Source organism: Lithobates pipiens, unplaced genomic scaffold (assembly GCF_037356315.1).
Source record: "Lithobates pipiens isolate NorthernLeopardFrog02 unplaced genomic scaffold, aLitPip1_a1.2 Scaffold_16, whole genome shotgun sequence".
NCBI lineage: Eukaryota > Metazoa > Chordata > Amphibia > Anura > Ranidae > Lithobates > Lithobates pipiens.
Genome location: NW_027507748.1, coordinates 477,582,643 through 477,726,821, shown reverse-complemented (window position 1 = coordinate 477,726,821; position 144,179 = coordinate 477,582,643). Strand labels below are relative to the sequence as shown.

The window sequence follows — 144,179 nt, the reverse complement described above, 5'->3', positions numbered from 1 at the left end:
AGCAGGACAAGACCTTCCCTCTTCCAGAACATAACAGAGTTGGGCTGAGGACTGCTCAACCGTTCAGTTGAAGCTTTGTATTCATTCATAGAGTACAAAGCTTCCTCTGAATGGCTGAGCAACACTCAGCCTGACTTGATTATGTTTTGGGAGCTGGATGGGAAAATCTCAAACAGTACAGTATGCTGTATGCAACTGAGACTACATATACTTTATACTGCAATTACAGCCGCTGCTACTGTTGGTTAGTTAGCTTGGTTCACATGACCTATTTTAAAGTCATATAAAACCTGGAGATCAACACTTCCTCTGGCAAATGCATTTTTTTTGTCTTATACACAATCACCAGTAGAAACTTTATGTTCCTCAAGACACAGATTTCCTTAAACATGAGGCTACATATTTACTGTATGTCTGAAAGTCTGAAAGATATGTATGTCTGAAAGATAATGTTTGTTTCTCTGAGCAACCAATCAGATTCATGTACTAGTAATAGAAAGTGAGTATCTGGTTGTTGATGACAAAGGTAGGTCTTTAAATCATGTAGCTAGACTGCACATATGCCTATGTGGCAAAATGTCCTTGTTCTGTATCCACTTGAAAACTTAAAAAAAAAAAAATCACTAATGAGCATTTGCAATACTTTGAATTTGCACTCTTTATATATTGCAGCCTTACCACTTGAGAGTTACTTTTATTATAATTAATAATATTCTTGCCCTATCAGCCCAGTGCAATTATCAGGCTACATTGTCAACTACAGTGCCTTGAAAATTATTCATACCCCTTGACATTTTACACATGTTACAATCAAAAATGTATCTTATTGGGGTTTTATGTGATAGAGCAACACAAAGTGGCACATAATTGGGAAGTGGAAGGAAAATTGCAAATGATTTTCTACATTTTTTTACAAATACATTTCTAAAAAAAGTGGGATATGTATTTGTATTCAGTCCCCTTTACTCTATACCCCTATCTAAAATCTAGTGGAACCAATTGCCTTCAGAAGTCATCCAAAAATGGAAAGAATATGATACAACTGCAAACCTACCAAGACATGGCTGTCCATCTAAACAGACAGGCCGTGCAAGGAGAGCATTAATCAGAGAAGCAGCCAAGAGGCCCATGGTAACTCTGGAGGATCTGCAGAGATCCACAGCTCAGGTGGAAAAATCTGTCCAAACGAATACCAATAGCCGTGCATTCCACAAATCTGGCCTTGTATGAAAGAGTGGCAAGAAGAAAGCCATTGTTATAAGAAATCCCGTTTTCAGTTTGCCAGAAGCCATGTGGGGGACGCATTAAATGTGGAAAAAGGTGCTTTGGTCACATGAGACCAAGATTGAACTTTTAGCCTAAAAGCAACATGCTATGTGTGGCGGAAAACTAACACTGCACTTCACCCTGAACACACCATCCCCACCGTGAAACGTGATGGTGGCAGCATCATGTTGTGGGGATGCGTTTCTTCAGCAGGGACAGAGTTGATGGGAAGATGGATGGAGCAAAGTACAGGGCAATCTTAGAAGAAAACCTTTTAGAGTCTGCAAAAGATTTGAGACTGGGGCAGAGGTTCACCTTCCAGCAGGACAACGACCCTAAACATATGGCCATATTCATGTGTTAGAATGGCCCAGTTAAAGTCCAGACCTGAATCTAATTGAGAATCTGTGGCAAGACTTGTAAATTGCTGTTCACAGATGATCTCCATCCAATCTGACAGCTGGAGCTATTTTGCATATTAGAATGGGCAAAAATGGCACTCTCTAGATGTGCAAAGCTGGTAGAGACATCCCCAAAAAGTCTTGCAGCTGTAATTGCAGCAAAATATGGTTGTACAAAGTATTGATTCAGGAGGGCTGAAAACAAGTGCACACTACGCTTTTTACATATTTATTTGTAAAACATTTTGAAAACCATTTTTCATTTTCCTTTCACATCACAATTATGTGTCACTTTGTGTTGGTCTATCGCATGAAATCCCAATAAAATACATTTACGTTTTTGGTTGTAACATGACAAAATGTGGAAAATGTCAAGGGGTATGAACACTCTTCCAAGGCACTGTATGTGCTGCTTGAGGTCAGTGCTGATAACAGACAATCTATACACTATGGTGTTACAAATACTACATGACCATTTTAGCATCTTTGAGCAGCTTGTAAAGTGTCTGTTATCAACCATGAGCTAAGGCAGGAGAAAAAACATTCTTCAAAGAAATCTTGACACTGGGGCCTCATAACCATGAACTTACATTTCTACTCTGACAGTAAAACAATACATGTGAATAATGGCACACTCCACTATTCATTAGAGGTAAGCTCTAAGGAGCAGGGCCCTCTGATTCCCCCCCCCCCCCCGAATTGAATTGTATTATAATTGTATTGTCTGCCCTAATGTTGTAAAGCGCTGCATGAACTGTCGGCGCTGTATAAATCCTGTATAATAATAATTAGAGGTAAAGCTCTACTATTACAGCAACAGAAATTAAACTTATTACAGATGCTCCCTTTAAGGATATTCTTTATCTATCAACATTCACAGAAAATGTCTTTGAACATATTGTTTATAAGAGTACTATAAAAATTACCGTACAATTCATTTTGTTTTGTTTCTCAGTGCTTTCAGAACACGGTAAATAAGGATGACTCCATGCCAGAGCAATTAAGAAATCTTATTTTCTCCAACTTTGATCCCTTACACAAGTTCCACTCCAGTTTCCTAAAGGAGGTTGATCAGAGACTTTCCCTTTGGTAAGATATCAATATGTTTGCATTCATCTGTGTGAATTGCAGCTTTTAATTTACTAATTTTAAGTAAATCCTGGAAAACCCACTGGGCTGTAAAATAACTATCTAAAGCCCTAGGAAGAAAGGTAAATTAATGTGAAAAGAGGCTATTTCTGAGTAAAGTATCCTAGCTTGATTGATGTAAGTATGAATATTATCTAAAACGATCTATCAAAATGTATCTAATGCAGCATCTGTCTTAACCAAGTAGTTTGTATAGAGACTTTAAAATGATTGAAAACAAGACATGGATTTAAAGTAGAAATCCAGCCCAGACTTTTTTTTTTAGTTTAAATAGAAAAAGGAAGAGTTAGAACTTCTGTCATATACTTTCTATTGTGCTGTGTTGAGAAATTTTTCACTCAATAACTTGTTGTTCTGCTGCGTGCTGTGTGGAAACTTCCATATCTCACTGTTACATTTCAACAGTGTTACATCAGCCAACAGCAGGCTTTAGCCTGATTTCGGCTGAAAACTGCTCAGAAGTAAGTGCACTCCTGTGACCTACAGGAGAACTAGAGACAAAATCGCTTAAGCTATACTTCTCCTTTAGGGCTCATGCACACAGGAGGTTTAAAAAACACCAGCGCTGCTGTCAGGAATAAGCTTCAAAAATGCTGTTACAGCGTTTAGCTGCATTTAGCAGCGTTTTGCATTTTTACAGCTAAACAGCCTCTGCTCCTGACCTCCAAACTCCTCTGAAGTTTTGTGTGCATGGACACAGGCTAACATGGAGGAGAGTTCAGAGACCGTATAAAAAAAAAAAACGCCAGGCGCCCCTAAAAGCAGCTGCTGCTACATCACATGTGCACGAGCCCTTAAAGTGCATTTCAACCTTTGCATTCACATATGAGAAGCCCCCACTGTATATTTATGTGTTCCTATTCACACAGCATACCTAGAAATAAAACATATTTTTAACTTTATATCGTTTTTGAAACAGGATTATACACAAGACTCTATAGGCAGCTTGTAATATTCAGAATAGGAATATTACTAAATACAGATTTGCATTAATCTATGCCTTTTATATTGCCCTGGAGCTAAGCTTTAACTACTAGCCGGGAAGGCAGAGGCTGGAGTGTGAGTCATCTTATCAACTGCACAGGTTTTACCGTGCTTTTCTCATCAGGGCCTTGCTCATTAGAGCTTAAAATCTAGGAGGGAGGGTCAAGTTATACAAATGGTATTCACTGTGGAGGATGTGCTGATAAATAAAAGTACAGTTGTTAGGTGGGTGCAGAATAGGCTTCTCTGAAGGGGTGGTTTTCAGAGATCGTCTAAAAACAAGTAGGACAGACTGGGGTAGGGAGTTCCATAGGAGAGGCTCGAGGAAAGTTCTGGAGGTGAGCATAGGAGGTGATGAGGACACTAGAGAGCAGAGGCTCTTGGGAGGAACACAAAGAACAATTTAGTTTTTATTTTGAGACTAGGTTAGTGATGTAGCTGGGGGCTGAGTTATGGATTGGTTTGTAAAATGTTAAGTATTTTTAGTTTCATTTGTGATGTGTAATGTCATTAATGTTTAATGTGTGATGCCATCGGTTAGGAAACGGCGTATTTTGGAGCTGTTGCGTAGGTTGAGGTGGCAAGATTTGGATGGTGATTTCATGTGCGGCCGAAAGGCTAGTTTAGAGTCCAGGATTACACCTAGAACCTTGGCATGTGGGGGACGGGCTGATAGTCGTGCCATAGATCTTGACAGAGGAATCAGGGCAAGAAGCTTGTGGGGGAGGAAAAATTATGAACTCCGTTTTGGATAGATTGAGTTTGAGGAAGTGGTGTAACATTCGGCTGATATGTCTGTTTATAAATTTGTAATTCGTGACAAGACTAAAGGAGTGTACTGAGGGGTAGAGAGATACATTTGGTTGTCGTTGGTATTGGAAACCATGGGAGGCTGTATAGATCGAGAATAGGAGAGGTCCAAGAACAGAAAATTGGGAGACTATGACAGAGAAATGAAGAGGAGGAAATAGAATTGTACCGCTAAAGGTACAGCTGGATAAGTAGGATGAGAAGCAGCGAAGTCACAGTTATAGTCAGACCAAAGGCATAGAGTTTTTTGAGCAGAAGAGGGTGGTTCACTGTGTCAAAAGCAGCAGAAAGGTCCAGGAGTACAGATTAGTGTCCATTGGATTTAGCTGTTAGCAGATCGTTTGAGTTTTAGGAGTGCAGTAGCTGTTGAATGTTTAGGGCGAAATCAAGACACTGGCTGGATTCACACCTATGCATTTTTAGTGCATTTTGCAGATTTGCACTACAGTCCATTTAACATGGTTTCCTATGGAACACATTCTGTAGTGCAAATCTTCAAAATGCAAAAAGCACTAAGAATGCATAGGTGTGAATCCAGCCTGAAGGAGATCAATAAGATTATTCTCAGTGGTCACTCAGTTGGTTTGTTCAAGGAGTTTGGACAAAAAGAGGAGCAAGGAGATGGGGCATAGGTTAAAATTGGTGGGGTCTAGTGAGCGCTTTTTAAGTATGGGGATGACTAGATTCCTGGAACTTTTACTGTAATTTGAGTGTAGCAAAATTATAGCAATTATAACTAGTACAATTACACCTGATTGGTTACTCAGGGTTACTAGAGTTTGTTGCTATTTGCACTATATTATAGAAGTCCACATATGATATCAAGTTGAATTGGTTAGCTTTGCACATGTATCACACCAACAGCAGCTTTCTAGAAGTTTCAGCAAGCGTTTGATTGCATAGCTATTGAACAGATCATAGCAACCATCACTTCTGTCATTTAGATATTAACCACTTGCCGCCCGCCCTATTACAAATAGACGGCGCCAAAGTGGTTTGATAATCCTGACCGGACGTCATATGACGTCCTCAGGATTATGAGCCGCTGCGCCCATCGCGGTGATCGTTGTTGCGGGGTGTCAGTCTGACACCCGGCAACTACTATCTCGGTAAAGAGTCTCCGACGGAGACTCTTTACCACGTGATCAGCCGTGTCCAATCACGGCTGATCACAGTGTAAATGGGAAGAGCCGGTGATCGGCTTTTCCTCACTCGCGTCTGTCAGACGCGAGTAGAGGAGAGCCGATCGGCTGCTCCTCTGACAGGGGGGGGTCTGTGCTGATCGATTATCAGCACAGCCCCCCCGAGGATGCCCACACTGGACCACCAGGGACACCACCAGGGAAAAGGTAATCCTCCCTAGACCACCAGGGATGCCCATGGTCAGCACAATGGATGCCAATCAGTGCCCACAATGGGCATCACTGATTGGCATGCATTATTGTTTGGCACTGATTGGCATCCATTAGTACAGTATAAAACCAATGCCGCCTATGAGTGCCCACCCGTGCCGCCTATGAGTGCCCACCCGTGCCGCCTATGAGTGCCCACCCGTGCCGCCTATGAGTGCCCACCCGTGCCGCCTATGAGTGCCCACCCGTGCCGCCTATGAGTGCCCACCCGTGCCGCCTATGAGTGCCCACCTGTGCCGCCTATCAGTGCCCACCCATGCCCATCTGTGCCACCTATCAGTGCCAATCTTTGCCAGCTATCAGTGCCAATTTGTGCTACCTATCAGTGTCCATCCGTGTCGCCCATCCGTGTCGCCCATCCGTGTCGCCCATCCGTGCCGCCTATCAGTGCCGCCTATCAGTGTCCATCAATGCCACCTCATCAGTGCCACTTCATTGGTGCCCATCAGTGCCCATCAGTGTAGCCCCATCAGTGCCCATCAGTGAAGGAGAAAACGTACTTATTTACAAAGTTTTGAAACTGAAACAAAAAAAAACATTTTTTTTTTCAAAATTTTCGGTATTTTTTTATTTGTAGCGCAAAAAATAAAAACCGTAGAGGTGATCAAATACCACCAAAAGAAAGCTCTATTTGTGGGGAAAAAATGATAAAAATTTCATTTGGGTACAGTGTAGCATGACCGCGCAATTGTCATTCAAAGTGCGACAGCGCTGAAAGCTCAAAATTGGTCTGGGCAGGAAGGTGTTTAAGTGCCCTGTATTGAAGTGGTTAACCACTTTCAGACCGGACCAATTTGCTGGTCAAAGACCAGACCACTTTTTGCGATTCGGCACTGCGTCGCTTTAACTGACAATTGTGCGGTCGTGCGACGTGGCTCCCAAACAAAATTGACATCCTTTTTTTCCCACAAATAGAGCTTTCTTTTGGTGGTATTTGATCACCCCTGCGGTTTTTATTTTTTGCGCTATAAACAAAAATAGAGCGACAATTTTGAAAAAAACGCATTATTTTTTACTTTTTGTTATAATAAATATCCCCCAAAAATATATAAAAAAACATTTTTTTCCCTCAATTTAGGCCGATACGTATTCTTCTACATATTTTTGGTAAAAAAAATCGCAATAAGCGATTATTGATTGGTTTGCGCAAAAGTTATAGCGTTTACAAAATAGGGATAGTTTTATAGCATTTTTAATAAATAATTTTTTATTATTTTTTTTTTTTACTAGTAATGGCGGCGATCTGCGATTTTTATTGTGACTGCGACATTGTCGGGGACCCATCGGACATTTTTGACACATTTTTGGGACCATTGTCATTTATACAGTAATCACTGCTATATAAATGCAGTGATTCCTGTGTAAATGACACTGGCAGTGAAAGGGTTAACCAGTGGGTGGCAGTGTAGGGGTTAAGTGTTCCTAGGGGTGTGTTACTAACTGTGGGGGGGTTGGGCTTTCATTTAGTGTACACTGATCTCTGCTCCAATCACATGGAGCAGAGATCAGCGTCACTAGTTGCTAGGCAGAATGGGAAAATGTTGTTTATACAGCATTTCCTCCATTCGGCCGCTCCGTGAGACGATCGCGGGGATGCCCGCGGCGATCGAGTCCGCGGGTCCCGCGACCGGACTCACGGGGGTCCCGACCAGCGCGGGAGCGCGCCGCCGGCGGCGCGCTCCCGATGGCACGGCGGCAACTAATATTGGACGTACATGTACGCCAATATGCCTGCCCGTGCCATTCTGTCGACGTACATCGTCGTGCGCTGGTCGGGAAGTGGTTAAAACACAAACTATTGTTAGGTTGCCTTGATCTGTTCAATTATTTTTTCAATCGAAAGTTGATACTAATGTAATAGGTGGCTGTAAGAAAATGACAGTTTTTAGCAATGACAGCTTTATATGAGGTCCATTCAATTACTGTAACTTTGATTACTGCACTAGGCCAGTGTTTTGTATTTTTAAGTGAACTTTCAGTCTGAAGTCACTGTAACTGCACACACCTAGGTATGAAAAATGCATCTTTCCCCTTTATCTCATTTAAATTGCTTTGCCTGAGCCTAGAGCATCAGGTTGAGTGTGCCAAATAACAAAGGCCTTTAGTTAGAAGGAATGCAATCAATGTGAAAAATAGCAATTAAAAGAAAGACCTGTTTAAAAAAAATTGAAAACCTTGAGAAAAGCTTAAATGGGTAATCTCCATTGATAAAAGGGGCAAAAGAGCAGTTTATGAATTCACAAATAATTTTCAATGTTTTCAACCATGATGATGTGTACCTGTAACATTATTTTCTAATGATGCCTCATTCATTTTTGAATTTTACATTTTCACAGGGAAGGAAGGTCCAATTCTCAAATGAAAGGCGAGCATCAAAAAATTGGGGATGTCATGTTGAAGAATATCCAGGGTATGAAGGTACCGTGGACATTTTTTATTATTTATCAACACTTAAGGGAAAAAAAACATTGATAATTGTAAGCTAATTGTGTAAAGATGATTAAGAGCTTTAGTAAGGTCCCATTCTTATCTTGTCCTTCTGGTGCACTGCATTAAGGCACACACAGTAACATGCATTGTTTCACATGTTATCCTGAATTGCATTAAGGCAGCCCATTCTGGTCTACGAAAGCACCAGAATAGACATGCAGCATTTTTTATGACACAGTGCACAACAACACACCGTAGTGCTTTACCGTGCGTTCTGGTGCACTGCAATACATATGCAGTGGAGGAGCATTGCACCGCAACCTTCTAATGCATGTAATGTGTATTAACCACTTCCCATCCAGGCCAATTCTGACATTTCTCTCCTACATGTAAAATTCATAATTTTTTGCTATAAAATTACATAGAACCCTCAAACATTATATATATTTTTTTTAGCAAAGACCCTAGAGAATACAATGGTGGTCGTTGCAACTTTTTGTTGAGTTAGCTCAATTTTTTTTGCATAATGTGAAAGATGAAGTTACGCTGAGTAAATAGATACCTAACATGTCAGGCTTCAAAATTGCACACGCTCGTGGAATGGCACCAATCTTCGATACTTAAAAATCCCCATAGGTGACATTTTTAAATTTTTTACTGGTTACATGTTTTCAGTTACAGAAGAGGTCTAGAGCTAGAATTATTTCTCTTTCCATAATGTTCACAGCGATACCTCACGTGTGGTTTGGACACCGTTTTTATATGTGGGAGGGACTTGCGTATGCGTTCACTTCTGCATACAGGGACAGGGGCGCTTTTTTTTGTTATTGTTAATTTGACTTTTATTTTTCTTAGTTTGACACTTTTAAAAAATATATATATATATTTTTTATCACTTTTATTCCTATTACAAGGAATTTAAACATCCTTTGTAATAGGAATATGGAATGCTCGGTCCTCTTTACAGTGAGATATGGTGTCAGTAAGACCCCACATCTCACCTCTAGGCTGGGAAGCCTTAAATCTCAGCTTCCCAGCTGAGGCGGAGCCCTTTGTTTGAATGCAGAGGCCGGGCGTCATAACATCGCGCCTGGCCTCTGAACGATCAGAGAGAAATCCGGGGGCCGGATCTTTTCTCCGACTCACCGATGGAATCACAGTCCTCAGGAAGGATGTGCTGGAACTGCAGAGAGTCCAGAGAAGAGCAACAAAACTAATAAAGGGTCTGGAGGATCTTGGTTATGAGGAAAGGTTACGAGCACTGAACTTGTTATCGCTTGAGAGGGGATATGATTTCAATGTACAAATACTGTACTGGTGACGCCTTGATAGGGATAAAACTTTTCCACGTAAGGGAATTTAATAAGACATGCAGTCATTCACTAAGAAAAGAGGTTTAACCTTAACCTTAAACTACGTAGAGGGTTCTTTACTGTAAGAGCGGCAAGGATGTGGAATTCACTTCTACAGGCGGTGGTCTCAGTGGGGGGCACTGATAGTTTAAAAAAATTATTAGATAAGCACCTGAATGACCACAACATACAGAGATATACAAGGTAATACTGACATAAAATCACACACATAGGTTGGACTTAATGGACTTGTGTCTTTTTTTTTTTTCAACCTTGCCTACCATGTAACTGAGTTGAGCTGATGCCAAGGAGCTTGATTTTGGTCTCGTCTGACCACAAAACTTTCGTCCAGTTCTCCCGTGAATCATTCAGATGTTCATTGGCAAACTTCAGATAGGCCTGTACATGAGCATTCTTGAGCAGGAGGACCATGTGGGCACTGCAGGATTTCAGTCCTTAACAGCGTAGTGTGTTACCAATCGTTTTCTTGGTGACTATGGTCCCAGCTGGCTTAAGATCCCTTTAAGAGCGTGCTCCTAATCTCAGATCATTACCTGTATAGAAGACACCTGGGAGCCAGAAATCGTGCTGATTGATCGTATACTTGTTTCATTAAAATGCAGATCAATTTATAAATTTTTGGAAATTCATTTTTCTGGATATTTTTAGTTTGTCTCTCACTGTTAAAATAAACCTACCATTAAAATTATAGCCTGATCATTTCTTTGTCACGGGCAAACGTACAAAATCAGCAGAGTATCGAATACTTTTTTCCTTCAATGTAGTCACATGGGCTGCTCAAATGTGATAGGGAGGAAATGCTCAGAATACAAACTCACTGAAAACTGAGCATTTGCAGAGTTGCCAACACTGTTCTGCAAAATCCCTAGCTGAATTGGGGACATGAAAAGTAGGTGGAGATAGAGAGCAGCAGGATCAACCAGGATTTTGCAGAAAACAAATCTCATAGTGCTTGAGTGAGTATGAACAGCATGTAATACACCATTTATTGATAGTTTTTTCATAATGTAAGTTTAGTGATATTTGTAGAAAGTAATCCCATGTCAATAAAATCAACTCTGATATTAACATCTAGTTTTATTTTTCTTAACATAATTGCTTTTATTTTCAGCAATTCACAACCAACTATCAAAGGCACTATGAGGTGTTGCTGGAGCTGGAAAAGGCAATTAAAAATTCCCGCAAACTAGAAATTCTGTGCAGAGACTTTGAACAGGAGAAGGTGTGCTACCTGCCACTGAACATGTTTCTCCTACGACCCCTGCACAGACTCATGCACTACAAGCAAATCATGGAGAGACTTTGCAAACACTATTCACCAAATCACACAGATTTCCGGGACACTCGAGGTGAGAATTAAAGAAGAACTACAGAATTACACAGGATTAACAATGGTGATTTGTAATGTGCTGGCTATATTTAGTACTCATTTCATGATTACTGTCATCAGCAGTTTTATCTTTGACAAAGTCACTTTTTTTGATGGGGCATTTTAAAGGGTGATATTTAGCTTTGACTGCCATTCAAATCCGGTAAAATCACCCAGGAATCATTTTTTATTTTATATATTTATTTTAGGTACTCCTATAGAGCCATCAATTTATGTAGCGTCTCACATATATATTGCACATTCACATCAGTCCCTGCCCTCAAGGAGCTTACTATTAGAGGTGCTCCAAAATGAAAATTGTGCTGAAACCTACAATTCAGGATGCACTTGGCCGAAACTGAAAAAGACAGTTTAAAAAATATGTATATTTTTATTTATATTTGTGTTCAAATTTTTAATTAAAGCGGAGTTCCACCGAAAATATGTTTTTTAAATATCAGCAGCTACAAATACTGCAGCTGCTGACTTTTAAAATATGGACACTTACCTGTCCAGGGCGCCCACGATATCCTCACCCGAAGCCGATCTGTCCCTTGGCTCTCAGGTGGAGGCACCGCCATCTTCAGTAAGTGAACCAGGAAGTGAAGCCTTGCGGCTTCACAGCCTGGTTCCCTACTGCGCATGCACAAATCGCACTGTGTCTCCTCACTGGTGCCCTGCGGTCTTCTGGGACCTGTGTGTCTCCCAGAAGACTACGGGGGGATGGAGGAGGGGCTGGATATGGCGTAGATCACTGCAGAGTCTCTTCTGTCGGACATGCATGCTGGAAAACCAGCAGCCGACCTACTCCCGATCAGCGATCTCAGCCAATTGCAGAGAGCGATAATTGTAGTGTTCTGGCGGGAGGGTTGCCCCCCTGCAGGAACACAACAGCTCAGCATGTACCAGGCTTAAAGAGGAAGTAAAATCCACCACTCTGATGCTTATTTTCATTTAGTCCATTATAATAAGTCATTATCAGACTATAGCCACTGTAATCCAGCTCAAATTGCATATTACTTACTGTTTAAAGAAACTTTAAAACTTTTGTTTCCAGGGGTTATGCAGCACCATCTTAAGTATTGTTTTCTGAGTCCACAGTGGAGTGTATTTCCTCCCTTACATTGAGCACTTCCTGTACTGTTAACCAAGCCTCCTTCCCAATCCAACATTTTTATGGCAACCCTGCTTCCCTGTTAGTAGTTTACTCGTTTATTTCATAGTATTTACTTGTGCCGATGTCTAATGTTTCCCTTTGTCAGACTTATCAGCTTCAGCTGATAAGACTGCAGTAATTGCCAAGTTTAAACTGTATGTGAGGTCACATGGTGTGTAGGAGGAAGCTCTGAGTGATTAGCAGAGTTCGGTGTTGTGCTGTAGGAAGTCCTGATAACAGATAGATAAGACATAGAGAGTGTGCCTTAAATCAGGGGAGATCTGGGCATGCTCAGTGACTTCATTCCACAGAACAACAAGCATTACAACAATACTAAGCAAGTAAGGAGATATCTACAAGCAGTGTTCATTAGGGTTTTTTATGCTGATTTACATGGGACAAAGTTGTGGGGGAGGGTTTACAACCACTTTAACAGATGTGATAGTGGACACATTTTGATGCAGCCTCTTGCTTGTCGATTATTTTTTATTAGATGTTTATCAGACTCACTGTTAACATAACAGAAGTAGAAAATAGTCATATGTAAGTGGTAGCTTTTCAAAGAAAGTGATTTTTTCTGCTAAATAATTTGCATTCACACAAAAACAGAAAAAAATATTCAATTTTTTTTTTTTTTTTCCTACATCATGTTTTGCATACATAAGCTAATCCCTTAGTGTATGTACCAGTTTGTGTTTGTAGAACTTTTGGATTGTTGTGTGTTGAAATGGCCTGGAGATAATTGAATAGGCAGTGGTCCATAAGCTATGTTGATCTTTGTGACAATAAGCAGTATGGCTTTCTTCTGCAGTACACAGTTCATGTGACAGATAGATAAAACATGTCTGCTGCATTCAGAGTCTACTGATTATTATTATTATTATACAGCAGTGCTCATTTCATCGACTAAAACATTTTCGTAGACTAAATTAATACTATTTTAGTCAACTAAAATGCGACTAAAACGAAAGTGGCATTTTAGTCAAGAGTATGACTAAAAGTAAATTGAAATATGACATCAAAATTGACATTGGTCTGTAGTACATGTGCAAACCTAAATACCATAAATAATAACATATTCATTTTTCATGCTTCCCAATCCAATTGGGAGTAACACGTTGGAACAGTTTGCATTATACTACGACTCATCGAATGTAATAATTGTATTCATAACTTTATAGGGAAGCGAAGAACACAGATTTGACATATTGCAGCTTATCAGTCCTTAGATGTAGTGGCCGCATTTGTTTTCTTTTTAAGGCCTTTTCCTCTGTTTTCACTTCTTAATCCTGCCAGTAACACACTTCCCATCCTAGGGTAACAAACCTTACCCACTGCACGATATCCATGGAGTAACAACATGGTTACCCTAGAATATGAAGTGTGTAAGGCTTGCCATACACATTACAATCTGACTGTATAATTTTAATACACTCTACTTTAGACCTACCAAAACGATGTAATGTAAGGATCTACATAATCTATCCAATCAGTTTACATTTAATCATATTGTTGCATTACACACTTGGTAGAGCTACAAACAAATTGAAACATGTATTGTGAGCTTTAGGACTACAAAACACCGCCCCGTATTATTTTCCACATAGCATATTAGGGGTATTTGTTTTGTAGTCCACGTAGATAACTGGGAACAATGGTTGTGGAAAGTCATCAACTCATGAGATTGCTGGCAAAATCAACAGGTACATTTTGCACTGCTCAAACAGATGTAACAAAACACTTTCAATAGTGTATGTCACACTTTTACTTACACTTCGACAATTGTAAAACATTCTTGACTTTCCAACAGCTGCCCTTGCTGAGATCTCAGAGATGGTAGCACAATTCCATGGAGCAATGATAAAGATGGAAAATTATCAGAAATTGCAGGAGCTCAGGAAAGATCTGACAGGCATTGACAATCTGGTGATACCTGGCAGGGTAAGCATTTTCTGAATCCTCTACTGTGTTCATTTATTGCATAAGCCTGGTGATAAAACTGTGGTAGGAAGAGAGAAAACAGAGGGTCCCTATGATTGAAACGAACATACTTAAATATACTATAGTAAATATAATTAAAGTTTTTTGTCTTCTCTCAAAGTTTCCCTTATAAAAAAAAAAAGTCATATAAGATATATGTGTATTTAACTTATTTTATGCATGGTATTTACCTGTCAAAAGCCCAAAGACTTCTGCTGGGCACTGCCATCTTGGATTTGGTAACATCAAAATTGTCAGTTAAGTAACTCTCTATAGCAGGGCTAGGCAACTGTGGCACTCCAGCTGTGATGAAACTACAAATACCATTATACCTCTACTTCTGGTAGTCTTGCCTGTGGCTGACAGAGTCTTACAGTATCCTGTGAGACTTGTAGTTCCACAACAGCTAAAATGTCATAGTCTGCCTACACCTGCTCTGTAGAATTCCCCTTTGCTTGTCCTCCAACATCTACATAAAATGTTATGTAGGGAGGAGCTGGACCAGCACAGAAACAAATTAAACATTCCCAGAAGATGAGAGGGCTGTGATGTGCAGGGGGGTTTCTGCTGGGGAATAGACTGTCCTGGGGTAGTCAAGTTTTCTAATAAATACATAGGCAAGTGAATACAAATCCATTTAAGGAAAGAAAAAATCACTGCAAGTAGCTTTTTTTTTATTTATTTTTTTAATACTTTTTCTTGGTTTTTAGCTGCTGCCTGTGATGCCAGAACACAGAAATTCTCAACTGAAATCCGCTGGGAAACAGACACCTCTGAGTGTCAATCCCTTTGTTTCCCAATAGTGCTTAGTGGTTTCTTCTACTGACCTCAAAACCACTGTTGTCCTTTAATATTGTGCAGGACACAGGGGATTAACACTTCTGGGGCAATCCGTTTCCGAGTGGGTTTCAACCAGAAATTTCTTGTGAATGGAATGGCATTTTGGTAGTGCCAGCAGTAAGAAAGGTCAGTGCTAGTTGACACCAGATGCAGTTGCGTGTGCTTTTTTTCTGCACTAAAAATGCATGCAGTGTTTTCCATGTATTCTATACCACCCTACGGCCTTCATCCAAATTTTACTGAACATCCATATATAGAACAGATGAGTGGTTGCAGTTTATTCCTTGTATTCAAATGAATTCCATGCTATATTGATACAAAGGTGGGAATGTATTGGCCTGTTTGGTAACCTATTATATGCAAGTGCAATCACTGCTTAAGTGCCAGTTCACAGTTATGCAAATTCTATGGGGATCAGATAAGATTCGAAAAGCATAGATTTGCATGTCCTCTAAAAATAAGCATTATTTCCAATGAAGGCTGTTCACATATATGTGGTGCGAATTTGATCCGGTTCAAAAAAGGGTCTTGTGCGACTTTGGTGTGGTGTGGTGCGAATTTCAGCTCCATAGATTCCTATGGGACCAGAGTGAAATCGCTGTCCAGTGTTCACATGACTGTGAATTATGTTGCCACTCCCCTCACAAATTCGCACTATCTACCTGATATCATCATTTTGATCTATTTTGTGATTATAATAAAATATATTTGATGGGACAGGTAAACTAGTGTATACATGGTTCATTAAAGTGTAAGTTCAGCTTTACAAAAAGCACAGTATCCTGTCCCATATGGCTCCCTTTCTTTTTAAACAAAAAAGGCCACAATTGTGTTTAAAATAAGCTTCTATGAAATCTGCAGCCAGCAATGGCTCAGTCCTGAGTTATTATAGTAAAGTAGCAGCCATTGGGTCTATCCCCCGCTAGTGAAATGAGATGAGAGGGCATCATGTCCTTTTGGCCCGCACATGTGTCCTGTGTACTCTCTCCTGTTGTAGCCACTGGGCTCATCATAGGCAACAAGCAAGAGTACACACTGTGCATGTACAGCCCAAAAGAACATGATGCTGCTCCCTCCAATGGCATTAGGGGGAGCTCATCCCAAAAGCTGCTCCCTCCCTATAATAACACAGGATGGAGTGATCAATGGCCGAGGATTTGAGGAAGCTTCTAAATGCAGTTGTGAACTTCATTGTTTAAAAGGAAAGGGAGCCCTGGATGGTTAGGTGGTAGCACATTTTTGTTGCTATAACCACATGGGACAGTGCAGTGTGCATCCTCTGCAAAGCTGAACTTATGCTTTAAATTTAAAATGTCTCTATCAGTCCTCAAATAAGTACAGCAATATTGATTTCTCTCTATATTTCCTTAATGTCCATTTCAAAAACCTATTTTTTTCCTCAGGAGTTTATTAGACTTGGGAGTTTAAGCAAGTTATCTGGGAAAGGCTTACAGCAAAGGATGTTTTTTCTGGTAAGTTAATCTTGTCTTTGAAAATCATATAAACAGATAAATAACTGTCTAAAGGGAATCTGTCAGACATGAGACATGGAGGCTGCTAGTTCTGACCTCATGAAAATGTTAGTTCCTTTGCTGTTTCGGGGTCAAAGTAGAACGGACTGTAAACTGTTTTCTTTCGTTAGAGTTCTCCATTCCCAGCTCAACAACATGAATTGAAGAATGTGCATTGTTTATTATAGTCACACAGCCGCTGCAAGAGCAGCTGTCTAAGCACCAAAACAGTGACCACTGTAGATGGTCCTTTTCACAAAGTATGGATGTGCTGTGATGATGTAGAGCAGTGGTTCTTAACCTTATTGAGACCAGAGTCTGGTAAATTATTCCAAAATATTTCTGCCCCAGCAGTAAAAAAATAAAAAGTATAAGTACAGGAATGGAAAATATGTATGGATAGGTTGGAAGGCTCGGTATGTGGCTGGATGTCACTGTTGGGTGGTGGGAAATAAGACTTCTGCTGGGGGTTAGAAGACTCTGCAGCAGACTTGGTGGCCCTGGAGACACTGGAGGGTTGAGAATCACCACGGGCAATTATGGGTACTTGGGGCACTATGGTAACTGGGAGGTACTATGGAAGATTAGGGGATATGGAGCTGGCTAGAGGTCTAAGAGGAGGGAGTCTGGAGCGGGGCCTGGTAGTGGGCCATGGCCCAGTGGTTGAAAACCAGTGAAGTAGAGCACACAGAACAGAATCTAATGTGCTTTTTTTTTTTTTTTTTTTTCTTACAGTTCAATGATGTGGTGCTGTACACTAGCAGAGGGCTGACCTCTTCTAATCAGTTTAAAGTCCATGGACAGCTGCCATTGTTTAACATGACGGTAAGTTGCTTTTAAAGTGTATTTCCAGTTTTGCTATCCAATTTGATAAAACCACACTTTATGCTTGTGTCCCAGTCACACAGCATACCAAACATTAAAAAAAATAATAATAATTCTTTCCTTTTAGATGTTTTTAGGAGAAGGCCTCATGTCTGACTGAAAGGATATTTGAATAATGTCAGAGTGAATCTGTTCTAAGGACAGGCCGAGTCTTCTGTCATAATATACAATGCAAGAAACCCAGTTACTAAACCTTTGTCAGGACAAGAAGTGTCCAAATTTAGTTTATAATTGATCTATAAGATCTGTCTGCAAAATCTGTAATTATGGCAAACACAGCCCCTTTGCCCCCTATAAAAACAAATAACTAGAACTAGCAGGATTTTACAGTGCTGGAGATTCTATGCTAAATTATAAATATGAAATAGTTGTTATCCCAGTTTGGTCACAAAAAGTGGAAATACACTTTACGCTTGACTTCTTGTACTACTTGAATATCCCGAGCACAGTCCAATAATGATTTTTTTTTTTTTTACCCTAGTGTTCACTCAGGAGATATTATGGCTGATTTAATACAGGCAAATTGGCTGTTCAAGGCAAGGGAATTTTCAGCTTCATAAATGTTGTGAAAATTGACTTTGCAAAGAATTCACGTGCAAGGGAAAAAAAACATGGTTTTTGCTTGCACATGATTTGATAATGGAAGTCCAGCAGATCTTCACCTTTTGCATCAAGCTAAAGCTTAGTACAAGCTAACAGTTTTTTTTTTTCGTTCAACCCAGTGGGCTGAATGAAAAAAGGACTGAAGAGCCGCTGTACTAACTGTGTGTAGTACAACAATCTCCCCCTCTGAGCTATTGTGTTCTGACAGGGGGCGCCCCTCTGCCAGAAACCAACTGGTCAGCGCTCCAGCCATCGAGTGAGAGCACTGATCGGGTGCCAATCGGCAGACCTTTTTCGGTCATGCTCCTTCGACAGAAGCCGGCCCGGCTGCCGTATACACAGGCTGAACGTGCGCTGGTCTCTGTTGAACTGGCCGATGCCGCCCGACATTCAGGCCGTGTGTAATGGCCCTTAAGGGTAATTCCCTGGCTAAGTAAACAACCTTTTTTCCATAAATAAATCAGCCAAATAGTATTAGCAGTTTCCGGTACAAAATATTTTTGTCCAAAGACAGATTAGGTTTACTGTGAAACCTGACAGAAATGTTGTTGCTTTATGTGCGCAATTTAACTGTTGCATGCTGTAATGCATCCCTCCAGTATGCTGGATATTTAATTTCCTGTTCCTGTTTGTACCACAAAAGACTGTATAATGTCTTTAGCGTGTAATACCTGTATGGGGAAGAGCAGCACTGCCTTATACAGTGTGTGAGTACAGCTTGTTATATAATTTTTTTTGTTTCTTTAAATTCAGGTAGAAGAAAGTGATGAGGAGTGGGGAGTATCTCATTGTCTGACCCTAAGAAGTCAAAATCAAGCTATAGTTGTTGCAGCAAGGTATGCAATTTGTTCATTTTAAAATGTATGGTAATTGTTCTAAGTAAGAGAATGTAGGGAGATCATTTTTACTTTAAAACTATTTTCAGACACACCCTATTTTGAACAACATGATCATACTGAGATTGTATCCCCAAAACACTCATAAAAAACAACTTGTAATAATTATCCATTTGTTTTGTACTTTTTTAAGGTATGGTACCATGGCCTTTAATTACCACCTTTAGCCATTCTCTCAAACGCAACATAGGTCATGTGTGTATACATAAGCAGGGCATAGATGGTTCTCAGGCTGAATGTACTAAAGCTGATCGATTGATCAACTTGGGTACAACCAGCTTTCTGGATTTTACAAATAATTATTACTGTGTTTTGCCTGTAGGAATGGCTTACTGCACTCCCCCCAGACCCCCCCCCCGCCAGGACAACACAATACCTCCCAATTCACCTGTCTGCCCATGGTTGCAGGAAAGAAATGTGCTTCATCTATGGCCGGCCTTATTCTGTGGCTGTATTTGGGAGACTGTCTCCTGAAAAAACTGTCCTGTTTTTATATGCAGCTTACCTGTTCACACAGCCTCATTGTTGCCTGATTATTCTCGTTTTTTCCTTTGCCTATAACTCTGAAGTTAAGTCATAAATTAATTTCCCAGAAAAGGGTAATATTTGTTATAAATAAAGCACTCTCACACTTATATTTTTATATGAAATATAGTATTTGTCCTGGTGATTTTTCTTTACTAAACAATGTCAGTCTAATCCTGCTTAAATTCACTTTGTTAAATACAATATTAATGGCATTACTGTTGGTATATCTGTCATATTAGTATCACATCGGCATTATTACAATACCCTATGCTGTAAGTGCAAAGCTCCTTATCTTAATCGTGCAGTACAGGACACAGACTTGGATATTCATAGACCCTGGGTTTATAGGCTTCTACCCCCAGGTGTTTGGACAATGGCAAAGCTTTTGAAAACGCCCCCCCCCCAGACAATACCCCTATAACCCCACCATGCTCTGAGAGACCATTTATACCTACCTACCTAGTTATTGGAGGAAGGATCAAGTTTTTTTTTTTTTTTTTTTTTTTTTTTTTTTTTTTTAGGGTATGCAACAGAAGAAGTTTAAAGGGGGCCTGTACGTCAAGAATAATACATTTTTTTATTTTTTTGTGTGTACAAATATGCAAGTTTCCTGGCTGTCTCTAATTCCACTGCCTGCTGGCTTGACTCCTGATACTTGCTCCGGGTCAGGACAGTAGCCTAAAAGGTATCGAAGCCATAGTGCCAGCATGACAGCCAGGCAGCTAGTATTTTATGGAGTAGAAGTCTGCAATACCAGGATTGATATTTCTTTCAATATAGACTTTAGAATAAAGTCTGGACATTATTTACCTTAATGCATTCATTGCATTTGGTTAAAACATGTGCCAGTGTTTATATTGCCCCCTCACCCCCTTTTATATTTACATGAGTTCCATGTCGAACCAGAGTTGTGCCCGTCTACAGTGGCTCTTTCCTGTCTCTGCTCACAGAGGCAGCAGCGGGAACTGCTGCTGTCAATCAAATCATATGCGTGTGTGGGGGAGGGGGATGCTGAGCCACACTCTACATGCTATATGTCAATAGACACACACAGCCAGCAGGTGTGCCACCATAGGAAGCAGATTGCTATGGTGACACACAGAGAAAAGGATTCGCCAAGAGTGCCAGTGTGGGACCCCGGAAGACATGATTCTGGGCTGCTCTGCACAAAACCATTTCACAGAGCAGGTAAGTATAACATGTTTGTTAGTTAACAAAAAATATACGTTTACAGATTCTGTTTACTATATTTGTGGGTGTTTCTTTCCAGTTCTCATTCTGAAATGGAAAAATGGAGTGAAGATATTCAGATGGCTATTGATCTAGCAGAAAAGAGTAGTGGTCCTGTTCCTGAGCTGTTAGCTGGCAGTCCTCCTGATGGCAGTAAGTAAACAGACCAGCAACAGAATTATAATCATGAACATATCTTCTTTGTGTCATTTGTGAATTATTATTTGTGTGTTGCCCATTGTTACACAAAGAATGTTTTTATGTTATATAGTTTAAAAACCACTACAGACCATGTTCATATTTCTGTCAGTATTATGTCACTTACATTCACATGGACAGGTATCGGGTTCCATTCACAAGTTAGCATGTGCAAGATCTCCTATCTCGGCATTGTATTTACATTTGCACTTACGTTAATCCTTTGTTCTCTTATCCGTAATATTAGGTGCAGGGTGATAACTAACAATGTCATACAGTAGAGATAAACTGATGGCTCATAAAAAACTACTTTAAAATGTTTTTTTTTTCCTATTCGGCCTCATGTACATTGCTGCTGCTAAATGGACGTTTTAGAGCAGTTGGGCATTTTTTTTCAACTGCTCCTGAACCCTCCTCTGTTATCTCATCAGTACATGTACACAGGGTAGTTTATAGTCATTTCTAGGCAGTTGAGTTTAGAGGCCTTTTTTGGAAAGCAAAAAAAATGTGTACAGATGCTGAGCTTACAGGCATTTCAAGTGCCAAACGCTTCTAAACGCGGTAACTTGCATTTAGCCACATTTCGTTTACAGGCGTTTTTCATTTTTGGCTATTTTGAGAAAAAAAAGTATATATATTTGTTTCAATCGCTTCTAAATGCAAACGCTGCATGTAAACGCGGAAAAATTGATGTTTTAAACGTGGGTTACTATCTGTCAAGTTAAATCGTTCACCTCCCATGTACATTAAGCCTTAGGAAAAAAAAATATTCATAAAATAGACACTTTATTATTTCATGTTTTCCTCTAAGAAAAAGCATTAGCCTGTTGATTTCAGGCATTTCAGGCAGTTGTTTGTAATCCAGTGTGTTCAAGAACACACCAAAATAATTCTGATCTCCGCATACTGAGCCTGCCTGCTTCTCGTTCTTTTCTTTTATCTGCTACTAACACTGAAACTTTTTCCTCTATAAAGTAATAGGGCTGAAACAACTAATCGATTAATCGACAGTTAATCGATTACTATTTTCATAATCGATTAATCGGCCAGTAACATAATGGGGTTAAAAAATAAAATAAAATGAGCCCTTTATAGTACAAAAAGAGAAAATGATTGCTGCAGTAAATATCACTTTCACAGTTCTACAGTACAAAAAATGAACCCCTTACAGTAGTGATTATCTGCTGTTTTTTGTACTATAAAGGGCTAATTTTATTTTTTTTAACCCCATTATGTCACTAATCATCTTAGACCTGGCTCACATCTATGTGCTTTTTGGTGCTTTTTTTCAGAAACGCACAACAGTTCATTTACATGTGAGCAGTTCATCCCTCCACTTGTGAGGAACACTGTGCAGAGACTGTGGGTATAAAATTGCAGGCTACTCTTGGCTGCAAATCACACCCCTCTTTCCACCCTGACGGGTTTTAAAAGTTTATACTCACACTACCTTTCATCATAATTGAAACCAATGATTCATATTTCTTTTGGAAATAATTATTTCTACACCTCCAATGGTGCTTCAACTCCACAATTAGGTTTGTCCTAATTTCCATGCTCTCACTTGGAGCCACCCCCTCCATTTTTGTCTACTCAGGTGGGGAGAAGTATTCTCATGGGCTCCCAGGCCTCACCTGTCCCACTGAGACAGCGTTCTCCATTTGCGGTCTTTTTTTTTTTTTAATTCACACAACGTTTACATCTGTGCTATCCTCAAGGCCCTGATGAAGCGGAATCACCGGTAAAACGCGTAGGCCATTTTCTGTATAACCTGCTGGGAACGAGCACATCCTTGAACTCAAATTTAATCATTAAGACTGTAATGTATCTTAAATTTAGTTTTTTAGAAAAAAAAATGTCTTTATTTTTGTGTAATTATATTGTCTTTCAATTTTTTGTACAGGCACAATTAGAGTCCCACTTTGTTCTATTATTTTTTTTAAATATATTTACACAGTTAATTTACATGGTTTCCTATGGGACGTGTTCACATCTATGCTTTTGCAGCCACTGTGTATTTTTTTTTAACGCAAAACTGTACTTTTTTGGTTCAATATATTTCAGTGGAGAAGCTGCAGAAAAGCATGTGTTTTTGCAGCAATTTGTGTTTTTGAATCTGCCCAACAACAAATTGGTCAAAAAAATTGCAAAAATGCAAATCGTAGCAAAATCACATGCGCAAAAATCAAAATGCACAAAAAAAGCACTGCAGAAATACATCAAAATCAAACTACATGCTGGCCACATGGATCAATTTTCAGACGAGTATTCAGACGAAAAAGCTTTGTACTTTTTTTTACGGTTATTAACCGATTAATCAAAACGATAATCGGCCAACTAATTGATTATGAAAATAATCGTTAGTTGCAGCCCTAGTAATAGTACAGCAATATTTTGCATAAAGAAAAATCCTACATCTGAAACAACCAAAGTACCAAAGCATTTCTAGTTTTTTCGATAAGGCTTTGTGTACACTGGTGCTGGTAAACGGACGTTTAGGAGCAGTTGGGTGTTTTTTTTCATCTGCCCCTAAACTCTCCTCTGTTATCTTATCAGTACATGTACACAGAGTCATTTATAGTAGTTTCTAGGCAGTTGATTTTTAGAAGCTTTTTTTGGAATGCAAAAAAATGCGTTCAGGACGGATGTTCAGAGGCATTTGAAACTCCAAACACCCGTATCAGCTTGTAAATGCGGTAACTCGTATTTTGTTTACAGGTGTTTTTAATTTTTGACTATTTGAAAAAAAGATTCTAAACACAAACGCATCAAAACTGACATTTTTAAATGACTGTTACTATCTGTCAAGTGAGTACTGTCCGTGATACTTTTTTTATTTGCACTAACATACAATTTTTCAGCACAAGCTTTCGGGTATGTCCCCTTCTTCAAGGTCCAAGCAGTACTGATTTACAAATTTTTAAGCAGAATGTAAAATCAAAACAAAAAAAAAAAAAAAAAAACACCTCTGAGGGAAAGAACAACAAAAAAAACATACAAATCAATGGCAATAAAGATAAGAGAAGAGTTAGTGAGATAAGACAGAGGGAGAGCTATGGAATGGAGGGGGGGTTGCTAGTCACAGAGAGGGACATACCCGAAAGCTTGTCCTGAAAAATTGTATGTTAGTGCAAATAAAAAAAGTATCACGGACAGTACTCAATTTTCTCTGTCACAATTGCACTAATACGGCTACAATCACATTAAATATATCTGTCAAGTGAAATTGTTCAGAAGAGGTTGTAAAACGTCCTGTGTATATGAAGCCTTAATGTTTGTTTTCTTTCATGGCTATACTTTTTGCCATTAATCAGCACAGTGTTCATATAGGGCTCCATGCACACGTGGAGGAGCTTTCAGCTTTTTTTTTTCTGCATGCAAATCATTCCGAAAAACAGAAAAAAATAAAAGTATTTTTTCTGTTTCTGGAAGCTGAAGCTTCAAAAAGGCTTTTATACTCAAATAGTGTGCCTGGACATATAGGATAACACAATTTGCTTTAAAGCTAGTGTGCTTGGAGCCTATATGCATACTATTCTTCTGTGCATTAGACAGACCATAGACAGGCAAAAATCTTCCCATGGATAACGGGCAATCTAGCCATCCTCGATCATGCCAAGACCCACCATTTATTATTGTCCAAATTGCCTGACAGGAGTAAACAGAGCGAACCCAGTCTGTACTCCCTCTCTCCTCATTTAGAAGGTGAAAGGACTATCAAAGGCATCACACTGACGTTTGTTTTAGATCGTCGTTTGTTTGGAAAATGTAATTCATGGCAAAATCAAATATTAAAAGCTGACAAAATTTAAAGCACTTTCTGATAACTTTCATCAAGTGTCTGTTAGCATTATTGATTGTACTGAAGAGAATTTCCATATGAATGTCTGTACAAAAATCTACCACTGTATAGCCACAGTAAAGCCCCATACACACTATCAGATTGTCTGCTGAGTTTTTCCTTCAGATTTACCAAAACCATATAATATGAGGTCAAACCTTAGGAGTTTCAATGTGTATGCAATCAGGCAGGCCCTTCTACTACATGGTTTTGGTAAATCTGAAGGAAAAACTCAACAGACAATCTGATAGTGTGTACGTGGCTTTAGGCTCCATTTACACCTTGGCGTTCCGTTTTGCGGGCTGAATCGTGGCGATTTGGGCGCCCCACGATTTGCGGTGTTGAAGAATGGTGTCGATTCCACCTGCCAAACAGAACACCAAGGTGTGAATGGAGCCTTACGCTATTAGTGCAGTGCTTATAATCATTGATACTTTTGTAACATTGATTTTGGTATTTTACTAGAATCGCCAGAGGAAGGTCCCGCTGATCAGGAATCTGAGGATGATTTGAGTGCGTCTCGTACATCACTGGAACGACAATCGCCTCACCGTGGAAACACTACCGTTCATGTCTGTTGGCATCGGAACACAAGCGTTTCCATGATTGATTTCAGCTACGCTGTGGAGGTATGGTGCATTAGAACTCAGCTTACCTGGCTCTCCCCATCCTATATATAATACTATATCTCTTACCCTTGTAATCTGTTGATAGGATTGTAGGATTTTGTGATATTTTATATTATCTTGTACCAGTACTCATGGTGCGCTGTCTCTCTACAGAGCTATTGATGACTTCATGTGAATTTGGAGCTATCTTTGCTTTTTATTTTTTATATATATTTTTAAAAGCAATCTAGATCTATACTCGGACAAAAAAGTAGAAAAAAAAAATATTTATATACAATATGTGATATATATAATATATGTAATGTCATAGATGTATATCTCTGGGTCTTTTTTTGCCATCACTTTTCTATGCTACTGTTTTATCTTTTCAAAATCCTTTATAATATTTGGCACTCTCTGATCTATTTGCCCCTAAAGATAATTTAAAGTACTAGGTTCTGTACTAGTATCTGGAGTTCCAGCAGACACCAGCTGAACTGGTCTACTCTGAAGCATCCTAAGGATCTGGAAATTTATACTATATGGCTTTTAAGACTTCCCATATTTTCCGCTGAAGCCTTCTTTTTGGAATATAAATTAAGAATGTAATTTTCCCAAGCCTATGCTTTCTTCATACCTTCAGCTTGGACACATGAGGCAATTTGCACCCATGTTACCTTGCATGCAGACAATCATTTAGCTGGCAATAATGTTGGAGCTTCTACCAAACAATTTGGTAGACAGAATTCTGTCAGAATTCTTTGCAGCAAATCCCGGGATATGATACCCAGGCTCTACTGCTTAATTAGGAAATCTGTGGCTGAAGACCGGTGCTTCTGGCAGGGATCTGCAGTCCCTTTACACCTGTATAGTAGCAAACATTAGCTGGCAACTCTGTAAACTCCAAATAATGAATTCTTTATTGGCTACATGTATAAAATGCAGTGAATACAGCTAATGTGTTTCGGTTGTCATGGCCATACTCATAGCCATAATGGCTGAAATGCGTTTGCTATATTCACTGTGTTTTCTACATGTAGCCAATAAGAAATTCATTATTTGGAGTTTACTAAGTTGCTGGCTAATTTTCTCTACAATTCTTTTCAGCCTTCTCAAGCCTAGGGTTATATTCGAATAGGAAGATATTGTCGGGGGCTGATTTGGGTCCTATTGATGATGAGATGGCATATGACACTTTTGGTTTAGGTTTTTATGTGTTTGGGTCTCTCATTTCATTTGTCTTCAGAAATTTGATAATGATAACTTGCCAATTGTGTGTTATGTTGCAGAGGCTTTATCTATTCTATTCTTCCTAGGTGCATGTATTTGTCAGCATTGATGTTGTTACTTTATACCCATTTCAATACTAATAAAAAACTCTTTAGGATTAAGAAAAAAATCTATATTCATACTTAAAAGTAATGCTGTATGAATACTTCCCAATTACTTCTCACAAATGATATAGTCTGTATCTTTATTATACTTCATAGGTGGGTCATGCTGATGTCACACTGGAGCCCTGTCCTGTCATTTTCTTCCTCCAGTGCCACCTCTTACTAGATGGCACAAACTGTAAACCGAGGACTAGTGAGGAAAGGGAGAGGAGACCAGACTGCATGTTACATGGGCTTTTGTCTATACTTAAAAAGCACCAGGGAAAAAGGGCAGTCCATCATGTACATAATTATATTCATCTATTTGTTTTCTTCGATTTCAACATATTTTTATTTGAAACACATAAATATGTAACAAAGCGACCTTCCTTTCCCTTGTATCATATTGTGAGTGTTCATGAATTGGAAGCAACACAATACGTAATCTGCCCCCCTCACTCTCCACTGCTCTGTTAAAGTTCATGAAAAAAAAAGGGGGGGGATTTAAATTACCAAATAATATTCAGTTTGACCTCGCTGCTTTTCTTTCTGTTCTTCCTCTGTCTCTGGTGCTTTTAAATAAAAAAATTGTGTTTTTTTGGTTTTGTTTTTTTGGTTTTTTTTTGTTTCCTTAGTTTACAGCACTATGCATTAAATTAGTTTGTAACATTAAATGGATCTTTATTTTCCCCAAATCACCTCTTACATGTATATCAAAAAGGGGAGGATGTCTAGTGATCCTTTGTGTGTAATGTCTGAAAACAAATGACACAATACGTTTTCTTCAAATCTATTTAGGTGATTAGGTAATGGGTTCCAGTAGATGGCAGCAGTGTACTACTGAAGAAGGCTGCTCATGTCAATGAGAATTTTTCAGATTTGTTTTAGGGCTCCTTCACTCTAGCTTTGCTCTCTAAAGAGTGATCGTTGTGTAGAGAGCATTTGACAGGCATTGTAGCGCCTCCACACTGCCTGCTTTAACCCCTTTTTACCCAACACTAGTGCCGCTGTCAAAGACTTAGCCTGAAGGTATTTAAGGTATTTGCATTTGTTCCTTTCTTTCAAAGGCATTTTGTTGTAATACTTTTTTTTTTGTATTTGTCAGAATCAGCTGTCAGGAAACCTGCTTAGAAAGTTCAAGAACAGCAATGGATGGCAAAAACTCTGGGTGGTATTCACAAATTTCTGCCTGTTTTTCTACAAATCACATCAGGTATGTGTAAATCATATTGGACTCAATTCACTAAACAATATTGCATGCAATATTTGGATCATGTGACTCATTTGAGCATATCTGATTGATAGTTAAAAAGTTAATTCGCTATCAGTATATGCAGTGTTTACCACAAAAATAAAAAACACAGTAAATACCACATTAACTGATTGTAAATGTAAATAAAAAAAAAAAATACTATACATTTGTTAACTAAATCACACTGTTTATCTGATATATGCAAGAAAATTTAAAGTATTAGCTGGTTGCTAAAGCAAGGTTATGGTTGCAGGGAAGATGCCCTTGCTAAGGTGGACTAAGGCCTATTCTATACAACCCTGGCCCAGTGGTTGTGGGGGACTTACTGGAATTTGAAAGCCCCCTTTTCACAATAAGGGGGCCCCAGATGCTGGCCCCTTCCCCATGTGAATGAGTACTCAAGAGTACCAAAAGTTTTCTACAAAGATTGTGTGTTTTTAATGTGGCACTTTGCTTATGTGATATGTAAATTGTGAATAAATCCTTAATAAAATGATAATAAACTTGTAATTGGTATCCTAAAGATATGTGAATAATGTACAAACCTTTATTTCTTCTCAAAAAAAAATCATCAATTCATACATATTTACACACACACACACACACACACACACTTACTATTCATTCTTTATGTAATCAATTAATATATATAAAATATTAAAGTGAAAACATAAAATAAGGCGCTCCCAAATTTTGTGCAATAATATGATTTCATCCCTTCAAACGGAAGTAACCTAAAGCTCCACGATTTTGGAGAATCTACAAGGCAAGACTAATAAAGTGCAAAAAACCTTCACACACACTGACAATTTAAATGTATGCATATAGTCCCATATTAGAAATTTCAGTGCAAAAAAGTTCATAAATCACATTTTCCGACCACTTCAAAGTGATCCCATATGTGAACTATTTCATCCAAGAGCGTTAGACATCCAACCCGTGTTTCACCCTAGCTTGTTGGCACAATTCTCCTCAGATTGTGGTCATCAGTGCAGCGAGGGTCTCTCTGCTCAGAGAGCCTCACTGCACTTATGACCACAATCTGCACTAGAGTACAATGTCTGGAGAAGATAAATTCTCGAGGTTCTCTTCATTTCTGTGATCACGCTTGGGATACATCTGGAGAGAAGAAATAGGAGTGGAGACATGCAGTTACTATATGAGAAACCCTAGTACTGAGGAGTAATGTACTAACAAGCTTGTTTGATCTATATGAAAATAAAGGTCTAACTTGAAGTTGTAAACTAGGGTGAAACACATGGTGGAGATCTAACACTCATACGGGATCACTTTGAAGTGGATGGAAAATGTGATTTATGAATTTTTTTGCACTGAATATACAAATATGGGACTATATGCATACATTTAAATTGTCAGTGTGTGAAGTTTTTTGCTCTTTATTAGTCTTGCCCTGTAGGTTCTCCAAAATCATGGAGATTTATGTTACTTCTGTTTTGAAGGGATGCAATCCTATATTATTGCACAAAATTCGGGAGCGCCTTATTTTATGTTTTAACTTTAATACTGTATATATTGATGCCAGATAGAATGAATAGTATGTGTGTGTGTGTGTGTGTGTGTGTGTGTATATATATAATATGAATTTATTTATTTTATTTTTTTTGAGAGGAAATAAGAAAGATTGTAAATCATTCATATATATTTATCGGAGCAATCAATCACAACTGGACACCAATTACAAGTTTATTATAATTTCATTAAAGTGTTTAAGGTACGTTTTTTTTCTGCGGTGTAATGGCTTACTTCAGAGCGTTCGGCGCTCAGCTGACTGTCTGCTGGTCTACACTCCCGATCTGATAGCTGCAGGGGAGTACTGGAAACCCCCACTGATGTCAGCCGAGAGGAAGAGACCGGCAGGCAGTCAGGTGAGCGCTGAACGTCGCTCTGAAGTAAGCTATTATACAGTATATTTTTATAAATTACATCCACTGGGGAGCTTAGTGTTATATATCAGAAGGAACTATAGAAGTAAAAAAAAAACTTTTTAGAGGGGAGAAGCGGGGAGCTGACAGGCAGGGGGGGGGGGGGCACAGATACAAGAGAACAGGCTGCGGATGAGGGAGGCATGTACTCTGACCCATAACATAACATAACATAACCCAAACACCTCATCTGCACATGTGGGGACACATGAAACCAATGTGAGCAGCTACTTAAATTAAAACCAACCTAACTGAAGTGGTAGCACATAGGATTCCTTATATTCATTTTTAATGTTTTTGACAAGTTCTTTATTTAAATTTTTTTTTTTAAAGTTGTCCCCTGATGTACAGCCATCATTAATTACATCGTCCAGCAATATAGGTCCACATCAATCACAATGAACGACAGCCGCCAACCGCAGAAAAAAAAAGCCCACTGACACCCGATCAATCCCACTGCTTGCCAGCACCAAATGACATTCCTTTTCCTCCCACTGCTATATTAACAAAGAGGTGGCAGCCACCTGTTGTTCATGTCTGTATAAGGTCCAGTGGCGTCACCTGGTGACCCTGCCCCTTTATTACATTGACCAAATATGACTGTCAGAAGGCAAGGTTTTTTTTGTTTTTTTTTTGCATGGGTCTACAAATCTTTCATTGTGATTGATTGACATGAACCTATATCACTGGACAACCTGATTGCTGAAGAATGTACATTAGGGAAAAAAATTTTTTGTTTTTAATACAGGACTGTGTTTTTTGTTTTTATTTTCACTTGCCATTTTTTTTTTTGATGAATGAGTATCGGTACTATGTACACCTTACTCATTCTCATGGGGTGGGGAGCCAGGATCTGGGGGTCTCCTTATTGTTAAAGTCCCCCGCCTGCAGACCCCCACAACCAACAGGCCAGGGTTGTGGGGAAAAGGCCCTTTTTCTCATAAACATGAGCTCAAGATGCTTTGCCAGGTGGGTAACCCCCCCTTTACCATGCAGGCATATAGCTTGGTGTGGTTCAGGAGGGGTGGGGGCACATGGTCATCTTCCCCCTTTCCTGGCCTGCTAGGCTGCATGCTCACATAAGGGTCTGGTGTGAATTTTAGGGAGGACCTCACATCACATTTGTGCAAAATACCTGTGCTATTTTACCACCATTTTTGCTGCAGTATCTTAGTTTTAGTGAATTGAGCACATTGTGAGTAACCCAAGCATGCTTAAAAGTAGCAACCAGGAAATGCGAGGCTGTTCTTTTAAAGGAGAAGTATAGCCAGACCTTTCTGGCTGTACTTCTCCTATGGATCACAAGAGTGCAGTTTATTCTGCACTTCTGTGACACATTTTCAGCCAACAGCAGGCTAAAGCACACTGTTGGCTGATGTCCTCCAGCCGAGCCAGGCTTGGGAAAGATCCTGACTCTACAGACACGATCCATCCAGATACCTGAACCGGCAGCTGGCTCAGCCTCTCAGCAAGTTGCTGAGAACCTGAGCCAGCCCCTCCCGCCCCCTCCACTGCCCAGCAGTGAGCGCTGGAGGAGCAGAGCAGACACTGATAGTCACAGCTCTCTACTGAACGTGGAGGAGAGAACTAAGCAATCAGCGGTGTTTGATTGCTCAGCTCTCGGGGTAGAGACGGCAAAGAACAGCTGGAGCATCCATTGAGGTGAGTATGATTTTTTTTTTTTTTTTTTTTCTGCATTCACAAACTTCTCTTAAGTAAACCCAAAGCCAGACTACAGGAATTATCTATTTTTTTTTTTAACTTACATTGGGAAAGCTACATGCAGTTAAAGCAGATCTTTATCCCTGTTTTTGGCCAGGCTCCGGTGACACTATTTTTGTGAATGTGCAAATTCACCCATGGTGTTCTGGCCAATCTTTGAGTCCTTGCAGAGCCCATCGGTGCATCTGTACAAGTGTAAAGACAGAGAAGGTTTTGACTTCCCTGTTGCCAGTCTTTGCGCATGCACAGGTAACTGTCCGAAATAAAAACCTGTTAGAATTGTTAATCCTTCTCAGCTCTATCAACACCAGAAAAATTGAATAAATATACCTCTATGTATTACATAGTTACATAGTTAGTCAGGTTTAAAAAAGACACAAGTCCATCCAGTTCAACCAAAAAAAATAAAATAAAAATAAATAAAATAAAATATACTATACATATACACATATACATACATACATTGATGTATTGATGTAGACAAACTCCCAGTATTTTAGGAGTAAACTTTTTCCAGTGTTCAAGGTGTATGCATGTATTATAATGGCTTCAAAGATAAAAAAATATATATAAAAAAGAAATCTAGGACAATAAATGTCATGTTTCTGTTTTCAGGATAATCATCCATTAGCCAGTCTCCCTTTGCTTGGCTATTCACTCACCATTCCCTCTGAATCAGAGAACATTCATAAGGATTATGTCTTTAAACTGCACTTCAAGTCTCATGTGTACTATTTCCGAGCTGAAAATGAATACACCTTTGAAAGGTAAATAATAAATTATTGCATTGATGCTGCAACTCAGAAACTAAAGTGGGATACCAGCTGCTATGCCATTGCCTTTCCCCCCAAAGTTCACCTGTCATGAGACAAAAATGGGAGTTGACGGCACCACCACCTTCACATGAAAGAAGGGGATCATTGATATAATATAAAAAAGCACCGTGTACCAATCTAATACTGTTCAAATATAAATTAAATGCATCAATGTGAAAATACAAATGTGTCCCTTGTGTATAAATGTGAACTAAACTATACACATATGAACATATACAAGAAAAAAAAGTGTCCAAATAAGTTCCAAATCACCTCTTGGTGAATACCAATTATTCATGTGTTGCCGTCCACCATAAAGGTGTCAAATTATGTGCTGAATTATTATTGATTGGTCAGCACCAGAAACGTGCTCCTCCACCTTTCAACTGAACTGCTCACCTGAGGATATTGACCCACTGTAGTGTGAATATCACATGCACCATAATTGTTCCTCCATATTTCATCAGTTAGCTGAAGAAAACAGCCCTCATTGCGCTATATATCACACCAATCTAATTTATTAGCAGCAGAGTTAAAATGACACTCTCAGAATAAAGTGTGCTTCGTCCAGTACACATAGAAACTATTGCCTTTTTATTACATTCTTTGCCCCCTTAAGGATAAGCTTTGGCATTAGATACAATACCAAGATGACCGACTTCCGGTTCCGCCTAATGTGATGATGTCATCGGGCCACACTTTGACGTGTTTCGTCATCCAATTAAGACTTTTTCAAAGGCTGTGACATGGTAACTGTAAACACAGGGTGAGTATAAAGCATTGTGGAATACTTCGGCAATTTCCCTTTGAAAAAGTCATGATTGAGTGACGAAAAGTGTGGGGATCCTACATCATGTAATACTGGCTCCTTTTGGTTATCTCAGAGTCTTTGAGCATCAATTTTATTATGTTCTGCTTGGAAGGCTATGTTACGTTCCCCTGAAAATCAACGGTGTTTTCTGCATCTCGTAGGTGGATGGAAGTGATTCGAAGTGCCACAGACTCCATCAGTCGCTCCCGCCTCTTGAGCCATAAGGAGTCTCATTTGTACTGAAGTCATGACTCCTCCAGAATCCCAGCTGCCTTATAGCAGGAATTTGATACCAGCCCTTGGAGTTTTGTAAGGCCAGCTGCTCCACAAAGGACAAGAGACTGCCTCTCAGTGACTTTTTCAGCTTTGTCAACACCGATACCTTTTTAAACTTTTTTTAAGTCCATGAACCTTTTCTCCTGCTCTGAATTAACCCACTGCTGACCGCAGGTAGTTGGTCTCATCCTGTACAAAACATTTTGACAAATTGTTTGAATAACGTGTGCCAACATTAAAACCTGTTGTCTCTAGTTTAGTTACAAATAATTAATCTTGTATTCATATTCCTGGTTTTTAAATGTATCTTTGAATTCAAACACGTGTGTGTGTGTGTACACATGCAAAGAAAGGTCAATGATTTTTCTGCTTTTTTTTTTTTTTTTCTTTTTTTTTTTTGTTTGTAAGTTATAAAGCTTTCTTCAATGCAATATTCATGCAGTATAGCTGTTGTTTCCATAATGGTTTACATACATTCAAAGCACTTTAATCACCTCAGTTGTGAAATCCAAGCAGCAGAAACAATAGTAGAGAGTTCTAGAGAGTAGAAATAGACAACTTTGCATTAGACCATGTTTCTTGTGCTTTGTCTATAATAATTTTTACACGTTTTTTTTTTCATTTTTGCATCACAACCATTGCTGTATAATGATTGTATAATGAGTAGACTATTTTCTGTCATGGAGAAGCATTGCAGTAAACTTTTTATCCAAAAAAAACGCCATCGTGTTTGCTCACTGCTGTTCAGTTACATCAAGGTTCATGTCAGATTTAACACTGACCAAGTACACTACATTTTTCATTATTTAAAGGAAAACATTACTGGTTTTTAGTCAGATTTGTTGTATTTTATCATTTAAAAGTTTTAGGGGCAATTCACGTGCAGTTCGATTTCAGCCCATTCATTTTGAATGGGCTGAAATTGCATTGAAAGTAGTGCATGCACCACATTTGCAACCTGCATTTGGGGTGTCGTTAATTTTGCACTGACAGGCATGGACACCACTAGACTTCTAAAGGTATGCTGTGGTGTCTGGCACCAAGCTGTCAGCAGCAAATTTGTTATGTCCTATAAGTTGCTAGATGGGGCCTGAATGGGTTTTTCCAACACATCCCACAGATGCTCAATTGGATTGAGATCTGGAGAATTTGGAAACCATTCTTGAACCTTTTTTTGTGGTGGGGTAGGGCACATTATTATATTGAAAGTGGCCACTGACATCAGAGAATACTGTTTTCATGCAACATGGTCAGCAACAATGTTTAAAGTGTTACTAAACGCACAACAGTAACATTAGTCTGTATATGCAGCAAAGCAGGCTTGTTATTGTAACGGCAGGTCCCACACTCCGCTTGAGTGCTTTCGTCATATACCGCTTACTCCCAGTCTGAATATAGATATCAGATATTCCAATCGCTGACAACCAGTAAACAAGACAATACTCGTTTTGGTTGCTGAACATTGACTGTTTATTGAAAACACAGGTAATACTCTGGACAATCCCCCCACCTATGCATTCCGGGCGGGTTAGACTGTCCAATCAGCAGTGAAAGCTGTTGGAGGAATTCACCCCCACCAATCTCACAACTAATCTACATACACATCCCATAATATCCAAGGCAGGCAGACACAATAGAACATTGGAATACAGCCACACCCCAAACAACCCAGCAAAGACTACACAACAAAATGAGACAATATACCAACCACCCCAGGGTGGTAGAGACCATCATGGCCTTCTTAATAATGTCCTTTTGCATTACATAACAGAATATCTTCCTAAATGCTTATAGCTCCCTCAAATGCCAGGGCCCATAGTCGGTAGGCAAGAGGCTACCATTCAGTCCCCTCCAAAAGCCTCTGTCCCGGATGAGTCTATCGCAGTTATACTCGCGGTGGAAACTAAGGGTCGATCCTCTGCATTGTTTAAAAAGGCTGTTTGATTCTGTCTGCTCTGATCCTCCCCTTCTTCCACAGCCCCCAATCCATATCCTGATAAGACAGAGCCTTTGGAGGCACTCTGCACATGCTCAGTTTGTTGTGTTTTGCCATAGAGTTTTTTTTTTCTCTTGGGAGGATGCATGTGATCAGCACAGGGCTAATTAGTACTGTCCAGACAGAGGGTCAGGGTCCTGCAGCCTCATAGGATATTCAGAGGAGAATGAAAACTCCTCCTACAAGCTTTAACCAGACACTGAGAGAAATCATAAGACTGCTAAATACTACTGATAAGAAAAGGTATTTAGCAGTATATATTTACTCAAATAATTGCATTGGCATGTTCTGTGTACTGTGGGAGACCATATATATTGAATGCAGGGTCATGGGTTTAGTAACACTTTAAGTAGGTGGTACATGCCAGGTAACACCACATGAATGGGCAGGACCCAAGGTTTCCCAGCAGAACATTGCCCAAAGAGTCACATTGCCTCCGCTGGCTTGCCTTCTTCCTGGCGCCTCTTCCCAATGTAAGTGACACACACATACAGGGGCGGCCCCTCCATTAGGGTTTGTGTCACGCCCAGGCACTTCTATCCCCAGTTTTTCTTTATTACTTCTTGGGCAAAAGGCAAAACCCAGCCTCGCCTCATTGCAGGCTGCCCAGGAACTCTGTTCGGAGCCTCTCTATCCTGCATCTACACCAAGACAGGAAGACGCGGGATGAGGATTTAAGGCATGTGATAGACCGCATTCCCTGTAAGCCTGCTAGTTCACTATGTCGATGGGCAGGGAGGACACATAGTAGGATACAGGACAGTGGCAGCCCATCCATTAGCGGCGCACAGGCACTGCCCCCCCCATCCATGCATCCGGCCCCCTGATCTACATGCAGAGTGCTGGACCCATGGATTCCAATGGGAGAATGTTTGTTTTTAAGCACATAATTAGAGCCATAGGCTCTAATAGACTGCGCTCCAAGCCCACCCAGTTGTGTGACAATAGCGAATGAATATTCTAACATTGATTCTCCTCCTGACCAAACAGAAATCCAGTCATGAGACCCTTCACCTGATTGATGTGGATGTATATATAAAGCAACAAGCGATGGCGCCAAAGGTTGTTTGTGAGTAGTAATGTGTGAAGCTGCCCGTTTTAAACTGGAAGAGACCACTCTGAATAACTGAAAAAGATATACCAGAAAAAGTGTGGCGCTAAATCATGTGATAATTAGAATCAATACAAGAGATGGGAACCAAGAAGCCAGATGTAATGTCAGTAAATGGCGGATACGCAGCCTCTATGCATTTCATGTTCAACACGTCATCGGGAAGCTTCCTGATGACGTGTTGAACATGAAATGCATAGGGGCTGCACGTCCGACCTTTACTGACATCAAATCCGGTTTCTTGGTTCCCATTTCTTGTGCTTTGGCATGCATGCAAGACGGCAAGCATATTGCCCTAAAGCTGTACATGTTGGTGCTGACTTGCAGCACTCCTAAATGTAAGTACGCATTGTTTTACCTACTTGTTTTTACATACCTGTAATAATTATATTGCGCTATGATTCTCAATACGTTTCTCCCGAGCCTTAGTGTTCGTCCATATATGTTGCTGGTTGAAAGAGTTCAATATTGCTACAAGGCGTATTTATTATAAAGTTCTGGTGAGTTTGTATTTCTCACGGACGATTTGTGCTGGAGCACTATTTGAAGGATGCATTTTGTTCCTGCACTTTTCTTTCACGGTGAATGGACTATTCTGTGAAGATTCACTGAGAGATTTTTTTTTTTGGAGTATTGCATTTTTTTGATTATTGCTTTATTAAATGAACTTTATTATCATGGATTTTTTCATATTAATTTTATCACTTATATTAAATGATTAAAGCGTTTGTTATTAAGGTACAGAGATGAGATGATTTTATTGCAAGGGGGTTAATCTCTTGAAGTTTTTTTTATATTGATTCTACCTATCACATGAGTTAGCGCCACACTTTCTCATATCTTTTTCACGCCTTCACCCGACTGGCCACCAGGAGGAGGGAGGAGACTTAGGGGAAGCGTGGAAGCAGCTGGAGAGAACAGCCCAGAGAGAAGCTGCCCGCAAGTTGGGATAAGTGTGGGGCCTTGACCTACTAACTGGCCAACCCAGAAGGAGGTGCCGGCTGGATAGGTGGGTGCTGTCCATGACCTGACAGATGGGGGAGGGGGTTGGGACCGATTGGATCATTTGACATCCCCTTTGCAAAAAAGAAAAGAAAAACAAGAGCTGCCACTGATACAGCAGGATTTGTTGTTGAAGGGGGATAGTGACAACCCTCAAATGAGGCTCTCGGCCGGGCCCTTTTGCTGACTCTATTGGACCCGGGCCCGGTACAGCAGGTACCCCCCCCCCCGAGAGTACAGATACTTGCGAAAATGCCTAGTATCGGCACTGATACCCGTATCGGTGCAAGCCTAATGGGCACTCTGACCGGTCTGTGGCTACACAGCCACATATACAACAAACTGCAATGCCCATTTTTTTATGCTTTCAACACCAATTTCAGGGACGTGTTTACTTGCTGCCTAACAAGATACTCAGTGTTATTCACTTGTCGGTCATCATAAAGTTATTGCTGATTGCTCTAGAATCTTTACAGAATGGGACAACACATTATAACAGCTGCATTTGCAGCCCTCTGACCGCATCTAATTTACATAATGTAAAGGTGACCGGCTTTCGAAGGCGCTGATTCACATATGCAGTTTTATAAAGGGTCCTGTGTGTTTTTGGGTCTGGTTCAGGTGCAATTTCAGGTAAACATTTGCATCTAAACCCGTGAACAGAACTGCACTTACATATGTGTTTACCCAACTTTACTGCTCTAAAGAATTCTACCAGTTCTAGAAAGGAGGGTCTTCTTTACCCACAGGTGAAAAGTTATCATACTGAAGTGAAACAGAGACCAGTATTTCACCTGCTGGCTGTATAGAACTAGAACTTCAGATGGTACTAATCCTTTTGCTTCTTTACAGCTGAAGGTGGCAACTTGGCCTCTATTTAGCTCTGTATTTACCATGATGTTATATGTGCAAAAATGTATGACATTCAGCTATTTATGGGGCTTGGAAGATGGGTTCAGAGCTATCATAAACACTGGAAACCGTGTCAGATATCACCAGAGGCATGTGTTGATTATAACTGTTCAGAGAAACAGTTAAAGCAGTGTTAAACCCAAAAATATATTGCAGCTTACCATTCATTCTTTATTTTTATTTTTTTAGGCTCATTTCCCTCTGGTGATCTGGCCTGTAACACACCTCCTGTATTAGAGTACCCCCACTCTGGAGGAAAGAGCACAGGGGGCACCTCTGGACAGCAGCATTGTCAGTTATTATTATATTGAATTTAAAATCATTGTTTTTATATTGATCTTTTTACTCATAAGCAGTCAGGTGACCTGGATGATTTGCAAACACTACAATAGGATATTCAAACCACTAGATTTGGTGGTTTTCTAAAAGAAGCTGAGCTGCAAAGTTTTTATGAAAATGAATCTTTCATCTTGCTGAGGCATTCTTGACAAATTAAGGTTGATTTACTAAAACTGGAGAGTACAAAATCTGGTGCAGCTGTGCACAGAAACCAGCTTCCAGGTTTTTTTTCTGTCAAAGCTTAATTGGACAAGCTTAAAGGGCAAGTTCACCTTAAGGCTGGGTTCACACTGCTGCGATGTGGGAACGCTGCGAATCCACTGCGGGTTCCCGCATCACATGCCTCCCGGCGGCAGTTCACACTGCCCTATGCGAACTGCTGGGAGTGTCAGTGAAAAGTTAATGACACCTCAAAATCAGTTCGCATATCGCAGTGCGATCTGCAAACTCGGACAGGAATCGGATTGCATTGTGTGAACACCCATGCGAAATCCGATTCTGCTGCGGACCAAAAAAAGGGTCCTGTACGAGTTTGGGCTGGATGCGATGCAAATTCAGCCATACTATCTGTATGACTGAAATCGCATCGCACAGAGATCACATGTGATTTGCAGTGCGGTGCGAATCACATCTGATCTCGTACACCGCAGCAGTGTGAACCCAGCCTTACAGAAAATCTGTAAGGTGAACTTACACTGGAACCCCCATCCCCCTCCCGGTCCTGTCATACAGAAGTCCCACGATCACCTGCTGTGACACGTTCGGATTCTACTTCACCGGTCCGGGATTTGAAATCCCTGTGGCTTATACATATAAGAGGCATTCTAATTGGTCAGCGCCAACCAATCAGAACCCACTTAGCCCATCCTATCAGTGCTGGAGAAGAGGAGAGAAAGCAGCGGGGATTTCAAATCCCCGGATCAGTAAAGGGGGGCCCAATATCTCACAGCAGGTGATCGTGGGAATGGGTCCAATGTAAATTCACATTACAGATTTTCTGCAAAGGTGAACTTACACTTTAAGTCCGAAGCAGATTTTTTCTGTGCAGAGCTGCACCAGATTTTTCACTCTCCGGTTTTAGTAAATCAGCCCTCTTCTGTCATAATTACTCTGCATTTTACAGTAGATATTTTTCAACGCCCCCACATGCATTTATTATAATTGTGTGCGTATGTTAAATGTTTCTGTCGTTAGACTTTACAAAGTAAATACCAGGCATAGCCCTTTGCATACAACGCTTTTGATCTGTTTGGTAGTAATTGCTGTTAAAGGGGGACCCTAAAATGATTTTAATACTATTTTCATCTCATTATCAAAAGTGTCTTTCCAAAATGATTAGCTGATGCCCATTAAAACTTGGTATATTTCATGCTAAAATTACAGCTTTGTGATTTGGTGTGGTGAGCTGGCAAATTCCAGGCAATTCTTTGTATGCCAGATTTTATAGAGCTTTTTACATTTTGTTATTGGGGGGGTCTGTGCTTCTTTACCCTTTTTCTCTCTGATGCAACTCCGGTCAGTTGTTTTTTTCACTTCTATGTTAGTTTAGATTTGATTGGTAGCTTTAAGAAATATTTAATAGTGTTTTTTTATGCAGCAGGCTTTCTAAAGCCCCATAAACACTATCAGATTTTCTGCTGATTTTTTCCTTCGGTTTTACCAAATTGAAACTAAGGTTTGACCTCATATTATATGGTTTTGGTAAATCTGAAGGAAAAAAAAATCAGCAGAAAATCTGATAGTGTATAAAAAGGTCCCTAAGCCTGGTTCACACCTATGCATTTTTTTTTTTGGTGCATTTTCAGTTTTGAAGAAACACACTACAGTGTATTTAACAGTTTCCCATGGATGTAGTTCACATATGTGCATTTTATGGAAAGGATCAGGGATTTTTTTTTTCTGTTTTTTGGTTCCATGAACTTCCATGGATCAAAAATGTGTATTGCAAAATATACCCTGAATATGAAAACAGCAACCTGCATAGGTGTGAATCAGGCCTTAGGGTTTGTTCAGACGATGTGGCAGTGACCTACATTACACACTGGATAAATGCTAGGGCACATAGAAAACAATTGTTTTAATGTTCCTGTTCACACCACAACACTAGTGTGGTGTGCGGCAGTAAAATGTGTTGCTTCTGCATTCTTTTCACAATGCACTGGATGACACCATGCTGCTGACATGAGTTAAGTGTCGCTTCAAATAAAGTAAAAAAAAAAAAGCCTTGCAACCACTCTGCTTCTTGCTTTGAGCCAACTGTTGGACACTAACTAGTCCACCGGGTAAAACACTGCATTTTACCATGAGAGCTAGTGTGAACCCTGACACTACACATTCATCTCAAAATGTCTGTTTCTGAAGAGAGTTTAGTTGGTGATGACAATGGTATTGGCAGTGCAGTTTGTAGGAAAATTAAATTTTTTCTGATCTTATCTTCAGGTATTGTATATTTATACTTGGACTTTTAGTGACAGGGTTGCTTAAAAGGACCAATAGATACCGTATTTATCAGCATATAACACACACCCCAAGTTTAGGAGGGAATTTAAAAGAAAAAAACATTTAGGAGGGAATTTTAAGGAAAAACAACTTACATTTAAATGCCCATCAATGCAGCCTTATCAGTGTCATTTGCAGCCTTGTCAGTGTCTTTGCCATTTTAAAAATGACGGCGCCAAGATACAGAGCGGATGTCCTGTGTATCTCGGCTGCACTCGTTCTCAGCTGCTTTCGGGTATTTTTGGACGTTCTCAGTGGCTTTCGGATTTCCGAAAATAGCGGAGAGTGGCCGAATATACCCGAGAGCGGCGGGGGATCGGCGTATAACACGCACCCCCGATTTTAGGGGGAAAAGTTGCGTGTTATACGCTGATAAATACGGTATATGCTCAGGAGGTGGTAAGAGAAGTTCTCTACTTCTAAAGAAAAAGTCAAGATTGGCATATTACATCTACTTAGTTTTACATCTGATTTTTACTCAAGGTAAACTCTTCTGATTTATTTTATTTTTTTAATATGGTTGATATAATTGACTGAGTTTGTAAAATGTGTACTAAACCATAAACCTCTTTCATAATGGTTGAGTCCATCCTGTGCTACTATGTCAATATTTTGTAGAGTTGACCACTAATAGTTTATTACTTTTTGAGAAACGATGTCCTTCTAGTGCAAGGATATGCCATTTGTCCACTTTACCCTGTCAGTTACTTAGAAACATATTCCACTAGGGCATTCGTTTTAACTACAGTGCATTGTGTAACAAATTTTGTGACGTTTTGATTGGTTGGTGGGAAGACACACACAACCTTTATTTAAAAAAAAAAAAAAAAAAAACAAGCTGCATTTTAATCTTCTATTATGCCAACGATGGAGATCTTGAGCAATACCTTCTTTTGGCAATTGTAAAAGGCAGCTTTGCCAGTAACTAAATGCATGCAAGAAATGACAAACCAGTTTTAAAATGAAGAATAATATTTAATTGCCAATGTCTTCCAAGTCCAACTTCAGTGCTTAAAATACATTTGTACTGTATCTGCTGCTATGTTTGCTATCCAAGTAACTTCATACTCAGATAAGATCAGTCAGAGAACACAACAGATTAAGTGATATGCATTGGATCTTTGCCTATGAGGATGACCAAACACAATAATACAAATGGAGAAAAAAAAAACAGCAGCTTTCAATGGATATACTGAAGAAAAAAAAATATGGTTGTAGTTCGGACAGTGGTTTCCAAACATGTCCAACATCAGCAGCAGTGCATTATGCCCTGTACTTTGAGGAAAGAACACAGAGGGGCATCCAAATAATGCATGCTTGGCACCGTAGGCTTTATGTCCTTTTTAACGCCTTAGAGACTAGCCAATTTATAGCTATGAACCCCTTTTCTGTATATTTCAGTACAAAGATGTTGGGAGTGATGCAACCTCTTTATAAGTATTACACCCCACCCCCTGTTTAAAATACACATGTGCTCCCTGAGTGTTAGTTCACACCAGATGCCGTTCCGTGGGCTTTTTATTTCTAGCAAGAACACCTGTGAGAAAGGGTACTTAAGTGTAATACATGGCCACAATACAGCTAAGGTGACATAGGCCAATAATTTTTGCTCCTGTGAAATTTAACCACTACATAACCGTTACTTTGCTGCACACTGGGATGCTGGTCTTAGGATAAATGTTAATAGATGACTAAATGTCCCAGTAACATATTAGGCTGAATCCCAGGCACAAATAAATGTATCTTTCAATGCAGTTATTAACTCACCTTGCTTCAATACTTGAAGCTTTCCTCTGCTGCTTGCCCAAGTTTTTAGCAATCCCAAGTGAAAAGGGGCAGCTTCAGCCTTTCAGAGACATGACATGACATCTTTTATATGCTCCCCACAGCTCATCATCCCAGCTGTTAGTTGATTGAGAGTTGAGGACACCGAGAATGGAGAGACCATAGTAATGCCTGGTACACATAGGGAGTTTTTCCTTTTTATTCAACCCAGCAGGCTAAATGGGAGAAAAAAAAAAAAACACCTGGAGGTCCGTGTACCAACTAAGTGATATTCGTACAGATATCTCTCCCCTGCTGAGCTTTTCTGTTCTGATAGGGGAACTGGCCCCCCGCCAGAACACACAGATCAACACTTAGGCTAGATTCACACCTATGCATTTTTAGGTCATTTTGCGGGTTTGCACTACAGTCCATTTAACATGGTTTCCTATGGAAAACGTTCTATAGTGCAAAAAGCACTAAATGCATAGGTGTGAAGCCAGCCTCACAGCTACTGGCTGCAAGTCCCGATTTTCCAGCATGCTTATTTTCCAGCATGCTTGTTCAATAAAAGGCAGTTTTTAGACCAACTTCTGATGAACAGGCTGCTGTACACATGGGCCAAATGTCAGCTGGTTTCTGTTGAACTGGCTGATATTTTGGCCCGCGTGTATCAGCATTTAGCCTGCTCATCCCTGGTAGTGGTAGAATACATGGATTTCTCTCCTCTTAGTCCAATTCCTCTCTGTTCTACAACTCGGCATCCTGCAGCTCTCCACTACTTAAGCGTTAAGAATGAAGATAACAGTAGGCAGGGCATGGAGTCCAAAAAAGTAAGGAAACAAAAAAGTAGCAAGGTGAGCACTGCAATCCCTATGCAATCTGATTGCCCACTGTGTTATAGACAACTAAAACTGTCCATAGACGGAAATCTGGCTGATTCAGGAGGGACCAGCCAAATCTATGTGTGGCTGCTCCCATGGTACAAAAGTTAATATACTGATCGATTTCTGTCAAAAAGACTTGCTGGAAAAAATTTCTAAAGCAGTGGCTGCAGCCGCCAATCAGTGTATTGTGAGATCGGAGTCCCCAATGCCACAATCAATACCACATTTGAAGAGGGAGGATTCTTCTATCCACCTTGCTTCTGGGCTGAACCCCAAAAAAGGGCTAAGAAGAGGGAGTGCACAGGGACAAGGTAATGAAATACAAAAAATGGACACAACATGGGGGAGAGGGAGGTTTGACAGTACTTTTAGATGCTGGCTGTAATTCAGCTTTAATCACCTGTGTAACTTTAGACTAAAGGCTCTGGGAGCTGAGCACATTAACTCTCAGCTGGTAGTTGCTACAGTGAGTGCCTGACAGTGCCCAGTTGTAAAAATTGCAGTGGTCACTGCTCCTTAAACTATCTACAGCCATTTAATGGTGGCTATCTGTGCATGTACAATCTGGCCAAATTATGAAGGTAGATTGCTCTACCGGCGTGCACGTTTGTAGCTGATGAACTTGCATAGTTATTGTACTGGGGTGTGAGCTCTGCTGGTTCTAGAGGTCTCTAATGTAAATGCATCCTAGCCAATTGAATGAACAAGGTCATGGAGAGGTCTATAATCATGACTATTCCCCTATCGGACAATAAAGAGCTAGCTCCAGAGAACATTCTCTAATGTCCATAGGGCACCTTTATTGGTGAAAAGACACAAACTTCTACACTCTCTCTTAGAATGTTGCAGCTGTCTGGGAGAAATTGAAAATTCTGCCCTGGACTGACTGATCCCTAAAGCATGAAATGTTACTTCCATGCAGAAATATATAAGAGACCATGCAGTTTGTGTTATTGGAGTTAACAACTGCAGTAAAGTATAAGGACGCCGGTAGCATTGCCCCAAGCTGGGGATAGAAAGGGCCCGACTGACAAATCGGTGTTTAAACTAACAGACCCCTAGTTACAAAGGGCCTCGTTGGACTATTTGTACAAGAAACTCATTGTACCTATAAATAACTCTGTGTTCTGAGAACAGGCTTAGGAAATACTGAATAAGGAGTATGACAAAATGGACCTTTCTTATAAGGCAGTGCAAAGAGTGCTGATTTAGACAGTACAGAAACCCATAACAACCATATTTTACCTCTTAGTTTGTACTACTGTGGGGTACTGTACTTTTGCTTAGATATATTTACCAAAGAATACATATGGTAGATTTGACCATAGGCATACACCTACGAAACAAATTAAAGATCAATTATATGCAAACACAGACAAGAATAGTTAACATTTAACCTTGTACAACTTAACAGTCTTCATTGTCTGCACCTTTACAGTTAAATATGTAGAGCCTGTGACACGATCCTTTCTGAACAGGACAAAGCACTTCCAGGCCAATGATAGCTCATCACTTGCTAATAAGTAATAACTTACATGACGTACCCTTGTCTGTCTCAGCACAATTAAAATAGATAGAGCTTCATAAACATGTTAAGCATACTCCCAACACATTCATAATAATGGTTTTTGGGTGTGATTACAATCGAGGCTGAACTGATAATTTCACTTCATTTGTGCAATAAGACATTTTCATGTTACACACTGGAGACATTAAGTGCCCAAGATGTTACTTAAGTATCCATATAAATTATGCAGCCAGGTGCTACATGATTTAGGATAAGTGTAATTAATGTCCTATGTGGCTTCATAAGTGACTTTATGCTTCAGTAATAGGCAGCTTATTGTATCCACTGGTTAGAGGCAATAGCTAGATTCCAATTTTAGATCACTTATTCTGCGCAGTTGTTTAATTCCAAAAGAATGTAACATCAAATGTCCTAAAATCTGATCTGAAATGAATTTCTTAGTTTTTGTTACAGACTAAGACAGCTGGGATAAGATTAGTCTTCACTATGCTGCATATATTCTCATAGAACACATTAGTGCACTAATCAGAACACTCTTTGAACTGGTATAAAATGGTGGCCTAACCTTAGTTACCACTACCAAGCACATACTTCTGATCAGTTGCGGCCGCTCCATACAAGGCGCAGCCCCCCCCCCCCCCCCCCCCAATCCATGTGCCCAGCCCCTAATCTACATGTAGAGCACCGGACACATGGATTTCAATGTTTTCTTTATTTTTTTTTTGAAGCACGTGATTAGAGCCTGAGGCTTTAATTGGCTTTAAAAAAAAGGGGGGGGGGGGGGTTGGGCTCGCTGCTAGTGCGAGCAAGGGGGCTAGCACCACCACCTCCGATTCCCGCCCTTCTGCTGTGGGGGGGGGTTGGGGTTGTGTCCTCCGGTGCGAGTGAGGGGGGCAGGTGTGTTTGCTGCCCCCCAAAATAATGGAGAACCAACCCACCACTGCTTCTGATATCTGAGTAGAAGCATACCTGTGACTGTATAATGTGAGCTGGAAAACATGTCCTTGTTGTAAACCTTTAGAAAGATTAAGAACCAATAACATTTTTCCGGTACGATTTCTAATATGTGCTACAAAAAAAAAAAAGCAAAGCTCATGCAACCTAACTTTTTGGACACCGCTTACATGAACCCCTATAACTAAGTCTGCTATTCCAAACTCAGTGAGGTCATCAGTTTGTTTGTGATGCATTCTCATTAATAAAGGTCGCAAATAAAAACTGTGTGTCAGCCCCTCGTTGCAGTCATTTATGGAATTGCAAATTTCCTGGCAATCCAGCTCAACAGTACCCAGCTTCACATTTTAATAATATAGATACAAAGTTAAAGAAAACTATTCTAAATACCAATAATCAATTTTACATTGTAAAATATGTCAATTTAGCTTCATGTATTATTTCTCTCTGAAAGTAAAAGATCGGATGTAGAAAATAAATTCACCCTCCAAGCAATTTTAAATTTACAAAAATAAAAAGGGTAAAGTTTCAGTCTGGCCTTTCAAAAACTTCATCCAATAACATTATGTACAGATGCATTCTCCTGCTTGCACACAGGGGATGCCTTGGGCTGAATTCAGTAAAAATGGTTCTATATACAATTCTGTACACAAGATCCAGTGCAGCTTTTGTATTCCCTCCCAGAGGAGCTGACTGCTTAGAGCAAGATACCTGAGGATTCACAATATCTTCTACCTTATCACAGTACTGTTTGTATACCTGTGTTTGTGTCTGCATTTGATTACAAAATAGTAAAATCATAAAACTATAACTTTTCGTTAGAGGTTTTCAGCCAAACTCAACAGTAACCAGATATAATTAAAGCTATGTCCTCAGTCTGTGACTTCCCATGAGGAGCGAGAAGCTTGACGCAGAGAAAGAAGGTAAGGTCCAGCTGGAGGAAATAAATCTTCAATGTGGTGAGGAGTCTGCTCCATTAATGGAGTATCTGGAATTATAAACAGAAAGTTACCATAACTCCCATTGTAAAACTTGGGTTCCTAATTAAACTATACAAAACAGAACTATTACCTAGTTATAGACTCATCAGATACACTCTATATGAGAATTGTGAGATAGAATACATTAAAAGGAGAATCTCTTGCCAGTAAATTGTCTCTTGGAGAACAGTACAGGACATAGGCTGAATATTAATAGACCCTGGGTTATAGGGCTGTACCTTCAAGTGACTGGAAAAGCTTTCCCAGACACTCCCCCTGAGCACCTCGCCTATATCTCTACCCCACTCAGAGTCCTCAACTTTGTAGAAAGCAATGCAGAGTAACCAAGGAAAGGAAGGGAGGATGGCCTGTTCTTTACTCCAAGTTATGGAATTTACAGGCAATCATGTAGTACAGGGCACAGGTGAAGTATTCATAGACCCTGGAGCATCACCAAGCAATGAATGAGAAAGGTGGGCAACAACTAAGCAAACCACTTTTCCAATAGGCCAACAACAAGGGCGAACAGACCCAACTTAAAAGTACCACTGCAAGAATCCTGCAGCTGGAAGCTGCATCTGCAAAAGATTGGATGTCCACCTAGTAGAACACACCATTAGGCAATTGTGGATTTGGAAGCAGGGTGTCCCGAGGACTGGGCAAATAGGAAATCCATCTTCCTGATCAATGCTGTTGTTTCGGGGTAGATTCTAATGGCTCTATGTCCAGGCAATAAATAGAGATCTCCTTTTGATGCTTTGAAGCAGAGCATAAGGATTAAATGGAAAATATATTCTCCTGCACTAGTGCGGAGGGCATTAGTACAGATGGTAGTATTTCTTGATAGTGGAGTGATCATGTCTAGGCTGACTAGGGGAAGTCCGAAATGCTATATAGAAAAGGGAAAGGAAGGTGTGTGGCCTGATGCATGAATCCTAATAAAAAGTTTATTACAAGCAAATGGGTTTACACAGAGGAAGATACTACGTATTCAAAATTAAAATAATGATAATAAATGAACAACAATGTTGTCACTAGATGGAATGATTAAATTAATACCCATACGAGGGATAAAATGAAATGAATACTTGGCTAATGCATTTCAAGGGTTTTACCTCTTCATCGGAGCCTTGAAGAAAACTTCTGGTCTGCCTGTTATAATTGAGATATAACTGGATGGGTGGTATAACCATATAGGTGGAATATCCTTCACTGTAGGGATTTACACAAATGCAGTTGTCTGTAGTTATTATTGGTCATGAAGACCTAGTGGTTAGTTCAGGTATCTCAGCCCGAGATATGGGACTGGAAGTCCAATTCTTAGGTGAACTGCCACAATATCCCAGCAAAGAATTGGATTTCCAGGCACGGATCTCAGGACGAGACACCTGAACTGACCACTCGGTCTTCATGACCAATAATAACAAACTACAGACAACTGCATTTGTGTATATCCCCCATGGTGCTTTAGCTAGCCAGGCTTTTAGCCACAAGATTATGCACACGTAAATGGAGACAAGGCCCATTCTGGAAATCTGTCACTGCATGTTCTAGGGCAGTGATGGCGAACCTTGGCACCCCAGATGTTTTGGAACTACATTTCCCATGATGCTCATACTCTCTGCGGTGCAGGTGAGCACCATGGGAAATGTAGTTCTAAAACATCTGGGGTGCCAAGGTTCGCCATCACAGTTCTAGGGCATCCACACAAAAATAAAGCAGAACAGAAGGCAATTGCTCTGTTAAAGAGGAAGTAAACCCCGTCCATTTTTTTTTTTTTTTTTTAATATAATGATCCTGGAATGTATTGGTAAGCCATACACACTTAAATATGACAAATAACGAGGTTGTAAAATACCTTATTTCCCTTTTTTAAAATGTAGTTTCTTCCAGATATTGGCCACACCATTGTTACTACTGTTTGATGAATCTTTTGTGGATGTCATTTCTGCCCTTACTTTGTTTTCCTGTCCAAGTCTAAACCAAGCCTCCATCTCGATTGCCACTACTATGGCAACTGAGCTAAGCCATTGATGAAGACAAATCACTCTCTGTGCTGCTCTGGTTCACTCCCCCCCGTGACGTCTTATACAGTCACAAGGGAGAGAACCAGGAAGGAGAGGATGAGAGCAAAGCATCGCGAGGCTTCTTTCTCTGCATGCCATTGACTTTCATTGGAAATGGCACAGAGTATAGTGAAATGGCACACATAGCGTGCCATTAAAGAATCTATGGAATGCGCAAGCATGGCTGGCGTCACTATAGATTACAGCACTGTTTCTAAGGGAAAAGAAAAAGTGAGTGAATTTTCACAGGCAGCAATCAGCTGCCTGTTATATATAGATTAGAATTTGCTAAAGTGAAAGTAGAGGGTTTACAACCACTTTTTTAAAAACAGTTCTGGAACACATGAACCTGTTAAAGCGGAGGTCCACCCTAAAATGGACCTTCCGCTCATCGGATTCCTCCCCCCCTCCGGCGCCACAATTGGCACCTTTCAGGGGGGAGGGGGGTGCAGTTACCTGGATAATCCAGGTAACTGCACCCACTTCCGGGCTAGCTCTCTGCGGAAAGGGGCGTACATTACACCCCTTTCCGCAAGTGCCCACCCCCTTCCGCAAGTGCCCCGCTGCCTGCTGGGAAACACACAGATCCCAGAGGCAGCGGGGACTGTCCTCATTGCGCAGCGCGGCTCGCGCATGCGCAGTAGGGAACCGGGAAATTAAGCCGAAAGGCTCCATTTCCTGATTCCCATACCCAAGATGGCGGCGGCAGCACTCGAGTGTCGATCTAAAGATCAGCTTCGGGTGCCGACATCGCGGGCGCGCTGGACAGGTAAGTGTCACTATTTTAAAAGTCAGCAGCTGCAGTATTTGTAGCTGCTGACTTTAAAAAAAAAAAAAATAAAATAAAAACGCGGAGTCCCGGCGGACTCCCGCTTTAATTGTCCAGTTTGCCATACTGAAAGTGCAGCAAGAGCTGGTTGCAGGGCTGGGCCTGCAAGTGTAAAGAGAGCATTTAGGAGCATCTCAAATGTTCTATCTGCAGAATCTTTGAATAAAGAAACATCTTCAGTTGGTACAGTGAAATGTCTGTTTAAGACTGAAAGGAAGGATCAACTACAGGAACAGACCACTTTTTAGTGAACTCCTATTCCACTGGATAGTGTTTGGCAACATAGACTGCGCATTCTGTTTCTTCATGAACAGGAAATGTCTCTTTGTGCCCAAAGAAAAGAACTACAATGCTGAGGCATTGAGCTTATTCGCATTAGCAAGCATAATGCATGAAGCTCCTGCTTCAGGTGTAAAACAGTGTGGAGGAAAAACAATCTTCTGCAACCTCCTCTAACAACTAAAAGTGATTTCTCCGCAAGGGAGGGAAATCCATTACCTTAGGACACTAGAAAAAAAAACTGAGCTCACGGTGGGGTATGATTAAGGGGAAGCACCCAGGGGTGTGCTTTCGAAAAACATTTCCAGTGTCCAATCACCTGAAGGTATGAGCCTAAAACCCAGTATGTATGAATACTTTGCTTACAGTATGTCCTGTATTGCACAATTAAGATTCTTTGATGTGTCAGTGCCATATAGAATGCTAAAACAGCAAATTATCAATATCCAGATAAATACAGTTGTCTGTTCCTGCCCTTATTTAGGCTCTTGGGAGTTAGGGAGAGGCATGCTAGGTCTGCTCCCAGCATCTATATGCATGTTGTTGTTTTTTTGTGGCTAGGATGCGAGTCTTCATTAAGGTTTAAACACAAGAAAGCATTCAGTCTGTGTTCCAGAACTCATTATATCCAAGTGGTTTTACACCCTAACCATCAATATAAATGATCGTTTAGCTTATCATATGCTAACCTGAATGCCAACTGCTGCCCTCTTTCACTTCTATTGCACAACTGGAAATTGAATCTGAGAGCTTTGTGCATGAAGGATAATGCTGCTATGTTTTTATAGTTTGTTAGCAGACTAAAGTCAGAGTCAACTCATCTTGAAAATAGCGCTATACATATGCACTGGATTTGAAATGCATTTCATTCTCTAGTGTGATAATTAAATTTTTTTTTTTTTTTTTACCTCTGAAGTCGCATGAGAAGCTCTTCCACCATTGAGTCAGATATGCCTGGACAGGCCTCTTCGGCTAAGTAAATCGCACCATACAATTCCTCTATGGACCCTACATTGCCACCGGATGCTTGACTCCTCTCTTTTAACTAATAGGAAAACAAAGGACACCACTATTACTATTCACATACACACAATCAAATCGCTATAGGGTAAAATATCAGAAGGCTACACAGCTTTCTCTTACCTTTTGAAATAGATACATGTGCACAGATTGACTTAAAGCAAACCTGTGCTTTCACTATGCATAGAAAAGCAATACTTTTTGATTTTTCATTCATAGGCAGGCTTTAATCACTTCAGCTATTGTACCTGCATACCCCTTTATGTACTAGAGCAATTTTTACATTTTCCACTATGGGCTTGTTTATACATTGATAACTTTGTCATTACTTAAAAAGAGGAGTTCCCCCTAAAAAGAAAAAAAAAAAATTAAAAAAAGTCAGAAGCTACAAATACTGCAGCTGCTGACTTTTAATAACCGGACACTTACCTGTCCCAGGGTCCCCGGGTCCCCCTCCATTTGGCCGCGCAGTCCCAGATGACTGACAGGAGGGAGGGGGCAGAGCTGAGCCCTTCCTGCGCTGAGGGGAAGTGACCTCAAGAGCCCAGGCACTGAAGGAGGCAGACTACGAGGGATCCCCTAGCAACAGGCATTTAGAGGCGAGTTTAAAAAAAAAAAATTCCCCAATTTTTTTTTTTTTTTTTAGGAATTTTGATGATTTTTTTTTTCTTTTTTTTTTTATGTGCAACACCACTTTAAGATAACCTACTAATACATACATAGGATCTCTGTTTGGCAGTATTGTTTTGCAAAAATTATTTGATTTTCTATGAAATCTATAAACAAAAAAAATCTGAAAACAATTAATTTTATGTTATTTTGAACAGTGTAAGTTTACCAAAATAGTTACATGGCAACAAAAATAGAAAAAAAAAAAATCTGCAGAAAAATACGAGTAAAGTTCGTCATTTAAAAATAGTTAATTCATTACAGTTTAAGTGGTTGTTAGAGCACTGTCATTGCCAAAAGTAATAGTATATTCCATGTTCAATTAGCAGTAGACCCACTGATGTGTCTGTTAGGGAATTTTAATGAAGAACTGTATACCCCTCCAGTATACATTGCCCTCAGAAGGCTCCTATATCTAGCAAGAAAGCAGATTGCTCGATTCTGACTCTCAAAACTGGCACAGTGGATCCAACAGGTCAATACCATCCTTATCTAGGAAAAAAATAAATATTTACCATCATAGTAAATCACCAAAAAAAATTCTAAGTATATGGCAGAGTTGGTTGAACTCCCCAGAGGTGGCAGCCCCACAGTTGGCATTAGACAGATTGCTGATGGGATAGTAGCTTATGTGAGTTAATTTCAGAGACTAAATATGGAAAAATGGATGGCACGCTAAGAGATCTGCTGGTACTTTAAGATAATGGTTACATGCACATTACCAATTGGACCTGAGACAGTTTATTTTTTTTTATTTTCTCTCTTTCTTTTTTTTTTTACAATTTAATTTTGTATGCATTTCTTCTCGCCTGTTATGGGTGCTGAGAATTCAGGGTATTGCACAATGCTTCTTCGGCATAAGATAAATGATATAGTAAAAGGCCACTCTAAATAGTACTCTAATTGGGGGATCCAAAAACCAGTCAGTATCTGGTGTGACCACCATTTGCCTCACACAGTGCAGCACAATTGCATGCTCGCTCAAAACTTGTGACATCTGTGGCATTGTGCCGTGTGATAAAACTGCACATTTTACTGTAGAGTGGCCTTTTATTGTGGCCAGCCTAAGGCACACCTGTGCAATAATCATGCTGTCTAATCAGCATCTGGATATGCCACACCTGTGAGGTGGATGGATTATCTTGGCAAAGGAGACGTGCTCACCAAACACTGATTTAGGCTGCATTCACACCTGAGCGTAGCGTTTTCAAGCACAAATTTACCGCGATTCTGCGGTGGTTTTTGCCACGATTTTGCGGCTTTTAGCCACGTTTTTATGCAGGGCAAAAGGTCACCAATGTAAAAAGAAGAAAAACGCCCAAATCTGCTCGATTCGAGGGACAAAAAAGGGTCCGGAACTTTTTTGCGCTTCAGGCGTTGAGCTTCAGGCGACATGGAGTGGAGATGTGAACCATCTCCATTGAGAATAATAGATTTTTTCCCCTCTAGAGTTTTGTAGCTTCAGGCTTCAAGCTACAAAACGCTCAGGTCTTATACAGATTTATGAGCAGTATTTGAGAGAAATAGGCCTTTTGTGTACATAGAAAAAGTTGTAGCTCTTTAAAAGTGGTGTTCCACCCAAAAGTGGAACTTCCGCTGGTTGTACTCCTCCCCCCTTTGGTGGCCACATTTGGCACTTTTTTGTCTTTCACAGGTATCCTGTTCCCACTTTCGGGAGCCTAAGCCGCGGTTATTGACGTCACTGCCCGGGCTCCCTCCTCCTTCCTCGGTCACTGGCCAGGAGAGAGGAGCGGAGCCTCGCGCATGCGCAGTAGGGTTCCCGGCGTGAAGCCGTAAGGCTTCACTGCCAGATTCCCTTACTCGCAATGGAGGCGGCAATGGAGGCGGCATGCACCCGACAGCTGATGGAAAACATTGCTGGACTCCAGAACAGGCAAGTGTCCGATTATTAAAAGTCAGCAGCTGAAGTATGTGCAGCTGCTGGCTTTTAATTTTTGGAGCAGTGGGCGGACCTCCGCTTTAAGTTCAGCTCATGATAAATAGGGGCAAACACAAAAAAGTGTTTAATTTATAATTTTGCTCAGCATGTATACACACACACACACACACACACACACACACACACACACACACACACCTCATTGTGAGTGAAAGCAACACCTTACAATAAATTTTTTTCCCATAAAGCCCAGAGATGCCTTACCAAATAAATAGAAAATATGTATAAATTAGAATTAAGATGATCTTATGTTGGGGGTTATCAGTCAGAGGGAAAAAAAAGGGGGAATTTTAAGGCCTACATCGAATTTTCAATTTACATTTGTTTTCTGTGCTTCCAAAAACATAGTTTTTATTTTTATTTATTTCAGTTACTTATATAGCGCCATCAATTTACGCAGAGCTTTACATATACATTATACATTCACATCCAGACAGACTCAACTAGAGCATTAGAACTTTAGGAACCCAAATAGCAGTGATCACATTACTTACCTCATTAAATAAAGGTGTCATAATTGTAGACAAGCACTGTGATTGCGGCCTTTTCTGGATATCTTTCACCTTTTGTAAAAATAAAAAGCCAAAAAGAGAGAACATATATTATTAATATGTTGGTATTTCTGTCTTAATATTGCTGATAAAATGAAAAATGATTATTTTATTTTTTTTTACACTACACACTCAAATTACAAGAAAAGAGCAGACGAATCACTGCCATCTAATCAGTTTGTGGGAGAGAGACTGGGCTGCACACATGTCCCAAACCCAGAAACACTAGGATTTTCAGAAGGGCAGCTGTGAATATAGGCACCATAGGGGGACAAGGCTACAGTTTGGGGTCGCCTTCAAGGACTGTTCTGTGACGTGTGCCTTCCCTTATTATAATATAATAATGCACTGTAAAACGCTGCAGATATGCGTTGTATGGCAAAAATAGGATTTTTTTTTATAACAGCTTACCTGTAAAATCCTTTTCTTTGAAGTACACCAAGGGACACAGAGCCATAGTAATTACTATGTGGTTATAGGCCACCTTCAGGTGATGGACACTAGCACTCCCTAAACAGGAAGTTGCCTCCCTATATAACCTCTCCCACTACTGGAAGTACCTCAGTTTTTGTAGCCAATCAATACATGTGTATACCAGAAAGAGGGGAGGGACCTCTGTGTCCCGTGATGCACTTCAAAGAAAATAATTTTACAGGTTAGCTGTTATAAAAATACTACCATCATGGGACACAGAGCCATAGTAATTACTATGTGGAATGTCCCATAGCAATGCCAACTGAGGGGAGGGAGACAACAGAATTAGGGCAACATGAGACTAGCTGCTGCCTGTAGCACACTACAACCCAAAGGCAATAGCCTCATGCCTTTTTACATTCACCTGATAAAATCTGGTAAATGTATGGCCTGAAGACCAAGTTGAGGCCTTGCAGATTTGAAAGATGGAGGCTTTGTGATGCACCCCCCGCAAAGCACTAACAGTCCTAATGGAGTGCGCATTTGATTTGAGAGGGTGGAATCCTCCTCTTTAAACCATAAGCCTGAACAGTTACTTGCTGAATCCATTTAGAAATAGTAGATTTTCGATGCAGCCTGTCCTCTTTTAGGACCTTCAGGAAACACAAAGAAAACATCAGACCTTCAAGAGAATGTAGTTCTTCAGGGTTCTGGGGAAAAAAAAATGAAGGTAGAACATCCTGGTTTAGATAAAAACCTACCTTTGGTAGAAAGTTAGGATGAGGACACAATACTACCTTATCCTTGTGAATAATATGATGGCTCTTTACAAGAAAGAGCAGCTAACGCCGATACCCTTATAGCAGAGGATATGGTTACCATAAAAACTAGTTTCCTTGTCAAAAGGACCAAGGGAATATACGTCATATCAGCTCAAAAAGGCTGTTTTTGTAACGCCAACAGAGCTAAATTCAAGTCCCAGGGGTTAAAAAAAAAAAAAAAAAAAAAGCTACGAACCAAAGAATGTGAAGTGGTCATTGAAACAATACCAATAAGGCCGAGACCTTGTTTTAAAAAAAAAAAAAAAATCAAGTTTAAAAACGGACATTGTTCTCTCTATTCTTGATTATTGAGTTTTACTGCCAACTGTAGGTATCGACATTAGGTACACAGCAAAACTAAAAGTTCAGCCTAGGAGGGACCCCTACTGGTAGCCACACTTTACTAGATGAAGAGTTCAGTTAGTGAACAAGTAGTGAAAAATTAGAAAAGTACTCCAAACTATATGGGCAACAGCCAGCAAAAACAGACAGGTGGGGTCCATGTAAGTCAACAAACTCAAAATAAAAGTATTTTAGAGTGAACCAAAAAAAAAAAAAATGTCCCCCCTTTTGGTTATTAAAAAGCACAGGTTTCTGTATACTTTACAATCGGGATGTCTAAAAGCAAAAACTTACAAACTGCAACATAGAACTTAAAGCAAGGACACAAAAATATTCAACCTGCAGAAACTTACACCCATTGGGACACCTACCTTTACACGCACATGAACTTTAATGGCATCCCAGTCTTAGTCCATAGAGTTCAATATTGAGCTGGCCCGCCCTTTGCAGCTATAACAGGTTCAACACTTCTGGGAAAGCTGTCCACAAGGTTTAAAGCCTTATACACACTATCAGTTTTTTTGCAGTTTTTTTTCTTCGGATTTACCAAAACCATTATAATATGATGTCAAACCTTAGGAGTTTCAATATGTATGCAATCAGGCAGGCCCTTGCACTACATGGTTTTGGTAAATCTGTAGGAAACTCAGCAGAAAAACTGATAGTGTGTATGGGGCTTAAGAGTGTGTCTATGGGAATGTTTGACTGTTTTTTCAGAAGCGAGTTTGTGAGGTCAGGCACTGACATGGATGAGAAAGCCTGGCTTGTGTTCTACACTCTAATTCACCCCAAAGGTGTTCCATCGGGTTTAGGTCGGGACTCTGCGCAGGCCAGTCAAGTTCCTCCACCCCAAACTCGCTCATCCATGTCTTTTATGGACTTTGCTTTGTGCACTGGTCCAAATCATTTGGTGGAGGGGGGATTATGGTGTGGGGTTGTTTTTCAGGGGAAGGGCTTGGCCCCTTGGTTCCACTGAAGGGATCACTTAAGGAGTCAGCATACCAAGACATTTTGGATAATTTCATGCTCCCAACTTTGTGTGACTAGTTTGGGGATGGTCCCTTCTTGTTCCAAAATGACTGCGCACCAGTGCACAAAGCAAGGTCCATGGACCACGTTCAGGCAATGGAGAGCTATCTATATCCTTGTTTTGGTGAAAAGAAAGAAAGAGGGCCAGCAGTCAGCTATTAAAACTAGCAACTGTAAACCAGGATGGAAGATGGGTCCTAAAGATGGCAAGTCTGTACAAAGAGGAAGGTGCCACAGAGAGTCTACAACCAGCCATAATAGATCTGTGCGCCAATATCAACCAGGTCATTCCAGCAATATCAAAATTACTATTCAATTCAGCTTTGATACCCTAGAGCAGCCAATGTAGCAGTTTTAAGCTTTCATTTACATTTTCAAGGTTCGTATTTGCTTGTCTCCCTGTGCTGGCAGTCCAATACATGTCATTTGGGACACAGTACCTGCTCAGATACAGTCGTCTATCCCAATTTGAAAGCTGTGTTGATATGGTTTCCTTAATGCAGACAGTGCGAGTTAAGTAGGTAGGGTTTTTTCCTAATCATTCTTACTTTGGTGGCTGCAGCATTGGTCCAATGCTGCATCTGTCTCTTCACTGAGAACCGAGCCATCGAACACCATAGATGGCTTGGTTCCCTCGGCTCCCCGAGAGGAGAGCTGCTGACTGTCAATTAGCAGCTCTCCTGCTCTGCTCACTGGAGCACTGAGCTGTGGAGGGGTGGGGAGCGGCTGTCTCAGCTTCTCAGCAGCTCGCTGAGAGGCCGAGACTATCATCAGTCCAGGCACCTGGCGGATCCAGACTTCTAGAGTCGGGATGACACAGTGCTTGGACTGATCTTGATGACATCAGCGGGTGACTTCAGACCGCTCTCTGCTGAAAACGGGTCACAGGAGTGCAAAATGGCTTAGACTCCTGTGACCGTTAGGAGAAGTCCAGCCAAAACGAGCCCAGGCTGGACTTCTCCTTCAAAGGACTCGCACGCACCTGCATGGATGTCAAATTGGGAACAGCAGCTGTGTCTGTGCAGCCGTTGTATCCCAACTGACATGAATGGGACTGCCTTGAGCATGGCCATTGCACGGGTGTATGCATAGGTATGCCCATCAGAATGAGGCATTTTTAGAAGAAAAACAAAAACCTGAAAGCACCAATTCCACAGAGTCTACCTTGCAGTTGAAGCAAGATACCATTAAGTTTACATCCGTTGCCTGCCACCTCAGGCACAACTAGATTCCTGGAGGGAGACCACTTTCCTTGATCCAGACTGCCAATATTTGACATCTGGAACATACACTATGGCAGGAGCCAGAATCACCTCCAACATTACAGCCACTCTTGTTCGTCGACATACACCACTGCCATGGCTGTCACATTGCACCCCTTACTGGCTGCCCTTTTAGGAGAGTTGTCCAGTGCAAAAGTGACAGTCCGATTGGTCACTTATGACTTGAGAATGAAGGACCTCACTTTGGACACTAGGTCTTTAACGTCTTGATTTGAATCAGGAAGGTAACCTTGCACCCTATGAGATATCGGATCCAAAAGGTGTACTCAAGGGATGGGAAGTTCAGTTAGTGCCTTTCTGGAGGACACTTGAATCAGAGGAGCTTACGAAGGACTACAGCAGAGACTAAGCATCTTGACACCAGAGAGCCAGCAGTCAATGCTATATCACACAAGAGCCTGGATCAGTATCCTTCCCCTCCAGATGGCAGTATAACGTAATTGCAAAGAATGGATAAAGCTGTCTCTTAATGAACAAGAGAGAAATAATAATGAAAAAAAATAAAAATCTGAAGGAAGAAAATCTAGCCCCCTCTTTGTATACATAAATGTATCCATGGGCATATACTATAATCACAACTTCAACCATAAATGGGCGATACCTATTATTATAGCTAAAGGTAAGAGAAACAGCCACAACTCATCATTCATGGATGATTTTCAATGGGATAGATTGTTTTGTTTTTCAGGCACTCAATACCCACCCCCCCTGATCCTTCTGTCAAGATATGGGAGGTCTTTTCCTACAATTTATTAAAAAATACAAACAAAATATACTGTATATGCAATTTTGTAATTAAATTAACTCACGTCACTTTTTTCTGTGTTTTCAAGTTGCATGGCTTCATCCTCCATTTCCTTCAGGCCTTTTTCTTGAATTGTAAAAATCCAATTCTTAACACCATCAGATTCTCCTGACGGCTCCTCATCGCTGTCCCTTCGTAGAAATAGAAAAAAATAAAAAAAATAAATTATCCTAGATTAGAGCAGTACATTTATGCTTTCAGAAATCTGGTATGGGCACTTGTGTATAAGCAGTAATGGAAAAAAAACAAACATAAGAACTAGTTTGTAGCTGCTCAATGAACATTTTCCGAATGCTAGCTATTTTAAGTAAAAAAGCAGCAAACATGGACTTTACAGGCACCAATTATAAAAAAAAAAAAATATATATATATATATATATATATATATATATATATATACACACATTTTATTTAACACATAATACAAAAAGTTAAAAAAAAAAAAAAAAAAAAAAATGAATACTAGCGATCTTTAACACACTGAACCTACAGTGAGTGCATGTCTGCTTCCAAATCATGCACAGGGTATGCATACATAGATTTCATCCTAAAGTGGTTGTGAACCCTTACATATACCGAGTGAAGGGACTATCCTCAGGTGATACACAGATGAAACAAATCCTCCTACATAAGTTGTATCTGTCCATCTGCCGTCTTCAATTCTCTACAATTTTTCAAAGTGCTAATTTTTTAAGCTTGTCTGAGAGTTCAGAAGAAAATGGACGGAGAGCTGAAGTTACACTCTGCAGAGCTCAGTGAGGAGAGCTCTGACAGCTGCTTGTAGGGAAGGAATACACACTCCTTCACACAGCACACAGGAACGGGGCTTAGGCTGTCAGTCAGCTGGAGCTCCCTCCTCTGTCACATTCTTTCTCTTGATGTCAGGAAAACTTGCAAGTTATTCATGCCGATAGAGTAACGAAGCAGCAGACAGAATTACATTTAGTGCTCTTAATTGAGACATGTAAAACACTAAAGAGGGATATGTTTTGTTCATATTTCATTTATGAGGTTTACAACCACTTTAATGGAGTGCAGTGCCACCGTTTTACAACAAAAAATAGAAATGCATGTTTTGATGTGTTAAAAGGCATTTCAGCAAGAATAATATTTTACCAAAAAAGAAAAAAAAAAAAAATAACTATACCGTAAATGAGAGCTAAATGTCAATGTGTTACCAATTTAATAACGCTTTTATAGATCCATAAGACCAGTATAAAACCAGTAAGTGTACAGCATGCTGCATCCATCAGATATTCATGTTGTTTATAACCGAAATGGGAATGCAAAGCAGTCCTGCCATTATGCATGGTCATCAGATAAAAATAGTGTTGTGTTCTGAATTATCTGCATACATATGTGACAATACACAAAAAGATAAAATGGGGGAGCTGCACTATATTTTCTACTTTAATGCAGAAAAGGAATTAAGCATTAAGGTAAAACATCTCCAGCCTTTGGAACCACTTTAACTCTAAAGCCCCATATACACACACTATCAGTTTTTCCCTTCAGATTTACCAAAACCATATAATGAGGTCAAACCTTAAGAGTTTCAATTTGTATGCAATCAGCCAGGCCCTTGCACTACATGGTTTTGGTAAACCTGAAGGAAAAACTCAGCAGAAAAACTGATAGTGTGTATGGGGCTTTACAGGCATATTCAATGAGGCAATACATAACACAATTGCAGCATATCCTGTAGCAATGAAACACATTATCTCTTAATGGATCCAGAAAACATAAATGACTGTTTGCTATGGGCTTACACATTATTGTTCAAAAAAGAAGGTGGGGGAAAAATGGTGCAAAGACCATAAACAATTTTTTATTGAATTGTAAATAATTCTATTCAGAAGAATTCCTCTTCTTCCACTATTCAGTTCAATAGCTGAGGAACTGAGGAAGAAGAAGTCTCCAGGGAACGTGTCCAGCTACTGCACATGCTCCATTGCCGACATCAGGGTGAATAAAAAATAATCAATGATAAAAAAAAAAAGTTTTGTTTTTTATCGATTTTTTTTTGATTTTTATTAAATGTATTTCATTAAAATGCTTTTGGAGTAAAAATATATCAAAAAGATAGTTTTCTATTAAAGATACATTAATAAATTTAGTTTATTCAGTATGAAATGGAGCTTAGTTATTTATGTAGCATGAGGCTGCATTTTCTGCAATATTTACAGTTTTGGTAAACTCATTCAATGAATCCAAGCCCTGCAAGCTTAGATAACATGCACTGCATTGAAGCAATTTCACAGTAACCATGATATAAAACAAACTTCAAGAATATTCCTTTATCCCATTGTTTTGCAAAACGATGTACACTTCAAACTGTATGATTGAATCTGTTCTGATATCGCTGTTTTACTAACCTGACAGCTTATTATTCTAAATAGGAAACCTTCATTTTGTTTGCAAATATTAAGGATTTTAACTACCAGCAAGAATAAGTCCTTACATTTAAAGAGCACCTGTTACTTCAGATCCATCATGGCAGCACTTGTTAGTGGGCATCCACTCACCTGCCGCTGTCACGTCCCTCACCTTGTTGTGTCAATACCGCATCACCAGCCTTCCCATTAACCACTTGACATCCACGCTATGGCCGAATGACGGCCACAGCGGGGATGTGAATTCCCGGGAGGCCTCCCCTGTGCACGCTCCCTGCGTGCAACCTACAGGCCGCACGTGGACCACGTTGTGATCACCAAGTCACTGAGACTCAGGTGATCACCGATCTGAGTAAGGGGCCGGTCCCGGCCCCTTACCATGTGATCAGCTGTCAGCCAATGACAGCTAATCACATGATCAAAACAAAAGCTCGCACGCTGATAGCAGAGGAGAAAAAAAAAAGCCGATCACTGGCTCAGCTTAAAGGGACATTGGTCCCGAAATGGAAGAGGCAATTATGCCTCATTTATGCCATCTGAAAGTGCCCACAAGTGCCACCTATCAATGCCACCTAGAAGTGCTGCCTATCAGTGTAACCAATCAGTGCCCATCACTGCCACCTATCCATGCCCATCACTGCCGCCTCATCAGCGTACATCAATGACGGACAAAAATTACCCATTTTAAAATTTTATAACAAAATTATTTTTATTTGGTCTTTTTAAATAAAAAAAAAAAAATAAAAAAAATAATTGCACAGGTGATCAAACACAACCAAAAGAAAGCTCTATTTGGGGGAGGGAAATGAAAAAAAAAATAATTTGAGTAAAGTGTCATTCAAAATGCATCAATGCTGAAAGCTGAAAAATGGTCTGGATAGGTGGGGGGTTTAAGTGCCCAGTAAGCAAGTGGTTAAAGTGAATGGGACTGTCGGTGAGTAAACAGCGGGTCAGAGGAGGAGCCACTGCGGGACAGAGATGACAGTTGCTCTTTAAAAAATTAGGATTTCAATTGACTTGATTTAAATGAAATCCACCCCTGGCTGACATCATCGGAGTGGCTGGAACAATTGAGGCGGAGGATACCTGCGGCTATCCTGCTGTCATGCTTGGCCGGTTAACATGGCAGTGGTCTGGACATTGTTCACCTGTTTTTTCCATCCTTGCAATTGGTAGTGACCCAGCGGCTCCTGTCTCCACATACGTTTAGTGCTTCTTGATATTTACACCTTGTAGGTAGAATTATTTACAATCAGAGAAAGAGCTCACTTACTGTGGAGGTGAGCAGTAATGACTAGGCCTCTCCTAGCAACGTGCTGGGAGTATTCCAGTCAGGTAGGTAAATGGCCTACACCTATAGCAAGGGCATTATTCAACCTTAATCAGAGCTGCGCAGTTTGTTTTTATCTACAGACATCCCCATCATGGTCATAAAAATGCAATTTCCTGGCTATTTCAACCAATTTAGCATCATTTTTTCCCTTACGTCCTTTCTTCTATTACATAGAGGTGAGGGTTTTTGTAATCCTTAGAGATCGCTTGGAACAATTTAACTGGTAAGAGTATTCCAAGAGCAGAGAGCACAAGAAGTTATTAGCAGACAAGATTTCTGGAAGGATTAACAGATACTTTTTTGCACTTTAAAAAAAAATACATTTGACAGATCTAAAGAGAACAAGTAATAGAAGTGCATTGTTACTTTTTACATACCCTTTATCCTTTTACCTTAACCACTTGCCGACCACTGCATGCCGATATACATCGGCACAATGGCAGCGGTGGGTAAATGGGCATACCTGTGCATCCCCTTTAACTGGCGGGGCTAGGGGGCTCTCCCGGCGATCATGTCACGAAGCCGCAGAATGGTGAGATACCTATGTAAACAAGTATTTCCCAGTTATGTAGAAGAATACATATCGGCCTAAACTGGGGGAAAAAAAACGTTATATATATTTTTTTGGGGGGGGGATATTTATTATAGCAAAAAGTAAAAAATATTTTTTCTTCTAAATTGTCGCTCTTTTTTTGTTTATAGCACAAAAAAATAAAAACCGCAGAGGTGATCAAATACCACCAAAAGAAAGCTTTATTTGTGGGGGAAAAAGGAAGTCAATTTTATTTGGGTGCAACGCTGCATGACCACGCAATTTTCAGTTAAAGCGGTCAGGAAGGGGGTAAAATCTTCTGGGGCTGAATCGGGTAATGTATACGTAAAAGGCAAACTTGTTTTGAATTTAGTGGGCAATAGTCACATCCCATCAGTTTCTTTTTTTTGCCAGTGTTTTCGCTAGGAATATATACTCTATTTGTCCTTCTACCACTCTAAAGCCCCATACACACTATCAGATTATCTGCTGAGTTTTTCCTTCAGATTTACCAAAACCATGTAGTAGAAGGGCCTGCCTGATTGCATACACATTGAAACTCCTAAGGTTTGTCCTCATATTATATGGCTTTGGTAAATCTGAAGGAAAAACTCAGCAGATAATCTGATAGTGTGTATGGGGCTTAACAGAGACAGTTTTGGGGTTGAGTGTATATCAGTTGCAACTGGCAGCTTTTTACTTAGGTTTCCAGAATCAGGAGTGCTACCTTGACTCTTGTCTGCGTTTCTATGGAAATTCTTGAAGGTGGGAATGTCCTCAGCAGGACACAGGCATCAAAAAAATAAAAATAAAATAAATAAGCTGACAGCGCAAGGAAGGGTTAAAAAATCCTATCTGAAGCAAACAAGGTCTGGCTTTACCTAACGCAATTTAAACTTAACCCAGATTTTACCTAACCCCTGCCAATCCATACTTGCTTGGTCAGGGAACAAGACATGCATGGCGATATAAGGTCCCCATCACTCATTGTGATGTATTTGTGACTGATTGATTTATGGCCACCAATGTTTTGGGGTCAGAGTCAGGGGTATAAACTTACCCATCAGAGTCAGAGTCTGAACTCTCATTACCCTGCTCCACCTTCCATCGCTTATATCTATCAATCAGGTCTGTTAAGTACGATGTTTTCTTGGCATTCCGCACAATGAATTTGTGTTTCAGGAGTTCCTTTGCCGTTGGTCTCTAGAAGGGAAATTGTTGTTAGGCAAGAGCATTGATGTTACACGATACAAATTCTGATACAATCTTCACTGATGGAGATATGCCCGTTTCTTTGTTCTCTTTGCAGGTTTTTTAACCATGCAAATTAGATGCATGTGATACAATGTAAATTGAGGGCATCCACACAAATGGATAGCAAGATTTTTTACTTCTTTGCAACCTAAATGAAGTTTAAAGTGGAGCTACATTGCACCAAAACCAAAAATGCTATTTAATTCATTTTTAATATTCAAAAAGTGGCACTTTTCAGACACGTGCGTCACTTTTTACCAAAAAATAAAATTAAAAAAAATTGTAAAAAAATAAATAAAAATAGAGTTTTGCATCACTTTCAAATCACTTTTCAGGCGCTTTGGAAGCACTGCCCATTCACTGCAACGGGCCAGGCGTTTTGGGAGCTCCCAAATGGCCCCAAAGATGCTGCTTGCAGGACTTTTCGTAACGTCCTGCAAGTGCACCTCCCAGTGTGAAGAGAGACACTAATGAATGGGAGGAGGTTTTTCAGGTGCTTTTCAGAGGCTATTTCTAGTGCTAAAGCGCTTGAAAACCAACTCAGTGCGAAAGTAGCCTTACCCTGGCACTAACCTAGGTCAATCCTTGATCTAGGTATTTCTTCTTTATTTTTCTTTGTTTATTTATTATTATAATTTTTTTTACACGCACTTTTTTTTCTTACTCTGCAAAGAAAGAGAAAGATGCATTGCATCTTTCCTCTCCATTCACAGAGAGAGAAACACAGGGGCAGACTTCACAGTGACTGATCACTGTGGTAGCCAATCAGAGGCTACCACAGTGATCAGGTGATCCGGAATTGTGAGTGTCGGGTCCCGATCGGTAGTATGGGGCTTGCGGTGAGACCACGGTCTCTGTGCTGGAGGTGCTCTCCCAGCAGAAGGGGAGATACGCATATTTGCAGCCCCATGGAAATAAGCCCAGTCCAGTGTGGTACATCGGCAGGAAGGGGTTAATTAAGCCAGCTACATTTTTCACTAAAAGTGAATGAATACTTGCCGATTCTGCCGTGGAGGTACTTGTTTAGGCACTTCCTGCTATAAAAGGACAACAACATGTTCTTTGCCAAACTGAGCTACTACACTGTCACCTTGTCAACATTCCATTGGTTAAGCGATCACAAATGACTGTGCCAAACACAAAATTGCGTGCAGGCACAGTCTACCACTGCCCCATCAGTAAACCAATCCTGAGAAGTTGCAGGCAACCAACACTGTATGTAAAGTGGAAGAGCCGGAAAAGAGGCAGGAGATCAGCACAACTGTGAAAACGGTTTGATGCTCTTTGCTTTTTCATATTCAATGTCATTCAGTTAGAATTTAGATCTACTTTAACCATTTGTGCAGTCAATTTGCTCAAAAGTTATCCAATAAGTAAAAGGTGGAGTCAGCTTCTGGCTTTGTATATGGCTTGGATTTGAAAAAAAGAAGGATCTACTTGCTGTAGCCCTCAAATCTGTTTTTGACCACCTGGGAAATTAATGTTTTCTTGCCCACCCATGTATGTTATAGCACTTTCGGTTTCTTTCGCTATACTAATACATACATTTTAAGTCCAACAGGAGGAAAAACGTCTATCATAATGGTCACGGCAAGTGTAAAAACTCAGAACTCAAGCACAGATATCTCATTAACAGGGTTCCCGAGAGATAGACGTACTGTTATGCACCCCACTATAAAAATGGCAAAAAGTGGGTGTACTACCCCTTAAAGAAGTTTAAAGTGACAATGGGCCCTTAGATTAAAAATCATTAAATCCCAATTCAACCCATGTGTTCATTATGTTTTCACATGCCTTGTCCATGGTTGTAAGATTTTGCTGCTTCATGTTCTCAACAAATCTGACACTATGGGGTCTATTTACTAAAACTGGAGAGTGCAAAACCTGGTGCACCTCTGTGTGGTAGCCAATCAGCTTCTAACTTCAGCTTAAATTAAACTAATATTAAAATTCTATGTAAAGCTTTACCAGATTTTGCACTCTACCATTTTAGTAAATCAATCCCAATGGCTTATTATCAATATGGATGAATACCACATACTGATGGCTGAAACCACTATAGAGATCACTTGATAAAAATAGGATTTCTTCCATAATGTTAGAAATAAGTATAGATTCAAAAACATGGCCCTTCAGCATTTTGTTAGAGGATGAGTACTAGTTACTATGCCAGTTTCAACTGACATTAGCATTATGGTAAACCTGATCACAATCCCCCCAATAATCTCCCAGTATGGAGAAGAAGAAGATTTCATTGTGGACTCGAGAACACTCAAGCTCTTGTTAGTCTTTGGCGATTACCAATACATACTACACAAATATAAAACAATGTTTAAACTTACAAAGCTCGGCTCTTTATTCAGACAGGCCTCCACAAATTCTTTCAGGAGTTTACTGTAGTTTCCGTCCAATGTGGGGGGGTTATTCTTGGGAATGTGGAACAACACTTTCATCGGATGCATTTCAGACAGAGGTGGTTCTCCTTTCGCCAATTCAATTGCTGTAATGCCCAGTGACCATATATCAGCCTGTAACCAAAACACAAGTAATATAACAGGTCAAGGAGCTCGTCTGTGTATTACATGGGCAATGGAATATGTCCACTAGGAGGCACTATTAAATTCATATATATTCTCATACACCTACCTACAGCAGAGCTACACTGAAGCTAATCACTCCTGAGACTAGATATTTCAGAATGTATCTCAAGAAATACATCTGCAGTTACCAAGCTTGTACCCAACGCTTCAATGGGCAGAGAATCTGATGTAAGCTGGCCATAGACGGATCAAACGATTAATCTAACAATCAACGTCTGACAAACAGGCTTGTTAAAAATGTTTTATCAATCATTAGCTGCAGCTGCTGATCAGTGTATTCTGACAGCAGAGGAGTCGTCCCGCTGTCAGAATTACAATAGCACAACTGGGAGGATTTCTACATCCACCTTGCTTTTGTGGATGGGGAAATCCATTTTTGTTTTGGGGTTTTTTCCGATCATTCCACTGATCACTAGTCACCCATGGCCAGTCCTAAGGGTGATGCCAGGATTTTTTTAAATGGTAGCTTGCAGTTCCTCTGCATCCAGAACCTGCACTTGGTCTTAAAGTATATCTAGATTCAAACTGTTTCCTTCAAGTTTTTATTTGTCAACTCTGTCCAACCAGAGAGATCCAATTTAACTTTTTTTGTAACAGACAACAGAAAGAAAGAAGAAAACGAGGCAAATCCTCTCTGATGGCCATACACTAGCAGATTTTTTTAGTTAAAGTGTTACTAAACCCACAACAATAAAATCCATCTGTATATGCTGTAAAACATGTTTGTTATACTCATTGCGGAACCTAAGAGGTTAAGTCTCTGTGATGTGTAAAGAGGTTGTTTGATACTTCTCTGATCCTTGTCCTTTTTTACTGTCCTCAATCCATCTCCTGATAATACAGAGTCCTAGGAGGCACCCTGCACATGCTCAGTTTGGTGTGTAATTCAAGCACATTTTTTTTGGGGGGGTGCATGTGATCAGTAGGCGCTACAACTTTCTCAAACAGCACCTCCATCCGGTGCTCAGGCTTCGAGGCTGCCGACACCTGCAAGGTACCAGAATAAAGATAGGGAAGGTCGGCACTCAGGATGATATCCAAAAAATAGTATTAGTATTCCTTCATTGAAAAGACATGTACAAGGCTGTAAAAACAGCCTATGCATTTCAGATATTAGTTCTGTCTAAGGACTAACGTCCAAAATGCGTAGGCTATTTTTACAGCAATGTACATGTCTTTTCAATACTATTTTTTGGATGTCACTCTAAAAGCCAACCATCCCTTTCCTTACTCCAATCAGCACTGAGCAGACAGAGGGTCGGAGGTCATGCAGCCTCATAGGACAGTCAGAGGAGAATGAAAACTAATCCTAGAAGCTTTAAGCAGTGCTCGGCTGGACATTGATAGAAGTCACAAGACTGCTATAAACTGCTTTAGAGAAAAGGTATTCTCAGTAGTTTATATTTACTAAAATAATTGCCCTTTCTGTGTACTATGGGAGACCAGTTACAGTGAATGCTTGGTCCTGGGTTTAGTAACACTTTAACAATTGTGCGAACATGTGTATGAAAATTCTCAACAGTAGGCTTGATCAGTGTTTCTCAACTTTTTTTCAGTCAAGGCACCCTTTAAAATTATGGACAATCTCGAGGCACCCTCCAAAATGATGGAGTCTTGAGGCGCTCCATTCTATATAGTTTTACATGAAGCAGAAACATCAAATATATGTGGGACACCCAACGTTGAAGGTGATTTATTTTTCGAAAGCAATTACAGTTTTGCAAATTGGTACTGACTAGTATTCCAATGTTTCTCTTCTCCCTCAGTTTTTCCCCCCACCACTTAGCTAATGCGACCTTAAAGGTGATGGGAGAGAGGAAAAGGAGGGTCAAACAAGGATGATATGCAGGCAATTGACATCTTCCTTATCAACTGATGAGGTCATTGGTCATTGACAGCTAGAAGGTTGTAGTGGTGTAGAATGAAAACCCATGGCTTTGTGTAAATAAAAGGCCGGTTTCATCCACCCACCGTCTTGTATACAGTTTTTGGGCAATTTTTTGGCATTTTGCCAAGGCACCCCTAAAGAAACCTCAAGGCACCCTGGTTAAAAATAGCTGGGCTAAAAATGACGTGACAAATGTTATTCAAAAGTACTCCAATAGACATTTGCTTTTCAAGTGAATTGACTTTCCTGAACGGAAAAACACTCACTTTTAGAAATTCATTTGTTTGATCCTTCAAAATGTATCATCACTAGTAGAATTAAATTCTACTAGTGTATGGCCAGCTTTAGATAATTGTTATAACAATTGTCACCCTTGGAAGATTTCACCTCTATTCCTCTTTCAATGACCGCTACAAAATATAGCATTTTTATTTCCATCTCAAAGACAATGGTCACAAGGACAAACAGAGGATTAATGTTCCTAGCAGGGGCACAGACTCTAATACTCAAATAAAAGTTTGGCTTTAACCACTTAAGGACTGCCTCATGCCGATATACGTCAGCAGAATGGCACGGCTGGGCACAAGCACGTACCGGTACGCGATTCTTTAAGTGCCCAGCCGTGGGTCAGGAGCGCCCGACCCGGTCCCGTGCTCCGTGACTGTGCCCGCTGGTGTCCAGCGATCGGGTCACAGAGCTAAAGAACGAGGAGAGGTGTGTGTAAACAAACCTCTCACCGTGCTTCCCTGTGTGGCTGTCACCGATCGTCTCTTCCCTTTTATAGGGAATGAGGATCAGTGACGTCACATGCCAGGCCATGCCCCCCTAAAAAAAAAAAAAAAAAAAAAAAAAAAAACACACATAACGTCATACATAACACTATACTGCCCCCTAGTGGTTAACTCCTTCACTGCCAGTGTCATTTCCACTTTACGCATTTAAATAGCATTGATTGCTGTATAAATAACAATGGTCCCAAAAATGTGTCAAAAATGTCCGATGTGTCCGCTGTAATGTCGCAGTCACAATAAAAATCACTGATCGACGCCATTACTAGTAAAAAAAATAAAAAATGCTATAAAACTATCCCCTATTTTGTAAAAGCTATAACTTTTGTGCAAACTAATCAATAATCGCAAATTGTGATTTTTTTTACCAAAAATATGTAGAAGAATACGTATCGGCCTAAACTGAGGAAAAAAAATATGTTTTTTTTATATATATTTTGGGGATATTTATTATCGCAAAAGTAAAAAATATTGCATTTTTTTTTTAAATTGTTGTTCTACTTTTATTTATAGCGCAAAAAATAAAATCCGCAGAGGTGATCAAATACCACCAAAAGAAAGCTCTATTTGTGGGGGAAAAAAAAAGGATGCCAATTTTTTTCGGGAGCCACGTCGCACGACTGTGCAATTGTCAGTTAAAGCGAGGCTTAAGTGGTTAAATACAATTAATGTATGGTGCCAGCTAATATTTTTACTACACAAAGAAATCTATACGGTGCACCTTAGCAGCCACAAAAGCTCTGGCTTATAATTCAAGCTGAAGTCATACCCCTTGCACTCTCACAAATCAAAAAGTATCACTCGAAAGAGGTCTCAGATTTTTTTAATGTTTTGGATAGACAAGGATTAGATGTAATTTTTTTATTGCCATCTGTGCCCCGTTAACCGCTAGCTGAGCAGCCGCCACATTTGTACTGCGGTAGCATGGCTCAGCTGCGCGGATCGCCGTTATGTTACATCGGTAACAAACAGCCACTAGGAGGCATTTGCGCGCCACCGGAGGCACGCACCCCCCCCCCCACGCGCTCCCTGAGCCGATGCGATGTGATTGAGACTGCCGGCCTCCTGCGATCGCTCGGGGCACACGGAGAACCGGGAGCTGTGTGTGTAAACACACAGTTTCCAGTTCTGTGAGCAGTGAACTGACAGATCGTCTGTTGAACGATCTGTTAGTTTCCTTGCACAGTCCCATCCCCCTTCAGTTAGAACACTCCCTAGGATACATATTAACCCCTTCACTGCCCCCCAGTGTTAACCCCTTGACTGCCAGTGACATTTTTACAGTAATCAATGCAATTTTATTCGCACTGATCGCTGTATTAATGCCAATGGTCCCAAAATTGTGTCAAAATTGTGCGACGTGTCCACCATAATGTTGTAGTCACGAGAGAAAAGAAAAAAAACTCATCGCTGATCACCGCCATTACTAGTAGAAATAAAATTATTAATAAAAATACCATAAAAACGATTTTGTAGACGCTATAACTTTTGCACAAACCAATCAATATACGCTTATTGTGATTTTTTTTACCAAAAATATGTAGAAGAATATGTAATCGGCCTAAACTGAGGAAAAAAAGTTTTTTTATATATTTTTTGGGAATATTTATTATAGCAAAAAGTTAAAAATAATGTGTTTTTTTCAAAATCGCTTTTTTGTTTATAGCGAAAAAATAAAAACTGCAGAGGTGATCAAATACCACCAAAAGAAAGCTATTTGTGGTGGGGGGGGGGACATCAATTTTGGTTGGGAGCAAAGTCGCACGGCCGCGCAATTGTCAGTTAAAGTGACGCAGTGGCGAATCGCAAAAAGTGGTCTGGTCTTTGGCCAGCCAAATGGTCCGGAGCTTAAGTGGTTAAGGTGATTCACCCTTCTCTATTTGTCCTGTGTACTATTATCATTGAAAGGTAAAGTATAGAAACCCACACATTTTGGGTTGTCCCCAGAAAAGTAATAGAGAGGAAATCTTCCAATGGGGACACTAGTTCTGGTGATGTGGGGGGGGGGGGGTCTCCAAGAAACTCCCATAATTTGCCGGGATTTCCTCTCACTTCTTGTTTGGCTATGGGACAAGAACTAAAAGGAAATCTCTGCAATGGGACACAGATGATGAAAAAAAAAAAAAAACGACAGTGGTTATAACATTCCCTTGCTTCATTCAAAATGAAAAGATAAAAAAAAAAAAAAAAAAAGGTTTTGCCTATAGTTGGACTTTAATCACTGAACAAGCCAGATATTTTTGACCCTACACTTGAATGTGGCCAAATGTAAGAAATATGTTTGCGATTTGTTAAGGTTACAATCTGCCATGACATAGTTAAAGACCTAGATTGCAAACTCTGAAAGAATTGCGTGTTGGAGTTGGGTAGAATATGTGCGGACTGCCTTTGGCAGACACAATAGGCAGTGGTGTACACATTTCAGAAGTCGTTCTACAGGTTTGCCCATCATCAGTATTCATGAAGTCTTCATCACAGAACACAAGCATATCAGCCCTTAAATGGAACACAAGCGAATTGTGTTCAGACAGTGATTCATTATTCATTGAATTACCTGTGCTTTAATTAACATTAGGCCCGAGAAAAATAAAATAAAAAATACCCTGTTCCTTACCTTAAAATCGTACGCTGATTGCTTTATTACCTCCGGTGCCATCCAGAAAGGGGTGCCCACAAAAGTATTTCTCTTGATCTGCGTATCTGTAAGCTGCCCAGCAACACCAAAGTCAGCCAGCTTAACGTCGCCATTTTCAGATAATAACACGTTTGCAGCTGAGACATAAACAACATTTTTGTTAGCACAATCACTTATCTCATGAAACTACCTATTGCTCATGCCAATGCTATGCTTTTACCTTTGATGTCTCTGTGGATCTTCTTTTCTGAATGTAAATAATCAAGTCCTTTTAGTATTTCCCTTAATATTGTAGCAATCTGTGTTTCGTCTAGCTGACCAGGCTCGAGCTGACATAGAATAGACAACAAATCAATAAAGAGGTGGAAATAAAAAAAAAAAAAAAAAAAAAAAAAAAAAGTGTGCTCAGCACGGAATATCATAAGAGAAAACCAAAATATTGTCTTATTACATTATGGGTAGATTTAGATACAAGTCTAAATCTCCTGTTATTCTGAAGCCCAATCCGCGTTTGGATGGCACTTCAGAGGCTACTGACAGGCAGCGTGGAAGCGATGTGACACCTCCTCACTGCCAGACCAAATTTTACCAAATTTTTGCCAACAAACACGCCACGGGCTGTTTGTGGTACTTCTCCATTTACTTGAATATGCAGGATTTTGCAGGCTTGCTAAATGTTGGGTAAACAATGCGGCTTCGCCAGCTGCATGTAACCACCCTTATCCATCCATCAGCTCAACCACATATCTATATGACACCTTATGCATTTACAATAGCCATATAGCAAGCAATAAATGCATAAACATAGCTGTATACAGTAATTATCTGTTTTTAAGTTCGTCCAGGTTAGTGTTAGTGGACGGTCCCAGCTTTCTAACACGTGACTGTTCACTCATGTTTTAAATCTGATTGCTTGAATACTCCTATCATATCTATGGAAAATCAGGACATCATTTGTCTCTAGAGGATCCAATCAAAAAAGACATGATTGTACATACTGGAAATTGGTAATATTTTGTTAAACAAACAATGCTCCTTTTTTTTTTCTTTTATATATTTTATTTTAGGTGAGAATGCATTTAATATCAGGAGCCGCAACATTTGGCCATAGAAAGAATTGAAAATTACAACACAAAAAAATGATTGAAAAGCAAACCAGTAGAACAGGGTCTAGAAAAGGATTCACAGTGAGCACCAGGATGGATAGCGGCTGGTTACAAATTGATAGATGGAGACAGAAACAAAATTATGCTTTTAGTAAAAATAGGATTTTTATAACAGCTTACCTGTAAAATCCTTTTGTTTGACGTACATCACAGGTCACAGAGCCATAGTAGTTACTATGTGGGTTATAGGCCACCTTCAGGTGATTGACACTGGCACACCCTAAGACAAGCAGTCCACTTCCTATATAACCCCTCCCACTACTAGGAGTACCTCAGTTTTGTAGCAAAGCAATATACGTGTATTAGAAGAGGGCAGGGACCTCTGTGTCCCGTGATGTATTCCAAGAAAAGGATTTCACAGGTAAGCCATTATAAAATTCCTACCTTCTTTATCGTACATCACGGGACACAAAGCCATAGTAGTTACTATGTAGGATGTCCCAGAGCAATGCAAACTGAGGGGAGGGAGACACAACAAAAGTAGGGCACCATGAGACCAGAGGACTTATACTGCTGACTGTAGCACACTAAGCCCAAAGGCAATATCCTCATGCCTTCTTACATTGATCTGATAAAATCTGGTAAATGTATGGACTGAAGACCAAAGTTGTGGCCTTGCAAATTTGAGCCATGGAAGCTCGGTGATGCACTGCCCACAAGGTAGTAACAGCCCTAGTGGAGTGCGCTTTGATTTGAGAGGGTGGAATCTTCCTCTTTAAACCATAAGCTTGAACAATTACTTGCCAAATCCATTTAGACATGGTAGATTTCGATGCTGTCTGTCCTTTTTTAGGACCTTCAGGCAACACAAACAAAACATCCGTTTTCCGAATCTGAGCAGTTGCCTTTAAGAAAGCTTTGACTGCTCTCACCACATCCAGAGAATGTAGTGACTTCTCTTCCGTAGAATAGGGTTCTGGAAAAAATGAAGGTAAAACAATACCCTGGTTTAGATATAACCCTGACACTACCTTTGGTAGAAAGTTAGGATGAGGATGCAATACCACCTTATCCTTGTGAATAATTAAATATGGCTCTTTACACGAAAGAGCAGCCAACTCTGATACCCTTCTTGCAGAAGATATGGCTATATAAAAAAAGAGACCTGGCCTTTGATAGTACTCAAAGCCATCTTAATTTCTAACCCCATCTGCAGAAAGTCAAGGATTCTACCTATGACATATTTCCTGGGGTGCCAACCCGTGGATTCACACCAGGACGTCCAGACTCTATAATATATGATTCTGGAGGCCAGCTTCCTTGGATTAATCAAGGTAGATACCACTGAACCCAATAGCCCAAGCTTCTTCAGAATGTGGGTCTCAATAGCCAAACCATTAAATTTAGCTTTTGAAAGGTAGGATGGAATACCAGACCCTGCAAAAGACAGTCTGGACGTGGTGGTAGGGTCCATGGATCCCCTACTGCCATCCTTATGATCTCTGCTTAGCAGGATCTTCTGGGCCACAAGAAATCACCGACTTCCCTTCCTGCCTTATCCTGCAAAGAAGTCGTGAAAGCAGCAGAATAGGTGGGAATACTTAAATCATTGATGACTGATTCCACGGGAACACCAAGGCATCTGTTCCGCACGCTAGTGGATCCCTTGTTCCTTTCACAATGTTGTCCATCTTTTCGTTGAACCAGGACGCAAACAGATCCACGTCTGGGATCCCCCATCTTTGGCATATTGTCTGGAAGATATTGGGTGAAGGGACCATTCTCCCGGGAGCAACTGCTGGCGACTCAAGTAGTCCGCCTGCCAATTTTCAATTCCTGCAATGAAGACTGCCAATCGATAGGCAAGGTACATTGTTTTCTGTCTAAGCTAGTATGCGATTCAACTCTCTATGGGCCATACCACTTCTCGTGCCACTGCTGTGGCATTGTCGGATTGGATCCCGACAGGACAATTCTGTAATCTGAACGTCCAGGCCCTCAGGGCCAAGCGCACTACCCGAATCTCTAGAATGTTGATGGGTAAGGTAATTTCTGATCTGGACCATTTCCCTTGGACAGTCGCCGCTTCCAGGACTGCTCACCAACCTGAAAGGCTGGCATCTGTTACCACCTTCCAGGTAACCGGTAGGAAGGATTTTCCCTTCTGCAGATTCTTGGTTATCAACCACCAACTGAGGCTCCGGCGCACCCTTGGAGACAGACACATTGGGAAATATAGAGCTTGGACCTTCTTGTTCCAAGCCGATAGGATACTGTTTTGTAGCATAAGGAACGCCCTGGAATGAAGCCACCATCTTTCCCGACAACTTCATGCAAAGTCGAATAGAAGGATTCTTCTTTGCCTTGACCACCTGAATCAGTTCCTTTATGGCACGATCTTTGCTAGGGGCAAGAATACACTTTTCTGGGCTGTATCTATGATCAGACCCAAGTATTCTAATCTCCCTGATGGTTTTAAGGAGGAGGATTTCACTAGGTTGTGAACCCAACCTAGGTATTCCAGGTAGTTGGCTGTGGTGATCATACTTTGGTCCAAGCGGGCTAAAGACTGGTCTATCAAGAGCAAATCTTCTAGGTAAGCTATAATGGTTATACCTTAGGCCCTTAATCTGGCTAGAGGAGGGGCCAGGACTTCTGTAAACACTCGAGGTGCAGTAGCTAGACCGAAAGGCAGAGCTACAAACTGAAATGAAGATTTTCTACCTCGAAAATTTCGATATTTCTGGTGAGCGGGGAAAATAGGCACATGGAGGTATGCATCCTTGATGTTGATTGACACCAGAATTGTATATTTAGGGGGAGGGACTTTAAAGTTTTCCCTCCCCCTAACTATACAATAATCTATAGGACGTGGCACCCTTATACCTTATCTGTATCCACATTACCACTCTGTGCTATGATACAATAAATTTGTTCATTCGATTGACGCCAGAAGTTCTCCCCCTTATAAGATGGAGACTACTGATCGGATTGACTCCAAACAAATAGCGGACATTCAAAAATCAGTTTAGATCTTTGAGATCTAGAATGGGTCCGACATCCCCATTTGGTTTTGGTACGGTGAAAAGGTTTGAATAAAACCCCAATCCCTGCTCTTTCATGGGGACCACTGAGATCACTTTTTGAGACAAAAGATGGTACAATACTTGAAAGAGACTTCTTTTTCTCTGGATCCCTGGAGACGTTTAATCTGAGAAAATGAGGAGACAGGAATTTTTGGAACTCTAGTTTGTACCCTTGAGTTATTGAGGAAGTCATCCCTCTGTCTTGACATTCTACCTGCTCGACCCTTGAGAACTGCAGAAGTCTTTCCCCCACTTGAGCGAGCGGGGCGCCCCTTCATAAGGAGGCTTTAGTATATTGTCTCGTAGGTTTCCTCCCCCAGGACTTTTTTTCCCTGGGGTTGACCCTGAGGTTTACCTTTTGAACTTGATGGCGGAGGCCGTTGTGACTGCCTGGAGGCAGATGCCCCTGGCACTGGAGAAGGAGCTTGTTTAAATGAAATATGTTTACTCCTCTTCATAATTTGCAAAAGGGTATTTTTTTCCACTAGAAATTTTTTGGCTGCCTTTATCCAATTCATCCCCGAACAGCCATGAACTGTGAAAAGGAAAACTAGCCAGAAGCTTTTTGTATGGCGCTTCAGCTGACCAATTTATCAGCAATAAGATTCTACGTATATGTACCAGCCCAAGCGTAAGGCGTGAGGGCTGGAGAATAATATCTCTCATAGCGTCGATTACAAAACATAAAGCCCCGGTAGCTCGGCTAAATCCTTGGCCTGCTGATTAGGAATAACCTTGAGCACCTGTTTAAAATGGTCTCTCAAGGATTGACATACACCAATTGCTGCCAGCGCAGGCCGAGTCACAAAACCTGCCAGAGAAAAATGCTTATCTGGGTGATCCCACTCAGAATACATAAGCTTTTCCAGCAATGAATGGACAGGAAAGGTATGCACAGTTCGAGGAGGCTTTAGCGGACCCAAAGAAGAAGTGGGCTTATCAACCGACTCAGTTAATGGTAGCATAAATGTGGAATGGACCATCTCAGTAAGAGATTGCACCAATCTTTCAGATTGTGACGCTGATCCTTCCGCATTTGATCCCTCAGAAGAGAAGTCATCAGCCTCTTCACGGCCCCCTGAGAGAAAATTAGTCTTCTCCCAACCCTTGTTCCTCAGTTGGAGGGTCCTGGGTGATGGACGGGGACCTGTCGTGTTTTGCCCCACACTGGGATCCAATTAAAGCCGCTAACCTTTCTTCCAAACCTATCATGGCTGAGGAAAAAACTTCTTCAGTAATATAGACAGGGGCTGCAGTGTTGGAAACAGTTGGAACATTTTCCAGCTCTGATGGCTCACTCTGTCTAGCCACCTCAGATCTCTCAGGGGAGGATGCCAATGCAGAGATGAGTTTAGGGCTTTTTAGAGTCTGAGGGAGTCCCATTTGAGCCCTTTTTTGGGCGAGGAGGAGAGCTGATAAAACAGAAAACTGCCATACAGAGGCGGTGGAGAACGGAGCGGTATCCGACGATCATTCTGCCCCCCCCCCCTCAATCCAGGGAGGGGGGGGGGGGAGAGCTTCTGTCCAGGAGGGGGGTGTTTTTAGAAAAAAAGAGAGAAAGGAGATCTGCTGTTTCTGCTGAGACAGTGATCTATGGAAAGCATGACAAGGTACGTGCTCTATATGGCTACCAGTGGTGAATTTTAGGCACAACAACATTTACTTTTTAAAGGAGACAATTCATAAAAGAATTTAAAATTCCTTAGAAATCTCCACTTACCTTTCCCGCCACAGAGATTCTGTGGTAAAACCAATCAGACCCAATATTCACCCCTTCTTCACCCCTCACTGTGGGCTCCGTTAAAAAACCTTCAGGAACTGGGGCCCCTTTTTATTGGGAGATCCACACTCCTGGACCTGTAAAGCACCCCTCCAGGAAAACTTTATGGGTGAAAAAAAACAAAGTACTGGATCCCGGGGTCCAGCTCTCTAAAAAAAAGAGAAGCTTTATGGGCTAAACCTTGTTTCTTCCGACACAAGGCCCGGGTACCATTCAATTTGACCTAAAAAGACACTTTGAATGGATCCGTCGCATAGCTTCCCCTAGCAAGGAATATTCCAGTGGAGCTCAGCACATCTTTACTCGTGACCAACACCTAAGACACTGGCGAAAAAACTGAAGTACTCCCAGTAGTGGGAGGGGTTATATAGGGAGTGGACTTATTGTCTTAGGGTGTGCCAGTGTCCATCACCTGAAGGTGGCCTACAACCACATAGTAACTACTATGGCCCTGTGTCCTGTGATGTACAATAAAGAAAAAGGGCTTTGCACACTACAACACAGCATTTGTTCAGCATTGGGTACCACAACACACAAGTGGTTTATTATTTAGTTTAATCAGATTTTTGTATTTATTTTAGATGAGTAAATATTAAATACTACATATAGACAATTACATATCCAGCCCACAGGTGACTCTTTCCAACTCTCCTAAATTTTTCTGAATTCCAATGGAGTACATGAAAGAAAACAGCTAATGCTCTTTTACCTCCTTTTAACCCCCCCCCCCCCCATAATGTTCTGTAGCAGATGTGCAACCTGTATTTTAAGTTGAGCTCCACAAATTATTTGTATTACATATTTACAGTGGGTCAGCTTGGCACAGTGTGGGTATGCATATTTCATACCCAATGGAATGCTGGGAAATTATTGTAGTAGTTGGTGCTACTCTGGTGATAGCTGCAACTATCCAGGCAAGTTCTATGCAAGTGGTTGTGCCATTTTATACAGGGGGGGGGGGGGGGGATGCTTGTTCGGCACTCATGCTATTCATAGAAAGCTTTGTATTTTTTTCATTGACTACAAGGTAGTTTCTGATTGGATGAGGTGGGGGGGGGGGGGGGGGAAGAGTCGTGATATCACAGTCTCCACCTTGTCAAATCAGAGAACACGATCACAGCTATTTTTATTGGAATGCTTGTTCGGCACTGATGCCATTTATAGAAAGCTTTGTATTTTGTTCATTGACTACAAGGTGGTTTCTGATTGGATGAGGTGGGGGGGGGGGAAGAGTCGTGATATCACAGTCTCCACCATCACAGCTCTTTTTATTCTTTTAGAAGTGTGGGTGGTACACAAGGTCAGTTATTAGTAGTCCTTCCAAACTAACCAAAAGGTCTTGAACATATATTGTTCTTCCTTTCAGACATACTAACACATTATTTAGTAAAACATACCACAGACCACGATCATGATAGCCTTTAATTCCATTAATGGCAGACAGTAAAATCACAACCAAGCTTGAGCCAAGAAAGCAGAACAGCCACCATCAACTTTCAGCAAGCTGTCCATCTAAACAAAGTTTACTTGAACAAGTAGACAATGATTAATTGCATCTGCAAACCTATTTATAGGTCTGCAGTATATTCGTTTTCTTTAGATGTCATCCAATTAGTGAACTTAAATAATCAGCTACAATCGTCAGAAACGTACAGTTTGAGAGGATGAACAATACTTTTGAGAAGAACTGTGAATTCAGAAAGGATTATTACGAGAGATATATTAAACATGTCACATTTAGGATTAAAAAAATAAAATGGAATTATACACACCAGATCCAAAGCAGATCCTCCTCCGAGGTATTCCATTATAATCCATAATTTTGTGTCCTACAAAAATAATCCTCATTAAACATCATATTCAATATTCATTATTAGCCTTATACTATGACATATTTTATAGCTGTTAATTTCAAGTAATAATGCTACAGTAATTGCATGGTTAAGCATGCCAATTTTTAATTTCTCTAGAGTGACATAGGTCTCGCAAATTGCCTCACTTAAAGGAGCTGTCTAGGCAACATACAAAAACAAAAGACATTTCCAAGGGTTACCATCATAATGAGACACGCATGTTTAGGCTGAAAGGGCCCGATTTAACGGAGCTCTCCACACCTGTCAACCACCATAGTGCAAGCAACTATACATCACAACGGATTCACATGGAACAAAATAAACAGCAGGCTATGGAAAAAAACCCATCATGGACAGGGTAGCAGCCAGCATCTCTAGGAATAAAATACATAAAACCTCCCAATCTGTGTTTAGAACTTGATTAGTTAACTTTAGAGAAAAGTATTACAAGCTAGGAAGAGCAGCCTGAAGGTGAACAAAAAGTGAGCATAAACCCATCACTTGTAAAAAGCAGTTCCACCACTTTCCTAAGAATCAAGCACACAGGACAATTTGCAAACTCTCCTAGAAGCCTTTCCTCCTAGCAGCAGCGTTTTTGCAGAAAAAAAGCCTGACGCTTGTAAAAGCTTTTAGGCGTGTTTACAGGCATCAAGAGCCTGGGTGTGGATTCATTTATTGGGCAGAATAATATCAGAGTCTGGCCACTGAAATGAATTAATGCTCAAAACGCTAAACATACCTAGTATTTAGACATGTTTTTTTTTAAAGGTGTTTATTTAAATTTTCCAACATACAGCTTATACAACAATCAGGATACATAGCGAATAGCCTCACTCCAGATGTGTAGACAGGTATAAACCCTCAGGATACAGCGTAAAGTAATGTATGTAGTGGCCCGAGCACTCCCCCCTGTAGGTAACCCTCCATGCAGCGAGCTGGCACACAGTCCGCTGCCTATCCCGTTATTAGTACAAAAACTATGGCAGCACTCGGAACACTCCAAGAAAACCCCCAAAATATACAGTGGAGATGCACCACTGGAGTAAACAAGACAGTTATACGCAAAAACACAGAAAACCCCAACAAAACAAACAAAGACACAAAAAAAAGACATGCAGGCATCCCAACACACACACACACACACACACACACACACACACACACACACACACACACACACACACACACACACACACACACACACACACACACACCTCATCCAAACAAGTCACCGTCCCACTGCGCAGTATCATTTTTAACATAAATAGCAGCCTCATAGGGTCATAGAATTGCTGGTTACTACCCTAGTTCGCCCCTCCCCCCTATACCCAGCATCACACTCTACAGTACCCGAGGTCCCGGCCCTACCCCCACAGCCCCAACTAGGGGTCCTGCGAGGACAGGACCGTCCCCCAGAAAGAACCAGAGACATCCAACCACGGCTGCCACACCTTATGGAACTTTTTCAAACAAGCTCTATTTTTATACACAATTTTACATTTGGGGAGTTCACCATTAATAATACCATACAGGGATTGAATTCTTGGAGGGGCATTCTCTTTCCAGTGCAATAAGATCACTTTACGTGCATAAAATAAAATGGTACGTAGTAAAGTCCAAGCTGATGTCCTGTGGACAAAGTCATTTAGTATACCCAGCAACCCCACCTCAGGGGTTTCGAGGCACCGGGAGAGCAAGATGATCATCAAAAAAATTTAAACAGGTCCTTCCAGTACGCATCCAGTCTAGAAGAACTCCAAAACATATGAAATAGATCAGCCTTATCAAATGTACATCTAGGGAACACGGCCTCATTTCTCAGACCCATTGTAGCCAATCTAGCCGTATAATGGTATAATGCAGCTGGTGAATGAACTTAAACTGCACATATTGATCGGAAGTGCTGATAATATCCTGGAAACAAGTTTCAGTAGTTTCCTCCCACCCCTCCTCCGCCAGGTCAGGTATCAAACGTTTCCACTTCTCAAAAGAATTGTGAAATGGGTCTGCCCCTACCCTGGAGAGGTGACCATAGAAAGTTGTAACCTGTTTAGTGAGATCTGGGTAAGACATCAGGTCCTCCATAGGAGACTCCTGAAGCTCTATGGTCAGAGAGCCAAACTACGCCCGGATGGCATGTCTAAGAAGTAGATAGTATTTAGACATGTTTAGCAGAGTCGAACATTTTTCTGCCCAAACTCTGCTACTCCTGGACGCACTTTTCCTGCCTCTAAAAGCCCCTGCCACTAAATGCTGCTAAAAACCTATGCATGCATGGACACATAGGGGAAAAAACAAAACAAAAAAAAAAAAAACTGATGCCCCTAGAAGCAGCTGCAAAAACGTCCAATGAGGCCTTAACATCAAGTGACCTGAAGCCACTGTGGCTGCGAGTACCAGTGCTGATATCAGAAGAGTCTGGGGCTAAAACCCAAGAACCAGAGCTGCTGAAGGTAAAAAAAAAAATCAAATCTAGCTTTCAGCAGGTGTATGATGTTGCAATCTCTTCCTCTGCCAGTTGGAGGAAGCTTTGTATTTAAACAGAAAAAGTTTTCTGTGAATGGCAGAGCAGCTCCCTATAGAATACAATTGACCTCTACATGCCAGAATTAAATTCTAAAACAATCTATTTTGCCCTATATACCGGGCATCACAGGAACCATGTAAATTGATAACATTTGAGCTGCAAATAAAATAAATACAGTGCCTTAAAAAGTATTCATACTCCTTGAAATTTTCCACATTTTGTCATGTTACAACCAAAAACGTAAATGTATTTTATTGGGATTTTATGTGATAGGCCAACACAAAGTGGCACATAATTGTGAAGTGGAAGGAAATATCTGAAAAATGCGCTGTGCATTTGTATTCAGTCAATACTTTGTAGAACCACCTTTCGCTGTAATTACAGCTGCAAGTCTTTTTGGGTATGTCTCTTCCAGCATTGCACATCTAGAGTGACATTTCTGCCCATTCTTCTTTACAAAATAGCTCAAGCTCTGTCAGATTGGATGGAGAGCTTCTGTAAAAAGCAATATTCAAGTTTGGCCACAGATTCTCAATTGGATTAAGGTCTCGACTTTACATGGGCCATTCTAACGCATGGATATGCTTTTATCTAAACCATTCCATTGTAGCTCTAGCTGTATGTTTAGGGTCGTTGTCCTACTCTCTCCAGTTTTTTGCAGACTCGAACAGGCTTTCTTCTAAGAATGCCCTGTATTTGGCTCCATCCATCTTCCCATGAACTCTGACCAGCTTCCCTGTTCCCACTGAAGAAAAGCATCCGCACAACATGATGCTGCCACCACCATGTTTCCGGTGGGGATGGGGTGTTCAGGGTGATGTGCAGTGTTAGTTTTCCACCACACAAAGGGTTTTGCTTTTAGGTCAAAAAGTTCAATTTTGGTCTCATTTGACCAGAGCCCCTTCTTCCAGATGTTTGCTGCGTCTCCACATGGCTTCTCGCAAACTGCAACCAGGATTTCTTATGGCTTTCTTTCAACATTGGCTTTCTTCTTGCCACTTCTCCATAAAGGCCAGATTTGTGGAATGTACAACTAATTGTGGTCCTGTGGACAGATTCTCCCACCTGAGCTGTAGATCTCTGTAGCGCCTCCAGAGTTGCCATGGGCCTCTTGGCTGCTTCTCTAAATTAATACTCTCCTTGCCTGGCCTGTCAGTTTAAGAGGACGGACATGTCTTGGTAGGTTTTCAGTTGTGCCAAACGCTTTCCACTTTCAGATGATGGACTGAACAGTACTCCATAAGATGTTCAAAGCCTGGATTTTTTATTTTTTTCTTAATAAGCTGACCCTGCTTTAAAATTTCTCCACAACTTTATCCCTGACCTGGTGTGTTCCTTGGCCTTCATGTAGCTGTATATATACACCGAGGTAAAATTACAAACGCTATTTACTAATTAGGTGACTTCTGAAGGCAATGGGTTCCACAAGATTTTAGTTAGGGGTATCAGAGTAAAAGGGGGATGACTACAAATGCACACCATATTTGTAAAAAAACAAAAAAACAAAAACAAATGGAAAATGGAAAACCATTTATCATTTTCTTCCACTTCACAACTATGTGCCACTTTGTGGTCTATCACATAAAATTCCAATAAAATATATTTACGTTTTTGGTTGTAACATTTCAAGGGGTAGGAATACTTTTTCAAGACATTGCATGTATATGGTAACCTAACAATATTTCAGTTTTGACTTCACTGGAAGTCTGCCCAATACAAGGACCCACTTAGGGTGGCCATAGCAGCACCTCTTTATGTGTTGCAGGCTTCAACATTGTCATCATGTTCCAGTCACTAACCCATGACTCACGTTGTGGTGTCATCCATGTTGAATCCCTGGCATCATCTATAGTGTATTCCCTTTAAAAAAAAAAGGTTTTAAATGATATGCACTATTAAGTTGCATTGCAACCAAGCATAAGTTATAACATGTACCCTATGTGCCTACTCCAGGAGGGGTAGGTGCCCACTTCAAGAGAAAGATTGTTAGGGGTGGAGGTGGAGGTAGCGGTGGTGACGGGGTGGAGTTTGCATCAAGCTGGTAAGTATTAAAGGCGAGTTTACTTCCTCTTTGATTCCCTGCAAAGGTAAAGCATAATGGACTACTATGCTTATATCGCCTATCGCCGCAATCTCCGGGTTGCCCAGTGCGCCTGCACGCCGCTGTTTACGGCGCATCTCCTAAGTCGTATAGGTTCAGGAGATATTTCTTGGACCTAGAGGTAAGCCTTAATCTAGGCTTACCTGTAGGTCAAAGTGGTTTGTAAGGGTTTACAACCACTTTAAATAATGGAAAAAAGGATTTAGTCTAAATAAATCTGGTCAACCCATAAATGTATAAATCCACCATCTGCACCCATGGCATCATCCAAGCATAAAAAAAAAAAAAAAAAAAAAAAACAACACACATGCTAGCTATTGATATCTTCTATAGAAAAATATTCATTTATTTCTAGTTTTATAGCATATTGTAGGCCTATTGCAGAAATAAAATTGTGCCCCACAGTAGACCTATTCTTTAATATGGGTAGATTTGATGGCAAGTATAGTAGAATTGATTAAAGAATGTTTTTAGCCAGAAAAAGGCGAGGGAATGAGGGAATCCTGCCCGCCTCCCTTGAAATAGCTTTGGCTCCTGAACTTTCCATCATAAACGGAGCATGGCCTTTTATATAAAACGCAAACTTCATCTGGCAGTAAGTGGAACAAAAGATGTCTCTTGCATGCTCACGTTTATTTTAATGGCATAGTTAGATTCTTACCAGGAACATGTTAGTGTTGTTTCCTGTTCACATCGAGAACAGTGTTCCATCTGCATTTCTTATTCACAGACAGAATTGTTTAATTTTTTGTTTTGTTGTGGAGCTACTCAGTGGGCTCCTTCAAATAATTAAGTAGCTTGCTGTTTTCAAAATTGACAACCCTTAGAGCCGGTTCACACAGGGGCGACTCAGATCCGACTTCAAGTCGCCCCAAGTCCCCTCAGGTCGGACAACATGTAGAAATCAATGTAAGTGAATGAGAGCTGTCTTAATTCACACTACTGAAGTCGCTCCGACTTCAGAAAAGGTTCCTGTACTACTTCAATCCGACTTGTAGGCAACTGGTACCCATTGATTTCAATGGAGGTCACCTTCAAGTCGGATCTCCGTCTATATGGAGGCGACTCTCAGAGAATTATCAGTTCTCAAAAGGAGTTCCCCCCTGAGAGCTCATTCTCTGATTGGCCACGGCAAGTCGCCTGGCCTGGGGCGACTTAAAGTAGTGTTGTAAGTTGCGTCCAAAAGTCATGTTGAAAGTCGTGTTGCCCCTGTGTGAACCGAGCCTTGCATAGAGGAATACAAACCTAAAGCACATTGAAATGGTTTATCTAAATCCAAGAACATTTCTTAATATAGATGTCATTTTATTAGCTATACATTTTTAAAGCTGGGAAAAGCTGTGCAGCAACACCCTGGAAATGACAGGTCACAGTGATGCCTCCACCCATGCCTTCACGTTTCATAGTCACACCTTTGTACATTTACTTCATCACTGGCATAGTACTGACGTCTTTCCTCTTGTTCGGTTCTTTTATCAACAGCCAGAGAGAGGTGTGCAGTTGTGTTAAAAAAAAAAAAAAAGAAGAAGAAAAAGGGGATCATATCCTTGATATATTTGCACCTTATTTTGTTCACAGTGGGGGCGATTTACTAAAACTGGTGCACACAGAATCTAGTGCAGCTCTGCATAGTAAACAATCAGCTTCCAGGTTTTTTTTTTTTGTCAAAGCTTAAATGAATAAGCTGAAACGCATTGGTTACTATGCACAGTGTGCACTATGTTACTAAGCTTAGAACAAAGCCCTCCAGCGGTGCGCTGTCACTGATGAGAGGGTTAACATCTTCACCAGGTCTTAAAACTGGGTTTGCAGACTCCAGCTGTGTGAATGGCTGGAGCCGTGATGATGTCACTCCCGGAGACCTCGTTTCTAGCATTAAGCTCTGTGACGGGCCTTCAAAGCGCATGTGCCGGTAATGTCACCAGCTACATCCAGGGGGAATATCTCCTATACGGTGCAGGTTTAGGAGATTTTTATTTTATCTGCAGGTAACCCTGATTATAGGCTTACCTGTAGGTAAATATCACAAAGCAGGCTTTACTACTGCTTTGGAGCCCTTTCACACCGAGCCGCAGGGGGCGTCGGCGGTAAAGCGGCTCTACTTTTAGCGCAGTTTTAGTGGCGCTATTCGGCCACTAGTGGGGTGGTTTTGACCCCTCCCTAGCGGTCGAAAAGGGGTTAAATCGGCTCACAAAACACCGCTAGAGGGGAGTTTTGCCGGCAGTATCACAGCGCTGCCCCATTGATTTTAATTGGGAGCAGCAGTGGAGGAGCAGCGAGTTCCCTGCTCCAAAGAAGCTACTGGCAGGACTTTTTTTGATGCCCTGCCAGCGCACCACTCCAGTGTGAAAGCCCTTGGGCGCTATACAGGTGCTATTTTTTTCAGGCACTATACAGGTGCTATTTTAGCGCTGTAGCGCCTGAAACGCTCGCAGTGTGAAAGGGGTCTTAAGTTGAATTTTCAAGCAAGTTTTGAATAGATAGCATAGGGAAGGAATAATACCCCTGTGCATTTGTTTTGTTGTCTGAGGTGAAATCTTCTAAAAAGAGGCACACTTTCTATCCCTGTGATTATTGGATTTTGAAAATGTTGGGGGTTGTAGAAACAAGGATTGGTGATAAAGCTTCAGTGGAGACCCCTTTTTCTCATTATAACTCTTATGGGAGTGAATTTCCTTTCCATGGGGTAGATTGCCTCTCACTTCCCGTTTCCCTCCGTTTGTAAGTAGGAGTCGTATGCAAAAATCGACCACCCTCGTTAATACAATCACCTGTATCAAATCCCCCAACACAAGCAGGCCTGTACATAACCCCCCCGAAGACTCAGCCTCCTGCACTGTTTGCAGCCCAGCTAGTAAATATTTGCCAGGTTGCCCGTGTCTGAGCACTAATTCTCCAAAGACTTGAATTGGATGTTGCTCCTGCAGTACAGGTACGGCCCATTTGAGTCTATGGGACCTTCTTGTGCAGGGACAGCTTCCATCAAAGCCTATAGACACAGGCGTTTTCCTTTTAATAGATTCCGTTCAACATGGAGAGTGGAAGGCAGCATGAAGTCTGGACCTGAAATTGCAAGCAAGGTCAAGCTGCATATATAATCAGACCTAACCTCACAGAGCCTTCCAATTTTTAATTCTAAGTTACAGCATATCTAAACCCAAAAACAAAAAGTAATATGTTGTAACTTAACAGTCCTTAGATGTGGTGGCTGCATTTGCTTTCATTTTTCAGGCTAAGATCTTTTGAAGCAAGTACAGAATTTTTTTTTTAATGACCAACACGTTATACTATCCTGCTCTGTGCAGTGGATTTGCACAGAGCAGCCCATATCCTCCTCTTCTCAGACCCCTCCCTCCTGCCCAATGCCCCCACAGCAAGCAGCTTGCTAAATTTCGAAATGTTAAAGTCTAGACATCACATAAAAGTAATTAGTAGGTAGCTATTCAGGAAAAATTTAAAGATTAGTGGGGTACCAAAATGAACATTTTGATGCCAAAACCGAAAACTCAGGATGCACTTCGCCGAAATCGAGAATTACAGTTTGTAAAAAAGTTTTTACCAAAACATATTGAAGCTATAGGTATATAATGGATATGGGCTGACCAAAAGTTATTGTACAATTTAATCAAAAGCGGTTTCATGGCCAGGTGTTGGCTACTCCTTCGTTAATTCTTCATCAATTAAGCAGGTAAAAGGTCTGAAGTTGATTCTAAGGCTGGATTCACACTTTTGAAGTTTTGGTGCTTTTTGCATTTTGCAGGTTTGCACTATAGTCCATTGAACATTGTTTCCTATGGAACACTTTCTGTAGTGCAAATCTGCAAAATGCAAACAGAATTAAAAATGCATAGGTGTGAATCCAGCCTTAGTGTGGTATTTGGAATCTATTGATCTGAACCTACATCATGCATTCAAAGGAGCTGTCCATACAAGTGAAATTGTAAGGCTTCAAAAATTAAACAAATCCATCAGAGAGATAGCAGCAACATTAGAAGTGGCCAAAGCAACAGTTTGGCAAATTCTGAGGAAAGAAGAACATACTGGCGAGCTCAGCAACATAAAAAGGCCTGGATGATCATGGAAACAACAGTGGTAGATGATCGCAGGATGCTCTCTATGGTAAAGAAAAACCAATAACATCCAGACAAGTGAAGAACAGTCTCCAGGAGGTGGGCGTATCTTTGTGAAAGTCTACAATCAAGAGAAGACTTCACAAGAGCAAAACACAGAAGGTTCACCACAAGGTGCAAACCATTCATAAACCTGAAGAATAGAAAATCCAGATTAGACTTTGCCCAAAAAAATAATCTAAAAACAGCCAGGCCAGTTCTGCAAAAGCATTCTTTGGAGAGATGAAACCAAGAATAATCTGTACCAGAATGACAGGAAGAAAAAAAATAAAAATAAAAAAAAAAAGTGTGGAGAAGGCTTGGAACAGCTCATGATCCAAAGCACACAATGTCATGGGCCTGCATGGCTTCCAGTGGCACTGGGTCATTGGTGTATATTGATGATGTGACAGAAGACAGAAGCAGCCAGATGAATTCTGCAGTGTTTAGAGATAGAAATATACTGTTAGCCCAGATTCAGCCAAATGCAACAAAGTTGATTGGATGGCACTTCACAGTACAGATGGACAATGCTCCAAAGCACATTTCAAAAGCATCCCAGGAGCTTTTGAAGGAAAAGAAGTGGAATATTCTGCAATGGCCGAGTCAATCTGATCTCAACCCAATTGATCATGCATTTCACTTGCTGAAGGCAAAACTAAAGGCAAAAAGACCCACAAACAAAGAACTGAAGACAGCTGCAGTTAGAGAATGGCAAAGCATCAGAAAGGAGGCAACCCAGTCTTTGGTAATGTCATGGGTTCCAGACTTTAGGCAGTCATTGCCAGTAAAGGATTCTCAACAAAATATTAAAACTGAACCAGGGTGGATAAAAATCAAAGGATTTACATTTTTTTTTTTTAAACTGATTTTTTTTTTGTTTTAAAATCAGATGTTTTTGATTTTTATCAAATGTATTTTAATAAAATGCTTTTGGTGTAAAAATCTACAATAGTTTTCTATTTAAGATACATTAATAATTTAGTTTATTTAGCATGAAATGGAGCTTGGAGGCAATATTTAAAACTATAATTTTTTTTTTGGTAAACTCATTCAATGAATCCAAGCTCTGCAAGCTGAGATAACATGCACTGCATTGATGCAGTCACACAATTTCACAGTAACCATGAGATAAAACAAAGTTCAGATATATTTCTTTATCCCATTGTTTAGCAACTCTATGTACATTACAAACTGTACGATTGAATTGGTTCTGATATCGCTGTTTTACTAACCTGACAGCTTATTCTAAATAGGAAACCCTCATTTTGTTTGCAAATATTAAAGATATGAACTACCACCAAGAATAAGTCCTTACATTTAAAGAGCACCTGTTATTTCAGATCCATCATGGCAGCGTCTGTTAGCGGGCATCCACTCACCTGCTGCCGCCACATCCCTCACCTTGTTGTGTCACTGCTGCATCACCAGCCGTCCCAATAAAGTGAATGGGACTGTCGGTGAGTCAACAGCGGGTCAGAAGTGGAGCCACTGTGGGACAGAGATGACAGTTGCTCTTTAAAAATGATGATTAAAAAGCGAGTTGATTTAAATCAAGCCTCTTTACTAGTGGTTTAAAATCAACTTGATTTAAATCAAATACACCCTGAAATGAACATTTGTGATTATATTAATTTGTCCACTTAAAAGGGGGGAGGGGCACGACTGTGTATAAAAATGTTTGCAGTTCCTAAAATTTGTACTTGATATTTATAGTTCAAACCCCTTGAATTAAAGCTGAAAGTCTGCACTTTGAAAATTCATTTGGATGGTTTTGTTTTAATTTTATTCTGGTGGCATACAGAGCCAAAAGTATGAAAATTGTCCCTTTGTCCAGATATATATGGACCTGTGTATATTTTTATATACAATTGTATTACATTTGACTTTTTAAATAACAAAACTAATTTAAAATTAATATAAATTTATTGTCTGCCTTTATCGGCACATTTAGTGCAAGAAAAGCTCAAGAAAAATGCATCCCTTTAAAATTCTATGTATGCCTTCACACTGGTTCATTGCACTTCCATTGCGGTATTAAAAATCCTGCTTGCTGCATTTTGGGTCAGTTAAAAAAACTGCATTTAAAAAAAAAACCACACACAACCAACTCACCTCCCCATTGAAATGCATTGAAAACGCAGCAAGAACACATCAATAACGCATCCCTGTTGCATTTTTTGAGTCTCGACCTATGAAAAGCACACCATAAGCACAGTAAAATCGCTTTAAAAGCAAGGTTTTCCGGGCCATTATCAGCACCTATTTTTTTTATTGGCAAACCACCGATAACCCCATTTTCGGGCGATACTGTCAGCCGCTGAAAACTTTGGTGCATCACTAATTTAAAACGTTCTAAGATCACATAGGCCTAGAAATCAGTCATTCGGGCACTGAGAGCTGAGCCGTGGGAGGCAGAGAAAGTCACATATTCCCCCATACTGGGAAGTACTGTTTTTCACAGGTCTTTGGCAGTGGATCAGGTGGGGGTGAAATGTGCCTTGGGGTTTAAGGCCTGTGCACATCATTGATCCACGTTGCCTCCAGGTTAAACAATGCAGGAGCGTTGATGTACAGAACACACAACCGCAAGAAAGAGGCAAGAGTTAATACTTTTTGTAAAATGTTATTTGGTTGTTCCTGACAGTTGTAGTGAAGTAAAACCAACATTATTGTAAACACTTTAAAGTGGTTATAAATCCTTACTTATATCCAACTGAAGTGACTGGCCTCAGATGATGCACAGAGATGAAACAAATCATCCTATATAAGTCGTACTTGTTTATTTGCAGCCATCTGTCCTACACTAAGAGTTAAAAAGGATATTTTACAGACTCGCAAACCAGGAGGCAGGGACCTGCAGTTACACACAGACAGTAGAAGAGCTGATTGGAGAGAAGGGATACGCCCCCTGTCACACAGCAACAACGTTTAAGCTGTCAATCACAGGCTGTGTGCCGGAGCTACCTTCCCTGTCACCTTTATAGCTCTTGGTGTCAGGAAAAAGTGTCTGAAGTGGCTCGCGAAGATAACAAAGGAACTACATGGCAGAGAGAAATGGTACTTTGTGCTCTGGAGAGAGGCAACGAAACACTATAGAAATATGTGCTTTGTTCCATGTCTGAGGTTTACAACCACTTTAACAATCTCTGATACTAAAACACGTGCTGCTGACAGTGGCTCTGCTACACATACTGAGACCCTGGTTGTCAAAATTACATCAGGTCCTGGACATTATCCACCTAATACATGGTAATACATGGCTGAGATCCAACTAACATGCTGACTACTTTACCTACCTATATTTTAAATTTAAGATAGTAGGCAATACATTTTGGGTAGAGGAAAAAAAAAAAAAAAAAAAAAAAAAGTACCTATATATAGCCCATTAGCTTAGGTTTATATTACCAGTAAGATAATATCCACAATCTGCTGCAGGCAGGAAGAAGGACTTCCTCAATCTCTTCCCATACATGCACTTGACATGAAAAATATATCAGATTCTACTGCGATTGCCTGATCTGATAGTTGAAGCCCTGCCAAAAACCAATGATGCATACAGGTACATTGTCAATTTCTTCTATACAATAGACAGTAAACGTAGGTCTCATGTACACTGCTGCTAGTAAACAGACATTTAGGAGCAGTTGGGAGTTTTTTTTTCAGCTGCCCCTGAACTCTCCTCTGTTATCTTATCAGTACATGTACACAGGGGCGTTTATAGGCAGTTGAGTTTAGAGGCATTTTTTTGGAACGCAACAAAATGCATTCAGAAGCTGAGTTTGCAAACGCGGATAAACGTGGTAATTTGCATTTAGTCGCATTTCGTTTAAAGGCGTTTTTCAATCTTGGCTATTAAAAAAATATAAATTTTTTTTTTTTTTTTTTTTTTTTTTTTTTTAACGCTTCTAGACGCAAACACGGCAAAACAGCGCTAAACACGGCATGTAAATGCGGCAAAACGGGCGTTTTATACGTGGGTTACCATCTGTCAAGTTAAATCGTTCAGGAGAGGTTGTAAAAATGTCCCATGTACATGAAGCCTTACTTGGCCCCAAATTCATTGATCTTTACACACAAAGTTTTCACAACAATACACATACACGTAGTAAATTCAACTGATTCATTACATAAAATCATCAATAAAATTGTTTTTAATCACATAAAGAAAATTAAAATACATAATGGATTATCCTTAAATGGATTAACCTAAAAGAAAAGGAAGATAATGTAAATAAAAAAAAAAAAAAAAAAAAAAAAAAAAATCACAGTAAACTATACCATACAGTCAAGCACCATCCAATTAATGAAAAGCTCATTCTGAGAACACTTAAATTGCTCACCTTAAGGTACGACCCATAATACTTTGTCACGTAAGGACTATCACACTGGCTCAGCACTGTAATCTCTTGCTGAATATCTTCTATTTCATCCTCTGCTTCCTCCAGGTCTATGATTTTTATAGCTATAACTTTCTGAGTCCTATGGTCAATCCCTTTGAAAACTTCTCCAAAAGATCCTTTGCCAATCTTTTCCAACTTTCTGAATAGTTCTTCAGGGTCTGCTTTCAGATTCTGAGGGGGGAAACAAAGAAAATATGTAGTCAATGGTGTGTATAGAAAATTGCATACAGGAAAACTGCTCTGTTATGTGATGAACGTCTAAAACTCTTATTTGGCTTTGCCTTGCAAAGTCAGATCGCATATTTTGTATGTCATGGTACAGCTAGTAGTAGTTACCAGGGGGCTCAAACTGGTGGCCCTCCAGCTGTTGTGAAAGTCCCATCATGCCTCTTCCTGTGGGAGTCATGCTCCTGTCAGCCTTACAATGCCTCATGGCATTGGTTTAGTTTCACAACACTTGGAGGGCCACTAGTTTGAGACCCTTGAGTTAGACACTTTTAGCTAGACAAGTTCTATAATGTTAAAGAGGAGCTCCACCCAAATGGGGAAGTTCTGCTTTAAGACGCCCTTCCCTGCCTAACGTGACATGTCAGTTTGGAGGGGGCGGAGCAGGTACCTGGTTTTGTCAGGTACCCACTCCACTTCCGGTTGGATCGCAAAGAATTCCGTCCCCGCAATCCTCTGGGACACGTCACAGAACACTGCGGGAGCTTTCACAAAGCGCAGTGGGATGCCGGCTGTGAAGCCGAAAGTCACACAGTCGGCTGCCCACAGTTAGGATGCGGGAACCCAGAGGTTAAAGCAGAACTAGCCCTATTGAGGACAGCACTGGATCCTTAGACAGTCAAGTTCTGGAAGGGCATCTATTTATGTCCTCCCAGAACCCCACCTCTTTACATGACCTTGGGGCATGCATCCGACACACTCTGCGATTGCGGTGTCTTTAGGAAAAGGTAAAGGGCCAATCATGGCTGCCCTTTATCATGTGATCAGCTGTGTCCAATCACAGCTGATCCCATGTAAACAAATGCCGGTTATCGGCATTTCCTTTCCTCAGCACTGACATTGTGTGAGGAAAGGAAAGCCGATAACCAGCTATACTGTGAAAACACACATTTACCCCGATAACCAGGGCCCCGAATATCAGTGCAGCCCCGTCAGTGTTCTTTCATAGCAATACAGCCTGTATTTGGAAATATAAGGAAAGCAGTAGTTTTAGGAGGCTACATCCACCACATCTAGTGCCAGCACTCATTTCAAAACAGCTACGGACAGATCACGCATTCTAATGTTGTGTCAAACAACAACAGAACTTCATAACCTTGCCTGCATACCTTATATATGAAGTTGTATGTACATGATTCACTATCTGTATTAAGGAGTAGGTGCATTACATCCTCTGCTTGGCATCCAACAGTTCAGTCAATACTGTTAACCCAAATGACTCATAATGACTAACTGCTTACCCAATTCATTGGTAGCGAGATACAAATAGTTTCAAAGTAAATTATAACATCTCAACAAAGCAGATGTTTTATTAAAGCTAGGACAGAGAAATGAGAATAAAGTCTTAAAGTGGAAGTAAACTACCAGATGACATTTTAAACTTTGGATCCCCATAAAGTTTTTAACATAATGTGCAAGTATCCACAGCATATGTGCACATTATGCAGAGATCAGTACTGCCACAAAATGCCAGGTCCATTCTGGGCATAGTGTAGAGTCCTTGAGATAAGCCAGTGACATTATCTGGCTTACGCACAGTAGACGCATAAGGGTTATACCACACATGCGTGATCGCATCAATGTTTAAATGTAGAGCGACATTCAAATCAGCCATACTCAGCAGTAAGCACAGCCAAAGTTGTTGAAATGCAACACAACCTTCTAAATTCTGTCCTGGTCCACTTAAAGGAGAAGTATATCCAAAGGTATTTTGGCTATACTTTTCCTGCAAGTCACAGGAGTGCAATGACCTGTTTTTAGCCAACAGCAGGCTAAAGTCCGCTGACGTCACTCAGCAGGTCCGGGTTCAGGAAAGATCCCAACTTTACAGTCAGGATCCACACCAAATGCTTGGACCGGCAGCTGGCTCACCCTCTCATCTGTGCTGCTGGGTGCCTGAGCCAGCTGCTCCCTCCCCAGACCAGCACTCCAGTGAGCACAGCAGAGAGCTGGTGACCGAGTCACAGCTCTCTGTTTAGAGCGAAGGGGAGAACTGGGCGATCATTGGTGTTCACTGAAGTATAAATAATTGTTTTTTTTTCTACGTGTCAACTTCTGCAGCAGCTTACACAGGCATTGTAAGTTCTAGTCTGGCAGCTCATACCACCAACCCCTAATGACCTCTGCTGCTAGATGGGTGGGATTGCATTTGGAGCTATAGCACCACTTACCACTACAACCACTGCACAAGCAACCCCCTCCATCACCACTGTACACCCCTTTCACCATCATGGCTGAAACTTCCTTGCCAATGCACCTTCACATCCCCCCCCCCCCCCCCAAGCTCTCACCATGGTAGCTGGCCTTAATCTTCTAACCCCCCCCCCCCCTCCCCTATCCCCACCACTACTCATCACTTTGCCTGACTCCTACCCCTGCTCTCACCATCACTCCAACATGTCTCAACTTCCAAGTTCACTTGCCACTGCACCAAACACCCATTTATGTGCTTGCTACCACTGCACCAAGACAAGCCTTAGCACTCGTTGTCACAGTACCAATGACCACATCTGTGCTCTCCACCACTGCAGTGATGCACCCCTCTGTATTCATTCCATTCAATGAACAGGCACACTTTTGAGCATTATGGATCTAAAGAATTTGTTAACCTGTGAGAGCTGTCACTGCTGACCTCCTTTGGAAAATGCTAGTAGACTACTAATATGCTGACCCTCTAGTTTTAAAGCTCGACTTCAGGTACAAAAATTTTAAGGTTAAATGTACTGCTCAATAACCATAAAAAGGATATAAAATTTTCTTTGTGTGCACCAAATGCCATTGCAAACACATATATTAGCATGTAAAAAGTAATAGTGACATCACCACTAATGCACAAAACTTGCAGAGCTGTGGGAGGAGCCCAGTACCCCCATCCATTACAGGATACCTGCAGCAATCTATAGGGGGCAGATACGAGACCAGTTACCCAAGTCCCCTGAGACACAGCAGCTACATACAGCAAGCCTGTTACAATCAATTACAGGCTGATGGCTAAATGGATCTTCACGTACATGCCTGTGTGTACATCCATGCGAGACTGATGCATGGCTCTGAACACAAACCGTGCAGCCATCAGCCATTCCCTGTCATCGATTTGAACAGGCCCTCTGCATAGATACTACTAAATAGGTACTAGTGCACGCACCCAATGCAACTGAACCCTTACAGAAAGCTCCAGTACAAAGGCAAAAAAAAAAAAAACAACACTATATTACTGTAAAAATCTGGACACATAGGACAAAAAAAAAAAAAAAAAAAAGAATAAACACGACGACAGAGTTCAGCGATAGTCCCTTCTAAGTCACAGAACTGGAACAACTTAGGACCAGCAATTCAAAGTACTTAAAGAGGAGCTGCACAAAAAAAAAAAATATTAAAAGCCAGCAGCTACTAATATTGCAGCTGCTGACTTTTAATAATATCACACTTACCTGTCCCAGGTTCCAGCGATGTCGGCGGCAGATGACGAGCTATCGCTCGTCTCGCTGCAGCCACCGCCGCCATCCTCTGTCAGGGAATCGGGAAGTGAAGCAAGAGGGCTTCACTGCCCGGTTCCCTACTGCGCATGCGCGAGTCGCGCTGCGCTGGTTCCCCGCTGTGTCTCTGGGAACTGTGTGTTTCCCAGAACACAACGGGGGGCGGAGCCATGCGGCGGTGGGCGGAGCCATGCGGCGGTCTGGCCGGAAGTGGGTGCAGTTACCTGGATTATCCAGGTAACTGCACCCCCCTCCCCCCCGAAAGGTGCCGATTGTGGCACCGGAGGGGGGGAGGGATAATACTAGCGGAACTTCCCCTTTAGGGTGAAGAACCGCTTTAAGCTCCACAGCCAGACCTCACATTTTCAGACCAGTCAATTCATTTGATATATTACACAGATGACGCCTTACAGTAGAGTTGGACTGAATACATTCTCCCTCCCCCACCCAGTTTAGCTCACACCAGAGCTACCGAACAGTTTAAGTCCCCATTTTGAAGGCTTATATGTAAGTTATTGGCCCTAAAAAGGGCATGGGGACTGGGGACTGGGTACTGCCTGGGGGACATGTATCAATGCAAGAAAATAGGGGAAAAAAAAAAGATAATTTAAATGATGCTTAACGTGAAACAATAAAAATGAAAAATCTATTTAAATATAGAGTCTGGGAGGTTCCTCTTAGTCTGCCTGTAAAGTGGCGTGTCTAACATGTATAGAACCTACTGCAGCAAAACTGAGATCCATAAAGAAAAAAAATGAAAATTCAATATGATCTCCCGGCTACAAGCCATTGCCGGCAATACAAAAATGTTTAAAAAAATAAATAAAAGGGCGTGGAGGCCTAACCTCCCCCCCCCCCCCCCCCCCAGCCCCTCTGGGTCTGGTAAGAATTTTAAGGGGAACCCCCACACCAAAATGAAGGGTAACTACACGCCAAAATAAAAATGAAATGCCCCCCAAACCATATCAGGCCACAAGCCCTCAACATGAGGGGGGTGCTTTGGGCCTGGTATGGATTTGAGGGGACCCTCATATATATTTCTATGTCCGGCAATGATGTTTCTTTTTTCATTCAGCTGTCGGCGGGGGAAGCTTCCCAGACCGCTACTTAACAACCAGCTATTCACTGTGCCCCGATTTGGCAAAGCCTTGCAACTGACCAGTCAGGTGCATTGTTTCAGCCAATCAGGGCTGAGAATGTACTGTGCAGCATGCAGTGCATTGGGAGATGCTCAGCAGGAGAATATTTTGCCGAGCACCCGGCTAATTCAGGTGTTCGGCGAATGGACGATGCTGGGTCCGAACCTATGCCAAGTCAGAGCTCCTTGCCAACACTACCATACAGTATAAAAAAAAAAAATTGGAAAGTAAAGAAGTTCTACAAGTACACTGCATCTAAACATGGATTTCCGCAAACTGCCAACAATAAGAACCAGACATTCATGCAGTGCACTCATCCGGGTAACTTTAAGACTGGGTTCACACTAGGTGTGAACCCAGGCTAAAAGCCCACTTCCCAACAACTAAAAAATATCCCTTGGAGTAGGGCTTTTCCATCACTGCAAGGGTCAATTGCTTGTTTAGGTGTAGGGTAACAAAAATGTACTTAATCCTCCGTTCCTCCCGACAGATAGACAGGTCCCCAAAGCCACTTCTCCCCCTTGTTCTAGTGCTCTAGGATCCTGATATAAAGCCCAAAGCAGGGTCCATAGCCCATTGGACAGATTGACAGCAAGGGACAGTCCACCGCCGAAATGCAGGGGTGCCGAGGATGAAGTATAGCAGGGTATATAGGCTGAGTTTTATTTTTTCGTTCAACCAGTAGGTTGAATGGGGGGGGGGGGGGGGGGGAAACACACACCTCACAAATCCCTGGATCAACACAAGCAATGTGTCTTTGGGACACTCCCCCCTTTCCCTGTTAGAATACACAGATCAACGCTTGCAGACACTGATCGAATTCTGGTACTGCAGAAGGATTGTTGGACAGAAGATGGTCTTTAAACTGGCTTCTGTTGAACGTGTCAAAAGTCATACACTTCCTGCTGAACAAACCAAATTTTGGTCTATGTATACCCACAGCTTAAAAATTGTTTCCCTTCTTCCCTAGACACACAATTACCCCTTGCAGTGCAGGTGTAGCCCCACTGCAGGGCATCATTTTATATTTTCCCCGGGTTGGGAATTTAGGCTCCATGCACACTAGTGGTTTTTTTAAGCTAAAAAAAAAAAAAGCTTCAAAACAAATGCTGGATAAGAAAAAAAAAAAAAAAGTTAACAATAGCGTTTTTGTACCGGCTTGAAGTACCGTTAGAAGCTTTTAGGAGCAGTTTTTTTTTCTGCTGGACAGAAACTCTACAAAAACTATTTTTTTTTTTTTTTTTTTTAACACTACTTAGCTTCTAGGAGCAGAAAAAAATAAAAATAAAAAAATAAAACACAAGTGTGCATGGAGCTTAAAGGTCTATATTCTGCTACGGTAGCATGTACACACTTTACATCTCTGCTGTTACCATAAAATAGTTTTTAGACCCTCGAGCACTTACCCTTGCTAAGGGTAAGTACGCATTCATCTCTTCCAGAGCTCAGGAAGATATGAACAACCCGATTTTCACCAATGATGTGACCACTTTAAACAATGCCAGGGATAACCATATAGTGACATACAGCACAAGAAAACGTTTCTCCAGATTATTTCATGGATCATGGTTGGGCTCACTTCTCCAAATCGGATTTTGACATTCAGTGAAGCATTGAGTTTGTTTTCCAAAGAGAAGTCTCAAATAATATAGTAGGCCTGAGGAAACAGAACGTGGTTGAACGTAAGGCATAGTGTATACGCCAAGAGTTTGTGCAGACATTATAGTAAAATGAATATCAAACCTGTCACAAAGATTGAGTTAGACTTGAACTCTCATATGACCTAAATCAACAGAGTGTCAATGGTGCAGTAGCCCATAGCAACCACTCAGGATCCATTACGTACTGGTCTGATTTCAGCAGAGGATATATTGACTAACTGCACTAAAGAACAAATACTCTTTAATTAAAAAGACTGTATGTGGTAATCAATGTAAAGTGATATATAAGGCGATTAAGCTTACACTAAGGAATTTCTAGCTGCAACACACAGCCACTAAGGCCTCATGCACACGAGACGCAGTTAAACGCGTGTTCAGATGCAGTTGGACAGTTTTTTCAACTGCACCTGAACTCATTCAATGTTATCCTATGTGTCCATGCACACAGTCTCGTTTTTTTTCCGTTTATATGCAGTTGCGTTTAATCTCGTTTTTCCAGAAGCAAAAAAATGCGTTCAGAAACAAAAATTTCTGCGTTTCAGACGCAAAACGCGGCAAACCGCCGCTACCGCGTTTAGCCGCGTTTGCGTTTGAATGCGTTTTTAAAGGTGACCTTTTTTTTTTACATTAAAAATCTCAAAAATGATTGCAAATGATGAAAAACCATTAGAAAAATATTTTAAACAATTGCAATTGCAAGTGGACAATCCACAACTTGTGGCAAGTGACGTGGCAAGTGGACAATCCACAACTTGTGGCAAGTGATGTGGCAAGTGGACAATCCACAACTTGTGGCAAGTGATGTGGCAGGTGAAGTGGCAAGTGACGTGGAAAGTGGACAATAGACAACTTGTGGCAGGTGACGTGGCAAGTGACCTGGCAGGTGACCTGGCAGGTGACGCGGCAAGTGACTTGGCAGGTGACGTGGCAAGTGGAAAATCAACAACTTGTGGCAGGTGACTGGCATGTGACGTGGCAAGTGGACAATCCATAACTTGTGGCAGGTGACGTGGCAAGTGACGTGGCAAGTGGACAATCCACTTGTGGCAGGGGATGTGGCAAGTGACGTGGCAAGTGGACAATCCACTTGTGGCAGGTGATGTGGCAAGTGACGTGGCAAGTGGACAATCCACAACTTGTGGCAGGTGATGTGGCAAGTGATGTGGCAAGTGGACAATCCACTTGTGGCAGGGGATGTGGCAAGTGACGTGGCGAGTGGACAATCCACAACTTGTGTCAGGTGACGTGGCAAGTGGACAATCCACAACTTGTGGCAGGTGATGTGGCAAGTGATGTGGCAAGTGGACAATCCACTTGTGGCAGGTGACGTGGCAGGGGACGTGGCAAGGGACGTGGCAAGTGGACAATCCACAACTTGTGGCAGGTGATGTGGCTGGTGACGTGGCAAGTGGACAATCCACATCTTGTGGCAGGTGACGTGGCAGGTGACGTGGAAAGTGGTGTGGCAAGTGGACAATCCACAACTTGTGGCAGGTGATGTGGCTGGTGACGTGGTAAGTGGACAATCCACAACTTGTGGCAGATGGCATGGCAGGCGACGTGGAAAGTGGACAATCCACATCTTGTGGCAAGTGACGTGGCAGCTGACGTGGCAAGTAACGTGGCAGCTGACATGGCAAGTGACATGGCAAGTGGACAATCCACATCTAGTGGCAAGTGACGTGGCAGGTGATGTGGCAAGTGACGTGGCAAGTGGACAATCCACAACTTGTGGCAGGTGACGTGGCAGGTGATGTGGCAAGTGACGTGGCAGCTGACGTGGCAAGTGGACAATCCAAAACTTGTGGCAGGTGACATGGCAAGTGACGTGGCAAGTGATGTGGCAAGTGGACAATCCACAGCTTGTGGCAAGTGACGTGGCAAGTGGACAATCCACAACTTGTGGCAGGTGACGTGGCAAGTGACGTGGCAGGTGAAGTGGCAAGTGACGCGGCAAGTAGACAATCCACAACTTGTGGCAGGTGATGTGGCAGGTGATGTGGCAAGTCACGTGGCAAGTGGACAATCCACAACTTGTGGCAGGTGATGTGGCTGGTGACGTGGCAAGTGGACAATCCACAGCTTGTGGCAGGTGGCATGGCAGATGACGTGGAAAGTGGACAATCCACATCTCGTGGCAAGTGACGTGGCAGCTGACGTGGCAAGTGGACAATACAAAACTTGTGGCAGGTGACGTGGCAAGTGACATGGCAGGTGACGTGGCAAGTGATGTGGCAAGTGGACAATCCACAGCTTGTGGCAAGTGACGTGGCAAGTGGACAATCCACAACTTGTGGCAGGTGACGTGGCAAGTGGACAATCCACAACTTGTGGCAGGTGACGTGGCAAGTGACGTGGCAGGTGATGTGGCAAGTGACGCGGCAAGTAGACAATCCACAACTTGTGGCAGGTGATGTGGCTGGTGACGTGGCAAGTGGACAATCCACAGCTTGTGGCAGGTGGCATGGCAGATGACGTGGAAAGTGGACAATCCACATCTCGTGGCAAGTGACGTGGCAGGTGATGTGGCAAGTGACGTGGCAAGTGACGTGGCAAGTGACGTGGCAAGTGACGTGGCAAGTGACGTGGCAAGTGACGTGGCAAGTGACGTGGCAAGTGACGTGGCAAGTGGACAATCCACAATTTGTGGCAGGTGACGTGGCAGGTGATGTGGCAAGTGGACAATCCACAACTTGTGGCAGGTGCCGTGGCAAGTGACACGGCAAATGCAAGTGTACAACTGCTCTCTATGCTGCTGCTGCTCACTCTGATCAAAATAGCAGAAATAGTTAAAAAAAATGCTTTGAGAGCTTGGGGAGGGTCTACATGATGTTATCTTTATAAACGCGTTTAAACGCAAACGCGTCTAAACGCGTCTAAACGCGGCATGCAAACGCGGCAAAACGCGCGTTTCTAAACGCGCGTTTCAGCTTTTTTTTAACAGAGGTTTCATCTGCGTCTCGTGTGCATGAGGCCTTAGATATATATAAAAAAAATAAAAAAATAAAAAAAACCACACACACACACACACACACACACACACACACACACACACACACACACACACACACACACACCAGGTATAAAAACAACTTCAATGTCTGAAACAAAAATCTCTCATTAAACATACATTGATTTTTAGGTTAGCTGTTGGGAAGTGTGCAGCACTCAAATACACTATCTGCACCATCATGTCACAGCTCCTCTTAGTAATTCCCAAACCCATGTTTGTATTGTCTAATTGAGCGCCTACATTATCAAACCTGGCACATAGGACCCTGGTAGAGATTACAAATGGTTGTGTCAACACACACTGCGCAGGCATGGTTTGCCGTTGTCACTACCACATTTCCCTGAAAATAAGGCCTACTGTGATTTTCGGGAAGGGTTGCAATATAAGCCCTACCCTTAAAATAAGCCCTAGCTTAAAGTGCTGGTGAAATACTAGAGTCCACTCTATTACAGTGTTATATAATGTAAACTGTGTGTGTGTGTGTGTGTGTGTGTGTGTGTGTGTGTGTGTGTGTGTGTTCTAGTTGTGCGAAATACTTTTGGTATAGCGCTGACCACCCGCTGCTTTCCACCTCTTCGCTCAGCTGTCAGCGGGGGATTTCGCCCCCTGCATTGCTCGGAGCATGGAACAGGGCTCTGGCAGGCCATGGAAGCAGAGCGGTGATCAGCTGATCTCACGCTGCTCTCCTCCTCTCCCAGCTGTCAGCGGAGAATCCCGCCCCCCCCCACCCCCTCTGTAGTTCTCAGAGCTGGGAAGAGGGCTCTGGTGGGCCATGGAAGTGCCAAGCAGCGCCCAACTGATCTCACGCTGCTCTCCTCTTCTGCAAACTGTCAGAGGGGGGATCTCGGGCCCCCTCCCTCTGCAGTGCTCGGAGAGGGGAAGAGAGCTCTGGCGGGTTACAGAAGCGCCCAGCAGCGCTATAAGAAGGTACGTGGTACAGTTGGAATGCAGAGACATACACATTTTGCATTATGTGGTGCTGTAATGGAGAGGATTCCAGGATTTTACAAGCACATTTACATCAGGAGCACTGATATGCAGCCAGTGCTGAAGTAAGTGCATGTTGAAAGAAGTTGCTGAAAAAAGCTGGAGAGATCAGCACCACTGATAGGCAAAAAGGATAAAAAAAAAAAAAAAAAAAAAAAACACGTCACTCTGTTAAAGCCTAAAGTTTAAGTTCACCTTTTCACAAAAAAGGTGTAAATGCCTTTGTAGATGATTAGTTCTCATTGCTGACGCTGACGCAGCCGCTACAGCAGTCCGGGAATTTGAAAGCCCCAATCTTCTTCCTCTTCTCTACTTATGGCTTTTTGGGCGAATCACAGCAAATTCTGATTGGTCAGAGTGGTCACGTGCAAACAGATTACCAATCAGAATCGCTCTGATCCCCAAATCTATGTTTCTTGTGCCTCTCTCGATTTCTAGCTACTCTACAGGCATAGCAGGAGGACCTCTTGGTTTAAGCTCCACAAGTTTCACAGCTCAGAAGTCATAATCTTTACCCACCTTCCTCTTATGCTGCGTACACATGATCGAATTGTCCGGCGGAATTGGTCCGGCAAACAATCCGCTGGACTTTATAACGAACGGACTTGGCCACACACGGACGCTCCGACAGTCCGGCGATTTCTAATGCAATGACGTACAGCACGTACGACAGGACTAGAAAAAGGAAGTGCAATAGCCAGTAGCCAATAGCGTCCTTCTTGTACTTGCTTCAGAGCATGCATCAGTCTTAGTCCGCCGGACTAGCACACTGACCAACGGATTGTCCGCTGAAAGCCAAGTCCGGTGGACAAATTTTGAGTCAAAACTACTTTCTAAGTCCGCTGGAGCCCACACACGTTTGAATTGTCCGGCGTACTGTGTGGACAATTCGATCGTGTGCACGCGGCATTAGTATTGTATGTTCCTATACTTGCATGGGGGCAGAGCACATTGCTGCATAGAACAATATGGCTCCTCCCAGTCATGTGCTATGTTCTCCTAACTTGGATAATATGGGTTGCAACATGCATCAGGGCCCCCCCACCCCCACTCCGACTTCACAGGAAGCATGTTGTGTTGATGCTAAGTGCTATTCAACTTGAAAGAGAAGGGCTGTATTGCCAGATAGGCAAGTCTGTGGTGGAAAGCACCAGAGATCTGGTGACTATAGCAACCAGACTTGCTTTTTTATTTATTTTTTCCTGTGCTATGGAGCCCATTATTTCTGTATATGCTGTGGTGGTGGGGTGATTATGCTCATGTGCCAAGTGCTTTCCTAATGAGTCGCACTAGTTCAAAACTGCATTTAAGAGCATGGCAGCCCTCTTTTTTTGAACAAAACAGAAAGTTCACATAAATATCAGTTGCCCACGCAGGTGTTCTTCCACATCAACCTGAATAGTCAACTGAAAATGCCGAGCCACCTGGCTCCCTTGTAATGCAAAAAGAGGTGTGCAGCTCCAGGTGAGATCATTAGGTAGATTGGACTTCACACTTGGGGGCTAGCCCTGGCCAGCCTCCATGGGATACATATGTAAAAGTTGCAGCATACCAAAACAATGTAAATCTGTTTAGTGCAACAGCCCAAAAGTGCAACAATGATCACCACAGGACAGTAGCAAATACAGAGGTTGACGCGTTTCACAGTATTATACTGTGCTTACTCATAACCACCTAGCTCCCTTGTCAGCAGGACCGCTGCTCTTCTTACCAGTTCCTCTGACTATGTTGCTCAGGTCTCCTGGTTCTCTCAGCCTTTATTCGCAGGGCCCTGCTGTGCCATCCACTCTTGGCCTCTGGGTAGGGGGATCTCCTGACTCCTGGGACGAGACCTCCTGTCTCCTGGCTCGGGACCTCCTGTGTCCAATATGGGAGCCCTGAGCTATCCTCAAACTTGAGTGTATAACCTGTGTTATACTGCAGACTCACTTGTTCCAATTCGCTTAGTCCTGTGGGTAAGGACCAACATGGTGTGCTGTCTCCTTAGTCCACCACCTCTCCTAATAGGAGTACACCTGTCTCCGGGATGGAGCACTGAGCTTTGGCCAGGTCTTGCAGTCTGCAAAAGTGCCAGTCTCACAAATATAAGGGAGCATTTTTCAATTTATCATACATTACACAAATGTAAAGAGACCCTTTTCCTACAACAGCCTGCAATTAATTGGTATTAGCAAGAGTTCCCCTGAGACCTGAAAATGTTCTCAAGGGTTCTTATGGGGTACAAAAGTTGAGAAAGTTGCTTAGGACCCTTGCCAAGCACTCCTAAACTTAAATCCACCTGACATCAGTAACACCCGGCTCAGACCACTTCTGCAAGTCTTAAAGAGTAAATCTACTTTTGCTGTGAAAAAAAAAACATTCCCCTGTGATCTATGTACATTGCAGGGATTTTAACAAAAACGTTGTTGCAGATTCCTAACCGTTTGTCTGTGTCCATGTGTAAAATGAATGTAAATGGGAGGGATATTATAATTATCAATCAGCTGCTGCACTTGCAGGGCTCCAATTAGAAAAGTGGCAGGGTCCTCATCCCCACAGACGTGATTTCCATTTGAGAGTATCTAACCAAAAATAACATTATTGTTGCAGGGGATGGCCAAAATCCAACTTGCATCTTCATGCAGACTTCTGGGAAAATTAGTAAACTAATCACCGAGAACGAGCGCAGGCGTGTTCGCAACTCCACGTGCCCACGCCCGCCAGGAAGCTGACGCTCCGCAGCACTAATCACAGGTAGTGAGACATTTCCTGATCTGTGCAGCCGCGGATCGAGAAATGTCTCACTGCCTGTGATTAGCGATGCAGAGTGTCAGCTTCCTGGCGGGCACGGGCACGTAGAGCTGCGAAGACGCTTGAGCTCATCCTAACTAATCACACAAACTGGAAATTACAAATCTTGGGGGCGCTCTGTACACCATCTGTGTACAGGCGTTTTTACCGCTTTCCATTGGTCAACTTCAAAACGTCTGTACAAAAAAAAAAAAAAAGCCTGTAAAATAGCAACGACCAGATGTGAATGGAGCCTTACAGGTTACCACCTTAGATTTACAGAAGTGCTCACATGTGGGACGATTGCTGCTTGTGTGTGTGTGTGTAGGGCTGACGTGAGCGTTTGCCTTTGCACTTGAGCATATGGGGGGGGGGGGGGGTTCTATTTTTTATTTTTACACTGTTGCTTTATTTATTTTTGTTATCACGTCTATTACTGTCACAAGGAATGCAAACATCCTTGTGACAGCAATAGGCATGTGACAGGTACTTTTTGTGGACAGATCTAGGATGTATAAGACCCCAAATCCCTCCTCTGCCCTTTAAAGCATTAAAAACCCCAAGATAAAGATCAGCGGTTTGGAATGCTTTAAAATTTTTAAAAATGCTGCCGTTAACATCCGGGTTAATCAGAAGTGATGCGAGGTCATCGCTTCCGGCTTAGCAAAGCCGAAAGCCGATCAAAGCCAATCCAGGCTCTGTTTGGCTTTGCGATCAGCTGTCAGATGGGATAGCTGGTCGTTCGGGCCTTTCCAGTAGGACGGGATAGCCAGAGAAGCTGCTAGGATTGCTTTTACAAGAGAGCTGACCGGCGACCCTGGAAAAAAAAAATAAAAAAAAATAAACTGGGATAATGATTGCAGCTGCATCCCAGTATAACTACGTGAAGTCCAGCCATGTACCGGTACTTTACTGGTCCGAAAGTGGATTGAGGAATCCACCCACTCCCCTGGAACATTGTATTCTGACAGAAGGGGCTCTGCTGTCAGAACACACTGATCAGCGCCTGCAGCTGATTGGCTGCAACCACTGATCGAGGAAAGTTTTCCAGCATGGCCATTCAACAGAACTTTATCCAACGATCGACTTCTGTCAAACAGATCGAAATTCAATTGAACTTGCCAAATTTTCGATCCAACTGTATCCAACTTTACGCTATAACAAGGAGCACATTCTTGCAGCCTGCTGCTGCAGATGACAGGCCAACCAATCTGCCCTACAAAGCTCAACATACACCTTAAAATCTGTCCATACAATCAACTTCAGATTCTCCAAAGCTATGTAATAGAAGGACCTGTCTAAATTTTCCAATCAATCTGTATCAAATCAGGCAGATTCTTACACTAAAGAGTTGCTGGTAGATCTACAATAGATTGTACAATCAGACTGACATACGTGTGGTGAGCTTTACCACTTGCCACCATAATTATACTGCGGCAGGTCGGCTCGTTTCCACAAAATCGCCAAGCAGGCGCACGCTCCCACTGCACGGCGGGGGAGATGATGCACGTGGGCAGTGGCCACAATGTCTGCAGGCCACCCACGATCACTCCACAGAGAGCCAGAATGGGGATCTATCAATGTAAACAAATAAATCCATGTCCTGACAGGGGAGTAGAGAGAGATCTGCTGTTCCCAGTGATCAGGAACAGCGATCTCTCTCCTCCTCTGGTCAGTATACTCCCCCCACAGTTAGAAACACCTCTTAGGTAACCACTAGTGATTGGCCACGGCTCTTTACAGAGATCGGGGGTCGCGCCATGTCCTAACAGCATGGCCACGATTGCCACGTTGCGTGCCCCTGGGGGACGCATGAGAATGGCCATCCTGGGCACCGTCATATGACGTCCACCCAGAACGAGAGCCGCACCACCCTGACGTCATTTGATGGTGGGCGGGCAGCAAGTGGTTAAGTGGGCAAGGACTGGTTCACACCTATGCAGTTTGCTTTTGATCTGTTTCTGCAGTGCATTTTGCATTATTGCACACAAGTTTGTTTTTTTTGGTCCAGATTAAAAAAAAAAAAAAAAAAAAAAAAAAAAACACACACACACTACATGCTTTTCTGCAGCTTCTCCATTAAAGTCTATTAAACCAAAAATGCACTGCCTGGTGTTTAAAAAAATCCCTGACCCTTTTACAAAAACGCAGCGGATGAAAAAAAGCATAGACATGAACGTGTCCAATAGGAAACCAAGGTAAATGAACTGTAGTGCGTTTCTGCAAAAAGCACAAAAAAAAAAAAAAAAAAAAACGCATAGGTGTAAACCACAGGCAACTATACCAAAAACTATGCAGTGCAAGGGTGTGTCTGGATGCAGGTTAAGTTATTAGATCAGGTTGGTGCTCATATTACATACTTTTGGTGAAAAGTTGATGGTACGGTCAGATTGTAATGTGTATGGTAGAGCTGCACAATTAATCATCAAGAATCGTTATCACAATCACAGCCCTCAAAAGAAAGGGAGAGAAAAACTGGGCAGTCTGCCAAGAATCAAAACAGTCTTTGGCCCCTTTCACACATGCGGATGGTATGTCCGTATTTCATCCATCCGTTTGCGGATAAAATACGGACATACATTCATCCCTATGGGATAGCGGGTGTCTGCGGATGAGCACCGCAGACACCCGATTTCGTCCGCCTCCGCAACAGTCCGATTCTGCAGACGGAGGAAAATCCTATTTTTCTATCCGTCTGCAGAGCGGATCGGACGAACACGGACACACGGTCCATGCTCGTCCGATCCCCATAGAGGAGAGCGGAGATCTGACAGGGCGGTCCCTGCACAGTGTGCGGAGACCGCCCTGTCCGCAGCTGGCTCAGCGGGGACAATGGAGCGATCCCCGCTGAGCGAGCGGATCTTCACGGGGCGGATCATTACGGGGTGGATCATTACTGATCCGCCCCGTGTGAAAGAGGCCTTTATCAGTTGAACTTAAGTATAAACATTGTAACAATTTGTCAATGGAATAGACTTTGTGTGTAAGGCCCCTTTCACACATGTGGACCGTATATCCGTATTTCATCCATCCGTTTGCGGATGAAATACGGACATGCATGCATTCCTATGGGATAGCGGGTGTCTATGAACATCCGCAGACACCCGATATCGTCTATCTCCGCAATGGTCCAATTCTGCAGACGGAGAAAAATTCTATTTTTCTATCCATCTGCAGAGCAGATCGGATGAACACGGACAGCTGGTCTGTGTGCATCAGATTCCCCCATAGAGGGGAGCGGAGATCTGACACAATGTGCAGGGACCGTCCTGTCATCCGCCCGCTCAGTGGGGATAAAAGGAGCGATCCCTGCTGAGCAAGCAGATCATCACGGGGCAGATCATTTAGGATCCGTCCTGTGTGAAAGGGGCCTAAGTGAAAAAAGTTTAACCACCAAACCTTTTTCTGACATTTGTTGGTTTCAAGTTAAAATCATTTTTTTGGGCTAGAAAATATTACTTAGAACCCCCCAAACATTTTTTTTTTTTTTTTTTTTTTTTTTTAGTAGCGACCCTAGAGAATAAAATGGTGGTTGTTGCAATATTTTATGTCACACTTTATTTGCGCAAAAGCATTTTTTTTTTAAATTGCTTTAATGAATTAAAAAAAAAAAAAAAAAAAAAAAGTTAACCAATTTTTTTTTTTGTATAATGTGAAAGATTTTACGTCGCGAGAATCGTGATCTTTTTTATTCTAAGCAAAAAATTGTGATTCTCATTTTGGCCAGAATCGTGAAGCTCTAGTGTATGGTGGCCCTGGTTAAGAAATAAGTCAGCAGCGGCAGCTCCTATATTTCTACCCCAACAGGCTCTCTTTAAAGTGACCAGCCAATCAGACTTGTCGGAATGCTGAGCCAACTAAATAAATGAGCAGCAGTTTGGTGATGGCTCTGTCTGTTCCTAGGTGTGTCTGGGCTAATAACTGACCCGGAGCTCCTGCCCTGTCAGACCAGTTACTTCAGGTCTAGGCAGAGCACAGTGTTACTTCCTCTTGTAAGAAGAAGACTCATATCTTCAGCATGTGGCCGGATACACAGGAAGGCGCTCCTCCTCCCCCTCACACACACACACAACGGGTTAACTGGCCAGCACCATGTAATACACTGGTGGGGAACATGGTCCACATTGCGCAACGCTAACGTCCAGATGTTTAGTACTGGATTGTTTCCTCTCATTACAGCCTGATAAATAAGCAACGCTTCCTGCACTTAGTGTAGGGGCACGGAAAAGTGAAAGCGGAGGCTGTGTGTTTACCCTGGAGAAGGTGGCTCACCACACACACACACACACACACACACACACACACACACACACACACCTTACAATCCGATCATACAATCAACTTTTCATTGACCAAAACTATGTAGTAAGAGGGCCTGTCTAAACATTCCAATCTGTATCCAGTCAGGCAAGCCCTTGTACTACATACCTGTTGGTATATCTATGCCCCATTTCACACTTGCGATCCCAAAAGCATAGATTTGCATGTTACGTAAAAAAAACGTTATTTACAATGAAAGCTATTCCCATATATGCAGCGCAAATTTGCTCCGGTTCAAGAAAGGGTCCTGGGCGAAGTTTAGTGCGGTGTGAATTTCAGCTCCATAGACTTCTATGGGACCAGACAATTTGAAGTCCAGTGTTCAGTGTGCGATTTTTTATTTGCCTAGGTTTTTATAGAAAAAAGAGAAGCGCAGATGTGACCACTCCCCTCACAAATTTGCATGGAAACCACACATGCTAAGCAAAATTCACATTGCGATGTAAAAAAAAAAAAAAAAAAAAAAAAAAAAAAAATCAAAATGTGAATTCACACCATGTACCACATCAGTGTGACTCGGGGCTAAGACCCCTTTTACACCAAAGTGGTTTTTAGGCATTTTAGCACTAGAAATCACGCCTGTAGACCCCATTCACACCTGAGCGTTTTGTCGCTTGAAGCCTGAAGCTACAAAACGCTGGAGGGGAAAAAATCCATTACTCTCAATGGAGATGGTTCACATCTCCACTCCAAGTCGCCTGAAGCTCAAACAAGTTCCGGACCCTTTTTTGTGGCGTGAATCGGGCTGATTTGGGCGTTTTTATTCCCATAGAAACTAATGGAAACGCTTGATTCAAGCGACAACGAGCGTTTCTATGGGCGTTTTGTCGCTGTATCTGCTCAGGAGAAAATATAATTCACATAAGGAAATGACAGATGAAAAGCAGAAAAGGAAGCAGATGAAAAAAAAGAGATGAATATTTTTCCTATTGGCTGAAAAAAACCCGCTGAAGTTAAAAAACGCTGCAAAACGCTGTATGCAAACGAACGCGAATACGCGCGACAAAACGCCGGTAAAAACACTCAAAAACGCTACGCTGAGGTGTGAATGCAGCCTTAAAGTGGTTGTAAACCCTTACAAACCACTTTGACCTACAGTTAAGCCTAGATTAAGGCTTACCTGTAGGTCCAAGCAATATCTCCTAAACCTATATGGTTTAGGAGATATTTTCCCGAAAACGGGCACCGCTGTCTACGGCGCATGCGCCGTAGACAGCGGCGCGCAGGCGCACTGAGCGCGGCATTCTCCGCGACGGAGCTGTCGCGCGTGTTGGCTCCCGTGCACATGCGCGGGAGTGACGTCATTGCGGCTTCGCCGAATGACAGCGGCGGAGCTGCGAGACCCCACCAACAAGATGGATGCGGCGGACTACAGGGGACAGCGGCGACTTCGCTGGCTCCTGTGTCAGGTAAGTGACACGTAATGGGCTACTATGCGATGCATAGTAGTCCATTATGCTTTGCCTTTGCAGGGAATGAAAGAGGAAGTAAACTCATCAGGGTTTACTTCCTCTTTAAAGTGGATGAAAACTGCCTTCCATTCATTTCACTGTGACATTTCACACTGGGGTGGTGCGCGTTTGCGCGACGTTAGGAAAAGTCATGCAAGCAGCATCTTTGATGCAGTTTGGGAGCGAAGTATTTAGAGCTCCCAAAACTCCCTGCCCATTGAAATGAAGCGCAACACAGCGCTTTTAACCCCTTCTTTGGGGTTGAGCCTAGGTTCACACTGACACGATGCGGGAACCAGAGCAATTATAGCGATACTTCCTGCATCACATTTCTCTCGCAGGCAGTCCACACTGTCATAACATTGTTAAGGACACCCCCAGACCGGTTCACAGATCGCAGTGCGAACTGAGAACTCAGACAGGAATCGGATTGCATAGGTGAGAACATTTTTCCCTGCGAATCTAATGCGAGTTCAGCCCTACAACTCTAAGGCTGAACTCGCATCTCACAGACATCGCATGTGATCTGCACCATAGGTGCGGGTGCGAATCACATGCGATATCTGTGATCACAGTAGTCAAACCTGGGCTAAAAGCACCCCGCTAGCAGCCGAAAAGCGCCGCTTAAACAGCGCTAAAAACAAGCAGCAATTTTTTGGGGGGCTGTGAAAAAACCCGTCTCTGATTGGATGCAGGCACCGCTCAGCTGACCATTTCCTGATCGGTTTCTTCAATTTCTTTTTCACATGCGTGAATACACACTTTAGTTATTCAATCGCGTGCAGATGAAATAAGCAATCAGGAATTTTCTATTCACTTGACTGGATAATTGAAGTGAATATTCATATAATTTATGACGTTTGCATTCTCAGCTCCTTTAGGAACGCATCCTCACGGAGTACAAGAACAAACAGTGCATCACATGAGGATGGCTGTGTACTCATCCTGTGTCATGTGGGTTCCATCTTGAATTTATCATTTACACTGCTATTATTTATACAGCACACCCTGATGTGTCAGTTTGTGTGTATGCACTCACTGTTATACCTTCTCTTGAGGTACTATAGGAGTAGATGTTCACTTGTAGGCCCCATTCACGCCTCAGGGTGTTGTAGATCAAAGCTCCAAAACATTCAGCATCCATAATCCCGTGTATTTTAATGGTGGCCGTTCAATATGCGTTTTCTGGCACCTGTAGCTCAACGCCTGATGCGCTGAAAGCTACTACAGAGACTGAGTTGGAATATTTTGGCCCAATAGGTTTGGATGGGAACACATGGAGACACCTGAATGGAGCATTTTGACATGTTTTTTTAGCCTGTAAACACTGATCCCCTCCCCCTAGTGCTTTCCATTGGCTAAAACCTTAACACCTGACACTCGAATACACATGTAAAAGGCTTGAACTAGATTTCTAAAATGCTTGTATACGTACAAATACACTTAGCCTAGGTTGTGCAGGTTGGGAATGCTTGCAAATTCCTGTGCGTTCCTGACCAGCAGGTAAAAACGCACTGCCCTTCAGTAGACATGCAAAGGTGGCAGGAATTCTGAAAATGGTAGTAAACCGCAAAAATAAATAGCATAATCTTAGGAGGAAGCGTTCCAGTGGCACGCTGTCACCACTGACAGGGCTTCCATCTTCACCCGGTCTTCCTTCCATATTTGCGGACTTCGGCAGTTTGACTGGCCGAGCCACGATGAGATCGCTCCTATGCATGCTCGCGTGAGTCACGGTGCGGCTCTCTCAATGGACGGTCTGCAGTGCACATGTAAATATCTCCCAAACAGTGCAAGCTTAAGAGATGTTTACTGTACCTACAAGTAAGTTTTACTTTAGGCTTACCTGTAGGTACAAGTAAACAAGGTAGGCTTTGCAACCACTTCAATGGCTTCAATGGCACCCATATGGATCGGAAAAAATACCTGCGTACAAGACCACATGGTGCCGCAGCATATTGGAATTCTGTGTGGCACGGTTTTCAAGAAAACATTCCAGGACTGCTTTACCCATGTTACTAAAAAGTGCAACAGCCCATTCAGATGAATGGGCTGCTGTACCCACGATGTGTGCACACAAACGTGCCCCCACGAGTATGAACCTAGCCTTAAGAAACATGCCTGAAAAATCTCTCTGCTCAGGAATGAATGCAGCCTAATACCACGTACACACAATCAGAATTTTGGTCAGAAAAAACTCTGATGGTTTTCCCGACGGAATTCCGATGGGATTTCACTCAAGCGGTCTTGCATACACGCGGTCACACCAAATTCCGACCGTCAAAAATGCTGTGACGTACAACACGTACGACAGGACTAGAAAAAGAAAGTTCAATAGCCAATAGCTTCCATCTTGTAGTTGAATCTGAGCATGTGTGAGTTTTTGCATGTCGGAATTGCATACACACGATTGGAATTTCGGAAAGTTTTCCCTTTGGGAAAATTGAGAACATGCTCTCAAATTTTTGATGGCTGAAATTCCGCCAGCTAAATTCGGATGGAGCATACACATGGTCGCATTTTCCAATGAAAAGCTCTCATCGGTCTTTTGCTGGCCGAAATACCGATCGGGTGTACGCGGCATTAAAGTGAATTTCATTTATCTCAGGACTTGCACACAAGCCTCACTGGGCAGCATTGCTGAACAAATACACAGCGCAACTTGCTTTAGGTCTTACTGGTCAATAGTGCATTCGTGTGCAGTGAAAAAATAAAAATTTATAATATATTATATATATATATATATATATATATATATATATATAAGGACCTGTTGCACTTTTGTACAGTTGTCCATAATGCTGAAATGCATCACAGTGCAATGCCCTGCATAGAGTTAAAAGAGGTTTAGGCCTCATTCCAACTTCTGAATAGAAGTGGGCAGGAAGCTCCAATTGAAAGCAACAGGAGACTGACAGCTCCGGCAGCTATTTGTGACCACTTTTATGTAGTCGCTCAAACAGCGATTACCTGCAAAATGATGGGCACTGGATGCAGGCAGGCAGGAAGCCGCCATCTCAATCCCTGTTTGATCTGCAGTCACCATGGGTTCTGCACGTGATCATTCATGACACCAGCAACTTTTGGTTGAGAGCACAAGCAACTGTGACAGTTATCGTTCATGGCCTGCCCTGAATGGTTTTGGGAAACAACTAAATTGCTGGTCCAAAAGTGGAACTATACTCACCTTCTATCAACTGCTGTGGTCTCCTGGAGCTTCCCACTGGGCACTGTCCTTTGCTTCCCGACACAGATCTTCAGCTATTTTGATTTGCCCAGCCAAGATGACGTCACTCCCATGCATGCGCAGGAGCCCATTCATCTTGGTGTTGCCCATTTGTTCACTGGGCTGTGTGTGCGCAGTTTAGCGTACAGGGCAAACAGGAAGGTAACGCCATTTTAATACACGAGAGACATTGGGGTTTATTCACTAAAACTGGAAAGTGCAGAATCTGGTGCATGGTAGCCAATCAGCTTATTCAATTAAGCTTTGACAATAAAACCTGGAAACTGATTGGTTTCTATGCAGACTGGCTCCAGATGTTGCATGCTCCAGGTTTAGATAATCAACCCCATAATTTGTCTCTTCTGGGCAAGAGGAAGGAAGGAGCGCTCTAAAGATGCTGCTTGCAGGATTGTTTTTCCCGTCCCGCAAGCGCACCGCCCCAGTGTGAAAGCACTCAGGCTTTCACACTGGGGCGGCATGGCAAGCAATTTTAAGGCGCTATATTTAGCGCTAAAACGCCTGAAAACTGCCTTAGTGTGAAAGGGGTCTTAGAGAGGACTTTACTTCTGCTTTAAAATCCTACCTGTGGGCCAAATTTTTTTTTTCTTACATAAAGTTCCATTTTAAATGGATGGTAACACCAGGAAGTGGCAGTAGCTTCCAGGTCACATGATCAGGACCGCATCTGATCACAAATAGTAGCTCAGGTGAATACATTAATTGAATATGCTGCGCTAAAAATGATATAGCTTGTAGTGTATACTAAAACTATGTAAAATTAATATAGCTAATAAAATGGATATGATATACACACAAAACCAATTTAAAGTGCCTCGTGCATAACAGAGTTTAAAACCATAAACATAAACAAATAATATATAGAAAAAGTGCTCCTGTGGAATATATAGTGTCCAAATATGTGATCCAATAGTGCAATGACGTTTTAAACAATTTATTTTGCTAAAGCAAAAATCCCCATCTGGGGCACTCACATTTATCAGGTGCGTCAGTGCACCATTCTATGATGAACATGTAGCAGATTATACCAGGGTTGTATGGGGAGGATACGAGCGTCCTCCTTAGCTTACAAGATGCTGTCCTGTATACACTACAATCTATATCATTTTTAGCGCAGCGTATTCAATTAATGTATTTAACTTTGCACGATATATGTGACGTGTTCAACGCTAGCAGCTTTAAGATATTTTATTTATCTTTCACGATACATGTAACCTGCTTAATAACATTAGTCTTTGGGTTATTTAAACATCTAGCATCTAGACAGTGGTGGCTCTCAGGATTTCTAATTTAGTAGCTCAGGTGAGTTCAGATCCCGGTATGAACCCACCTTGCATACATATGTACCCACCACGCTCTGTGTACGCCTACATACTGAGGAGCTCAGGTGAGTACAGATCCCAGTATGAACCCACCTTGCATACATACGTACCTACCAAGCTCTGTGTACGCCTACATACTGAGGAGCTCAGGTGAGTACAGATCCCGGTGTGAACCCACCTTGCATACATATGTACCCACCACGCTCTGTGTACTTCTACATACTGAGGACCTCAGGTGAGTACAAATCCCGGTATGAACCCACCTTGCATACATACGTACCTACCACGCTCTGTGTACGCCTACATACTGAGGAGCTCAGGTGAGTACAGATCCCGGTGTGAACTTACCTTGCATACATACGTACCTACCACGCTCTGTGTACGCCTACATACTGAGGAGCTCAGGTGAGTACAGATCCCGGTGTGAACTTACCTTGCATACATACGTACCTACCACGCTCTGTGTACGCCTACATACTGAGGAGCTCAGGTGAGTACAGATCCCGGTGTGAACTTACCTTGCATACATACGTACCTACCACGCTCTGTGTACGCCTACATACTGAGGAGCTCAGGTGAGTACAGATCCCGGTGTGAACTTACCTTGCATACATACGTACCTACCACGCTCTGTGTACGCCTACATACTGAGGAGCTCAGGTGAGTACAGATCCCGGTGTGAACCCACCTTGCATACATATGTACCCACCACGCTCTGTGTACTTCTACATACTGAGGAGCTCAGGTGAGTACAGATCCCGGTATGAACCCACCTTGCATGCATGCATACCCACCACACTCTGTGTACTCCTACATAAGGATGAGCTCTGGTGTGTTCACACACTCCACGTGCAGAGCCCGCCAGGAAGTCGGCGCAATGTCTCACTGCCTGTGATTAGCGCAGCGCTGCGCCAACTTCCTGCACGTGGAGTGTGCAAACATCATCTCTACTCCTACATACTGAGGAGCTCAGGTGAGTTAAGATCCCGCTATGAACCCACCTTGCATACATATGTACCCACCACACTCTCTGTACTCCTACATACTGAGGAGCGCAGGTGAGTACAGATCTCAGCTTGAGCCTGGCAGGAAGCTGTCACCTGTATGGGCCAATCAGATGTTCACCGCCCCTACATGCCCCATGGTGGGAAATGCCTCTGCCACTTGTGATTGGCCCGTACAGATGACAGCTTCCTGCCAGGCTCAGACTGGGATCTGTACTCACCTGAGCTCCCCAGTATGTAGGAGTACACAGAGTGTGGTGGGCACATATGTGCAGCGGCTGGGTTTTAAGGCCCTTCTGCCCCATATATGTGCTCAGGACTGTGTATTCTCCTGTCATTCACTAGAATAATAGAAGATTGACTTTGAAAGTGAACCCACTGTACTCCTTTAGTAAATGAGGGTGTGACAGGCCCTACAGGGGATGATCAGGATGGGGAGCTGCCCCTCCAATAAGCACACACACATACCGATCTGAGTGTGGACAAAGTTCTGTGCGGGGTAAACCCATGGATGGAGAGCCCCCCTGGTCCCCGCACCCGGATCCCCTCTTACCTGCACCCCAGGCAGGCCGGTGTGCCCCAGGGGGACGCTCATACTGCCGGCCCCGAGATCCACAGCCAGCCCAGAACTCGGATGGCCAGTCCGGGCCCAGGAGGAGGAGGATTGCAGGTCCGGAGTGTGCAGGAAGAGATTTGTGTACGATGATGATTTCCGGCCGGGGGGGGGGATAGTCCGATCAGTGGTGGCCGTGCACGGGTGGGGGGGAGAGATATGTCAGCCTGTGATTTCTCCGATCTCTCCTCCTCTACAGACCAGGAAACAAGAAATGTAAAAAAACAATAACCACCCACCTACCCTCCTCCTCCTCCTCCTCCCGGCTCCTCCTGCCACTGCCGCTCATCATGTCACTGCTGACAGCACGGCATTCACAGGCTGCAACAGGTCTGTGTGCAAAGGGGGGGGGGGTCACATCAGGATCAGGGGACCCCCTTTATCTCATACACATTGCTGTTTACCCACTGCAAAGGGAGCCTCTCAAAGTGCAATGTCACCTAAAGAGAAGTTCTGCACCCCACAACTCCTTTGGAGGTTTTTTTTTATTTTATTTTTTTAGGGTGCAGGTACTTAGATTTGACAGGCACTGCCACTAGAATCTCCTAAATCAACGATTGTCAACCTGTGTGCAGCCTGAGATTTACAGGAGTTTTGAAAACCATTTCAAATTGCTAGCGTTTTCACACCTTGAACATATCGATTAAATGAAACGCTAAATCAATATCGCAAAAGTTAAAAACTAATATATGTAAAATGCATTCTCTGTCGGTCTGTCATTCGTTGGCTCCTTTTCGTAACGCAAGACTTGTGCGAGATCTCGGGAGAACTCGATCGCTCCTAATTATAATAATAGAGACCGTTCACTTCCAACTTATTAGTCGTTGTAGTTCTGCCATTTGTGTCTTTGTGGTTTTGTGAGTTTGGATTTTCAACATTGACTGAAATCAAATTGAAAAAGGGAGAGAGATTGCTTTACCCCCTTCCTGACCAGAGCACTTTTTGCGATTCGGCACTGCGTCGCTTTAACTGACAGTTACGTGGTCGTGCGATGTTGCAGCCAAACAAAATTGACGTCCTTTTTTCCCCACAAATAGAGCTTTCTTTTGGTGATATTTGATCACCTCTGTGGTTTTTATTTTTTGCGCTATATACAAAAAAAAGCGACAATTTTGAAAAAAAAGCAATATTTTTTTCATTTTTGCTATAATATAAAAAAAAGAAAAACGATTTTTTCTCAGTTTAGGCCGATATGTATTCTACATATTTTTGGTAAAAAAAATCACAATAAGCGTATATTGATTGGTTTGCACAAAAGTTATAACGTCTACAAAATAGGGGATATATTTATGGCTTTTTTATTATTCATTTTTTTTATTAGTGATGGCGGCAATCTGCGATTTTTATCCTGACTGCAACATTATGGCACATACATCAGAGACTTTTGACACTATTTTGGGACCATTGTCATTTATACAATGATCAGTTCTATAAAAATGCACTGATTACTGTGTAAATGATACTGGCAGGGAAGGGGTTAAACCCTAGGGGGTGATCAAGGTGTTAAGTGTGTCCTAGGGAGTGATTCTAACTGTGGGGGTGATGGGCTACCACTGACATGACAGCGATCACTGCTCCCAATGACTGGGAGCAGTAGATCTCTGTCATGTCATTAGGCAGAACGGGGAAATGCCTTGTTTACATAGGCATCTCCCCGTTCTGCCGCTCCGTGACACGATCGTGGGCCCCCAACGGACATCAAATCCAGTGGGCAAAGTCACGAACCACAATTTAAAGGGGACATAGCTGTACGCGCATTTGCCCAGCCGTGCCATTATGCGAACATACATTATCATGCGCTGGTCGCATGTGGTTAAAATTGACACTGAAATACGGGCTTGTTTGTTGACTCTGAAGCCTCGCTTCAATCTGATTTGCAATAAAAGCAGGCACATCCTTCACATTAAATTTAAAATTAAAGCGCCATTCCACCCAAAAGTGGAACTTCCGGTTTAAGCACTCCTCGCCCCCCTTACATGCCACAATTGGCATGTCATTTTTTTTGGGGGGGGTGGGTACCTGGTTTTGACAGGTAGTTCCTGTTCCTCTTCCTTCTTCCGCCATCTGGCCGCCTAAGCATCTCTTCCTCTCCCCTTAGGCGGTTCACCCCTCTCTGCAATCCCCTGGGACACGTCACAGGTTCCAGAAGATTCCCTGGCCACTAAGAGAGCACAGTGCGACTCGCGCAGTGCTCACCCAGTTTTGAAGCCACAAGCTCGCACAGCCAGTTGCCCACACTTGCAATGATGGCGCCACCAAGAGTAGGGGGAGAGGAGCGAGGCTCCAAGCGCCCCGCATCGCTGGACTGTGGGATAGGTAAGTGCCTGTTTATTAAAAGTCAGCAGCTACACTTTTTGTAGCTGCTGACTTTTAATAAACTTAAAAGCGAGTGGAACTCCACTTTAAATATATATGTAAAAATAAATAAGTTCTTCAGCATAAAAATTGTTAAATCATTTCAGGTGTGACATGAAAATGTTTAGATCTTTTTGGTGTGCTGCAAAACAAAAAAGTTTGACAAGCACTGTCCTAGACGATCTGAGCTAAAGTTAGCCCCTCCCCCAGTTTTGCAGGTTCTTTCACAAAACGCAGAGCAACTTGTGAAGCCGGAGTCTGGCATCACCGCTGGCTTCCCACAGTAAACATGGCGGCGACAGGGACCAAAAGACTGGAGAAGAACTGGCCCTGGTGTAAGGTTGCCACCTGTCCATGCCACACCCAGACAGTCTAGGTTTTGATTCACAATTTTTGGCAATTCCTTTAATAAAAATAAAAACAATGTCCCCCGATGTAGATCCATCGTCAATCATGACGCTATCACCCCTGGACCCGAAAACATGGCTCTCCCCATGTGAAGGTTTTTAAATAGACAAGGGGCACTGCCGCCCTGCAACATCACCTGGTGGCACTGCCCCTTTTTGACATCACTGACCAGTGCATGCTGGGTCTGTGACGTCACTAGGGAGACAATTACACGTCCAAAGATCCAGCAATGTCCTCACTCGGCCCCGTATGGTTGCCACCTTTTCTGCAAGCCAAATCTAAACACTTTAGCAGAACAGAGCAATTTTTTTTTTTTCACAATAAACACTATATGACCTAGGACAGTGATGGCGAACCTTGGCACCCCAGATGTTTTGGAACTACATTTCCCATGATGCTCGTGCATTGTGCATTGTAGTTGAGCATCATGGGAAATGTAGTTCCAACACATCTGAGGTGCCAAGGTTCGCCATCACTGAGGACATATTTGGGTGCCCCAAGGAGAGTAGTAATGTGGCAAACTGTGGGTGTGGCTAAATTGCTCACTCTTCAGTGATGCCAAACCCGCCCCCAGACAGCCACCTGCAGCTCCCAAAACACAACTGATTTGTGTGTGACTATCTCAATTACTTGGGGAGCCACAACCCAGTCTGAATAATGTGTCTGAAACCCTGACATGGGTGGAAAGGAGACTTCCAGATCCCAATAAGCCTGCAGACTCCCACAACCACCGCCCAGGGTTGTGGGGAAGAGGCTCTTGTCCCCATCAGCATGGGGACAAGGTGCTCCAAAGCACCCCCCCATGTTGAGAACATTTGGCCTGGTATGGTTCAGGAGTGACCTGGTGGGTTGCATGCTCGGATAAGGGTCTAGTATGGATTTTGGGGGTGACCCCACGCCATTTTTTTTAGATTTTGACATAGGGTTCCCCTCAAAATCCATACCAGACCCTAAGGGCCTGGTTTGTATTGGGGGGGATCCCATGCCTTTTTTCTCCCATATTTTTTTTCTTGTCGGCAATCATTTTTTTACATTCTGCTATCAGCAGGAAAGCCCACTGGCAGCTGATGATTCATCGGTTAAGGACATGACGGCCGACTTCCCGGCCCGCTCCTTAACAACCAGCTGTTGTAGGCCTTTGTGGTGCAGTATTAACAAGCCAAAAACACTTGTCAACCGCACTGCAAACACTCATAGGGTGTTTGGGGGAGTGTTTTTAATGCTCAATAAACACTTATAAACTGCACCTATTAATGCGCATTAACGCTATAGATGCGTTTGATAAGAGTCAGTATTTTGAGCGAGCCCAAAAAGTATGGTCAAAGCTCTTTTGGCCATACTTCTCTTCTGGGTCTCAGGTGTGCACTTATTTCTTGCACTCCTGTAACCCAGATTAGCCCGCTGCCGGCAGATGTTGCAGAGCCGGTCTAGACTCTGCAAGGATCCCAACTTTAAAGCGGTAATAATCTCTGACAATAAAAATTAAGAATTGCTGCCCCCGGGTGGTTTAAATCATAGTGTGCTATTATGCTAGCCTAGCACATTTTGACAGACTTAGCTTAAAACAAAGCCCTCCAGTGGTGCACTGTCACTACTGTTGGCGCTTCCTCTTCACCTGGTCTTCTTTACAGATTTGTGTTCTCCTGCTAATTGAATGCGATGTGCATGCCCACCTTGGCACATGGGTGCCTATATGGAGCATCTTGAAGAGTGCTGAAGAGTGCCCAGGGCAGCTGGGAATAGGCTGATGCCTGGAGACATTGCAGTAAGTCAGTTCTGCTTGTTGTAAAGGTACTTGTGGTGCCCGGTGGTGCTTTACAGCCTGAAAAGTACAGACTGCTGGTTTCGGCTTTAAGTCCCTTATCTCTGTATTGTCTGGAAGTTTGGAGTTATTTTTTTTATCACTTTTTGGGTATTCTATGCCCTAACCCTCTCTCCTTGGGTTTATTGTGGTTTAATAAACTCTTTATATGTACTGAAGTGACTGTTTCCCTATTTCTTCCACTCAGAAAAGACTCAAGGATTCCACCCGGAGGTTTGAAATGCTGGCCACCTGGTGATCCTCCAACACTTCCCATGGGTGAGATGGTGCTACTTATTATCACATAATCAAAGAGCAAAAAAAAAAAGAATCTCTTACCAGAGAGTGCCGATGTCACCTGTAATGAGCCGACGATGACAATGACGATGACACCTTGTCATGATCAATTTTATAGTCATTGGTGTTTTAAGGATTAATAAAAATGTTTTAAATGCATCTGTCATACACAACATTCATTGTGATTATAGCCATTTTGATTATAGCCATACTGATTCATTAGCAGCGTACAGGGCTCCCTAGCAACGCCATCATTTTATATTATTTTTACATAACTTTTATTTTACATCATATTTTACATAATTACATTTAAAAATTACATTACTAAATATTTACCTGATATTTTGCGTAATAACTGTGTATAAGAAAAGAACTTCTATGAAGTGTAAAGTGCTGGCAGCCGGCAGTCTATGCCACTACAGGCAAGTCCTGGGCCAATCTGACTGGCAAACCTCTGTCTTCTCCTGCCTGCCGCAGCACCCATACCAGGGGCGCCATTAAAAAGTAATACTAAAGGCTTGCGTGTGTTATTTTTTTTTATATCAAACATGTTATACTTACCTCTTAGCTACTTAGCCCGGATCCTCTTCTTCTCAGGTGCACCCATAGCAAGCTGCTTGTTATGGGGGCACTCGTGCAAGGGAAGCTGCATGCAGACAGGTTTTTACCTTACAGCATAGAATGCAAAACCCTTCTGCCTTTAGAACCACTTTAAGGCCCCATACAGCTTACCTGACAGGAATTTCTGTCAGTTGGTCTTTCAGTATTGTTGGTCTTTGGAAGGTTCAGACTGTACAAATAACCCTCCTATCCTCCAGCATTGGTATTCTTTGGAAGGTAACACTATAGTAATAAACCCCTCAGCTTTGGTGGCCACTGGTATGCTCTAGCTGTAATAATGTCACCTCCGTAGAAACTGGTGATTTGTGGTAGGCTCAGGTTGTTATAGTACACCCCCACCCCAGGAGGTCAGTGCCACGTTCAGGCTGTAAAATGTAATCCTTCCTCCAACATTGGCATTCAGTGTTTCTTACATGAGCACATACTACTACGCTGCTGCCTCTCTCAATGTTGCCTGAAACTATACTTCAACTGTTTAGTGGAGATCACACCACATGACAGTTGCAGCTGCTTTTAGTGCCAGATGCTGGAACATATGGAGCACATATACATATATATTAAAATGTATGGTGGCATAGTGGATTATGTATGTATTTACATGCATACACACATAAAGAAATCTTTGGTGGCTTTCAGATACATACAGTGCTTTGAAAAAGTATTCATACTCCTTGAAATTTTCCACATTTTGTCAGGTTACAACCAAAAACATAAATGTATTTTATTGGGATTTTATGTGATAGACCAACTCAAAGTGGAACATAATTGTGAAGTGGAAGGAAAATGATAAATGGTTTTCAAAATGTATTTACATTTGTATTCAGCCCCCCCCCTTCCCCCCATAGTCAATACTTTGTAGAACCACCTTTTGCTGCAATTACAGCTGAAAGTCTTTTTGAGTATGTCTCTAGCAGCTTTGTACATCAAGAGAGTGGCATTTTTGCCCATTCTTCTTTGCAAAATAGCTCAAGCTCTGTCAGATTGGATGGAGATTGTCTGTGAACAGCAGTTTTCAAGTCTTGCCACAGATTCTCAATAGGATTTAGGTCTGGACACATGAATATGCTTTGATCTAAACCGTTCTATTGTAGCTTTGGCTGTATGTTTTTGGTCGTTGTCCTGCTGGAAGGTGATCCTCCACCCCAGTCTCAAGTTTTTGCAGACTCTAACAGGTTTTCTTCTAAGATTGCCCTGTATTTGGCTTCATCCATCTTCCCATTAACTCTGACCAGCTTCCCTGTCCCTGCTGAAGAAAAGCATCCCCACAACATGATGCTGCCACCACCATGTTTCATGGTGGGGATGGTGTGTTCAGGGTGATATGCAGTTTTCCACCATACATAGCGTTTTGCTTTTAGGCAAAAAAGTAAAATTTTGGTCTCATCTGAACAGAGCACCTTCTTCCACACATTTTCTGTGTGCTCCACATGGCTTCTTGCAAACTGCAAATGGGACATCTTATGGCTTTCTTTCAACAATGGCTTTCTTCTTGCTATTCTTCCATAAAGGCCAGATTTGTGGAGTGCACGACTAATAGTTGTCCTGTGGACAGATTCTCCCACCTGAGCTGTGGATCTCTGTAGCTCCTCCAGAGTTACGGTGGGAATTGTCTGCTTCTCTGTTGAATGCTCTCCTTGTCCTGCCTGTCAGTTTAGGTGGACGGCCATGTCTTGTTAGGTTTGCAGTTGTGCCATACTCTTTATCATTTTCAGATGATGGATTGAACAGTGCTCCGTGAGATTTTTATTTATATAACCTAACCCTGCTTTAAACTTCTCCACAACTTTATCCCTGACCTGTCTGGTGTGTTCCCTGGCCTTTATGATGCTGTTTGTTCAGTAAGGCTCTCTAACAAAGGTCTGAGGGCTCCACAGAACAGCTGTATTGATACTGAGATTAAATTACACACAGGTGGACTCTATTTACTAATTAGGTGACCTCTGAAAGCAATTTGGTTCCAATAGATTTTAGTTAAGGGTATCACATTAAAGGGGGCTGAATACAAATGCAGCACACACTTTGCAGATATTTATTTGGAAAACCATTTATTATTTTCCTTCCACTTCACAATGATGTGCCAATTTGTGTTGGTCTATCACATAAAATCCCAATAAAATACATTTACATTTTTGGTTGTAACATGACAAAATGTGGAAAATTTCAAGGGGTATGAATACTTTTTCAAGGTACTGTATGTAGCGGCCAAAACCCGTTGCAGGGCGGCCTTGACTTAATGGTCTTAACAGTTACCTTCTCGTGGCCTGCTCTTCCACGTCTAGGGGTACCCAGGGTTGATACCCAACGATTTGAACACTGACACAGATGAAGTCCTTATTTTGCATCAAGAACCTTAGGGAATATAGGGCACAGGTGAAGAACTCAGGCACCTTGAACTGCAGGTCTAGTACAGTCTCTATTTCCACCCAGAGAGTAGCCACTCGCAGCTGGGTACTTCGAGGCTGAACAGATCTCTAGCCAGAGATCATGGCAGTCAGCATGTTGACTCAAACTTGATCAATCAACTAAGGGTGAAAAGGAACCTTTTTCCGGCGTACCTGGAACGTTTCCCGTCTCCTCAATGGTACTGGAAAAGTGTGAATTCGCCAATGTCCTTCCCGACTCAGTAAGCAGGCACTTCTCAGGATGCCACTTGCCAGCCCTCCTCCGAAGAGTCCTCCCCTGGTCACTTCCATGAGCTGTGGTGTCCCTCCAAGCCGAGAGCACACCCGGGCACTTTGAATCCTCCCTCAGTTACTGTGCCTCGGACCAGCTGGGTCCGAGACTCGGGAACAGACGGATCCCTACCCCAGACCAGACGGGTCTACCAGGGGCCATTAACAGGAACATGTTACGGGATGTCGAACACCTCACAGGGCCACCCCAGTCCTGGAACCAGACCAGACCCCACTGTCTCACGAACACCTCTCCCAAACCATGTGGCCCACACCGCTTAAGTACTCCCTTCCCAGACTCCTCAGTGGGCCCCGGCACTCCTACTGATTGGCTCCAAGAAGGCCGATACCCAAACATCCAACCAGACCTGGTTCTGGCCTGTCATGTGCACCTCACCGTCCACATGACCAGGCAGAACTTCTAAACACAGCCTGGCCAGACTGGTGTTAAAGCCCACCTACATAATCAACCCTCAGAACCTTTATTGTTCTGAGGCAAAAACTAAATTTACATGCGTATGACATTTTGTCCAAAATGTCATCCGCTACATGTACAACTACGAAACTTTGAGGATACAACAAACCCGTTGGCTGTGAAAGCAGATGTTGAACGGTCCCCCACTGTATCACGTACCTGGTAGCGGAGCCTGATATGATGAGGAAGGCCTCTCTTACATCTCTGGCTGATAGTGTAGACCAGCCTTTCTCAACCTTTTCAACACAGAGGAACCCTTGAAATAGTTCTCGGGGTCTCGAGGAACCCCTGCTAAAAATGAGAAATCTACATCTCATGATACATTAGTGTGATGGTCAGTGAGAGGAATGGTCCTTACACTTGTGGTCATTGGGAAGAATTACCCCCTTACAGATAGATAAAAAGATCCATGCTGTGAGTGGGAACTTATCTGAGAGGCAGAAATTGCCCAATGCTGAAGGAACCCCTAGTAACCTCTGGAGGAACCCTGGTTGAGAATCACTGGTGTAGACAGTGCAGAGCAGAGTAGCACCAGATTAGATCTATAATGGGTCCATCCCTGCTTCTACTTTTGCTATTTTGGGTTGAATGTTTGGATATTTATGCAGTTTTTTGTCATTTGTGTTATTTTTTTATTGTTTTCTTTTCCTTATGTCTTTTTTGCCTAAGGCTGTCTAGATAGTCTAATCAGACTGGTAAAATTATTTTGTCCAATTTTTGTATTCATATGCCTTTACAACCTATTGAGATTGTGTGGATCTCTCTTTATATGCACTTTGTATGTAAAGTGAATGGTGGTGAGTGTCAATGAGGCAAGTGTACACTGAGGACACTGGGTGGCTGTAAATTAATATGTTAGTTCAAGGTTGGACCCTCCTTGCTCTGAAGAAATGCTTCAGCAAGCAGGCAAACAGGCAGGCAGCTGGTGCTGGCAACAGCAGGCAGAGTAGCAAGGTTAGACAGGCCAGGTAATACACAGACAGGATGGATCGATACAGGGCACAGACAGGAACGTGGTCAGGAGACAAACCAGTTCTGGAACCAATAAGTGTAACAGGAGCCAAACGAGCATACAGTAGCAGAGGTCAGGGGACAAGCCAAAGTTGATGCAGGTGGAGTTCAGAGAATGGTCAAGACAAGCCAGGTCAGCATCTGGAAGCATGATACAGGTTTGCAGGAGGCTGAAGACAAAGCAGCATTGATCCTGAGCACTGGTTGAGTTTAAATAGTCTGTTTGGTGCCATCATCTGTCGCAGATGCACGCAAGTGGCGAGAATGCATGACGGCTTATGTGCGCACACTAGTTCGCATATGTATTAGCCAATGCCTAATTCTTGTGAACAGGAAAGGGAATAAGTTTTAGCCTGTGCACAGAGGTTCGTCCAGAGTATTTATTTTGTTTCTGGTGTTCTGGCAGATAGTGTCCTGCCATCATATAGTGTCCGCTCCGTACTGTGCATGCGCAGTACGGGGCAGAAGAAGCTTCGGAAAATCTGAAGCTGAACGGCGCCTGCGCCGTGAGTGGAGGTGGTAGCCCCACCATCCAAGCGGACATAGGGTTGTGAAAATTAGAGGGCCCCTCGCGGGCGAGCTTCGCTCGCCACGCTTCGGGCTCGGCCTCGCTACGCTCGGCTCTTTTATATTCCTACTCTATGTCCACTTGGATGGTGGGGATAGAACCTAGACTCACGGCGCAGGCGCCGTTCATCCTCGGCTATTTTCGGAATCTGCGTTGCTGTGTACTGCGCATGCGCAGTACACAGCGGACACTATCCGATGGGGGACCTTATATGATAGGACACCGGCTTGTGCATCCTGACACACTGTCCCAATCTTATCTCTCTTATACCAGCTTCTATACCCTGCTCCAACATTAACCTTAGAATACAGTATATGATATGCCGGGAGGTGCAGATAGATACATCCATCTCAGTGGAGGACTGGCAAGGTATCTGCTCTGCCACTGCGGTCCCCTCAACACCTTAGCATTAGAAAATCTACATAAAGTTTTTTTGTTGTAACTTAACCAGTAGTCACATATCAATATATGTTCCTGATTACTCATATCTCGGTTTTTGGGGCTGTAGACAAGATGAAACTATGCTGCACATATGGTGGTCGTGTCCTAAAGCACAAAAGCTCTGGCTTAGGGTATAGGGTATCTAATAAACACAGTCTTAAATTGCAACCTACTCAAAGATCCTGATAAGGCATTGGTGGAAAATTAATTCCAGACATCCAGTGTAATACAGCAAGGATGATTTGATTTATTTTTAGTGCTGCCAAACAAACCATGGCCCATTCCTAGAAAACACCCACATTGGGATTCATAGAGATCAAAGCCAGATTAAATGGCACAATAATTAATGTAGTGAACATACTGTTATAGATACTTTCTAATTCAGGTATAACAATGCAGGCACCGTAACTGCTATTTCAGAAATTACCTTTCTTTAATTTTTTTACAGAAGGTGTGTGCCAGAGGAACTTCCTGTACCCCTGAATGGCCAGCCAAAGGAAGAAAACTGGCCACGCAAGATTAGATCAACTTCTGTGTTTTGCATTTTATGCTGTTGTCTGGTTTAGACTCTATTTTACCACGCTCCTATACTCAAAGGAAAAAACAGATGTAAGATACAGGTTGCATGCAGGAACACAGAGTCACTGTGGACAGACTGGTAGACAACGAGAGTACAGAGAACACAGCTGTGGACATCTGGCGGTATGCTATCACCACTTCCCAATTAGGTGGCACTATATCTCAGATATTGATGATCTATATAGATCCCGGGCAACAACTTTAGCCAAACTTAAGACTATATGAGTATGCTCTTGAGTATGCTACATAATACCTATAGTGTGTAATGTCACACCTTAGCTCAAACACATCCAATACATGTTTTTAAGATACTTTGAATCAGATACAGACAACAAGCCCTGAAGGAGCGTCCTATGCCGTGAAAACATGTTGACAGTTTCTGTATGATACGCGCTGCAGTATCTTTTTTTTTTGTGCAGACTCACATTTGCCTTTATCGTGTTGATATGCTATCTTGCATGTATTAATAAAAAATTTTTTTTATATATCTGTAAAAGAATTGATATGTATTTTATTTTTTATACATTTTATTACCTATGGGAATAACCGTTTAAAAGCCCCCACATATTACTATATATTTTCTTTTTTGCACTATATATTGGGCTGGTGTTCCCTTGGGTTTGAGCCCCATGGTCTAACATACCCTCCCTTTGTATTGCTAAAGAGTACACACTGGAAGGCACAGGGAGATGTTTGCAAACAGTCACTAGGTACAAGAGGGGTCCAACTACAGGATCACTATAAATATTGGCTAAGCTAAAACACTAAGAGTGTAGGGGTCCCTTGAAATCTTCCCAAGAAGTCAGGGACACAAGGAGTCTTGGGGTCACAAGAAACATTTTCAGGAAGTCATGGACACAAGGAAGAACTAGGGTTACACTAGAAATCTTCTCCACTAAGAATCACAGGGTACACTAGGGAACATCTTGGCCACCATTGGGGGACTTAACATTAACTGTTGCTCAGGCAAAGCCTGGGTGAATGAGCCCAGATTAAATAGAAGGAGAGATGGTCTGGCTGGGCTAAGCAAGTAGCTTTAATCAACAACAGGCGGTTAACCAGTCTCGAACACAAGTCTTGTGAGATAAAAGATTACAGCAGAACCTTGCAAATTAAAGCTATGTAATTACATGTACCAGCATGCCTACTGGTCTTTGGGAATAGAGGTGACAGATCTGCAGTAAAGCTGCACTTGCGATCTCTGAGGAACTTTTTTACTGCTTTTTTCTGAGGAACTTTTTTACTAACTTTATACTGGCTTTTGAAATCTATAAATGCAGCAATTTAGAAATTGGATGACAGGTTTAGACATGGGAAACACTTTTTGAAAGACAATAAGTGCACTTTGTATACAACTATATTTATCAGACCAAAATTAGTTAATGGTAACTGTAAGCCCTTGTACACACGGTCGGAGATTCAGACGGAATGTGTCCTATCAGACTGTTTTGTCGGATATTCCGACTGTGTGTGGTCTCCATCGCACTGCTTCCATCGGAATATCCGACGGACCAACTTTTCCAACTTGCCGGTAAAATTTTCCGTCAAAATGCTCCGATCGGACATACTCTGATCATGTGTAGCCTACTCCGACGGACAAAGTGCCACACATGCGCAGATCAAATTCCTAGACCAAAGCTATTGGCTACTAGCCTGAACGTAGTCCCGTCATAACGAAATAACATCATCACGTTATGTACAATCGGATTTTCCGACAACTTTGTCCGACCATGTGTATGCAACATTACTTCCGGACCTCTTCCGGAATTAATCCGTCGGAATTACTTCGACGGATTTGGCTGTCGGAATCTCCGACCGTGTGTACAAGGGCTAATACGGGCGTGACAGCCACAGGATATGCTCTAGGCCAAGCTACAACGGTTTGCAGCCCTACAACTCTGCAGGAAAAGCGAATGCGGATCTGAGGACTTCACCATGGATCATTAACACACAGATGAGCCTTTTATTTCCCGTTTCCTGTAAGTGTGACCTTATACTGTGTCATTAAAGTTGTCTTTAATACTACACTCAGGTGGCACTTTCTTCTCTACCTTCTTCAGACTAAAATTAGGGACAAATGAGGAATAAAGAGGGCTAGAGGGACTTTGTTCTAAATCAGGGACAGTCCCTCAAATCAGGGATAGTTGGGAGCTATGTATACCAGACTCTCATCTAGGATAAGAACAAAGCAGCTGGGAGCTATCATTTACTGACAATTTAAACAGCATATTTTTAAATGTCAACTTTGCTGTGGTAGGTTGTATACATGCTATAGATGCACCACCTCACAAGCAAGTTAAGGGCACCCTCCATAATTGTTATTTAAAGGAATTTAGCATTTCTAATGTTTTTTTTTGTAAGCATTGTTAGGCCTCATGCACTTTAGAGACAGAAAAAAAGCCACTGCCAGCTCAATCAGGAGCAGCAGTATTTTATCATAGAAAAATTTGTTGATGTGCCTAAACGCGCATTAACTAAATTATGATTCTGGCTCAAGACTTTTCGCCTTCATGCATTCTATGAAGGTAAAAAAACTTCTGTGTGCAGCAGCTCCCCCAGCCCCCCCCCCCCAATACTTACCTGAGCCCCCTCTCAATCCAGCAATGTGCACGAGAGCCTCTACGCTCCCTGGTCTCTCCCTCTTCATTAGTTGAGACAGCAGTGGTAGCTATTGGCTCCCGCTACTGTCAATCACAGCAAGTGAGCCAATGAGGAGTGAACAGGGGTGGGGCCAAGCACAGAGCAGGTAAGTATACCATGTTTGTTATTTATGTAGCACAACCCCGTAGAGACTGCTGATGAACTTGGATCCCCCACAGTCAGGCACACCGAATCTTCACAAGCACCCAGAGTCTGAGAACAGTCCATGACTGTGTTTTTGTTATATTATTAGAGGGTTAATAACTTGGATAGGGATGGGAGGTTATGGGATGCCCACTTGACTTCAGCACAACTTCAGTAAACTTCAGGGACATCTTCCTATACACAGTCTCCTTCACTCTCCTTCTGCACATTCACTTGTTAGCTCCAGCTGAATCACTCTGATTTATCTGACATGCTCGCCACCTGTGACAGATGATGGCACCAACCAGTGCTCAGGATCAGTGCTGCTTTGTCTTCAGCCTCCTATGAACCTGTATCCTGCTTCCAGTTGCTGACACGGCTTGTCTTGACCATTCTCTGAACTCCACCTGCATAAACTTTGGCTTGTCCCCTGACCTCCGCTTCTGATTTATCTAACGGACTCCAAGTCAGATTAGCAATATCCTATTACAGGCAGGAACTCGCAGACACTTTTTGTGTAGCACAGGTGCAGTGAAACAGCATGTAACTTCTCCCCTGTGGCCACTGATCCAAGCACTACCTCTTCAGGCTCTGCCAACCCACCTGGCTGCAGCTGCCCATTTCATTAGCCCTCCAGGCTAACTCTCCACACCAGTCCTCCAGACTGACTCTTCACCAGCCCACCTGGCTTACTCTCCACACCAGTTCTCCAGACTGACTCTTCCCCAGCCTACCTGGCTGACTCTCAGGAGATCTCTAGGGAAAGGCTGACGACCGCTGCCTTCAAGGGAGACTGGCTACATGTGGCAGTCTCCCCCCGTTTGTGAGTCCCTACAGGGTTGACCTACTCACTCTGTCCTCTCTTGCTCTCCTGCCTCCAGGAAACCTCCTGAGGGTTTTTGGCGGGGTCCTTCCAGCACCCAAGCCCCAGCCTGAGGCAGGACACCCCTCCCAGACTAGGGGGTTCGCCTCAAGGGCCACCAACAGCCTCTTCAACACTGTATCTCCAGCTTCCACCTGACTGCCCCCGCTGGCATGGCACAGGTCTATTTATGGAGTGGCCTCACCCCCTGCCAGCCTACCTCTGAGGATTGGCTGAGGCTTCATAAATATTCAAGGCAGCGCCTCCTAACCTCCACCCACTAATTCTAGAACATTCTCCAACCTTCTAGACCAGGGGAAGGCACCAAAGAACTGCCAGAATGAGTCACCCAGCCCTGGACTTTAGTAAACCCTGACCCAGATTCCATAGCTCTGGCTTTGGCCTGAGCTAAACTATAATTTTTCTACTCTCACTTCTAGCACACACTAGGGGGTGCTACATTTTAAAACAAACCTTTAATGTCCCTTTAAAGCAAGTATACGGATTATCTAGTTTTTAGTTACTCCTTAGATCAGGGTTTCTCAACCAGGGTTCCTCCAATGGTTGCTAGGGGTTCCTTGAGCAATGACCAATTTTTGCCTCCCAGATAAGTTACCAATGATCTTTTTAGCTATCTGTAGGGTGGGGATTCTTCCAGAAGACCGCAGATGTAAGAAGCACTCTTCCACTGACCATCACACCAATGTATCATGAGTTGTAGATATAGACATTTTTAATAGGGGTTCCCTGAGACCGAAAGGTTATTTCAAGGGTTCCTCCATGTTGAAAAGATTGAGAAAGTGTGCCTTAGATTTTTATATGTCTTTGCAGTCTGTAGTTTTAACCAGCAGAATTTTGAAACACATTTCAAATATGCTATATAGTATATCCTACTATATACAGTAGATAACAGTTTATACATGAATATATTAATATTTGATTTGCAGAAATCAGATTTTCACTAGCAATTGATGAAACCTTGGCGTTTTGTAATTGTGAGGTTTTTCTAATCATTTGCTTCATGCTAGTGTTAGTGACCTGTCTGCATTATACTTCCTTTGTCTGATTAGTGCCGAAGCTGACCATTAATCATTGGCTAATAGCTTCCTGTCTGTGATCATATAGTTCATAGTTAGACATTCATAATCTTCTATACTTAATAGGAGCTTTGCAAATTGTAGAGAGGAAAAAATAATTATAGCAGATAAGATCATTATTCTCAGTATTATACTTGAAGCAGAAATACAGCCAAATAGCTAAATACACTGTTTAATCTCAGTACATATATGGGTTGTTTTTAGTTGCAACAGTTTTGTAATTTTGTTTATTCTCTAACACCAGGTCCACAAGTGCCCAACTGAAAACAGCAAAGCATAGATTACAAAACCTGGTTGTGTAATGAAGACATTGCAATTTTTAGTTATAACTATGTACCATGAGCTCCACCTATACTGGCTATACCATAACTTCCTGTGTATGTTTTACAGATTTGTATTGCACTGTTCTTTTGAAAGAAGAAAGCTATAACTGTGAAGGCTTGTTGGTTAAACTGTATATCAACCCTAGCAATAAACTTCCATTACTTTTGTCCCTTTTGCTCTATAAAATACATAATTAAAAGTGTTATTTTTAAATATCTGTTGGATAAGTGCAAACAAAATACCAATTGATCTTGTTAGTTAAAGCTGAACTTCAATTTTTTAAACTTTCCATCTATTAAATCTTCTGCCCTTGTTTTAACTTTGGATAGTAAAACATTTTTTTTTTATGCGAGTAAATACCTTATACAGCCCACTTCCTGTTTCTTGTCTGGGAAAAAAAAGCCTAGGCTTATGACATCGTGCACAGCTCTCTCTCGTGAGAGTTTGCCAGGAAGGTATGGGATATGAGTCATAAAAGGGCCAATGAGAGCTGCACAGCTGGGGGTGTGCCTCTGTGTGTCTGTGTAAATCCAAGAAGTGATATGGCAGCAGCTGCCCACAGTTAAAATGGATGCAGCCAGACTCAGTGGATGGAGATTTCTGCAGCATTTGGCAAGTACAGAATGACAGTATGTATAAAATAATATACAAAGTGGTTGGAGGGAAGCTTCAGAATGGCAAAGATGTTTTGATTACAAATTATGTGAGCAGACGGTAGTTCCTCTTTTAAGAGCCCGATCAGGATCAGCCCTGTTAGTTCTAATCTCGGGCTACAGAAAAATTACTATGCTGTGGAAAGGAGAAGAGGAAGAACGGTTCAGTAATGTATCAAAGGACAGCAAGGCAGGGCTGACACGATTTCTTGCAATTTCAGTGCATAAACTAATGTATTGTCAGCCCACAAAAGAAAATTTAGTGGGGACAGTAAAAGAAGGGGAGGATCAGAGATGACAGGATTAAACAGCTTTTTTACACAATGCGCAGGAGTAAACCCTTAGGTTCCACAGTAAGTATAACAAGCATGCTTTACTGCATATAAAGACTGATTTTACTGTTGTGAGTTTAGTAACACTTTAAGGGTATGGCAGGGGGCGAGTGACCTGTGGAATGTTGAATATACAGTTTACATGCACAAAACATGTCTCCTCTACCTAGTCTCCAGAAGGAAGGCATAAAAAAACTACAGATGAGTTTTCCATGTTTATTCATTCATGGACACTGGGCAAGCTACAAGCAACCAAAAAAATGTAATCAAAGATCATAGCCCCTGTGTAGTACATGCTGTTCTTCTTCTTCACTGCTTATATCCTCCTTGGACTTGCCAACACAAATACAGTTGGGAGCTGGTATAAAACATGGACCGTGACACATTGTTTATAAACACTGCTGAGACATGAGTTTGATTCAAATTCAAATTGTTACTTTTCTATCTACTCTTTTTAATGCTTCTGCAGATCAAAAAGATGAGCCTCAATCTGCAAATGATGTTGATTAATGCAACCCGACAAGTAAATAAAAAAGTTTTTTTTTTCTCGGAAATACAGTTTGTTCCAATGCCTTATTAACCCTTAAGGCTCGTAGACACGGTACGATTGTTAGCCGACCAAGCTTCTGATTTTTGTGAAAAGGGTGTGTGCCAGGATCTTGGCTTGCATACTAACGGTATGCAAATTGTCGTTTGACAAACACGAACGTAGTGACATACTACAAGACTATGAAGAGGAAGTTCATTTCTCAAGCTCCACCCGTTGGGCTCCTTCTGCTAATTTCATGTTAGTAAAAGTTTGGTGAGTGTTGATTTGTGCTTTTCAGTTCATGCTTTTCAGTTTGTTTCTGAGCGGCCATTCGTCAACTAGCCATGTTGCGTAATCGGAGGAGAGAACGTGTGATTATTGGGCTAGGAGTTATTGCTTTGACCCAAGTCCAGTCCAGGAACAGGAGGAGGAGGAGTTCTTGGACCAAACATTGGTTACTTAGTCGTGACCATTTCATATGTCATATGCCATCGCTGCGGGAGCTCCAGGAGAATAATCAGTATCATTTTCAGAATTATCTCTAGATGACGGATCCCTGCTTTCACCACCTCTTGGCATTGGTGACCCTCTATATTAAGAAGCAGGACACATGTAGGAGGCTTTCTATCACTCCAGAGCAAAGGCTCATAGCCACCTTGCGGTACTTGGCGATGGGGAGAAGTCTCCAGGACCTCATGTTTACTACTGGGATCTCCCCCCAGGCTGTGGGAGTCATAATTCCAGAGACCTGCTCAGCCATCATTCAAGCCCTACAGAAGGACTATATTAGGGAAAGTTTTTACCTTTTAAGATCACATTCTATGTTTGCTAATGGATTTTATGAATTTGTTGATTACATAATTATTAATATTTACTATGCTTTGAACATCCTCTTTGTCCTCATGCATGCTGTAAGCTGTTCCTACTCCCTTTTTGGCCTACATGCATATTTTCTTTCAATAACCTCCCCAGCATGCTATACTGGGCCCATACACACCTAGCCTGGTAACTTAACAATGTTTTTTGTCGCTTACCCTAAACAACCGCTAAAATGTGTACAAATGTTATTGGTGTCCTCAAATCTGGTCAGGGTGCAAGAGGCCATTTTTTTGGGGCCCAAATTCATTTGGAACCCTCCCTCCCCCTCCAAAAATGCTAAGTCAACAGATCCAAATACTCTGTCTGTTGACATAGAAAAACCCATAAAACAATCCCTCTTTTGTGTTCAAATTTCTGTATAAATTCCCCAAACCAAGTAGTGCAAGGGCCTGCCCGATTACCTATAAATTGAAACTTCTCAAGTTTTTGTTACCTATTATATTGATTGGTTAAATCATAATGTCAAAATATGCTGCAATTTGGACAGTGTGTATCCAGGTTTGTAGATTATGACACTTTTTACCTGTTCACTGGGCTGCCAATAATTTAAGTAAGGGGTGAGGGGCTGTAAATTAGTACATTTTTCATTTTTACTTTCAATATGTTTTATTCAATTTTAGAAGAAATGATACAGAGAATAAAAAAGATCTTTACATCAATCCAACAGTAATGGCCCAAAACACAGTGCAAGACCCCACATTAGTGAAGATTAAAGAGCACATAAGAGCCCAGGGAATTCTCTGGTGCCTAAAGGTCACTAACAGCCAAGAAAATCGCCCAAAGATCATATAACTAATGCACAGTATCCACCTTTCTTTATATAATAACCCTCAATATGGTAAAACCGGGGCCAAAGAAAAAGGGAAAGGACCAGAGAAGAATGATAAAACAAAAAGAGAGAAAAGATATAAGGGCAGTGAGGCTTCAGAGACAGTACCTAAAAAGGATGAGAGTACCCAAATTGCCACCAAAATCATAAATCAATGTGCATATAGTAGGCCCATGGCCTCCAAATTTTCTCAAAATGCTTCTGAAAGTCCTGTATAATGCTAGCGAGTTTCTCATGGGTCATAACCCAGGAGACATTCTGCTGTACCTGAGAGGCATGGACATAAGTCTTTTTCCAACATCTGGCAATGGTTAGTGTAGCTGCTAAGAGGATACAAACCTTCTGAAGTGGTTCACTTAGTAAGGCTACTCTAGGGGATAATGAGATGGAGACTCCTGTCATCTGCCTCAGGAGGGCAAATACCTTGTTCCAAAAAAAAAAACAATTTGGGGGCATTCCCATCAGATATGGCCCATAGTTCACTGCTTTTGACAACCTCGAAAACACAAAGTTGAGGAGCTTGAATGGAGTTCCACTAGATGGGCAGTAACCAAGAGTCATCTGGTGGGAGCTTTTAAATTCACTTCAATTAAAGACACAATCAAAATGCTCTATTTTTCATTTTTATTAATTTTGTTTGTACATTTTTTAGTGTTGCAAAAAAGGTCTTTGCAATACTGGTGACCAAAATTATAAGTTTAATGTAATTTTAAACAGGCCAAGTTTTAGATTAAAATATATATTTTATACCTACAGTAACACTATTTTAACTAACACAAATCAAATAGAAAAAAGTGCATCTTTTAGTATAGCAGAACAATAAAAGAAAGCCTTGCTTTCTTTTGTCAAAAATAAATGACATTAGTATTGTATGTATCACTTTGTAATTTTAAGCAATAACCAAATTATTGGTGAATAAACAGGCCCATAACAGAAATGTGAAAATTGCTCTGGTCTATAGAGGGTGTGAAAGCTGAAGTCGTAGATCCTGCAAGTACAGAAAAATACCTGTCGATCTGCCAGAAAAGCACTCAATTCTAAAGCCATGTTGTAGAGTGACAACACACAACTTTTTTTGTGGACTGTTATCAGCACAAGACAAATATTTTTTGATAAATTACCCAACCACTCTGTAGGCAGGTCAGGGGGGAGGCACCACCCTGTGGCCTACTTAATATAGTTGCCCCTTTAAATCCTTCCAGGAAGGAGGGTGATTTCACTTCCTGCCTGTCAGGATCTCTTCTAGTGTGGAAGGAGTTATTTAGAGAGTAGAGAGCCCTGGCTATTGGAAGGATTGCCATGAAGAGTATGGTCACCTAAGAGTTGCACTCTTTCGAGGGCGCCCATAGGAGTGGGTCGCCCTTAGCTGGCCCAGACTGCAGCTCACGTCCCTCGTAGAGACTTTCAGCAACCAATGTGTTTTAGAATTTGCTGTGGAACTGGGTTTAGCCTAAGGCCTGTTGGTATGTGCCATGAATCTTCAGAGAAGAAGTTTGTCTGCATGTGGTTTCTGTGTGAGTTCTTCTGATGGTGCAACACATGAAGTAAGTGAGTTCAGTTACAGTGATGCCAGCTACTCCCAAGACACTAATCTTCTGGGCATACCAGCCCTCGCTCTATAGTTTTCTCTCTCTCTTCCTCATTGGTGGGTGGGGGCAAGTGACCAGGTTCTCTGCCCACCCTCCTCCTTGCATGGCTGTACCCCCTCACTTCAAGGGGTATCATGACACTGGCCCACTGCTCCCAGGGCTCAAGCATGCCCAGAATATGAGTGTGTAGTTAGAGGTGCCCTGGCTGTCGCTGTGGCCATGTATACATATGCCGTCACCCGCTAATAACTCCTACTCTCAGCTCTTCATGACATAAAAGCTTATTATCCCGTAGTCTAAGATAAGAACTAGGAGGGCTCTTTGAGATAACATATATGTTATAACACATGTGATAACACACTTCTGGTGTGTCCCTTTCCATTGTTATACATGTTCCAATATGGAGATACAAAGATTGGCGTTAGGACTGTACTTTACAAAGGAGCTTTGACAAGACAGTGACTTCCATATACATTTGCAAATGTTGTGCAAATATAACATCTGTTGTTAAAGTGGAGTTCCACCCAAAAGTGGAACTTCCGCTTATTTGCTTCCCCCCCTCTGGTGTCACATTTGGCATCGCTCGGGGGGAGTAGGGAACGGGTAGCTGTTTTAGAGAGGTCCCCCTTTCCCACTTCCGGAGACAGCGACTCAGCGATGTCCCTCGGAAGTTTGCCCCCCCCTCCCCCTTCCTCCTTCGTCGGGCCAATTAGAAAGCGCAGCACGCTTTGTGCATGTGCAGTAGGGAACCATCTGTGAAACTCCACTTTAAAAACAGATGTTATATTTGCACAATGTTTGCAAATGTATATGGAAGTCACTGACTTGTCAAAGCTCCTTTGTAAAGTACAATCCTAAAGCCAAATAGCTTCACTGCCTGTTTATATTAGTGGAGATGGAGGCAGCAGCACCCATCAATCGATTCGAAGATCGGTTGGGGTGCCGACATCGCTGGCTCCCTGGACAGGTAAGTGTCCATATATTATGACTTTTGCATCTTTTTCTCCAGGCTGGAACACCTCTTTAATGCAAATTGTTAGACTGTATTTAGATCGTATAGGGGTTGTAAAGGTAAAAGTTTTTTTTTTTATATATCTTAATGCATTCTATGCATTAAGATAAAAAACCTTCTGTGTGTAGCAGCCTCCCCAGCACCCCCTAATTACTTACCTGAGCCTCAGCTCTTTCCAGTGATGTCCACGAGTGTCTAAGCCATCTGGGACTCTCCTGATTGGCTGAGACAGAGCAGCGATGCCATTGGCTCCCACGGCTATCAATCAAAGTCAGTTAGCCAATCAGGGGTGGGAGGGGGTAGGGCCGGGTCAGGGCTCTGTGTCTGAAGGGACACATGGAGCTGTGACTCGGCTCGGATGCCCCCATAGCAAGCTGCTGGCTGTGGGGGCACTTGAAAGGAGGGAGGGGCCAGGAGCAGCGAAGAGGGACCCGAGAAGAGGAGAATCCAGGCTGCTCTGTGCAAAATCAACTGCACAGAGGAGGTAAGTTTAACATGTTTGCTATTTAAAAAAAAAAAAAAAAAAAAAAGACTTTACAATTACTTAAAAGGGGTAGTAAACTGCAAAAAAAAATTGTAAAAAAGTTTTCCCCTGCAAAATAATAGCATAATGTGCTAGTATGCATCGCATACTAGCACATTATGAAAGATTTACCTTAGAACTAAGCCATCCAGTGGCACGCTGTCACCGTTGACAAGGCTTGTATCTTCACCTGGTCTTCCTTCCAGGTTTGCTGGCTGCAGCCGCTTGATTGGCTGAGCCATAATGACGTCTCTCCCACGCATGTGCACGGGAGTCACGGCTGCAGCACAGCTTTCTTAATGGACAGCATGCTGCCCATTGAGAGCGCAATGCACATGCGTCCATGATATCACCGGCTGCTACTATAATAAATACCGCCTAAACACGTCTAGGAGATATTTACTGTACCTACAGGTATGCCTTATTTTAGGTTTTCCTGTAGGTACACATAAACATTGGGGCTTTACTACCACTTTAATGAATTATCATTATCTTGGTGTGTTAGTTTGTGAATTGAGCCTTATGTGTGGAAATAAAATAGGATCTAAACATACCACTGTTAATGCATCAGCCTGTTCTGAAATAAAAACAAAAGTTTACACTGAAATTCCTATAAAGAAGTAATGAATGGATGACGGCACAATAACATTTGTGTCTATTCCAGGAATTCAGCAGCTACTTGTGCTGGATTTATACCGCGCAGTGCAGTGCTATGTATTGGATTTACAGGCCATCTGTATTTTGTATTGCACAGTTCACAACCCTCTTCTGATTTTACAGTCTTTTACACACTTTGTGTGTTGGATGAACATTGCACAGGACAGCACACTATGTTTTTCTCTTGAACAATTCTGACAACCCATTTGATTTACAATACGCATGTAGTGTTTATTATTGTGTTCTGTCATTCACTTTCACAGAGAGATGCAGGAAAGTACATTCAAATACTGCTGTGTGAAAAGTATATGTAATAATTCACAACTTTCCTACTTCTCTGATTTTGAGGAAAAAATTAAATTGGTTTATGGTTTTTTTTTTCCTCCCTGTAGAGAGGAACAACAGTACCTACACTTTCTCTAGCTGTTTGAAAAGCCAGCACAAATTTCTGAACCAGCGATATGGCATGGCGGCAAGGCTTATCATAGACAGAACCCCACCATCTCTGAATTTTGTTGTGCCAGGTAGTCTGGCTCAATTATGGCATAGAAAAGTAATCTTAGAGGAGCTGCTGAGTAAGACATTTGATTTATGTGCCTGCAGAAAATCCAGCATCTTTATATATGATCTGTATGGATAATTTCACCCATTTTGTGTAAATGTGAAAACACGTTTAGACAGAATTAAATAGCCAATAATGAATTGTTAAAGTAATGAAATACATATTTAGGTAATAAACTGTTATAATACCTATGTTTTAAAACAAGCCAACAAACAAGCTTTTGTTCAGTCTCATAGCTGGTGGTCTCTTGAACCAGGTGAACATTTTGTCGACAATACAGTTTCATGCATTCACATGAATTCTCTCTATTACAGAGAAGGCCAGAGCCCATATTAGGTCACTTACAAGTCAGGGGGGAACATTATTCTTTGGCAATGAGATGAGACGAGACCCTTCACTTGGCAAATTGTTGGTTTCTGGTAGTAGCTTTGATTTTTCTTTGGAAATGGGCCATGGCTGTAATGGTATCACCTCTATTAGGGGCCAACTGGATGCTCTCTCTGTGTCCCTGTGTACATAGGCCTTCCTCAAGTCAATTCTATCGCTTCAGTTTTTCATCCACTTCTCCAGTTCTTGGATTTAGAGTTGTTCCATTTTTCATCCCACTGCTTGAATCCCGACAGCAGGGCATTCTAGTTTAATGGCTTTCATTGTATATGGTTGGTGGCAGTCTCTCTAAAAATGGCCCAACTCAAAGGTCCTAGCACGAGTATGGTGATCTAGCCTGCTTCCAAGGTAATGTTCATCTTCTCAATAAGGGGACAACCCCTCCTTGAACCTCTGTTGTTTAGGCAGGGTTGCTCCTAAATTTACCTGCCAGGTAAAGCGGCCTTGGCTAATTGTTGAGGATCAATTTATTTCATTCTAAGTCTGTAATTGCTGCACTTCTCTCTTTTGCCACTAGTTGGCCGGGTACCTGGTGGAATTAGGTAAGAGAAGGTCAATGCAAGGTCAGATTATGGATATATGGGGTATCTCAGCCAATGGGCAGGGGTTTTCTTGGAT

At 41.9% G+C, this 144,179-nt stretch overlaps 2 protein-coding genes across 5 annotated transcripts in view; one reads left to right on the top strand and one right to left on the bottom strand.

The window, feature by feature from the left end:
* Positions 1 to 33,916, top strand: part of FARP1 (FERM, ARH/RhoGEF and pleckstrin domain protein 1) — a 271,079-nt gene extending 237,163 nt beyond the window's left edge. For all 4 annotated transcript variants that reach the window (XM_077482994.1, XM_077482993.1, XM_077482995.1 and 1 more), the window contains exons 16-27: positions 2,623 to 2,756; positions 8,359 to 8,440; positions 10,937 to 11,174; positions 14,161 to 14,291; positions 16,574 to 16,642; positions 17,417 to 17,506; positions 18,923 to 19,005; positions 20,864 to 20,976; positions 25,328 to 25,491; positions 27,949 to 28,056; positions 32,376 to 32,527; positions 33,548 to 33,916. In XM_077482994.1, coding sequence (XP_077339120.1) covers positions 2,623 to 2,756; positions 8,359 to 8,440; positions 10,937 to 11,174; positions 14,161 to 14,291; positions 16,574 to 16,642; positions 17,417 to 17,506; positions 18,923 to 19,005; positions 20,864 to 20,976; positions 25,328 to 25,491; positions 27,949 to 28,056; positions 32,376 to 32,527; positions 33,548 to 33,629 — 1,446 coding nt within the window. In that variant the 3' untranslated portion in view covers positions 33,630 to 33,916. The remainder of the gene's footprint in view (positions 1 to 2,622; positions 2,757 to 8,358; positions 8,441 to 10,936; positions 11,175 to 14,160; positions 14,292 to 16,573; positions 16,643 to 17,416; positions 17,507 to 18,922; positions 19,006 to 20,863; positions 20,977 to 25,327; positions 25,492 to 27,948; positions 28,057 to 32,375; positions 32,528 to 33,547) is intronic.
* Positions 33,917 to 42,475: 8,559 nt separating this feature from the next.
* STK24 (serine/threonine kinase 24) lies at positions 42,476 to 119,531 on the bottom strand. Its single transcript, XM_077482991.1, has 11 exons — positions 119,255 to 119,531; positions 94,031 to 94,261; positions 80,870 to 80,926; positions 73,346 to 73,454; positions 73,105 to 73,262; positions 67,557 to 67,742; positions 65,021 to 65,163; positions 59,707 to 59,833; positions 54,952 to 55,020; positions 51,717 to 51,853; positions 42,476 to 47,642 (listed from the first exon to the last, which is right to left on the bottom strand). The coding sequence occupies exons 1-11, from the start codon at positions 119,294 to 119,296 to the stop codon at positions 47,606 to 47,608; spliced, it is 1,296 nt and encodes a 431-aa protein (XP_077339117.1). The 5' UTR covers positions 119,297 to 119,531; the 3' UTR covers positions 42,476 to 47,605.
* Positions 119,532 to 144,179: the final 24,648 nt, after the last annotated feature.

Coding starts and splice junctions, on each gene's coding strand:
- STK24 (XM_077482991.1), bottom strand. CDS start 119,296: ATGAGCGTCCCCCTGGGGCACACCGGCCTGCCTGGGGTGCAG. Junction 73,455..80,869: donor GAGGATCTGCTTTGGATCTG/GTGTGTATAATT, acceptor ATTCTATGTCAG/CTCGAGCCTGGTCAGCTAGA. Junction 67,743..73,104: donor AATCAGCGTACGATTTTAAG/GTAAGGAACAGG, acceptor TTTTGGTTACAG/GCTGATATATGGTCACTGGG.